This window comes from Dryas octopetala, chromosome 2 (assembly GCF_963921425.1).
Source record: "Dryas octopetala chromosome 2, drDryOcto1.1, whole genome shotgun sequence".
Lineage (NCBI taxonomy): Eukaryota > Viridiplantae > Streptophyta > Magnoliopsida > Rosales > Rosaceae > Dryas > Dryas octopetala.
The window spans coordinates 16527739-16671917 of record NC_141367.1 but is presented as its reverse complement, the minus strand read 5'-3'; the positions used below and the strand labels follow the sequence as shown (position 1 = coordinate 16671917).

At 36.8% G+C, this 144179-nt stretch overlaps 9 protein-coding genes, 2 long non-coding RNA genes and 3 pseudogenes across 12 annotated transcripts; 10 read left to right on the top strand and 4 right to left on the bottom strand.

Annotated features, from left to right (window-relative positions):
- The first annotated feature begins 10179 nt into the window (after positions 1–10179).
- LOC147293522 (clathrin light chain 1 pseudogene) lies at positions 10180–13120 on the top strand (annotated as a pseudogene).
- A 14220-nt stretch (positions 13121–27340) lies between these two features.
- On the bottom strand, positions 27341–28622 carry LOC147293521 (putative xyloglucan endotransglucosylase/hydrolase protein 23). Its single transcript, XM_086230647.1, has 3 exons — positions 28307–28622; positions 27995–28188; positions 27341–27894 (listed from the first exon to the last, which is right to left on the bottom strand). Exons 1-3 carry the CDS (start codon positions 28586–28588, stop codon positions 27486–27488), a joined length of 885 nt encoding a protein of 294 aa, XP_086086773.1. The 5' UTR covers positions 28589–28622; the 3' UTR covers positions 27341–27485.
- Positions 28623–31507: 2885 nt separating this feature from the next.
- On the top strand, positions 31508–32846 carry LOC147293520 (putative xyloglucan endotransglucosylase/hydrolase protein 23). Its single transcript, XM_086230646.1, has 3 exons — positions 31508–31851; positions 31970–32163; positions 32263–32846. Exons 1-3 carry the CDS (start codon positions 31567–31569, stop codon positions 32666–32668), a joined length of 885 nt encoding a protein of 294 aa, XP_086086772.1. The 5' UTR covers positions 31508–31566; the 3' UTR covers positions 32669–32846.
- An 8033-nt stretch (positions 32847–40879) lies between these two features.
- On the top strand, positions 40880–43243 carry LOC147293519 (putative xyloglucan endotransglucosylase/hydrolase protein 23; annotated as a pseudogene).
- Positions 43244–43817: 574 nt separating this feature from the next.
- Positions 43818–44348, bottom strand: LOC147293518 (uncharacterized). Its single transcript, XM_086234511.1, has one exon. The coding sequence runs from the start codon at positions 44346–44348 to the stop codon at positions 43818–43820; it is 531 nt and encodes a 176-aa protein (XP_086090637.1).
- Positions 44349–49501: 5153 nt separating this feature from the next.
- Positions 49502–58233, bottom strand: LOC147293517 (Calmodulin-binding protein). Its single transcript, XM_086230747.1, has 9 exons — positions 57902–58233; positions 57597–57740; positions 56565–56640; positions 55416–55474; positions 53608–54101; positions 53360–53520; positions 53038–53241; positions 52148–52388; positions 49502–50609 (listed from the first exon to the last, which is right to left on the bottom strand). Exons 2-9 carry the CDS (start codon positions 57704–57706, stop codon positions 50044–50046), a joined length of 1911 nt encoding a protein of 636 aa, XP_086086873.1. The 5' UTR covers positions 57707–57740; positions 57902–58233; the 3' UTR covers positions 49502–50043.
- Positions 58234–64823: 6590 nt separating this feature from the next.
- On the bottom strand, positions 64824–73247 carry BIO1 (adenosylmethionine-8-amino-7-oxononanoate transaminase). The gene is made up of 14 exons (XM_086232933.1): positions 72477–73247; positions 72202–72372; positions 71768–72029; positions 71509–71592; positions 70772–70892; positions 70297–70445; positions 68975–69069; positions 68201–68316; positions 67962–68102; positions 66969–67102; positions 66743–66874; positions 66327–66461; positions 65844–65956; positions 64824–65316 (listed from the first exon to the last, which is right to left on the bottom strand). The coding sequence occupies exons 1-14, from the start codon at positions 73172–73174 to the stop codon at positions 65133–65135; spliced, it is 2535 nt and encodes an 844-aa protein (XP_086089059.1). The 5' UTR covers positions 73175–73247; the 3' UTR covers positions 64824–65132.
- A 10592-nt stretch (positions 73248–83839) lies between these two features.
- Positions 83840–90760, top strand: LOC147293515 (FGGY family of carbohydrate kinase). Its single transcript, XM_086233780.1, has 15 exons — positions 83840–84075; positions 84478–84557; positions 84788–84905; positions 85051–85229; positions 85527–85609; positions 85726–85910; positions 87114–87175; positions 87370–87478; positions 87575–87694; positions 87864–87983; positions 88104–88224; positions 88317–88473; positions 89276–89348; positions 89807–89934; positions 90273–90760. The coding sequence occupies exons 1-15, from the start codon at positions 83856–83858 to the stop codon at positions 90393–90395; spliced, it is 1878 nt and encodes a 625-aa protein (XP_086089906.1). The 5' UTR covers positions 83840–83855; the 3' UTR covers positions 90396–90760.
- Positions 90761–92733: 1973 nt separating this feature from the next.
- Positions 92734–96926, top strand: LOC147293514 (uncharacterized). The gene is made up of 2 exons (XM_086233232.1): positions 92734–95770; positions 96563–96926. Exons 1-2 carry the CDS (start codon positions 92758–92760, stop codon positions 96901–96903), a joined length of 3354 nt encoding a protein of 1117 aa, XP_086089358.1. The 5' UTR covers positions 92734–92757; the 3' UTR covers positions 96904–96926.
- Positions 96927–103491: 6565 nt separating this feature from the next.
- LOC147293513 (uncharacterized) lies at positions 103492–105535 on the top strand. The gene is made up of 3 exons (XR_015120589.1): positions 103492–103999; positions 104883–104944; positions 105208–105535. It is a non-coding gene; the product is annotated as an uncharacterized LOC147293513 (long non-coding RNA).
- A 2942-nt stretch (positions 105536–108477) lies between these two features.
- Positions 108478–109718, top strand: LOC147293512 (uncharacterized). Its single transcript, XR_015120590.1, has 3 exons — positions 108478–108845; positions 108953–109163; positions 109671–109718. It is a non-coding gene; the product is annotated as an uncharacterized LOC147293512 (long non-coding RNA).
- Positions 109719–111283: 1565 nt separating this feature from the next.
- On the top strand, positions 111284–117863 carry LOC147293511 (uncharacterized). Its single transcript, XM_086231084.1, has 8 exons — positions 111284–111629; positions 111818–111951; positions 115426–115495; positions 116195–116224; positions 116450–116526; positions 116614–116708; positions 117074–117156; positions 117627–117863. The coding sequence occupies exons 2-8, from the start codon at positions 111932–111934 to the stop codon at positions 117861–117863; spliced, it is 612 nt and encodes a 203-aa protein (XP_086087210.1). The 5' UTR covers positions 111284–111629; positions 111818–111931.
- A 3690-nt stretch (positions 117864–121553) lies between these two features.
- Positions 121554–123724, top strand: LOC147293510 (putative LRR receptor-like serine/threonine-protein kinase At3g47570 pseudogene; annotated as a pseudogene). Its single transcript, XR_015120243.1, has 2 exons — positions 121554–122771; positions 123522–123724. The product of XR_015120243.1 is annotated as a putative LRR receptor-like serine/threonine-protein kinase At3g47570 pseudogene (transcript).
- Positions 123725–131118: 7394 nt separating this feature from the next.
- Positions 131119–135316, top strand: LOC147293509 (uncharacterized). Its single transcript, XM_086233661.1, has 2 exons — positions 131119–134101; positions 134816–135316. Exons 1-2 carry the CDS (start codon positions 131119–131121, stop codon positions 135154–135156), a joined length of 3324 nt encoding a protein of 1107 aa, XP_086089787.1. The 3' UTR covers positions 135157–135316.
- Positions 135317–144179: the final 8863 nt, after the last annotated feature.

Below are 144179 nucleotides of genomic sequence, written 5' to 3'. Positions count from 1 at the left end.
ATAACGGATCGCGGCATGTACTGTTACAAGGTCATGCCCTTCGGCCTCAAAAACGCCGGAGCCACCTACCAAAGGCTGGTCAACCACATGTTCAGATCTTCCATCGGCAAATCCGTAGAGGTTTACGTGGATGACATGTTGGTCAAAAGCATCAAGGCGGACGATCACGTCAGGGACCTCTCAGACATGTTCGGAGTCCTGAAGGAGTATCAGATGCGGCTGAACCCAGCCAAATGTGTCTTTGGGGTTCGGTCAGGAAAGTTCCTTGGCTACCTGGTCAGCCAACGGGGGATTGAGGCCAACCCGGAGAAGATCCAGGCCTTGATCAACATGAAGTCTCCAAAGACACGCAAGGAAATCCAGAGTCTGACTGGAAGAATCGCCGCCCTGAACCGGTTCATCTCAAAATCCACCGACCGGTGCCTCCCTTTCTTCAAAGCCTTAAGGGGAGCAGGGAAGGGCATAGAATGGACCCCCCAATGCGAGCAGGCTTTTCAAGATCTGAAAAGGCACATGGGGGAACCTCCCATCTTATCCAAACCAGAAGAAGGTGAAGAACTTTTTCTCTACCTCTCTGTCTCTGACTCGGCTCTCAGCTCAGTTCTAGTGAGAGAGGTCGGCGGTGTACAACACCCCGTCTTCTATACGAGCCGAGCTCTCGCCGATGCCGAGACCAGGTATCCAAAGTTCGAGAAGATGGCTCTCGCCCTGGTCAGCTCGGCTCGGAAACTGAGACCCTACTTCCAGGCTCATTCAATCGTTGTCTTGACGGATCAGCCGCTCAGACAAATCCTGGCAAAACCCGAGACTTCGGGTCGGCTCATCAAGTGGTCAATCGAGCTCGGCGAGTTTGACATCATCTACCGTCCCAGGACGGCCATCAAAGGTCAAGCCATGTCGGACTTCATCTGTGAGTCGACCACCTCGACGGAGGATCCACCGCGCACCGACGCTATGCCAGCGGCGTCTGATCCGAACTCAAACGGCGATCACAGCCAGGTTGACCTCCTCACCTGGACCCTCTATGTGGACGGATCTTCCAACACCATGGGAAGTGGAGCCGGGCTTGTTCTGATCTCCCCAGAACAAGTTGTGATGGAGTATGCCCTTCGCTTCAGATTTCAAGCATCCAACAATGAAGCAGAGTATGAGGCTCTCATCGCCGGACTCAGACTGGCAAAGGAGCTCGGCGCAACCAAACTGAACATCTTCAGTGACTCCCAACTCATCGTCAATCAGATATTGGGAGAGTATGAGACTCGAGAACCTAGCATGACTGCCTATCTCGAGAAGACTCGTCTGCTGCTTGGGAACTTCCATGAGTACAAAATATCCCAAATCCCGAGGGCAGAGAACTGCAGAGCCGACGCCTTGGCACGTTTGGCTTCGGCCACAGACACCGGATCCGCTAGACACGTTCCAGTTGAAATCCTGGACAGACCTAGCACCGCCGAAAACGAAGTCACCGTCATGCAGACCGAGGCCGAGCCGAACTGGATGACGCCGATCATCAATTACTTGGTCTCCGGGATCCTTCCCCCGGAGAGAGACAAGGCACGTCTCATCAAGACGAGGTCGGCTCGGTTCAGCATGATCAATGGTCAGCTCTACAAAAGGAGTTTCTCCCTGCCCTACTTGCGGTGCGTCACTCCCCAAGAAGGTCAGGATGTGCTGAGAGAAATCCACGAGGGGATATGCGGAAACCATTCTGGAGGAAGAGCCCTTGCCTACAAGACAATCAGACAGGGTTACTTCTGGCCAACGCTGAACAAAGACGCGGATCATCTCTCTCGCGCTTGTCTCAGATGCCAGCAATTTGCCGCGGTCCCCCATCAACCTCCCCAGGTTCTGACCTCCATATCCAGCCCCTGGCCGTTCGCGCAGTGGGGACTCGATCTGATCGGTCCTATGCCGAAGGCGAAAGGGCAAGTCACCATGGCCGTAGTAGCAGTCGACTACTTCACCAAATGGGCCGAGGCCGAGCCCCTAGCCACAACCACAGCCGAACGAATGGAGACCTTCGTCTGGAAGAACATCATTTGCCGATTCGGCATGCCGCACACCATCATTGCGGACAATGGCAAACAGTTCGACTGCAAGAAGTTCAGGAGTTTTTGTTCGCGTCTGAACATCAACTTGCGCTTCACCGCGCCTTACCATCCGCAGTCAAACGGACAGGTCGAGGCCATCAACAAGATCATCAAGAAGACCCTCAAGACTAAGCTTGATAATGCTAAGGGGAATTGGCCTGAACTCTTGCCAGAGGTGCTTTGGTCTTATCGAACTTCCTATCGCAACTCGACGAAGGAAACACCCTATGCATTGGCGTTCGGAACTGACGCCGTCGTCCCGGTCGAAATGGGGACTCCTTCATTCCGGACCGGCACATACAATCCCGAGACCAATGACACCGGACTTCGGCTCGGCCTGGACATGATCGAGGAGAGGCGAACCGACGCAAATCTCTGCCGAGCCGCTTACCAGCAGAGGGTAGCCAAATACTACGATCAGAGGGTCAGACCCAGAAGCTTCAGATTGGGCAGTCTCGTCATGAAGAAGAATCCCATTGCCATCAAGGAGAGTTCGTTCGATCCGAACTGGACCGGACCATACAGAATCACAGGCATAGTCAAGCCTGGCACTTACAACTTGGCCACTCTGGCTGGGAAGCCTCTCAAGCATAGCTGGAACGCTGAACACTTGAAGACTTATTACCAGTAAAATGTAGTTAGGATCGGGGACTGTCCGACTTAACACCCATTCCAATCAATGAAGAGATGAACATATTTTGACTCATTTCTTCTTATTTTTTCAAAGCAAACACTGGGGACTCTACTCCTATACACTTCCAGCAAAGAGGAAAGATCTAAGTGTTTCCTTCGAAAAAATAGTAAACCCATGTGCCGAGCCGAAGTGCCATTTCCGGCCCGACGCTCGGTGCATTACAGACTCATCAGGTCTATAAACTCATGTGTCGAGCTGGCGCGCCATTTCCGGCCCGATGCTCGGCATATTACAGACTCATCAGGTCTATAAACTCATGTGTCGAGCTGGCGCGCCATTTCCGGCCCGATGCTCGACATATTACAGACTCATCAGGTCTATAAACTCATGTGTCGAGCTAGCGCGCCATTTCCGGCCCGATGCTCGACATATTACAGACTTATCAGGTCTATAAAAATCCCTGTCCGAGCCGAAGTGACTTCCTACAGTCCTAACGTTCAACAGGATATTTCTAAAAGAAAAATATACACTCCAACCAAAACTTTCATCGCGCATGCCGAGCCGATCTGAAAGTAGGTTTGAATATTTTTCTCAAAAAACTGCATTCCTAAATATCTCAATGGGTATGCCGAACCCATCCGGGATCACTAGGGTTGTTAAATTTTTACTTATCTTGGTTATGCTTATCAAGCTGATCCGAAGACAAGTTCTAATTTATCATTACCGTTCATCCTCATTGCAATCGGCATGCCAAGCCGATCTCAAAATGCCTCTGTTTTTAATATGTTTTTCATTTTTATCATTTTTCTTACTCATGTGTTATTAGTTATGTCTTTTGCTTAATTTCCGAGCTGAACTGACAACAACTTGTATCATAAAAAGAAAATACTGATAAATTAACAAACATAAAATCCAAATACATATTGTTCAAAAATCAAACCCGAGCCACACCTCGGCTCGGGGAGAAAAACAAAAACAAGATAACATAAAAAAACAAAATAAAGCCATCATGCAGATCGCTCGGCAGGGCCCTCCAGGATCGGCTCGATGGACTCCTCGGGCGTCTCCTCACTGAGCTGCACCACATCAACCCCGCCGATCTGCATCTCAGCATTGGGATCGGATTCAGGGACTGGGGGGATCGGGGTCGGCTCGCAGTCAGGCAGCGGAGGATCCTCCGGAGTCGGCTCGGCTTCGGTGGGGACTTGGCGATCGGGAGGAGGAAGCTCATCCTGCTGACTCCCCTGGGTATCCTCCTCACCATCGGACTCGCCGAGGAACGAGACATCCCAGTCCGGCCTCTTCGACCGGATCTCCTCCAGCAGCTCCTTGTACCCCTCGAACTGGGCATTGGCCAGTGCCTGCACGCTCGGCAATCCGGCCTGACGCCGAGACTCGACAGCCCTCCGCTCGGCAGCCTCGACGTCCCGCTGAAGGTCGTCAGCGAACTGGCCCAGCTCGGCCACCTTCTGCTCGGATGCAAGGAGCTCCTTTCCGAGCCGAGCAACGTCCACCTCTTTCTCGGCCAACTTGGACCGCAGACCCGCCGACCGATCGCGCTCGGCCTTCACCATCCGCTCGGCCTCCGCCAGCTTCTCCTTAAGCTCCTGGACACGCTCCCGAAGCCTCCCCATTGTCGCCTCGGCCTCGGTGGCGGCGTGGGCAGCTTCGAACTGCCTCATGGCGAGCTGCAAAAGAAACACATTTATCATTAGTCCGAACCGAGCGGATAGACGAAATCCGAGGTAAAAAAGACTTACCATCATAGCCTGGCGGGATGTGATCAGAGCCTGGTGGCTGAAGCTCGGCTCGCCATGACCGGTCCACAACCCCTCCTGCGCCTTCGCGGTCATCACGCGCTTAAGGCCCGAGACGAACGGCTCGACGCAGGGGTCGACCTCCACCATCTTCTGGGGCACCGAGCCAGAGGCTTCGGCATCCCCACCACCGGGTTCGGCCCGGGTTCTCTTCTCAGGACGAGCACCGGTCACCGGGCCCTTCCTTTTCTCTCCCTGCCGAGCCGGTCTCTTCACGGAAGGCCCGGGTCGGGCTACGGCGGCGGCAGGCGCTGGCACCGGGATCGGCTCGGCGGGCACCCGGCCTTCAGCTTTCTTTTGGGCGCTCTTCTGCGCCTTCCTCCTGAGCCGAGCCTCCAGATCCGCCGAACTCATACCTCTCTCGGCTCTTGGATTCCACCTGGGTACAAACCAGGAGATTCCACTCGACCTGATCTGGGTCTGTCCGAGCAAGAACCTGGTGGATAGGTATTCGGTCGGCGAGTCTCTGATCACGGCAATCTGATCCCTCAGCTCGCCTCTCAGCTTGTACTTGCCCCAGCTGACTGCAAAGATGAAACCAAAAGGAGTTAGCCACAAAATATACATACAAACATTACAAAGCATATACAAATTGCCCTCGGATCGGTCCCAGTCTTCCATTGCCCACCTGGGATTCTAAAAGCTCTCGGAACCCGGGCCGGAGTGGGTCTGCTCGGATCGGCAAATTCCCAATCCCCGGAGACAAAGAAGTATCTCCTTTTCCAAGTCTTTTGGGAGGAGGGATTCCCTGTGAATAGTGGCCCCGAGTACGCCTGCAGGTTGTAGAAGCCGAGCTCGGTATTCTTCGACCTCAGTGCGTATGAGCAGAACAGGATATCTTTATCCGGCTCGCATTTGTGCACCTTGTGCCACAAAATGTGCATGGACAGGATGATCCTGTACACGTTGGGATTCAACTGATGTGGCGCCGCGCCGATCATGGCCAACCAGTCCTGCAGGAATGGATGCAGGGGAAGCCGAACCCCGTTCTCAAACATTTCCGGGTACATGGTCACCCATCCCTTAGGAGGTCGGCTCGGCTTCTCCCCTTCCATCGGCAGTCTCATCCGCACGGCCTCGGGAACAGAGTACCGAGCCCTCAGATCCTCGAGATGAAACTCGGTCATCTCGTTTTGGATCTGATCGGCCTTCCACGCCAACTCCTCGTAAAAGTCCGGGTCGATCGGACTCCCTGTCACTTGCCGAGCCGAGGTCGACGCGTCGTGACCCCTGTCCCTTTCACTTGAGCCCGAGGTTAACCTGCTCGGGACGGTCACGATCGGCTCGACGTCAAGGGGCTCCTCGTCGTCGCCCTCGGCCGCCTCTTGTTCCCGGTCGGAACTCGGCGCTTCGAGGTTTTCCCGATCCTCTCGGGCTCGGCGCTCCTCGCCTGGGTTGCGATGCAATGCCGAGATGACCTCGTCCAACTCTTCGGACAACCCATCCCAACTTGCCTGGCCCGCGGGAGGACTTCGGCTCTGATCGGCATCACTGTCTCCATCAAACGCCTCCCCAGAGCCGAGCCGATCACTCGAATCGGATTCAGACATTGCTAAAACACCTTTTTTCCGTTTTTCTCTCACTTTTTGGATTGAAAAGTGTCTTTTTCAAGAACACCAAGAACAAACCCAGAAAAACCCGAAAAACACAAAAAAACTCAAAAGTGGACAGAATCACTTACTGGTTTTGTCCGGCCAAATCCCTCCGCCCCAAACACCCTCGGAATCACCTCGCCTATCGCCGTACCCGGTCGATGTTGGGATCGGACTACCACTCGAACGGCGGTGAGAGAGAAGATTTCACGGTGAGAGAGAGAGTTTTGCAGGAGAGAGAGAGGGTTTCTGAAAAATATGGGAGGGAAGAGAGAGAAAGGGACCTTTTATATCCCATGCAAATCCGATCTCAACCCTTCATTTCTGGCGCTTCACATGCCAGATCTTGACACCTGTCAAGCATTCAAAAATACCCATAATGAGGTGACCCTTACGTTCCCCCATGCAGAAATCAAACGTCCCTTCACCTGCCCCTGAGATATTTTGGCCAATCACAAGTCGTCATGTGTTCGGATCTTCGAGAACATAGATTTGTAGGGTTCGGCTCGGATCAAACAAAATGCTATCTTTGGGAAAATCCTTACATCTCAACTTCCCATCCACCACTGTCTGTTCGGATCGGAAGTTGGGGGACTCCTGTTTGTGGGAAAATCCACATCGATCCGAATAGCCAATCACAGCTCGACACGTGGCTGGTCAACACCCACCTCGGAGTTGACTTTCTATGGTCAAACTTTGACCTCCACATCATCACTGGTCAGCATTTCCTCTGCCAGCTCAGATCGAATTTCCACGCCGGGCCCACCATGTTCGGTCCGAGCCGAACCGATGATCTTTCAATGGATCGAGTGTCCATCTCACCACGGTCATTCCGGTTCGGCTCGGCTCGGCACAGGGCACGGTCTCTTTTCGAGTTCTGGCGTCGACCAGTTAGGGCTCGGAAGGATCCCAGTCTACTGGATCGGCTCGGTCTTGAATCCCATGCCCGATCCGATCACACATGGACTTTATGTCTACGCATAAGAACATGTGCTTGTATCGGCTCGGCTCGGCTCTCCGCCGCCATTCCCGGGAAGATCACGCTGGGACGAACCGCCACACTTAAATGCACCTGACACAAATCTTCTGACAGAGGGGATATCAGGCTTGCATTCATGACTACTGGAGCAGTCTACCTGAACCTTCCAGCCTTGCATTTAATGGAGCATTCAATGCAGCATTGAATGCTGAAGAAGCAGGCAGCTGAGCATGCAACTAGGTCTGACCAGGTACGTGGGTCTCTGGCAACCATTCATTCACATGCAGGTATCTTACTCATTAAGGTTTCCTTTGCTTATATATCTCAAGTCATATGTGCAAAAACAAGGACTACGCATCTACACACAAAACACTTATACAAAATTTCCACTCTCCCAAGAGCATATCCAACTTGCTGAGAATAACCCAGAACATTTGCCTTGTTCTTCCCATTCTCCCAAGTTCTTCCTTTGTTCTTCCTCATCCACCATCAAACACCATCACTGACTTCATCATCGGAGCGTGTTTGGCTGGTACCACACCGGTCCATCTCCCTTGACCTTGTTTCTCTTGCAGGAAGATCTCAACCAGCATCCACTTCATCATCTAGCAAAGCACCTGATCAGCCAGATCAGCTTATCTAAGTTGTTGCATCTACCTTACGAGAATTTGCATCAACACATAGTTTGAAAACCAAAAAATATCCATGGAAATATCGACATGGGCTCTTTGTAAATGGATCATTTAAATAAACTTGTTTAAGAGATTCTTTTTAGGGCCCACTCCACGTTGTGTTTCAACAATACCGCCTATTTTTTGGGATTTCGTTCAAATATAATTCCTGCAAAAATTTAATAAGAACAATGCTTAGATCATGAAGTTTGTTTGAAGACCATATTGTCCTCCAGATACACGAGTAAGATATTTTATTACCCCAAGGGGGCTATGGAATATCCCCTTACTTCAGCAACATTTCTGGCCGCAGGAGGTAGAGACGATCATCAGTCTTTCTCTCGGTAGGCTTCAGCAACCAGATAGACTGTACGTTTTGGCATTATACAAAGGATGTGAGATATAGTGTACGAAGTGGTTACTGGCTTGATCGGCAGTCACCTAATGCAATGGACGGTAGGGTTTCCAGGCTGCAACTGTTACATCGATTTTGGAAAGGTATATGGCAGTTAAACATTCCGGGTAAAATCAAGCCATTCTTATGGAGGTGCTGTCTTGAAGTGCTACCATGTGGGGTGGGTTTGTTTAAGAGAAATTTGGTTCAATCTCCAGACTGCCCTCGATGCCATTCTGCCTATGAGATAGTTTTTCATGGAGTATGGAATTGTCCCGTAGCACAACGGGTGTGGGCTCTCTCAGCTTTCAGCGAAGTTGTGGGATTGATGGTGGATGGAAAGTTCATAAGTCTACTGGAATATGCGCAGGCAGTCCTCACAAAGGAGGAACTGACTCTCTTAGCTTATCTCTGTTGGGGTATGTGGAACTCTAGAAATGAATAGGTGTTTAATAATATTGAGGAATGGCCTAAGAATGTTTATGAACGGCTGGTCTCTTATGCTGCGGAGTATATATGAGCGTGCAAATACTGTCCTGGACCACCCACTTGTGACTGTACGTACCTTCTCAGGGTCATTGGGAGGCGCCGCCGATGGGTTGGGTGAAACTCAACATTGATGGAGCCACAGGGAGTGGTGCGGAACGACGAGGGCTGGGGGTGGTTATCCGAGACAGCGAGGGTGTTCTGCTCCTTGCAGCGGCCAAATTGGTTTTCGCTCATCTTGTTGCTCATACAACAGAACTCAAGGCTGCTTTGGTTGGGTTACAGTTGGCTGCAGATATGGGATTTCAAAGCGTGATTCTTGAGCTTGATGCTCAAGGTGTGGTGCAGGATGTGAATTATGTTTGGCTGCGGATGGTGCGCTTGTTAAAGATGTCAAAGTGCTTTTGAAAACTTCCCTCGCAGCTTGCTGCCAATTTCGACAACGAGATGGTAACATAGTGGCGCATGCCCTGGCAAAGCATGCACTCTCTTGTTTAAATTTCAATTGTTGGCTTGACTCTGAGTCTGGGCCTTCTTGTTTTCAAAAACTTTTGTTTGCAGATTTAATCCATGAACAAATGTCAAGCGTCTTTAATCAAAAAAAAAAGAAGACCATATTGTCTTAAAAAATTGTCACCCATTGGTTTAATATAATAAGGAGAACAATTGCTCTAAAACTAACTAGTTAATAAATTAATACAAAGTTAAGTACTTTTTTAAGCCCATTACATAACTAATCTCATAATTCTAATCATCCATTTGTTAAGTGCCACTTCAAATATCATCATTATTTGAAGGGGTTGGAAGTATAGCTTCTTTTTTTTTTTTTTTTTTTTTTTTTTTGACATGATTGAACCTTCTCAGGCGTTTCCTGCTTATGAACTGTAAAAAGCGTTTGTACATTGGGAAGAGACCATGTGTAAAAAACGTTTCCTGCTAGGAAGTCTCATGTGTAAAAATTACCTACGCTCGTTGTAATTTACTTCTGAGTAAATGTAGGAACTTTTTTTATCATGAACCAGAAATTAAACAGCTCCAATTAGTTTAGTTTAAACTTTGATCACCTCTCTGTTGGAACGCTAGCTCATTTATTGGGGGTTTGGTGTATCACTTTCTTGTAGTGTTGATTACTCGTTTGTGAATGATAATGTGGATTTGAGTTTATCGAATTATAACAAGTAAAATTATTTATCATTTGAAAATGTAAAGTAGTGTTTGGATGTTTAATTAAGCTAAGAAAATAAAATTCGGGTTTGGAGAGCTGTGGAGTGTTTGAGATAGTAAACAAAGAGAAAAACGCCACGGTGTCAGACAGCTCGATCTGTTCCCCATTCCATGAAGAAATAATAAATATGGTTTCCCAACACGTTGCAATTGAGAGAGAAAAAGACTCATCATCCACCCTCTGGATCCGAACACACCATTAATCTCTCTCATTCCTCCCTCAGAAAAACACAATCACGCACACACTCCAACAACCCATTCAACTCCATCCACTTCAATAATCTCAAACCCAATGTCGTCCTTTGACGACGATGGTTACATGGGCTACGACGATTTCTCCTCCTCCCCCGCAGCCGACCCTCCTCCGCCGCCGCCGCCTCCGCCTCTCCACTCAGATTTCCAGGACGACGTCGTCCTGCCTCCCAATGACAACCAGAACAACGACCAGCAGCCCTCCCCCGACGCCTACGGGTTTGGCATATCCTCCGCCCCCAACCCCGACTACGTGTCCCCTTTTGATTCGGAGCTGCCCGAGGACAATGGCTTAGGCGTAGGTGGTGTTGGTGGTGGTGATGATGATGATGATGACATTTTCGTGTCGGATGATGGGCCGGTGCTGCCGCCGCCGGAGGAGATGCGAGAGGAAGGCTTTGCTCGCCGCGAGTGGCGTCGGTGAGCTGATCCAAATCGATCTTGGTTGATTTTCTGGTGTTTGCATAATGTGTCTTATATATGTTTATGTAGATTTAATGGTTGGAATTAATTTACTTGCAAATTTACTCTAGCCATGACATTACATTTTATGGTTCAAGTGCATGCATGGGCATGAGGTTCACAAACTACTTGCATTAGATTTTTGTGTGTTTATATATGTGTTCATTACAGTTAGGGTCTTTTTTTTTTTTTTTGAAAGTATTGGATCTGAATTAATGTTGATGATCTTGTCCCTGTATTTGGGGAATTGGGTTCTCCATGTGGATCATATTTGTTGTCTATGTGGTTCAGATTCACAGTCTTCCGTTGGCTGTCTGGCATGGGAACATGAACATTGACCTATATATATCGATTACTTCTATTTATGTATTTCGCATTGATAAAAATCAGAAGTGTAAAACATTTGGTAGAAACTTAGAATTAACTAATTAAGCTGCACTTGTGAATGTCGTCCATTTAGCTGATGGCAACCATTGTTAAGGGAATTAATGGCTTGTCCCAGACCATTAAGCTAATCACGTAAGATGGGTTGCAATGAAGCCTGCAATGCTCTTTAATAGGAAACCCAGCATTGACTTGAAGCAACACATGCTTTTCATCTGTTATCTATTTTGCATATATTTTCCTATGAGCTCAAGTTGTTGAAGGCTTTGGCAGTATCCACTTTCTGATAATGTCTATGTACGTTATGATCAATTTATTTAATTTGAATATTAGATAGGAACTTGAAGTTGTTGAATTGCCAAATTGACTCCTTATTAGCTGGTTTATGTTGCTTCTCTCGGGCAATATGGGGTAGAAGCTCTAGTTTTAAGCATACTAAGACCAAAGATTTGTCTGCTTGTCAAGACATTAGATGTTGCTTTGGTCAATTTGATGGTAAATGCTTACTTTCATTGATGTTACTGCAAGACCTATTTTAAATTGACTTCAAACCGTGATTTAATTTTATCCTTTCACTGGAGTAGTCATATATATCTACCAAATCCCCTGTATTGGTTTTCCATATTTTACTACCGCGTATATAGTTTAATTGTGGCATTGTTTGCTGCTAGACTGAAACCTTATAAGCTGTTGTAAAACTTCTATCCACTATATATAATTTCCTTTTTGTTTTAGTTGTTTGCTGTGTTCTTGTAAATTTGCATGAGGCCTGGAGACATTAAAGCTTCATTTTTTAGTTTCTTCAGAACCAATTTTCCTATAATATATTGTTATTTTGAGGTAATTGAAACTTACAAATTATTTGTGGGAATGAAATAGGTTTTTAACGTAGATGTAGACCAAGTTTTCTTTCTTTTTTTTTTAGGCAATGCGATCTGTACAACTAATTTCTAGTGAATCTTCTCACCTTATGCGTTTTGTTTACCTTCTATATATATAGAGTTTCAATTTGAATATTGAAATTCCTTGTACAATTAGCTAAGACATAGTGAAATCCTAGATTTCTGCATTATTGTAAATGATTGAAAGAGTGAAGGGTTGTTAGTTTGCGTGATCTTAATTACAAATTAATATTGGAAAGAAAAGAGTGTTTAAAAATCATATTTTTTACTTATTTTCCATTGTTTGTATCTTTATTGAATTTCATTTAAGGCATTACAATTTTAGGTTTGACCTTAATTTTGACGGTTAATTTTGCAGTCAAAATGCCATCCATCTTGAGGAAAAGGAGAAAAGAGAGAGAGAGCAACGGAACCAGATTATCAACGAAGCTGAAGAGTTTAAACGAGCTTTCTATGAGAAAAGGAAGCTCAATTGTGAAACTAACAAGGCTAATAACAGAGAAAGGGAGAAGGTAGTACTTCTAAAAGGCATCATTCTCTACTTCCTCTCTAAACTAATTATCTCTCTCTTTCTCTAAGAAACACAACACACGCGCGCGCGCATACACTTTACACATGCACAAGTGGCACAACCATCTTCCATGCTTCATAGTAACATAAATGAATGCGACTTTGCAGCTGTACCTGGCCAACCAAGAGAAGTTCCACAAAGAAGCTGACAAACATTATTGGAAAGCAATAGCAGAGCTCATTCCTCGGGAGGTCCCTAATATTGAGAAGAAGAGAGGAAAGAAAGATCCTGACAAGAAGCCGTCAATTGTGGTAATCCAGGGTCCAAAACCTGGGAAACCAACTGATCTTGCAAGAATGAGGCAAATTTTCATCAAACTGAAACAGAACCCTCCGCCACACATGATGCCTCCCCCACCCACCAAAGATGGCAAAGATGGAAAGGATGGGAAGGATGCAAAGGAAGGAAAGGATGAAAAGAAGGACGTGAAGGATGCAAAGGAAGGAAAGGATGCCAAGAATGGAAAAACTAATTCACCAATTGCAACTGGTACTGCAGCTGCAAGCACACCTGTTTCACCTACCAAAGATGTTACTGCTAATGGTACTCCTGACTCATCAAAACCAGAGGCTCCTGCTGAACCCAAGGATGAGCAACCTGCCAAACCTGAGGAACCTCAGGGTGAGAAACCTGCTGAAACCGGGCCAACGCCTGCCGAGTGACAACTCGTCATATTTTTTTGTTTGTAATTCTTTCATTTTCATTTATTCAGTCTTCTGCTTACAATTCATTACGAAGAATAAGCACAAGTATATGTTGATGCTCCAAAGTCTGCAGCATGGAGTCTACAGACCGCATAGATTTCTTCCTAACTTCCTTTAGGGTTTTGTAGGCTAGATTTGTCAGCCAAACTACTTTATTCAGTTCATATATTGTTTGGACATTCATGATTTAGCTATTTGAAATTTCATATGTTCTTTATTTGTTTGTTGGTATGCGTATGCCTCACTATGCATTCTTCTCTTTTTGTTGTATGTCTCTAGGCATGAGGAGCTTATATTTACTATGGAAAATTTGGGGGAACCTAAAATAGCCTGAGGACAATTGGTCCAATCTTAGTTTCATTAATCTTTAATCAACATGAAGAAATTTGAAAACTTAGCCAAAATATGTACCATTTGAAAACTTTTAGTCCCTTTATTAGAGTTCTAGAAATTAAATCATGACTAGTGATGAGTTCTACTCAAGTAGTGTTCAAAACAATTACGGGAATTCGAGATCTTCTCAAGGGGAGGTTAAGCACTGTTAGATGGTTAAATTTTTAAAAATATAAAAAAGGTCAAGAGTCTTTGTTAGTATGTGAAGACTAGAATACGTTAATTAGAATTAAATGTATATTAGCTGCTGTAATTAATTATTTGTATGATAGTTGTAATCAACTATTAATATAGTTGACTTTCATATTTTTCTTATTAGAACTATTGTAATATGTTTATATTCTATTTGAAAGGTAAAATTATTCTGCCCAATTTTAACTGTCTTTAATGCAAACTAAAAGGGAAATTAGCGAAAAACTACAAAAATTGTAGTGAATTTCAATTTAAGATCCATGTAAAAGTCTTATTTACTTTTATGCCACATGGGTGGCTTAAAAACAATTATTTTTTTCAAGGTCGATGCTTTGTTAGTTTTTTTTTAAGAACTATTGAGTTGCACACTTGCACTTTACTTTGTAATTTTTATTGAGTTACATTTATTTGATAGAGTTACATTTAAATCATCTCATTTAATATTGTTTTAGGGTTTATTTAATTCTTTTATTTTCATTTTTGCTTTAAAAAACAATTGATCATCCTCTCTCCCATCGTTGTCCACTTCTTCTCCAGCCATGGCAGATCTGCCTTGGCTCCCATCACCCACTAGTACACCTCAGCCACCCCACCAGAACCAACCACCCTGTATGCCTAGTCCATCAACATCTCGTTCACCACCTCCGCCGACACCGCTCTTGCCGCGCCGCCAAGCACCAAAGACACTGCCACCGTGCACCGCCTCCGTCCTGGTCAGCGGAGGCAGTGAGATTTGCGGCGTGATCACCTGGTTCTTCAACGACATGAAGGCGTACAGCCGGTCGTAGTACTTGGGTGACTGGAGTCATGGCAGATCTGCACGGCTGGAGAAGAAGTTGAGAACGATGGGAGAGAGGATGAGTTCAAAAACTAAAAATAAAAGACCCAAAAAAGAAAATTGATGTTTGGATGTGCAGATAATAAAAGAATGGAGTGTTTGGCAACTGGTTTAAAAATAACGCATGTCCGTATTATATTGGAACACATCAGTTTTTAGGACAAGATGGTCTCAAACTCCAAGACCCGGTATTGTTCTTATTCAATATTTTGTAGAGATGATATTGGAATGGTGTTCAAAAAAATAGACAGTATTGTTGAAACCAATGTGGAGTAGGTCTATAAGAAATTCTTTACACAAACTTATATAAAAGATCCTTAACAGAGGGTCCATGTCCATATATTATTGATATTTCCATTAATGTTTTTGTATTTTCAAACTCTTATGATGTTAAATATATTTATCTGCTATAAATTCCCTTCCTTTGCATCAATAATTGCTTTTTCTAAATTGACTAAAATGTAGACTTGACAAAATTGTGCACCACCAATGAACATGACACGATTTCGCACGAAAAATAATATTCAGGTTGAGATTTATTGTGTCGTGTTAAATCATGTGGACCATTAACTACCCGTTAAGCTAACAAGTCGTTTTCGTGTCAACCAGTGCCGTTTCTGACATTTTAGAGGCCCGGGGCGAAAATTTGAAATGGGCCCTTTGTACAATATATATATAAAATTCTATAGACATATGTTTCATTTATTTTTACTTGAAAATTAAAAAGAAAATAATAAAATGATATCACACTTTATACAAATTTTGAATAAAAAACTTTGGACAGGAAATAATTAAAGTTATAGGGCCTTTGAACATACAAACTTTGAACAAAAAGAAATTAAAGTTGCAGTGCTTAGACTTGTCAAAAAGAGGTTCTTCAACAATCTGAGCAACTATATGATCAAATGCACCACCTAAAAAACACAATTACAATAAGATAAGGGCCAAAACAGTTAATGAAAATGCCTGAAGACATGGCTAAGAAAGAGATTAAGACTCAAGAGAAGATTGAAGAGGGGAGCTAAAGGCTAAAGCCTTAAGAATCGAATGGATTAACTTCAAGTCTTCAATTTAATTGAATCAATTAATTGAGGATTGAGAAAGAGGGCGACTGGGAAACTGGATTAGTCTGAGTGAGCTGAAAGCCTGAAAAAGAGAGACTGATAGGGAGAGTGAGATATTTGTTGAAGAAAAAAAACAAAAAACAAAAAACAAAAAACATTTCAACTTTCAACTTTCAACTTTTTTTTTTTTTTTCCCAAGGCATGTGCAATGATTATGCACCTTTGGGCCAATAAATTTAGACCTCATTTAAAAAAAACTATAATTTCTAACCACCAGCAATTATATATACACACTAACGTTTTTTTTTTTTTTTATAACAACACATTATAACAACACACTCAGGCTACTCAGCAGCAATTATATATATTTTTTTATTATTTTAAATATTATAATATATACTATATATATAATTAAAAAAAAGTTGGGCCCCCCTTGAAATTGGGCCTTAGGCGGTCGCCCCTGGTGCCCTTGCTCAGGGACGGCTCTGGTGTCAACCCGCGAAACTTGTTTGGAAGTGTTAACAATAAGGGGTTTTTTTTTTGTAGTTTAGTAGTTTTCTTATTTATTCATTTCCTTTTGGTTGAAAGTTTATAGTTTACTTTCTTTTCTTTTTTTTGTAACGAGTGTTGAAGTGTGAAATAGGTAAGGCGGTTTGAAACAAGTAGCCAACATCAAATATGTGAATATGAGTAATCTTTTTTTTTTTTGCTGGCAATAATATGAGTAATTGTCTTAACTGGTGAAACGGGTCTTGTTTTGTTCACCAACTATTTTTTGTGTCGTGTTTATCTGTTATTTTTCGTGTCGTATTCATGTTAGCATTTTTTTTTACCTATTAGCTTAACGAGTCGTGTTCAGGTTGAGCCATTTTCACAAAAAATGAACACGATACGACACAAACCCGTAAAACACAACTTGTTGCCCGATCTAGTAAAATGAGATAGATGAAAGAAGAAAAAAGATAAGTTATATATTTAAAAGATAGATTAGGAATAAAATTGGTACTAGATTCAATCTCATCCCAATATACCAAAAAGATGACCCAATGAGATATAGGGGTGGGTTCGGGTCGGTAACCGAACCAAAACCCCTAAACCGAAGACCGAACCGAACCCCTCCGGTAAGCCTCCATGGCAACCGAGACCGAGACCGGCAAGCCGGTAAACCGATGTTTGGTCAACCGAAGAATCCGGTCGGCTCGGCTCGATCATGGGCCTAGACCGAACACATGTTGGGCCATGTTTTGGGCCACATTTTTAGGCCTTGACTCCATTCACTAATTTAGTATAATGTATTAATATTATGGTTTAGGGTATTTTTAATTAGTTTATATATATATGTATATATATTAAAAAACATATAAATTAAAATTATAGGGGTTTATAAATTTATATATGTTTTATATAAATTATAGACATGTATTATATAAAATTATAAATTATTTATTAGAAATGTATAAGAAATGTATTAGAAATGTATAAAAATGAATTATGTAAATGATTTGTTAAGTATATTCGGTTCGGTTCGGTTTACCGACGGTTTAAGGATATGAGAACCGGGACTGAGTCCAAACCTCCCGGTTCGGTAGTCAAACCGAACTTCCGGTACGGTTTTTTTTTGTATCGGTTGGGCCGATTTTGGGCTCGGCCTCGATTTTTCGGTCAACCCGACCCAGCCCTAATGAGATATACAAAGAGGAACCCCTTGGTATTTAGTTGTTGAATGAATTTTGTATTGATTGATCTATAAAAAAAAATTAACCAAAAAAAAGGGATGCTCTATCACTTTGATGGATGGCTCCATCATATCTTGAAATCATACTGTCATGACGTCATATCTTGACCATGGAGAATGATTGCGGATGCAAGAGACCTCAAACAAAGACCCACCACTAGAGCAGCAATATCGGGACAACACAAGAATCAATCACAACACGTTCAAGAGGCAAACAAGAATACTAACAAAGAGAGAAAACTGGTTGAAAAGGTATTTTGGAGTGACTATAGGAGCTCTATTGAAGGCCAAGGATGTAAGAATTAAATGGACTGATGCCTTGTTCTACTCGGAGTCAATATTACACTTATACTTAAGATACAAGTAATAGGTTTATTAATAAGACATAAATCAGCAAGTCCATCTTAAATAGATTACTTATCTGAGTTGGACTAGGAAAACTAAGTTACTTAAAGGCCTTATACTATAAACAAGGCAATGATCCAGCAAAGTCTTTATAGAGTCCTATTAGGATTGGATTCTGGAGTCCTTGATGGGAGGAACTAGGAATCTATGAGTACTCTATATAAGCACAGGTCCCTAGTCACACAGCTTAACACTTAGAATCAATAAGCTCTGCCCCATTGTGTGAGAGGTTAATTCATTGCTGTGATGGCTAGAAGACTTGAGCATCCTGACTTGAGGTATTTAATTTGCTAGCAGTATGTCTTCATCAGGTTAGTAGTTAATTATATATTACAGTTATATGCTTAGCAGTAGAATCATATTGATCTTGAGTTATACTTGTATCTGTTGATTTGTGTATGCTACATAATTTATGTTTTCAGTTATTACATGTGGTATCAGAGCCTCTATACACAAACTAGAGATCAAGATAAAGTTGTTTCAGTTTTTCGATCACATGGTTTTACTGATAAGTTCATGTAACTAAATTTATACTAATGCTTGAAATCAATATAATATATGTATAAAGCACTGAATAAATAAAGCATGCTATAGTTTGTTCAATGTAACAATTTTCAACGAATATAATATTATACATATATATTGGTATGGCTTGCATTATTGGGAATTTGGGAAACACCAAAAGGTGCACAGAGATTAAAAGGAAGCACCATGCGGTGCGTTTTGGGTTAATCAAAGAAACACTCTATCAGACCATTTCCCCATTTGTTTTCTTCCCGCGTTTTTTGGGGGTTTTCCTCTTTTAGTGTTTCTTTTTGGGCACAATTTTGGTTGTTTTAATCAATGGGTTTTTATTTTAAGATCATTCCAGCACCTATTTCATGCTTTATTTCACCAATTTTTATTGTTTTTTCATGAAATTCGAAGGATTCATCAATGTTAGTTATTGGGTTTTTCCAATTTCAATTTTATGGCAGATTTTGCATGAATCCTTGCTGTGTATATATTCTGAAACTTCTATTAAGCATGATTACAGTGATTATTTGCTTCGATTTTCACTTGCTTGATGAAATTAATTTTTTTTTGGGTTCATGATTTTCTGGGCTTGTTGTCATCTTGAGTTATGATTGTTTATTCATCTATACTTGCTGGAATTACTTTAGTATGATGAAAAATTTGTTGGAAAATCAAAGTTCAGGAAATTTCTTATTGGCGGTGGATAGTTTTTCTGTTTCTACTAATTTTGTGGCTGCTAATAGAGTATCTATAATATGAAATTTTATATGGATATTATGATCTTAAGATTGCAGGAACATAATGCAAAAGGTTGTGATTAAGACAAGCAATATTTTTGCTTGACAGTACTGTTTATTTATTTATTTTTTCCTAACTTATTTTTGCAGAATTGTTTTATTTTGAGCACTCTGTTGGGCTAGATGGCATCTGGGTCATCTAGCATATGTTTTTCCTGCAATACATGTTTTATTAGAGTGTTTACATGTTTTGCTATGAACATAATAAAAGAAAAGGATCAATGCTTCTGGTAAGCTCACAGCAAGTGGGCAAGTATTTTATGATCTGCACCTAAAGATTGTTTGTTGAGCATCAAGAATTATATGTGCAGTTCACAAATACATACATGAATTTTTATTTGGTACGATCCTGTGGAGTAATTAAGTTTCATGTTTACAGTCACATAACTATATATATTGGTTGTTCCTTTACTAGTTAATAAATCTATACATAAGTGTTTTCTATTACCTTATACATAACCATATTGTTTATTATCTTATTGCTGAATTTTGTGCATATATACAGTCCATGTATGTTGTATTCATCAGTTAAGTAAGCATTGGTAATTCAGCATATGCAAGGATTAACTAGGTTATGTATTCTATCCGCTGCAGAATTGTAATAAGTTTAACAATTCAAATTGAGAACATGATCTAGTAGATATGATCATAGTTTTCAAGGTGTCAGATAACACAAATCCTTCTGCATCTTGGGAGTTATGATCAATAAAGCATGTTCTCAGATCATAAGAAGGTAATTCTGCATTCTTTAGGTGGTTGTTGGTTCTCTTAAGAGAGGGAAAGCCATTTGAGCACTTAAAGTGCAGAATTGACATGTCACAGCCTGACTATGAGGCCAGTTTCTTCTTTTGGATATAATTTCTACTAAACAAATTGCAGAAAGCATATTCAGAACAAAGGCACTCATAGCAGATTGGGGACATGATTCATTGCATTCATCTTTTCTACATGAACACAACAAATTCGATTCATGTAGAGAATATTCAGTTTTTGGTTTTTGGTTTTTGGTTTTTACTAAATAAGGGTTTTTCTCCCAAATCAGACCATTCGTTCTTTTCCATGTTACTTAAATTATGTATACATGTATATCTGCAAATTTTTTCATGAGGTTATGTGTTAATAAATTTTTCACTCTGCTGCATATATTATATATCTGATACGTAACCTTATTAGGTTGTTTACTTATTGATTAAATCCTATATTGTACAAAATGGTAATTCATAACATGCAAGAATCAATAAGGTTATGTACTTACATATATATAATCCACTACAGAAATGACGTTAAACCTATGATAAGTTTCTTGGGTTTTGTTTATAGTTCTCATTATGTCAGAAATAACAAATCCTTCTGCATAATGAGTGTTGTAATCCAGCTAACAGTACTTGACATCATATAGATTGAAAGTCTGAAATTTTAGGTGTTTGTTAGCTCTCTTTAAAGGGATAATTAAAGCCGTCTGAATACTTAAAATACAGAATTCACATATTGTTTCCTGCTTATAAAATCAGTTTTCCTATGTAGTTGGAAATTCTGCTGAACAAATTGCAGAAAGACCATCTAGAAGAAGGGATCTTATAATGGAATATGATACATAGTCTTAACTACATGAACAGAACAAATATGTTTCATGTGGTCAAGGATACCTGCAGATTGGGGTACATATGAATATATTTTCAATGCAGATATGAAAATATATTCTTTTAAGCATATTTAATCAAATTTAAGTGTTATTTGGTTCTAACTGCAGCATCCATGAGTTTTTTATAATCTAGCATTGAACCACTTAATGGTCACAATTTCAAGAAGTGGAAGCATGACATTGAAATTGTGTTAGGTCTCAATGATTTAGATTTGGCACTAAGAGAAGAGAAATCAGCTGCAATAACAGCAACTAGCACTGCAGATGAAAAGGATTTCCTTCTGTCCATATTGACGTGGGAGGTCTTTTTTATAAAGGAAGTGTATATAGTTTTATGATCTAGTGCTACAGCATGGTTTACTCTCAGCCTATAGGTGTGAGTTAATTGTGTTTATAAGGCATTTCTTGGGGATTAAGTTTAAAGATTAAATTAAATTTTCAGTTATGAATTCCTCTGCTAGCTATCAATTCCATTGAACCCCTGAATGGTAGCAATGTTAAGAAGTGGAAGTGAGATTTAGAGATTACTTTAGTTATCTTAGATCATGACTTAGCCGTGGTTAAGAACTTTCATGTTTTTACATTATGGATTCCAAGTTTTGTTTTGTGCGCGGCTAAACTATCAGGTATCTATGAATTATGGAGTCTTGGTTTGATATATATATATATATATATATGAATTTATACATATCAGTTTCTGTTTTGGACGAATATATATACCTATGTCTGTATGTCTCTCGATTTCCTTCAGTTAATTAACATCTATTAGTTTTGCTTCCATGGTGTAATAAGCTTTGGATACTCTCACATATATTATTCAAAGTTATATATGTAATTATATTTGAATAATTAATCAATTTTCATGATCAAGCATTGTCGGCAAGTACGTGCAGTTATATTGATCCGAAAGAAATATACATATATATAAATGTTTGTTATTATCAAAAAAATTATAGATCAATTAGTATATGCATAACTTCATGATCTTGACTTAATGTCGGCATATGTATCCGCTTTGATATGTACATGGCATGATTATCAATAAAATGCATTGCATCACGAAATCAGACCATTGCATGCACTCAAGTCCCTTTTATTGTTGATAAATATATCGAACATATCTATTCCTCTTTGATTGATCCTGCTGCCTTATATATGCTTAGAGTCATGCATATGTGCTATTTATATATATATAAAGATATAATGCAATTTTGTTGATAAAGGATCTGAATTTGGTTTGATATATGCATTTATTCAATTAGTGTATATATATTAAATTTGTTCATGCAGAACAGAAAAGTGGAGCTATGTGGAAAATTAAATTTTCTGTGTGCATTATTAAAAATTATTTGTTATGAAAAGTTAATCTGAAGTCTGCTCATCGATTTCATATATCCATGTGTGTTGATTTCCATCATGTTTATTTATGTGAGTACTATCTATGACGAATTTCATTTAGATCAAGTTAATGCTTTTCTTGAACAGTTTATATGAACGATCATGATGAAACTGCTATGTTTATGGTCATTTACTTATTACATATATGAAATTTATATGTAAATTTGAAGTAGGCATTAATGCTGGTATGTGGCTTTAGATATTCATTGAAGTTTATGTAGAGTTTGAATTTTGACTATAAATTAGATTATTGTTTTTAATTAATTTGAGCAATGGAGCACTATTATGGCAGGTAGGAAATTGCTTGATGTAATTTGCTTGGTATATGAATGTGTTTTAGCCTTAACTGATTCAGTGCATGACCATGATATATATATAATTAAAGCACTTGTGGTCGATTATATGCATTCATTATGATTCAGTTTGTAGATGGCGTAACTTATATTCATATGTGGAAGTATCACTTTATGCTTATGTATTTGATCAAGATCAGTTTCTTAGTTTTGCATATTTTAGGTGAATTCAAAATATTTTATTTACTATTTTGAGTATGCAATAAAGGACATTCAGTAGCATAATATGTTTCTTGCTCAAAAGTGTAACATAGTTGTGCATGTAGTCTCTTTGAACATAGAAATTGTGTTCATTAAATTTCTACTTTATAAGTGGCTTTTTTGAGACCCTTTTGATTAGTGGGAGTTAAAATATTTGTACACTGAAGGGTTAATGATCACTTATATATGGATGCTTCACTTTTAGATGCTTCAGTTTAGTGGGAGTTTTAGAAATAGTGGGAGCTTCAGTTCTATCAGTACTACTGATTTTCTGCATTTCAATTGTTAAGGCAAACAATAAGTGCCATAAATTCAATTTCGGTTATTTGAATTTTTTCAGTTATATTAAAATTGAACTAGACTTATCATGATTTCAGTTTGTCAGCTCAATTCTAATATATATGGTTTTTCAGTTTAAATTTTAAAGTATATATATACATACATTGTGGTATTCACATGTGTACCTATATAGATTGTGACATTGTCATTAAGATAATGCAGACAATAATTAAGGCATAATGTCTGTGCATGTGTATAGAGATCTTGCTAATAAGATTTTGTGATCTTACATTTGGAGAAGGCAAAATCATTAAGAAGGACCGAGTTTACAAGTTTAATACTGTGTAAAACACAGCTACTTTGTAAACCAATTTTCATTTTCATGCCTTGTAAATGACTTATGTGGGATATGGTATTGGCATCAATGACTATGAGTGGATTAAGCAGTTTAATGACTTAATTGCATCTCATAATCTGGTGTTCAATATAATATCTTGACAAAGTTGAGCTAAGTCTTGTTAAATAATAAAACCAGCGCAAATTCAGATTACTTGCAGTATTGTGTAAATGTGATGATTAAGAACAATGCTTGTCCAAGTGGGAGAATGTAAGAATTAAATGGACTGATGCCTTGTTCTACTCGGAGTCAATATTACACTTATACTTAAGATACAAGTAATAGGTTTATTAATAAGACATAAATCAGCAAGTCCATCTTAAATAGATTACTTATCTGAGTTGGACTAGGAAAACTAAGTTACTTAAAGGCCTTATACTATAAACAAGGCAATGATCCAGCAAAGTCTTTATAGAGTCCTATTAGGATTGGATTCTGGAGTCCTTGATGGGAGGAACTAGGAATCTATGAGTACTCTATATAAGCACAGGTCCCTAGTCACACAGCTTAACACTTAGAATCAATAAGCTCTGCCCCATTGTGTGAGAGGTTAATTCATTGCTGTGATGGCTAGAAGACTTGAGCATCCTGACTTGAGGTATTTAATTTGCTAGCAGTATGTCTTCATCAGGTTAGTAGTTAATTATATATTACAGTTATATGCTTAGCAGTAGAATCATATTGATCTTGAGTTATACTTGTATCTGTTGATTTGTGTATGCTACATAATTTATGTTTTCAGTTATTACATAAGGATATATTATTAATTTCTTATCCTTCTATTTGGAAATGAAAATGAAAATTCCTCAAACCCCAAGTTCTAGTCTTCAAGATGCATTGTTTATATAGGCTTTTGAAACCGAGAAAGGTTGTGTTAACCCGTAGACCTGGTAAAACCATCTACGACATGATAACACGACACAAACACGTACAAAATTATTGGTGTTTCAGTCAAGCTTTATCGACTCAGGTCTATAATGGGTTGACATGATAATGACACAAAGATTAACGAGTCCAAAAAACACGATAACGATACATTATCTTAATGAACTTTGTAATCTTTATGTTCTACAAAAAAAATCTAGGCTATTATTTATTTGTTAGATGTGTTTACTTTTAAAATCTTTTAGAAAATTTTTATATAATGCATGTGTTAACTATAAGTTTTAATGGTATTTTAAGATTTTTTTATCTCTTTTAAGCTTGATATTCTTTTGTAATTTTGGATATTAATTAGTTGATTGGTTGAAAAAGAAATGGAAAAGCGTGTAAAACACGAAACTAAGCGAAATTTAACGAGTTGAGTTTGAGTTTATATTTGGACACGATAAGTTAATTAACAGGTCGGGTTTAAGTTTAGCATAATTTCACACGACAAGAAAGCAAGACGACACGAACACGCTAAAACACGATTTGTTTCCAAGTCTATTAGGCCCACTCATTTTGTGCACATGATGGCAACGTAAGTGTTAGTAGTGCATTATGATAGATTTTAAAACGAAGGTGTCTTCAGTGATGATTTTTTTGCTTTTCTCCTACTTTTCTTGGAGTATATTCAAGAAAATCAATAAGGGGAATTCTATACGCACTCCCTCCCAGTTTGCTCACCTTACTCCCCACATTTTTTTGTAAAATTTAAAACCCAATTTTACCATAATAAAACTAAAAATAAAAAATCTAAAAAAGATTTTTTTAAAAAAAACCATTGACCCAACCCCTCATTTCCTTACCCTCGACCACTCCTCACAACTAGCACGTTCTCTCTTATTTCTTTCGTCTCTTTCCTTTTTCTCTCTCTCTCTCTCTATCGTTTCCTTCCCTTCACGCCGATCCATCTAGATCTAAGGCCAATATGATCACAATGAGACAGTAAGGGTGATGAGGCTTATTCATGAAATGGTGGAGAGTGTTGAGAGTAATGTGGAGCAATGTCCCACATCGAAAAACTAGAGTTTAGTATATGTGCTTATAAGTCATGGGCCTCTCCACCCATTGCCAATTGGTTTTGGGTTGGATGCTCTAATTCTATCATGGTATCAGAGCTTGGTTATCCGCGTGTAAGGTCTAACGGCCACACGTGCTCCCACGTTACTCAATACAATTTGTTCACGTGTAAAGCTCAAAAATCTCGCCACATGTGCGGGGACGTGTTGAGAGTAATGTGGATCAATGTCCCACATCGGTAAACTAGAGTAGGTCCTGATTCTATTGAAAAAAGATAAAGTAGGTCCTGTTTTGTAGCCATTGATAACAAAGTCATTGTGAAGTTAAATTTGAATCTTTGGAAATTGAAACAGATCCTTTATCATAATGAAACTTGAATGTTCAAACTGCTGCATCATTGAATTTATTATATATATTATTTCTTAATCCATCATGTATTCATGTGAAATATGAATTTATAGTTAAACCTTTTGTTTACACTAGATACATACGGTTTACAGTTAGAGCAGAGTGTAACCTTTTATTTCTGTCGGATTCGATCTGTTTTGAATCAAGCAAATTCAGTGAAGCAATGGGGCAGCTAATGGATTAGCTGATTGGTTCAGCTCAAAATGCCTTCTCATCTGCATCACCCTTTTCTGCAATTTCAAAGTATTTTTGAATAGGGAAAAGCTATAAGTGTTGTCTTAATTTCCGATACTCTCTTTGGTGGAATTTGTATTGTAAACTTGCTCCAATCAAGAACATCAGCAAAGGGTAAAGCATGGTAATCAGAAATTAGCACTGGGACACACCCTGCATACATGGCCTCAACCACTATAGGACTAGCAACTTCAGACCCACTTCGACACAAGCTGAACTTGGTCGGTCCCAGCATTTTGTGGTAATTTTGCCTCTTTGGAAGGTACTTATGCACTTGGATTTCATCATCTTTGTCAAAGTAAATAGTAATCAGCAAGCAAGCTTACCCAATCTTGACATGAGAGCATAAAATGGTCATTATGGTCAGCTCCATTGCCCCTATTCCTGTAGGGGTATTTTTCTGCTACTATACTGGTATGAAGTAGATGTTGTTACATGTGAGTATCAATGTTACATTATGAATCTTTAATTTACATTAGGATCATATTACAAGATCCCAACAGGCTTCTACCAGGCTAAATATCATAATATTGGAAATTGTTTCTTGGAAAGATGTTTTTCTTCCCCTGTTTTCACAAATATTTCACACGGGAGTGTAGAATCTTTTTCGTAAAGTCATCAAACTTTACCATCTGTCTTTGACAAAGAATAAATGAATAAAAGATTGAGGTTGAGGATGAATCCAAGTTACTGATAGATATTATATTCTGCATACTGTAATACATGGTTTCATCCACACTGTATAAGGGAAGCACTTGGTATGTTCCTAACTTTGTTTCTTAATGTAGTTGTTTAAACCCATTGACATGCTTTAATTTGTTGGGTTTGTTCTATTAGTTGACAACCAAATTACTCTTAAATTCCACACAAGTTTATTTTGTAAAGGTTCTGTACCTTAATGTCTGATGTACTCTTTCCAGCATAATCATGTGATGAAATTGAGCCTTGTAGCTATTGAGACAATTTTTTAACGTACTATTGTCAGAACTTTTTGGTAAATGATCTATGGACCTTCAAATTCTGTGTGAACAATTCTTAGTGTTTTATTCTTAAGTAACCAGCTAGAGGACTGAATGGGAAACTGAATTCTTGATATGATATATGCAGTAACAAATGTCGAGCAATCATTAGTATAACAGATTGATCACCTTCAAGGTATAGCAGAATCATCTTCTAGGGCTGACCAGCTAAGCATAACTGAAGGGAGGCCATGGAGTCTATTTAGTAGTGCTCCTTTTCCTTGTAACCTCATTTGGTGCCTGGTTTCACTTGTTCGAGGGCTTGTTTATTATGTATTTTTCTTTGATAAATATTGTTAATTAATTTTATTTTATTTGTACATGGGCTTGCCTCAGGAGTAGTAAACCAGCAAAAGAACATGATGATATAAATGATGATTTTTTGTATTGCAGACAGAATGATTCTTATTGCAAATAATAAAATAATTGGATCCTACAAATTAAATGATGAATATTTGAATAATTACAGCAAATAATGAAAGAATTGATTATGACTTGTTTGGTTTCTCTAGGAAGTATTGCATTCCACAGGGAGGCCCTGGGGAAATCTTTTGATGTCTGTGCAGTAATTGTATATCATGTAGTTGTTCTGCACCCACTTCAGCCTTTCTTGACTTGTAGTGTCCAGCTCTTGGGAAAGCCAAGCACCATTAGTAGATGCAGTTGGTGCAGCACTATTACTTGAACTGCAAGATGAGGCTCCAGAAGACCAAATGCAAGCTTCAGCACTAAAATTTCTATAAGATGCAGTGAAAGGAGCTTGAGTCCAGTCTGTCTTCACAAGTCCACCCCTTGTGGCCCAGTCATCAGCATTCCAGAGGCTAGAGTATATCCTCATTGGCTGGCTCTTTGGGAATGGAACACCATTTGACTCTTGGTTCTTGAACTCTCTAATGGGAGTGCCATCTACAGAGAATCTGAAAATGAAGAGAAACAAACACACCATAAGTTTATGCACAATTGAAAATTAAATGACTAATATTTGTTTGAGGATGAACACAGAAGTGTAGAACATACATGATGCGCTCGGAATTCCAGAGAATGGAATAGGTGTGAAAATCTGCAGTTGGGTCAAACCAGAGGTAGAATTGTTGCTCTCTATTTCCTTTGCCTTGGCTGAAGACATTGGTGTGAAGAATGTAAGGGTCACCACTCAGATTCCCCAAGAACTCAAAGTCTATCTCATCCCATGTTGACCCTTTTGAGGATAACTGCAAATCATTACAAAATGAATGTTATATAAATCAGTCAGACCAAAATTCCCATTTATCAGATTCAGGAAAAAATAGAAGCAAAAGTGATCAAATATTCCAGAGATGAACAACATACATAGTAGGCAGTGACAGTGCCAGCAGAGTTTCCGGGGACAAGTTTGAGCTGCATATCAATCTTGCCAAACAGATACTCATGCTTGGATTGGAAGCCAGAGCCAGAGGCTTGGTCAAGTGAGAGAGTAAGAAGCTCGCCATTTTCAAGTATCTTAGCCCGACCGTCTCCCCAGGTAATCTCAAAGTCTTGGTTTAAGTCAGCAGCAGAAACAGCCATGACAAAGCCAAGTAGAAGTGGTATGAGCAGCACTAATGAAACCCTTGAAGTAGTAGACGGAGCCATGGATGGTGAATGGAGTAGCTAGCTTGATGTTTGATGTAAATGGAATATGGATTGGTTTGCTTGAGAAGTTGGGTTGGTTGGTATTTATAGCGGGTATATGTGCGCGTTTTAACCCATGAGGAAAGTGATTGGAAGGTTGGAAGGAAGGTTCAGTCAACTCCTCTGTGGACAGTTGTTGGCTTGAAAGAAAATATTATATTGTTAGCTGTCGAGACTCGCTCGAGATCGCACTAGCAAACACAACTAAACCGACATCATTGATTAGTACAAAACGCGGTTTTGCATTATCTTGGGGAACAATTGTTGCAAGTTTAAATATCAGGCATAAATTTAATTTAAACACATAATTATATATGTTATTTTAACAGGGTCCATAAATTCTAAAATATTTCAAATATACACTCGATCTACTATCTAAATTGAAAAATGGACTTCCGTCCATTAATTCGTTGAAAGATCAATTAAATGTCAGCTTGACTTTTACTGACCGGGTACTTTGCGACGTGGTGCCATCTTAACAAACCTTTCCCTCCAAATAAGTGACACATGTCCACCTAACCCCTGACACAAGCCCACAAACCTATCATCTCTTTCCCGCTCGTTGAACACAGGTAAGGGATTTAAATTCAAATTTGAGGGAAAATGTGATGTTTTTGGGAAACTAAATGGTTAGGGGAGCGTTCGACGAGCGGGAAAAAGGTGATGGGTGTGTGGGCCGGTGTCAGGTGGACAGGTGTCGCTCATTTGGCGGGAAGGGTATGTTTAGTTGGCGTCACGTTGCCAATTAATCCATGTTAGCAAAAGCCAAGCTGACATTTAACTAATCTCTCAACAGATGGATGAACAGAAGTATATTTTTCAATTTAGATAATAGATCGAATGTATATTTAAAATATTTTAGAGTTTGTGGACCTCGTTAAAATGACATATATAATTATATGTCTAAATTAAAATTTTGCTTAAATATTAATTTGCATGTTTTAGCTACTTCTTCAAGATTTTCTTTCTACATTATAAGAGTCGCATACATAAACGTCGGATAACAGCACATATACAGAAAAACAATTGTCCTTTATTTTGTTTACAAGTGGAATTGAACTTGGGATTTACTCTGTACCTTGGCCATTTACTATCCTTACTCCTTAGCAATTTTTTATTTTTTAGTTCTCTAATTTTGTTTCGATGAAGTACTTTTCAAATACCAAAGTAAGAAACTTTAATTTCAAGTGTGAGGATTTCCAAATTGATTTATGTTGTTATTATATTTAGATGATAAGATTTAATAATGAGATTTCTAGTCACTTTGTTTTTTTATTTGTGATAATATGTTTTTTTAGACTTGGGTCTTGTGTATGAAGTATTGGGTTTGGTGTGAATGTGTGATGCGCCCCAAGTCCAGAGTTATGGGTCCAAGTCTGTTGGCTGGCGGTGAGACCGGAATTTTTCCAAATTTTTAAATATCTGATATTCTAAATTTTTTTCTAGAATTATCTTGGTGGAGAAATTAAATTTTTCCTCCTTAAAGAATAAAGATAATTTTTTAGTTTGCCCAAAAATCCTTTGACTTGAGAGTTGTTACATCACCGTTTTTGGAGCATGATAGCTAGTGTCTTGAGTCGTTGTGCACTTGTCAACTCAGCAGCTGCAGATATAACCTGTATCTGAAACCTAAAAATTTCACATGCATGCATCTCAAAAAAGCTGCAAATGCAGGTTATATCTAGATCTGTCAAGCACTCAGTAAGAATATCGAGCATTTGGCATCCTTTTTTACGCCTATGTGTATCTGTCAGCGAATATAATGCCTTTAACTTAATTTTTTTTATGTGTATTTCCAATTAGAAAACTTGTATTTTTTTTTTCCTTAATTACGAGTAATTATGTAGAAATTGGGAAAAAAAAAATAGCAAATCAAAGTAGTTCCCTATTTGCCATTGCAAGTGTTCTTTTCCCATTAAAAAAAGGAATTAATGTCATTTTGCTCCCCAGACTATTACACATGTATCAGTTTGCTCCCCAGACTTCTAATTTGGAAAATTAAGGACCCTGACTTTTTCAATTTTGCCAATTAAGGTTATTCCGTCAATTTATACATTTTTCATCTAAAATGTCGAGATGATCAAGTAAAATTTAGCAAGAAATAAAAGAGGAAAAATGATGCATGAGGAAAAAATGATAAGATCTAATTGGAAGGGACCATTTTGCCCTCAAAGATTTGGATAAAAAATGTGTAAATTGACAAAAGAACCTCAATTGACAAAATTGAAAAAGTCAGAGTCCTTAATTTTTCAAATTGGAAGTCTGGGGAGCAAACTGATACAAGTGTAATAGTCGGGGGAGCAAAATGGTATTAATCCCTTAAAAAAAGGTACTCAAAGTTTATGTAATATGCTGAAAGTAATGTGCCTCTATATTTTTTCTATCATAATACCATCTTATCATTATGACAAAAAAAAAAAAAAAAAAACCCATCTTATATCAGAACAACTAAGATTGGCTAAGCTTCTGAATGCCCTGAATAAGGATCGCATTAAATTCGAATAAAAAGAAATTGCAAGAGAAACGCGTGATACTCCACTTTCATTTCAAAGGGCACGGTCTGTCTTTGTATCAGTCTTTCCACTCCTGCAGCCAGTGGGTGCTCAACACGCTGTAATAAAAACTGCCTCTCAAATTCTCAATCATGATGCAAAACAGCCTGCCATCTATAGTAATTAATAATTAAATAATGAGAGCAGTATCTTCGTGTTTTAAATACTTCTTTTTTCTCAAGCAAACAACTGTCAACAGCTGAGCTGACTGGACCTTCCTAAGTCTTTCCTCTGCTTTGCATTCACATATATATAACCTCATTCCTCGCTTTGTATAAATAGTAAATACCAACCCAACTTCTCAAGCATAACCATTCAATTCCAATTCCATAGTTCACAATTCACAGTCATCACACAAACAATTTAGCTACTTACTTACACCCATATATGGCTTCTTCCACTTTAGGTGTTTCATTCATGATGCTCATCATACCACTTCTACTAATTAGCTCTCTCATGGTTGCCTCTGCTGCTGACTTAAACCAAGACTTTGAGATTACTTGGGGCGACGGTCGGGCAAAGATTCTTGAAAATGGCGAGCTTCTTACTCTCTCACTTGACCAAGCCTCTGGCTCTGGCTTCCAATCTAAGCATGAGTATCTGTTTGGCAAGATTGATATGCAGCTCAAACTTGTCCCCGGAAACTCTGCTGGCACTGTCACTGCCTACTATGTAAGTTGTTCATCTCTGGAATTGCTAACTTTTGCTTCAATTTTTTCCTGTATCTTATAATTGGGAATTTTGGTCTCACTGATTTTTATTTATCATTGATTTTGTATGAATTTTACAGTTATCCTCAAAAGGGTCAACATGGGATGAGATAGACTTTGAGTTCTTGGGGAATCTGAGTGGTGACCCTTACATTCTTCACACCAATGTGTTCAGCCAAGGCAAAGGAAACAGAGAGCAACAATTCTACCTCTGGTTTGACCCAACTGCAGATTTTCACACCTATTCCATTCTCTGGAATTCCCAGCGCATCATGTATGTTATACACTTCTATGTTCATCCTCAAACAAATATTAGTCATTTAATTTTCAATTGTGCATAAACTTATGGTGTGTTTGTTCTCTTCATTTTCAGATTCTCTGTAGATGGCACTCCCATTAGAGAGTTCAAGAACCAAGAGTCAAATGGTGTTCCATTCCCAAAGAGCCAGCCAATGAGGATATACTCTAGCCTCTGGAATGCTGATGACTGGGCCACAAGGGGTGGACTTGTGAAGACAGACTGGACTCAAGCTCCTTTCACTGCATCTTATAGAAATTTTAGTGCTGAAGCTTGCATTTGGTCTTCTGGAGCCTCATCTTGCAGTTCAAGTAATAGTGCTGCACCAACTGCATCCACTGATGGTGCTTGGCTTTCCCAAGAGCTGGACACTTCAAGTCAAGAAAGGCTGAAATGGGTGCAGAACAACTACATGATCTACAACTACTGCACAGACATCAAGAGATTTCCCCAGGGCCTCCCTGTGGAATGTGGAAATTAATTCCTAGAGAAATTTTAGAACTTTTTAGAAGTCATAAATCAATTCCTTCATTTTTTCTGTAATTATTTCATATATTAGTCATTTAATTTATTCATTCTTTCATTACTTTCTGTAATATTTATATTATTCATGTAATGCGAATCATTCTATCTGCAATACAAAAAAACATATTCTATCATGTGGTTTTGATGGTTTGCATGTTGTGCTGCTCGAGGCAAGCTCATATCTAAATTAATAAAATCAAATACATTAATTAACAATATTTACCAAAGGAAATCAAATACTTGAATCTGATTGAAGCATGTTTGTTACTGCACTGTCAGGGATATATTGATATTTCCTCATCAGTCCTCTAGCTAGTTACTTAATTAAGAGTACAACACTGAGAATTATTCACACAGAATTTGAAGGACAATAGATCATTCTAAAAAGTTGGGCCATTCTAAATGAAGGACCCAATATGATTGGCTCAATAGCCACAAGTCTCATTAACTAGCAGTAACAAGCACAAATTTTATTTTATTTTTGGCCATGAACAAGCACAAATTTTATTAAAGTACATAAATGAACCACAACCCCTTAGAAAGAAACATATGATATTATCACAAGCATACACCTCAGAAAGAAATTATCACAAGCATACACCAATCTATCGGTACTGGAGGCACATCAAGAAGTAGTAAGAATGACAACTGTGGATTGCAAGACATCCCAAAAGGATTGCAAGAGAAGGACCATGATTTTCACATCATATATGGCTCCATCATCTTCACATCATGGGCTTTCTGTCACGTCTTCACTTTCATGCTTCCAGTATACCGATCTCTTTCACAGCTTGACCATTGAAAACGACTTCACACGCAAGTGACCTCAAGCAAGGCCCACCACCATAGCAGCAATATTGGCACCATACAAGATTAAAAAACTGGTTGAAGAGGTATTTTGGAATACCTCATGCAAATTTGGATATTTGGAGTTATTGAAGGAGCTCCTTTGCAGGCTTGGGGTTATCGATTCCCCAAACCCCAAGTTCTAGTCTTCCGGATGCACTGTTTTTATAGGCTTTCTGAAACCCACAAGGGCACTATTAGCCTCACTCAGTCTGTGTACATGATGGCCGCATACTTGTAAACAGTGCATTCCGATCGACAAGTTTTAAAATCAGGGTCTTGGATTCTTGGGTGATGATTTTTTTGGCTTTTCTCTTACTTGGAGTGTAATCAAGAAAATAAGGGGAATTCTATTCGCACCCCCCAATTTTCTCATTGTACCCTCCACATTATTTTGTAAAACGCAAAACCCAAGTTTACCCTTCAAATAAAACTAGAAATAAAAATTAAAAAAAAAATCCTAGCAACCCAACCCAACCCCTTGTTTCCTCTACCCCTGACCACTTCCCATTGTTGGTGCCTCATCTTCTCTTTCCCTTTTCTGTCTATGTTGCTTCCTTCCCTTCCCTGATCCATCAAGATATGAGGCTGGTAAGACCACAAACTTTAGATTGGCTAGTGAGGTTACCAACTTCAGATCTAAGGGCTGGCGAACTCGCGGTCCTCAAATTTGAATTTATCGAAGGGAAGGAAGAAGGAAAAGATAGAGAGAAAAGAGAAAAATAATGAAAATAATATCCGAGGCTGGTAAGGGCCCAACTTCAAATCTAGGGGTCAGCAACCTTGCCGGCTTCAGATCTAGACATTTCATAGGCAAGGAAGGAAGAAGGAACAAATAGAGATAAAAAAGACAGAAATGGGGGAAAGAAGGGAAAGAATATATATATGAGGGGCCGGCGAGATCTCCAACTTCATATCAAGGGGCCAGCAATCTTACCGACCTTGGATCTGGACGGATCTGAGGGAAGGACAAAGGATGAGATATAGAGTATAGAGAGAGAGAGAGAGAGAGAGAAAAAAAAAAAAAAAAAAAGATCTGAGACCGCCTAAGTTGCCAACTTCATATCTAGGGTTCGGCAATCTCACCGACCTTGGATCTGGACGGATCCGAGGGAAGGACAAAAGATGAGATAGAGAGTATAAAGAGAGAAAAAAACAAGATCTGAGACCGCCTAAGTTGCCAACTTCATATCTAGGGGTCGGCAATCTCACCGACCTTAGATCTGGACGGATTCGAGGGAAGGACAAAGGATGATATAGAGAGTATACAGAGAGAGAGAGAGAGAAAAAAAAAAAAAAAGATTGAGGAAAAAAAAAAAGATATGAGACCGTCTAAGTTGCCAAATTCATATCTAGGGGTCGGCAATCTCACCAACCTCAGATCTGAGGGAAGGAAGAAGGAAGAGGTAGAGAGAGAGAGAGAGAGAGAGAGAGAGAGAGAGAAAAAAAAAAAAAAAAAAAAAAAAAAAGGGTATGAGACCGCCTAAGTTGCCAACTTCAGATCTAGGGACCAGCGGCCTCCTAGCCTCAAATTTGGACAAATCGGAGGAAAGGAAAAAGGAGGAGATACAGAGAGACAAAAGAGAGGGAGAGAGAGAGAGAGAAAAGAAAGAAAATAAGATCGAAGGTCGGCGAGATCTCCAACTTTAGATCTAGGGAACAACAACTTCACCGGCCTTCGATCTGGATAAATCGGAAGGAAAGAAAAAGGAAGAGATTAAGAGAGAAGAGAAAGAAGAAAAAAGAAAGAATAGAAGATATGAGGCCGATGAGATTGCCAACTTCAGATCTAGGGGTGGGCGAGGTCGCCAACTTTAGATCTAGGGTGGCGACCTCACCGGCCTCAGATATGGACGGATAAAAAATGAAGATATAGACAGAGAGAGAGAGGGGGGGAGAAAGAGGAAAGAAAAAGTAATTAATAAGAAATAAAAAGACAAAGAGGATATGAGAAAGGGTTGATGGGCCGTCGAAGTCAAGGTGGGAGGTCACCAGAGACAGTAGATAAGGTATAGCGCTATAGGGGAAAGGGAGAGAAAAAGAAAGAAAACAAAAGAGATATGAACGGGTAAAATAGGATATTTTTGGGAAAAAAAATTAAATGGGGGTATGATTTGAATATAATTTCCTAATCGGCGAATAAACGTAGTTATTAGGATTAACTATAAAGTTTGTGAATTTTACCCCATCCTACCTATCATCCATAATGCAACAAAAGTTGAAAGCTATCACCCAATTAATGCACATTAGTTTTGCTCTAACGAAATCGACTTATGTACGTTAGTTAATTGGCCTCAAATTTCGATAATTTTCTCAAAACTTTCTCAATATTTCAGATAATGATTATAAAAGTCCACTTTTGGACTCTTGATGACATGAAAAAAAAAAAAAAAAAAGGCTGGGCGCTGGGCTCGATCCGTGCCCAACACACTTTTCTAGCTGATTTTCATTAAAGTGGGCTGCATTAGGATTTGCATTTTGATAATGGGTCTCAAAAAAAGCTTATTTTTTATAATGAATTTTAAAAAACCCAATATTTCTCAAACATGATTTTCGAAATTAGATATAACATTTTTTAGATATTTTCTTCAAACATTTAGTGAAGATTTTTCGCAAAATTTCTATTGGTATTGAGAGGGAGTTTCCATTAAGAGATTCCTTAACTAATTAATTTTATTTAAAAGATTCCTCTTAGTCCTCTCCATATTATTGTATATAAACAATCCAAGTCATGTGTCTTTATTCAAAGATCACTACTTTAAAAACTATACAAATTGGAAACCATTAAGATTATTTTGATCAAATAAATAGACGAACTTCGACAAACACTTACAATGATGACAAATTACTCAAAGATTAAATGGTTTCTGATTTATCTAATTTTTTTTGCATGATCTTTGGATGGAGACTAAAAAATTATGTCCTTAAAAGAGTGAACACCTATGAGCACAATAAAAGAATATTAGGCATTAATTTTAGACTTAATTACGTGGGCACCCCCACTTTACCCCATAGAACCAAGGATAAATATATATCAGAAAATCCTTAAAGATCGTTGATAAAATTTACGGATATATCGATTTTGGTAAATATTTGTGTAAATTAAATTGAGTTAGTTTTTTTCTTTTGTTGGTTTATTTTTTATTAATTAGGATTCGTGGATGAGTTATGATCTAATTAGGGTCGGATTTGGTTTGATTTCATCTTATTCCTCTTTTTCTTCCCTAATTTTGAAAAGTTTTATACAATTCTACCGACATATACCGATATTATGTCTATATATATCCATATCGGAGAAATATCATTTACAACCCGTTTAAATATTGGTGAATGAAATTATGGATATCTCGGCAGATATATTGACAATATCGTAGATATTTTAATCCATGGCATAAAACTACGCTCTGTGTCCCAACTAACCCCATGACAATTTCTTGGTTTTTTTTATATTTTTTTTATTACTTTAGTTTTTTATTTTATTTCATGAAGGGTAAAGTAAAAACTTTTCAAGAAAACAAAGGACAAATTTGGAAAAATAACCCAAATTTGAGTCAATTAAAGACTTTTAACCTTTTTTTTTATTTTTTGAAATTTGACCCTTGAGTAGTGGTTGAACTCTCCTCGGGAAGTGCTTGTACACCCCTTAAGAACTACTCGAGGAGGGTTCGAGCACTTCTTAATGGGACCTCGAACACTACTCGGCGATCAAGTTTTTAAAATAAAATAAAAAATGTTAAAAGTCTTTAATGGAAACCAACTAAGGTGTAATGGGTGAACACGACACGACTCATTTCACATGTTAAGACTATTACTCATATTCACATATATAATGTTGGTTGACTCGTTTCAACCCACCATACTTATTTCACACATCAACACTAGTCTACTTGTTGCAAAATAAATAAACTATAAATTTTCAACCTACACATAAATGAATCAATCAGAAAACTATTAAATTATAAAAATACCTTTATTATTAAATGAGTCCAAACGAGTTTTGCAGGTTAACAAAAAATGACCCGTTAGCTTAACAACTAGCTAACAGGTCCGCATGATTCAATACGACATGATAAGTCTCAACCCAAACATTGAATGTTTCATGTGTTTCATATCGTGTTGACAAGTCGTGTACAATTTGGGAAAAGATTAGCATTCCAAAGCATTTTCCTATTCGCCATTTTTTCTGGCAAAAAAAGAAGTTGAGTAGGAATCTCAAAGTTGGCATATGCCACAACAACTTTAAGTTTTTTTAAAATTATAAACCAAAAATGAGGTTGGGTGCACCCTATATGACATATGCCATGTCATTTGGAATTCAAATTATGTACGTAAATTGGGTTTCCTAACAATTTGAACAAAATTTATGTAAAATACTTAAACAATTATGTGGGTTTTAAAAAAAAATAGCAAATTACAACTTACCCCTGAGATTTAAGGTGTTTCTTAACTTGCACCCTATCGTTTCAATTTTTTCAATTTAGTACGTACCAAAAGTTTTGATATACTTACAATTGACTACTATTATCTGTTTGGCCGTCTAATGAGACGTTAATTGATGACGTGGCAATTGTGAGTCCAACATTTTTGCTTACTTGTAAGGCCGAACGACCTCCCAGGATGCCCCATATATATCAAGTACTTCAATTGTTTGATATGGATTATGGTTTTTGAATGACCTCACAAAATCCATATCAAACTTGATTTATCGAAAATGGCCATGAAGATAGGTCATTTGGCCTTTACAGGTCAACAAAAATGTGGGACTTTTAATTGCCACATCATCAATTAATGTTTAATTAGATGGTCAGACAGATGACAATAGTCAATTGAAAGTAAATCAAAACATTAGGTACTAAATTGAAAATTTTGAAATGATAAAATGCAAGTTGTGAAACACTTCAAAGCTTAACGGTGAAAGTTGTAATTTGCAAATTTTTCCTTGAAATGGAGGCCTGAGAAAAATGCTGACGAAGACAGTCCCAAATAGCACGAGCAGAGGATTTGCCCACAGCAAGAGAGAGCACGGGCTCAGAGAGAGTGGAAGTGAGATAACTAACCACCAACTGATCTTGTTGAAACCAAAGATCATAGGCCGGATTGGGAGCAAGGGAGGCAGCAGCGCCAGTGGCGGCATCGGCAGGAGTAGCCACGGTAAAGGGTGGAGAGGATAAGAACCATCAACAAATTTAAAAAGACCATGCCCAATAAGAAAGGGTCGCATCTGACTCTCCCAAATGAGATAGTTAGTCTCAGAGAGCTTCAAAAAATGAGCCACATTAGGACCCGAGGAAGTAGAGGAGGAGAAGGGAGCAGATGCAGACGCCATGGAAACAAAGAGAGAAGGAAGGGGGCAAGGGTTTCGAAAAGAGGAGGGGGGCTAGGGTTTCGAAAAGAAGAGAGAAAAGCCCACAAAGTTCGTTAGAACCTCTGATACCATGTAGAAAGGTTAAACTTGATAATTGCATTATGAGGTTAGTACATATATATACAGCCTAATACGTGTTAACCTAGAGCAATTAGGATTGCTTGATATACAAGACTAACATTAACCACAAGGACAAGAAACTTAAAGTCCTAAACTAACTAAGAAGGTTTCCTAACAATGATAACCATCTATATCGTGATCGATCCCCCAAAAACGAGGGAAAAAAAGAAACCATCTACGTACATCAGAACAACCAAGATTGGCTAAGCTTCTCAATATATGCCCTTGATAAGGATTACAATTAAATTTCAAAAAGGAATTGCAAGAGAAACGTGAGATATTCCACTTTAATTTCAAAGGGCTCTTTCTGTCTTTATATCGGTGTTTGGTGGTGCGGATACATATATGGCCAAAACTACACACTCGTGGTGGTAGGTGGGAAGGGAAGCTGTGCTGGACCTCCTGCAGCCTGTGGGTGCTCAACACGGTGTAATAAAAACTGCCCCCAAAATTTTAAATTCTCAATCGTAATGCAAAACAGTGTGCTATATTAATTTATTAATTATTTTGGTGGATATATTAATTTATTAATTTAAATACTTCTTTTATTTTATTTTTTCCAGCAAACAACTGTTTATAGCTGAGCTGACTGGACCTTCCCTACTTTTTTCTCTGCTTTGCATTCACATCCTCATTCATCGATTTGTATAAATACCAACCCAAGTTTCTTATTGTAAAATTGTGAGAAAGGAGAGACAAAGTTGTAGAGAAAACTTCTCTTGTTTTCTATATATCATCTGTATAGTGGTTACATGATTTATATTGAAGAATAAAACTACACAGGTCAACTATATATATACTGGATCCTAAAGTTAAGCCTTGACAGCAGTCAAGAATTGCTTGACTGATACATAAAGATACGATCCTACAATCATGATGTTAGATCCTACAATTATATATGGACTGAAATATCTCAATAGATTCTATTCTTTAATACTTAATGACCAAAAAAAAAAAAGCCCAAGTTTCTCAAACATAACCATCCAATTAATTCCAATTCCATAGTTTATAGTTGTTCGTATGACTAATCATCTGGACAAAACGACAAGTCACATAAAACTTAGCATCATGTCGTTTGGGCCTAAGCAAAGGTTTTCCTAGGCCCAAAGGCTAAGCCCCTCCTAGACTCCTGGGCTCCTAGGCACCGACTTCCTAGGCCCAAAGACTAAGCTCTTCATGGGCTCATGGGCTCATGGGCTCATGGGCTCCTAGCCCCTGACCTCTTAGGCTCCGGCCCCCTAGGCTCCGGCCTCCTAGGCCCTGACCTCCTAAGTTCCGGCCTCCCTAGGCTCCGGCCTCCTAGGTCCTGACCTCCTAGGTTCCGGCCTCCCAAGCTCCAGCCTCCTAGGCCCCGACCCGTGTCAACTCATTCGGATCCTCGAAACAAGAGACACGCGGCGCTCCTATTGTGCGAGTCGTTATAAGGGACACGTGTCATCACCGGATTGGTTGGCACTCTTCCAAAAGTACTATAAAAGAGGTACTTTCTTGTCAGAAAAGGGAATTCAATTAATATTATACTATTCACTCACTCTGCTCAAAGATTCTCCTGACACTGACTTGAGCGTCGGAGGAGGTTCGGCCGATACCATACCGGTGCCCTTCCCGCTCACTTTTGTGTATTTGTGCAGGGTGCTTCGGATATTACGTTTTCACCACTATTCATTAGTCGGACCCAGCTATCCGTTCCTACCCCACTTCGACGTGTCATCCTCTCAGTGAGAGGTCAACGGGTCCACGTGGTTTGACTCGACGTTAACTGCTCTACCATTTTTGAGCATCAACAATAGTTCACATTCATCGCACAAAAGATTTAGCTACTTACAAGTTATATCCATGGCTTCTTCCACTCTAATGCTGCTGATCATACCACTTCTACTTAATTTAGTAATCTGTGATGGTGTTGCCTCTGCTGGCAACTTAAACCAAGACTTTGAGATTACATGGGGAGATGGTCGGGCTAAGATACTCAACAGTGAACTTCTTACTCTCTCGCTTGACCAAGCATGAGTATCTATTTGGCAAGATTGACATGCAGCTCAAGCTTGTCCCCGGAAACTCTGATGGCATGCACGTACTATCACTGCCTACTATCTATGTTCATCTCTTGAATTGGTCACTATAATTTGCTTGTATCTAATATTTGGGAATGTTGGTCAGACTAATTTATATAAGAGAAAATTTTAGCTACGTACAAGACCAGAACTTTGACTATTGTCCAATTCAGAACATGAATTTTACTTTGTGTTTTATTGTTGAAATATTAATGTGTTGAAATATTAATGTTTCATTGTTTTTTTGTTTCACACGATGGATCATCGATCCCCTGCTTCATGATCGATTGTCCTTTTGGTATCTATCTTCTGCCAATGTTGGCTCAAGTCAAGTTTTTCAGAAATTTTGTCTTTCTGTTTTGTTGTCTTAATACTTAAGTTTTTGTACTTGGTTCTTAGTCAGCCACGTTAGTAAACTTGTGTGTGGTTGATTTTGGCTTTGTATTAGTTAAAGCCTTAGGGTTGTAATGAATCAACAGATGCTAATGAAAGCTAAGAGAGTGGCGCAGACCCTCCTTACAATCAGGGACGGATGCACAGCCAAGCTTGGGGGGTCGGGCGACCCCCCGAACGGCGGAGCACGCAGGCTTAGACCTCTGGACGGCGACACCAACGACCCCCCGAAGTGAAGAAGGCGACCCCCCGACCCCGCTGGCCCGACGTGAAGAAGGCGACCTCCAAGTGATGAAACGCCATGAAAGTGTTAGTGCCCAACCCAGCAAAACCACTGCTCCAGACAACTACGACGCCGTTTTGGCCGTGTGTGGCCGTGTTGGGCACTTGGGCTCTGTGTGTGGCCGTGTGGAGGCTGGAGCAATTTGGAGCAGAGGAGGGCTGGAGGTCGCCTTCTTCACGTCGTGACAGATCCGCCAGGTCACCTTCTTCACAGATCCGCCAGGTCACTCGTGCTCATCCCAAGTGCCCAAACCCAGCCAGCCGTGACCCCGTCGCCCCTGCTGCAGTGCCCGGTCCCTAAAAATTTTGCCGCCACTTCGCGGCGCCAGGCTCTACCTGGGTTTGACTCCCCAGGTTGGGGATCCTGCATCCGTCCCTGCTTACAATCTCTCCATTTTTCTGAAAATTATAGCTTGACCTCTGTTTTCATTTTTCCTCAGTTCTGTTTTTGCTCTTTATCTTATACTCCAAAGTGTAGTTCTTCTACAAATTAAATAACTCAAAACCAACAATTCTGCTACTTTAACTTCTTTTTCGTGTCAAACTGGTACTTTCCGTCTAAAAGTTGTGATTGAGGGTTGGGATACATAATTTTGGATGGAAAGTTTGAAAGAACGTTCGACGGAAAGTACCAGTGACATGAAATGAAACTTCACTTTAATTTGCTTCATATTTTTCTTGTATCTGATAATTGGAATATTGGTCTGACTGGTTTATATAACATTAATTTAGTATTAATTTGCATTATCCTCAAAAAGGTCAACATGGGATGAGATTGACTTGAAGTTCTTGGCCGGGGAACCTGAGTGGTGACCCTTACATTGTTCACACCAATGTCTTCAGCCAAGGCAAAGGAAACAGACAGCAACAATTCTACCTCTGGTTTGTCCCAACTGCAGATTTTCACACCTATTCCATTCTTTGGAATTCCCAGCGCATCATGTAAGTTCTACACTTCTATATCCATCCTCAAAAATATATATCAGTAATTTAATTTTCACCTTTGCATAGAGAGTTCAAGAATCAAGAATCAAATGGTGTTGCATTCCCAAAGAGCCAGCCAATGAGGATATATTTTAGCCTCTGGAATGCTGATGACTGGGCCACAAGGCTTGGGGTGGAAATTTTAGTGCTGAAGGTTGCATTTGGTCTTCTGGAGCCTCATGTTGCAGTTCAAGTAGTAGTGCTAATTAATACACCAACTGCATCCAGTAATGATGCTTGGCTTTCCCAAGAGCTGGGTACGTACTACAAGTCAAGAAAGGCTTAAATGGGTGCAGAACAACTACATGATCTACAACTACTGCACAGACATCAAAAGATTTCCCCAGGGCCTCCCAGTGGAATCCAGCACTTAATTCATAGAGAAAATATTAGAACTTTTGGAAGTCTTAATTCAATTTTTTCATTATTTGTTGTGATTAATTCATCTATTAGTCATTTAATTTATTCATTCTAACAAATCATTCTGTCTGCAATACAAAAACACCATATATATTTTCTATCAGGTTCCTTAGATGGTTTGTTGTGCTACTCTCGAGGCAAGCTCATATCCATATAAAATCAAATACGTACCTTCATTAACAATATTTATCAAAGAAAATCAAACACATTAATCCGATTGATCCATGTTTGTTATTGCACTGTCAGGGATTGAGATTTCCCATTCAGTCCTCTAGCGGGTTAATTACTTAATTAAGAGAATAACACTGATAATTATTCCCACTTAATTTGAAGGACAATAGATATATCATTCTAAAAGTTGTGCCATCAATCCAAATGAAGGACCCTATATGATTGTCTCAATAGCCACAAGTCTCAATATAAATTCTAAATAAAGAATTAATATTCTTTTCATGATTCATCGTACATTAACAAGTAGTAACAAGCACAAATTTAATAAAAAGTACATAAATAAACGACAACGCGTCTGAAAGAAATATATGATATTATTGCAAGCATACACCAATCTATCGTTACCGGAGGCACATCAAGAAGTTGCGAGAATGACAACTGTGGATATATATCTTTACAATGTTTAAGATTCAAGGAAGGGTAGTTTTGTGAGGTGAGGTGAGGGAAGAGATTGGTGTGTCCTTGGGTAGGGTTGGGATGGTCGGCAATGTGACCTTAGGTAGGTCAAGGAGATGGGGCAGAGGTAGTAAATTTAGGACATTGGGTACTGCAGCTGGCAATTCAGGCTTAGGCAATGGTGGCAACTCAGGCTTTGGGAAAGTTGGGAAATTAGGAAATTCAGGCTTTGGAAGCTCAGGCAAGGTTGGGATATGAGGCATTTCAGTCAACTTCAGTCCTTCAGGCTTTGGCAAAGTTGGGACATGGGGTACTTGTGGCAACTCGGGCTTAGGCAATGTTTGCAGGTCAGGCTTTGGGAATGTTGGCAGGTCAGGCTTTGGGAATATTGGCAGCTTTGGCTTTGGGAATATTGGCAGTTCCGGCTTTGGCAAGGGAGTCTCTAGAAGATGGCGAGCCCCTGCAACCATTGTTTTGCAGGTCATAAAGGAGAAAGTAAAAAGGAAAAGTGGCAAGACAAAGGCCGGGAGGCGATGATAGGCCATGTTTGGAGCTAATATTTTTAAAGGATAGGTAGTTCTTGCAAAGGTAATGACTTGTGATTTTGTTTGGGCATCAAAACAAGCCTTTATAGATAGAAGAATGATAAGAGACGTGGAAAGGTTGGGTCAAAGCTGTTGGTGTTGTTAGGCTTGGATACTCACTTTAAACAAAAAAAGATCATCATCTCACCAGATCACCCTAATTCTTTGGGACTCTCAATTAATAGCTAGCTATAGGTTACTAACTATATATATAATTAGTATTTATTTGTTGCAGACAAATCAAGCCAACCCCAACAACGTTTGACTTGTACGTGTTCCGAACTAGGGAGGGAGCTAGATAGATGAAGAGGTTAACCACCAAGTACAATATTATGAACATGGCTGTCCTGCTTGGCTTCTTGTTTTCAAGCATCCAAGTTAGTGTAGCGGCTCGTCATCTTCAATAAACAACGACTGTGCCTGCTGCAGCAGTACCAGCTAGTTGTTCCATCATCTCCGGCTTTGGAAAAGTTTGGAAAGTGAGAAGTGGTGGCAGCTCAGGCACCTCAGCCTTCTGGAGACTCGGCGAGCCCCACCAACACGCAGGTCATGGGTATAATTAATATAGTATGGGTGTTGAAAGTAAATTTCATATATTAAGCTTTTAGAGTTAGTTCAAGTGGTGAGGGTGGGTGAAATAATGAGTTACGATTAGAATAGATCTAGAGTTCCATTCGGATGTATGTAACCAAAAAACTTCATATATTACATTTCCTCCCTATTCAAACTTATTAACTGAGAAACATAGTATTTATGATCTCCATTAATTTTTTTCTTCGTTACCTACAAGTATTATATATTAATTAATGCTGCATGCAAAATTAAAGTGGAGAGAGGACGAAAGGCTTGGTTGGTGGCTTGGTGCTGTACTTTTCCTCTTTTTTGGGTCGAAAGGAGAAAAGATCTTTCACTTTTCTCTTTCCATTTAAGACTTGGCTTGCTTAAATAGTTATTTCCATATTTCAATATGTTTCATGATACACAGTAACAAAAACAAACCAATTAGCAAAAGGTGAACGTGGCTAGCTAGCCCAGATAATCTGCCAACGCAATTCCCAAAACTTATTGTCCAATTTTTCAACATAGAAGATAATCACAAGAAGCAAAATACACATGCAAAAACACTTTCCAAGATCATTAACTAGTCTTCAATTATAGCATATATATCTATGTGTTAGCTAGAGATGTAGACCTGAAACACTAGCTAAAAATATTGCATTATTACTTGATTACACTTTTTACTTCATGATGGCTATTTAAACTTTAAATAGCATTGATTTCAAGTTATTAAAAAAAGCAACCTCTTCCATTGATTATTTTCAAGTGAATATCATGCTTTTATCTCTCCTCATCAAAACATGAGAGAAGATCAAAGAGAAAAATTAATTATTGACTACTGAGTAGACTTTTGAAGTTCTATGCACACCTTCATGAATTAATATTGCTAATGACAGAGTACGTGTTGTGCTCACAGTCTAGTTCCTCACCAGTACTCTTCCTCTTTTAATCCGATGCTCGTTTTTAGTAATTTTTTGACATGGGGACCATGACATGAAACGGAAGTAACTGAAATAGGATTTTATTAACAGCCAACAATGGCTCCTATAAGCACATAAGTTTTTCATTCTGCAGAAGCTAATTATGATTTGCAAGAAAACAAGGTGATTAACTCCTGATTACCATCATATATATTGGGATCATGCATATCTTTTTGGTGTTTTGATCTTGTGTTTATGTCTAAAACATCGCCTTCGTTTTAGACTTTATTTTGATTATATTTTCAATATAAATTGTAAATACTAATTTAAAATCAAACATGCTTAACCCATTAATTCCAAATCTACGAGATATCACCCATTTGATGAAGGGAATTGAAAACAAGATGATTGGCATAACACACAACATCTAAGCCAAACCCAAGCCATCAATCAATTCAGTTTTGAAAAGGGTGGAAAATTTAATGGACTGGAGTTTTTTTCCAGATAGCTGTAAGCCCTGGAATCCAAGATCGATCTGTCACCTACATATTCTCATTTACTCGTCAAACCACCATGCATGTTCTCACAGAGAGAGAGAGAGACGAAAATCAGTATATGAACAGCAAGATCGATCTGTCATTTACTCATCTACTGTTGAACAGCAAGATAATGTTTGAGTAACATCTTATTATGAAAACTCGATTAACAGTAGCATCCTAAGAAACCTCGATTAACAGTAAAATCTCAAGAAACCTCAATTCTGTTGACCAAACTAGATTAAATACAAAATGAACCAGAAATCCCGAAAAAATTCAAGAGATCGAAAGACCATCATTTTCACATCCTACATGGGTAGATCATCAATCATCACTTTCATGGATGGCTCCATCATATCTTGACATCATGGGCTTTGATCTGTCACTTTACTTCCATGCTTCACATCTTAACCATGGAGAATGACTGCAGATGCAAGAATTAAACCTCAAACAAAGGCCCACCACCAGAGCAGCAATATCGGGACCAAACAAGAACCGCATCACATCACATTAATCAATCCTGGCGGTCTAATCCGCCAGGAATGAGTGAGGCGCGGGGGTATTTTTTTTGACTTGCTCCTGGCGGATTGGTCCGCCAGTATTGATCAATACTGGCGGAATAAACCGCTAGAATTGATTATTCCTGGCGGATAATATCGTCCGCCAGGAATGCTTAAGCATTTGTGGCGGACACCTCTAATCCGCCAGCATTGTCCGCCAAGAATACACCTTTTTGTAGTAGTGGTTGCATGAAAAGGCTTATGAATACCAACAAAGAGAAAAAAACTGGGTGAAGAGGTATTTTGGAATACCTCATGCAAGTTTGGATATTTGGAGTGATTACCGGGAGCTCCTTTGAGGGCTTGGGGTAATCAATTCCTTTTCCTTCTATTTGGAAATGGAAATGAAAATTCCCCAAACCCCAAGTTCTAGTCTTTCGGATGCACTGTTTATATAGACTAGCTTTCTGAAACCCACAAGGGCATATTGTTGGCCCCACTCGTTCTGTGTACATGATGGCATGTACTTGTTAGTAGCGAATGTCTGACTGGATTCTAATACCAGGGTCTTGGGTGATGAATTTTTTGGCTTTTCTCCTACTTTTCTTGGAGTATATTCAAAAAATCAGTACGGGGAATTCTACACCCCCCCCCCCCCCCCAAATTTGCTCACCGTACCCTCCACATTTTTTTTTAAATTTAAAACCCAATTTTACCCTTTAAATAAAACAAAAAAAATCTAAAAATATTATTTAAAAAAAATGCTTTATTACACTTTATCCACCTGAATTTTCTGTTCAGTCTCATTTCACCACCTAAAAAAAATTGTATCAATTTACCACCTAAATTAAAAATTTGTTACGATATGTACTACCTCAGGCTCATTTCATCTAAACTTTTGTTGAAAATAAGAGCGTTTTGATATTTTCAAGTCAGTTTTCTATTGTGCCAAAGCGAGTAAAGCATAAAAAAATATATATAAAAAAAAAAAACCAATTTTTTCTATGGTGCTCACCTAAAAAGTCAGTTCAATGCTGCATTCAATGCAAGGATGGAAGATCAAGTGGGATGCCCTAATAGTCATAATTGTGAACTGGGATGTCCCATCTGTTAGAGAGCCGTGCCAGAGATATTCAAGTAAGGCGGTTCGTCCTAACTCCAATCTTCTAGAATGACGGTAGGATTCGAGCCGAGCCGATCGTAAACATCGTATACGCAGGTATAAAACATATCTACGTTCGGATCGGACATGGATGAACTGGTTCAGATGGGTCCGACGTATGATGTGACATCCGTCGCTCGACGGTAGCCCGTTGTCTGAGAAGATGATCACCAAGAGCCGAGCCGAACCAAACTGAGATAACCAAGAAAAGATGAACACTTAATTCTTAAGAGATCTTCAGATCGAGTTGGATTGGATTTGGGAGATCCGCCGGGATGAACTGATCCGAGCTGGTAATGAAAATGTTGTCGAACTGATGTGGTGACGTGGAGATCCGAGCTTGACCGTTGAAAAGTCAAAGCCTGAAGTAGGATCTGACTAGCCACATGTCGATCCATGATTGGTTGTTAAATCCATGTGGATTTATCCACAAACAGGAAGAAAAAAGATAAGTTACGCATTTACAAGATAGATAAGGATTAAAGTAGGGTGATAGGTTCAATCTCATCCTAACGTACGTACCATAAAGATGACGCAGTGAGAGAAATAAAAGATAATCTTGGCTCTTGCTAAAAATAGCCACATAGAGGAACCCTAAAATATAAGCACTAAAAGGAAGTAATATATCCAGCAGGCTGAAATGGCAACACTCACACACACGGAAAATATTAGCTGTTCTTTTTCTTTCTTTTTATGGCATGTGTAATGTATATTGGCTTTACCATATGTGCACGTCTCTAAGCTGCACAAACTGAGTGAGTCTTATCTTTTCCTGTTTCCGTTTCCGCCCCTTATTTTCAGGCTGCTGGTGTCTGGTGACATACTCATCCTTCTATTTTTGGAGAAATTCTCAAAAGCATTTTTCAAAACAAATCTTTGTAAGCTTGTGCATACAATTATGAAGGTTGAAAGCTTTCTACTCTTTAAGGCATATTGAAATCTGTTTTTCTCTTTTGGGTACATAATTCCTCAGTAGTTCAGTTCCTCTTTTGGTAGTACAAATGTAAATCTTTTTGGGTATGTACGGGCTGAGCTGAATTGAGTAGATTCATAGTGGCTGCAAATAATATAGAATAGAAGGCATCATGGTAAAGAGGAAGTGTTATTAAACCCTCTTTTTAGTCCTACCAACCAGATATTCTCAAACCGAAGGCATTGGCCCAATTAATAATCCACAGTTTCATGGTTTTAACGTGAGATTCATGTGGAACCCACATAAAGACTAAAAAGACCCCAAGAAATCATGGGATTAAATCACTCAACTCTTCATTCAAAATCCCATGTTCCCAAAACTCAGTTTATGCATGTTCCCATGTATCATTTATAAAAGGAAAAAAATTAGAATAATAATTCAAAACTCAACATATTCTTACCAGAGCTCATTGTATTATGTTGGTTTGGACTATTGAAAACTGGAAAACTCAAGAATTCAAGGCCAGGTGGAAACAACTAATATATTCTTAAGTAAAATATATTCGTCAAAATCCAGTCAATTCAAATTACAAAAGCAACTAGCACAATAATATATAATACTAGCCAGCATCCTTGTGCATTAATTAACAAAATCAACAAAAATTAAGAGTCGTGCCTAAGAATATTTGAAGTGGTCCCCTAATATGTCAACAACAAAAGAGGTAAGAACTCTACCCCTTGGATGAGTGTCGAGAGAGAAAAATCTTCACAAGTAAGAAAAATAAACAAAAACAACTTACTGTACAGGCAGCTGTACAAAAATAGATTCCTTGCCATCTATCAGATCTCCACAAGATGTCAGTCATTTATCAAGACTTATGAAACCAACGTTTTTAACCAATTGACTACCTCAAGTTGTGGCTGGCACTGATTAAGAGTCAAAAGTTAACCTGCAGGATAATATTGCACTGCAGAGAAAGACTTGACAACACCCAAAATCCATGGAAGAGCAATCACCACATCAAAAGACTTCATAGCAAGGACCTTGTAGCATCTTTGGAGTGGCTTCTATTCATCATCTAACTCCACAATCTGTGCCCGTCTCTCAGCTGCTTTCTTCCTAACAAAGAAACCCCACCTCATTGCTGCCTTAATTTTCAGCCACCCCACAACAGCTTTGCCAGGACGGGTGCGATCTTCGTCAAAGTTAGGCATTGGTGATGGAATGTATGATGGGAATTCATACCCATCATCCATGGAGGCATGGCCTCCCATACTGAAGATTCTGAGCAAGTGCTGCATATCTTCATTTTCAAGCATCTCATGACTTCTAATGCGAATATCTTCCTCTGAGAAGAAGTCAACACCCTTTTCTCGGTTGTTTACCCAGTCATCTAAAGGATTAAGAGTAGAAGGCTGGCCAGAAGAATTGAGAGTCTGAAATCCTGATGTAGATGATTGTGGAGGACCAAGGGCCAGCCCAACAGCATTGACATCATTTCTCATGCTTGCCTGATGAGAATTGCTGATCAATTGGTCATCTAGTGAAAATGAGGTGCCATCAAACTGGGTACGAGCATTTGAATTTACAATTTGTGGCTGGGACGAGTATCTTGGCACACTTTCATTATACGCTGGAAGAGGACAAAAATAAATCAAAAGAGAATCATAATTTGCACCCTGTCTAGTTTTCAAACATCAGTGGCTGAAGAACATCTTCATTGGATGGCACAGTATGTCAATACATGCATTCACACGTGTGTGTGTGTGTGTGTGTGAAAGAGAGAGGGAGAGGGAGGGAGGGAGGGAGAGAGAGAGAGAGAGAGAGAGAGAGAGAGAGAGAGAGAGAGAGAGAGAGAGAGAGAGAGAGAGAGAGAGAGAGAGAAAAAAGTGGGTATCGAGCTTAGCAGCCCAATGCCACATATTTACAGTTGGAATAGAAAAAGAAAGATAAATAACTTAGAAAGAGGAAAAGAAAGATGCTCAACTTTAAAAAAAATATTAACAATAATAAGCACAAGGCTTTTTCATAAAAATTCCACCAGTGTATAGAGCAGATGGTGTAACCATAAAAGTTCATTTATAATCCAATGGCATTCTTGATTACAAACTTACGCTTGCCATTGTAAAGATACATTATAATTGGCCCCGCCGACCAATTTAGTTCCTTTCAATTGTATGTCCTAATTTTATGCAATTACATACTTAGGCTTCAATATTGTAGATTGATTAGTATTAATTTTGCGTAATTGCTAATACTTAGGCATTACATTATGCTTTAATTGTGTAAATTGATTATAGACTTTATAGTTGTCTTATCTGTCATTTCATTGTTCCTATAAATACAACCTCCTTGAGAGAAGAATAATATACAGAAAATTCTTTCAATTTCATACTTCTAAAGAGGCATACAAATTTTACGTAGTTATACAGACCATCACTTTTAAAACTTTGCAGCCTTGGATGATTGGGGTATTTCAAGGAAAAATATTCACTAAAAAAAATTTGTAGACCCTAGGTCATTTATGGGAAATAATTAAGTTCTCCAATCAATTAGAGCAGCCACTGTTTCATCTTCTTTATTCCAAGAGAGAAGGATCAATCAGCAATCTGCACTTACCCAACTTCAATCATAACAAATGGCCTCTGAAAAATACTCCAAGAGTACTGAACATTTGCTCCAAGAATTGTGGAGTTTATAGTCTTCATCTTCTTAATTCCTTAATATGGCCACAAGGAAAACCTCAAGGTAGCATTTTGCTTTACCTTTCTATGAAAGTGTAGTGACCAAGGTGAACTACTAAGGATGCTGATTAGCTGTAAGTGTCGATGCATTTTTAAGTTCATTTTTGGAGGCTTTTACATTCCCTACCTTCAAGATTCCAAGTTGTGTTCTTTAAACCTAGCACTAATTATAGATCCTGCACTTTATATATTTCCCCCACACAAGGACCCTTTCACTCTTCCAGCTTATCTTTATTGATTAGTCATTCCTGTTCAGACTAAACATAATCACTTTCATAGATAAAGTTTACGAGGCCAACCTTAAGTAGTGGGGATTAGACTTTTCTTAGCTGATATAACTGGTACTTCAAAAAAAAAAAAAAAAAATGTAATTCATGCATTTGAGCTTTAGAAAAGAAAAGAGGAATACTTATGCAGGCAGAAATACCTCCAATTTGTAGGGCCGGATCCAATGGAGGAGGAGGCTGCTCAGAGGGAACGGAATTTTCCAAGCGAGTTAATTGCAGTTGATCTGAAGCACTAGAGTAACTGACTGGGCCCATCTGAAATTCATTTCGGGTTGCAGTTGACCTCTTATTTTGCTTGAAGTTCATAAGTGACTTGCCATCATACTCAATAACTTGATTCCAATTGTCATATGCTTTCTTCACCAGCGTATCTACATAGACCTGCAAGAACATAAGCATTGTAAAAATTTCATGTATTGACCTTCCCATTGACAAGCATTCACCAGAGAAGATTAAAATTGAATGTAGTCTCTGGAACTCTAGGACCTTCAACTGCCCCCGATTGAAGAAATGAAACCTAACTATGGTGCTAGGGGGATGAATTCTTCATGAAAGAAGAAAAGAAAGGGAACAAACTGTTTTAACCAACAAACAAGATCAGAGTGATAATCTACTTAACAAAAGAAGATTACATAAGGAACAGAAATATATAACGCTTAAAAGAGCACACCCTTGTAGGACAACAAAAACTATTTTCTATTGACAAATGCAATCCAAAGCAACAACAACAGAGATTACAACTCTTCCAGAAGGAACAAAGATATATAACATTTAAAAGAGCACACCCTAACATTAATTGTTAGTGCTCCTTGGTGTCTGTTTCAACTCTTCCATTAAACTAACTTTTCTATAAGAACTCTTCCAGAACTCACACCTGTCAAATGTAAGTCCTTGATGGACAGTGAAAACTATTTGCTATTGAAAAATGTAAACCAAAATAACAACTGAAAAAAAAAAAAATTCAAAAAAATGTAACCCTGAGACCATAATTCAATAAAAAACAAAAACAAAAAAAAAGGTTTATATCCACCTTCTGGCTGTCAGAAAGAGCATCAGCAGAGTAATACTGCTCCCCTGCAATGAGGCCACTCAGCTCATAGATGTTGTTGAAAACAACACCAACATTTCTTGTATCTTCAGGATAATAAACATAAAGCTTCCCACTCAGGCCACAAGTCTTTGCATGTTCTAACAGAGCATCCCACATCTTATTTGACATACCACTTCCAAGGATCTATAAACAGCAGAGAAAGAAAACATAAAACATCTGGAAGGTACAAAATTTCGATATTGTGACTTGTGAGTGTACGCGTGTGTGTGTGCTTACAACTCAAACCAAGTCCTACACTTACATTCCGCAATTTTTGAGGGTCTCGGACCACAAGCTGAAGAAACTGTTCAACTGTGTATATTCCTGCATGAGTTAACCTCTTATGGAATGCCCCATCCTTGCCGATCTTCTCCAATCTCCATACTTCATCATTTAATGCTGGTGGGTAGTGTTTCTTGTACACTTTCAAGATCAAAGAAAAAAACAAATCAACAACAGTGTACTAGCACAGATACGAAAAGAATATATATGACAAGAGCATGAACCTACATTCCCCTCTGTGATCTTTAACAGTAAAAGCTTCTGTTTTAGCTTCACGTATGCGCATGCCCTCACAATGGCCCGAAGCAACTTTCAATCCAAGCCTGAACTTCCTGCTTCGTATCCAGCTTGAGTTATCTGTAAAAGTCAGTTCCCCTATTGTTCCTACCCCTTCTTTGAGTGTCACTTGCAGGTCCCCAGTCAACAGAGGTCTCTTCCCTTCACGCTCTTTCACCACATGGCCATCAAATTCTTCTTGAGTCCAGCCTTCCTCTTCTTCATTGTTGAAATCACCTTCAAGCACAACAACATCTAGTTTTACAGTGGATTCAGGTCCAGATGTCACAACCCGGCGAGTGTTTGTATCAACCAAAACAACATGAATTGCAGCACCCTGCTCGCCTTCAACTTTCCCTCCTGTGAAAATGGGAAGGGACAAATTGGACTTAAACTCTAGCTGCAAGTTTCCTCCATTTGGACCTTCAATTCGTTTTGGCGAAGACCTGAAATCTCAAATTTCAGAAAAATATTTCCACAGCAGGGGTGAATATATAGTTCATGGTGGTGAAATTTTTTTTTTTAAAGAAGACTTAAATCTAGCTGCAAGTTTCCTCCATTTGGACCTTAAATTCATTTTGGTGAAGACCTGAAAATCTCAAATGTCAGAAAAATATTTCACTACCATAGGGGTGAACATATAGCTCATGCTGATTTTTTTTTCTTTTGTTAAGATAGTTCATGGGGGTGATCATTATGCTGTCATCGAACATTGATATGAAAGATCTTAAATTAAAAATCATCATTATTATCCTTTTTGCAACATTTTCCTTTCAGATTTTTTTTTTTTTTTTTTTTTAGCAGATTCAGATATTATATAGATGAACTAGAAATCTAGCAAAATTTATATAACCAAAGAAACCCAAAAAGATGGCAAAATGATATTTTGAAAACTTGAAAAACCCAAGAGCCTTCAGCATCTACAATGATTTAATATATGAGCGTACCAGCATAAAATAATAATATGACCATAAATTAAAGTATAAGGCAAGTGATTATCATTGAAACCCCAGGCATGCTTCTTACAAATAAGTACTAAATTAAGTAAACAACTGCCATAGTAAAAACAGATGAATCCTATAAGAATTATAAATAATCAATCCTGTGAAGTTATTTTATGTATAATAAACTAAAATTATGCATATGTCAGTCAAGAATTAAAAGGAGATAGTTGGTTCAACTAAAATAGCTGAAAGTTAATAAATAATCTATTCAAAATTTCAAACAGGAAAACAACCCAAGTAAGCCATGGAATCAAACATTGGGAAAGACTCCAATATTCATGAATTGCAACTTTTCTGATGTTAATAACCCAATTTATAAGTAGATTTTAGTGCAAACCAACAAAAAAGACAAGAAAAAAAAACAGTGAATGAGAACATAACTTTTGGAGAAGTATATGGGCTTTGGTTTCAACGGTTTCTGAACGAATGTTCAGAAGCTCACGTTTTAGCTATTACAAGAGTGTTGTTTAGAACTGAATTTTTTTCTTCTTTGATGTGTTGTTGTGTTTCGTTCAATATGGTACTGTTAGCATGGGTGGACTACTGTCGCCCTTATACCATCTTGTGCTCTTCATCTTTTTTCAGTGACAATTTTGTTTCTTCTTGTGTGTGTGTGTGTGTGTGTGTGTGAGAGAGAGAGAGAGAGAGAGAGAGAGAGAGAGAACATGACTAAGCACACACACACAACATATGCAGTAAAGCAATAAATAATTTCATACATGATAGAAACAAATATATCATAAAGAAATTTTTTACCTTCCATTAAGTCTCGTAGGGCCTAACTTAGCCAGAGCACGTTCCACTTCCTCACTGACCTGTTAAGCCATTAACCAGTAAGGGGAAAAAGAATAAGCAGAAGAGCTACAGATCAAGGATTCAAGGACAGAGACAGATGAATCATAAACTATAAGATATTATGTTTTTTTACTACAACTAAAATATACTATGTTACATGGTTGGCAAATTCTTCATTTTTAAGAAAGCTTATATGCTTGATAGAATGCCCAAGAATCGTCTTAATCACCAACCCCTATTATTTTTCCAGTTATTTTTCTTTACATTGTCACCAACCCCTGGATTGAGCATGATAATCCTCTCTTACTCATCAACCCCAATTTTGGGACGTGATAGATTCAGTGTCAGACGAGTTACCCACAGAAAGAGAATTAGGGGATGAAGTTCAGTGCAAAAAAATCAGCAATATCCACATAAACATTCAAAGGAACTGCGATGTCTGAAGAATTAGATGTTTAGCAGATTCAGTTAAAATATTCTAGATATCAACCACATAACAATACCAAGGCTATTGTCTTCTTCAACAAACAATTAGATGTTTATCCAATTCAGTTTAAGAAAAAATCTAGACATCAAAATGCACAGGCCTAAAAAGGTACTGGCTATTTCAACAAACAATAATCAACTCTTCATTGAGTATGTTAATAACTTTTTCAATCTCACCAGTGAAAATATGAGTATAGTTTATAATATCTTTTAATTAGTTCAACTATATTAGCCCAAATCTATATTGAATAACCAGTAATGAAACCATTAACTCTATGAAAAGTTTTGAAAAAACTTATCACATAAAAAAGGTACTAGACACAAGTAGGGGGACTGGGGGAGTTTCCCTCAGTAGAAAAGCAAGAATACATAAAATATTTCTCAGGTACGCATAAGTCAATACAAAACTTCCTCACAATCAGTCCGCTTTATGCAATAGAATTGACATGCATCCAAGAAATGAAAATTCTAATATAGCTAATATGATAATTGACTCCTACAAGAATCTAGATAAGTACTTGATCCCACGAGATAGCAGATGAAACCCCACATCAAGGAAGGGAAGGGGAGGGAGGGAGAGAGAGAGAGAGAGAGAGAGAGAGAGAGAGAGAGAGAGCAACTTACAACTCTGCGAAGAATAGGTTCCAATGACGAGCATAGCCTCTGCAGACTGTCCACCTTGAGAGCTTCTACAATTACACTGCAAATATATATTCAATGGAATATAAAGCACATGACAAAAACATATTGAAACTTTAAATGCGACAATCCATTTAAGTGGCCCATTGATTCACATAGAAATTCAAAGCTTTTAATCTCTGGGAATTGGTAATGAAGTACTCGATTAGTATATCCATTAAGAAATCTAGATAAACCATACAGAAACCACAAATAAGATTTCCAAATTTATTATTTGGGTTTGGGAATTTTTGGGAACCCCTAAATTTTAGTTTTTGTACAACACCACCTAAACATTTCATGAGTTATGATATATAAATTGCTAATAGTATTATGTGTCTTTTGTTCCATACTCCCTAGGGCCTTTGAAACATCCTAAAGAAACAATACAAGCAACACAGTACAATGCAACTAATCATGTGTAAATATATAATCTTGAAGTTGAAACAAAAAATTACCATATCATAAATTATAAAAGAACCACAACAATAACAACGAGAGTCATTTGGTGAAACTGGAAGAAAAGAGATAGTGCTCAATACACAATATCAGATGAGAACAATTCGAATGTGGTGGTGCTGGTGGTGCTGGTGGTGCTGGTGGTGGTGCTTATGCTCATGACATAGGCTAAAAAGCTAAGACCATATGTTACTCTTATATTCTTCAAAGCAAGTCATAAACAGGTCTGGTGCTCTGAAGTAGCAATTGGGAAATAACTTACCATTTACACAAAAAACAACTTACAATCAACAAGTAAATTACTCAAACAGAAGCACATTGCTCTACTCCTCGAGGCACACTTGGGCCGTGCATTAGTACAACTTTATTGTCTACATAGAACCATATCAACTCAAACTAGAAGGGTTGCTTCTACAATTCTCAAATTACACAACTAATTATTCAAATTAACCAACAAAAATAATTCAAACAAAACAATTCGCAGAATAAAGTGAAATAAAACAACAAGAAATCAATTACCTAGCGAGAGCCGGTCGCTTTCGCTCCGGCTGCTCCTCCTCTCCCCCTTCCATTTGCCTTTTCCCTCTCATAGAGTTGGTCCTCTCCATGAGTCTAGTCTGCCTCTGCATTTATACCCACTTTTCAGAACCCTAGATTCCAGATCTGCAGCAAACCAAAACAGCAAAAACCCATGAATTCACTACCAAAACTTATAACCCAAAAAAAAAAAAAGGGCTAACCACTAAAAACATATAATTATCTACAAAAACTCACAAAATCCAACTCAAACACCACAAAAAATGGTCAAATTCAAACCCTAATACCTCGATTTCTGCTGAAATTTCAAGTAACAAGCGAACTTAAACAGTGCCGAGAGTTTGTAAATTTCCTGTCGGTTTTCTCAAAATCTTCTCAGAAAAACGCGCGAGAAAGCTGAGAGAATTTAGATTTCTGTTTGGAGAGAGACAACGAGAAAATCGAAAACCTGTAATAATGGAAGTCCCTGTTAAGTCTACTCTGGCGACTGCTGAAGCTCGAGTGTCGATTATCCAGTGTTGCGCGGACCACGATGACTCGCTTTGGGAAGTCATGTTGTTTGTATGTTTGGAATGAAGTGAAACGTGGCTTTGTCCCATTGGTTGTTAGAAAGTGTTTATTGCATTGCGGTGTGAGCAGCTGTGGTCTACGTTGTATTTGGGTCTATCTAATAAGCAGTAATGCTACACTTACCACATTTTTATACCACAATTTCATACCATCTTACATGGCATTTATACATTGGATACTACAAATTAAAAAATAAAACCTAAAAAAGAAAAAGGAAATACCCTTCCAATAAAGTAATGACACATCAAGTGGGATACAAATGTGGGAAAAAAAATGTGGGACAACTAGCATTATTGATCTAATAAGTCATCTGGGCTTATGATTATCCGAAGGCAAACGTAGTGTGAAATCGTGACCGTACAATTAACGAATTCTGCGTTGGCATTAGCTCTCAGGTTGCACACTTGCACTTGCCACGGTACACACAATATATAAAATTAATTAAACTACAGGCCGAAAAAACAAATCACTAATTAATGACGTCGCTTGATGGAGTTTGGCTTGCGTCATTTCTTTTTCTTTTTCCTTTTCAATGTAGTTTTTCTTTTCATTTGCTCTCATTAGTTTAATATTTGTAGTTTTGGTTTTTTTCGTTCTACTTAAAAAAAAAAATTTGTAGTTTCAATAACCTCATTTTAAGATGACGAAGGCTGTCTTTTTTTAAAATTTTGATAGTGGGATTTGAACTTAGGTTTCACTCTAAAATGGAGAATAGTGTGTTTTGATGAAGAAGTTTTAAAATACTAAAGAATTTCAAAATAATGGAATTCAAAAATGTGAGTGGTGTTGGGCTCATTTATTTAAAATTTATGCATTCCTTTTAAATATTAATCTATAAAATAAGTGGTGTTAATGGTGATAGTAGCAGCGTTGGCAGCGATCATAGAGGTGTGAGCGATGAAGGCAACAATAGTAATGATGATGGTGACAGTTGTAATGGTGGTGACGATGCTCGGGGTGGTAGCAACAACGTGGTCGTGGAAGTGATAATAATGACAGTGACAACAATAATAGTGGATGAATGGTAATGGTAGTAATAATGATTGCGATGTAGTGGTGAGATTTTTGAAATAACACCTATTTTAGTGGGATTTTTGGTTGAGATTTATGACTTCTAAAGATTTTTTCTACACTCAATTTACAATTTTTTTATCATATAAACTCAAACAAAGAAATTAGTATAAAACTCAAAATTTATTTTCTCCATCCAAACACACTTTAATGATATTAGATAGACTATAATAAAGAAATATGATTCTATGACAAGGATGAAAGAGAATGTGAATTATGATTAAAACTTAATACCTTCATGTAAAAGAATGTTTAACTGTTAAATTTGTGTGGGCATCTATGACTCCTAATCTTTTTTTTTTTTTTTTTGCCACGACTCTTAATCATTTGAATAGCTAAGGCTAGTATGTACTATGTAGCATCAATTAATTACAATTTACATGAATAATAATCTGTCCGGTTGAGAAAAAAAAAAAAAAAAAAAAAAGAATATAATCTGTCCCCTCCACTTTCGTCGTTTACTTCAAGGGGAATAGATGACAGACCTAAAGGAGATGCTCGAGATGGATAAGGAGCAAGGACAACCACTTTATTCATTTAAAAAAAGAAAAAAGGACAACCCTTTTATGTTATATTTGATTTATTATTTTAAACTATAGCCTGGAAAGAAACTTTTAAAAAGTCCATTATACACTTTGTTTTTTTTTTTTTTGAATGCTTATATTCTCATTTCTATGTTAGAATTTCTTACCTATCTTATTTTTTTAACCCCTTATTAAATTTTAAAAAATATAATATGGGATGTAAAAAAATATAATAGACGGCGTAAATCAAGTGACTCAAGATAAACACAACAATCGAGAAATTTCATCAAACTATCATTATTCACACTATTTTTTAAAATTGAATAGAGGGTGTAAAAATAGTGGAATATAAGCATTCTTCTTTTATTGCAATAACCTGTACTTTTAAGTGGGCTGAGCCAATTGATCAACGTTTTGTTGTTTTTTTTTTAGAGCAAAATGCACCGTTGGTCCATTTACTTTCACGTCTTTCCCAAGTTGGTCCACAATCTTTTTTGTATACCAAGTTAGTCCACTTTCTTTTCGACGTTTACCTACTTGGTTCATTCCGTCAATTTTGTTATAAATTCTGTTAAAAAGAAGGACAAAATGGTTTTTTCATATTAAATAAAATTTTAATTCTATTTCTAATTTAAAAAATATTAAAACTAAAAAAGAAAAAATAAATTAAAAATTTAAAAAAATCACCAAAACAAACCCCAAACCCACCTGCAGCCCCTCACACAGCCCCCTCACTCCCTATTGGCCAACCCCACCACCACTGCCCGGCAACCCACCGACCACCCTCCCCACCTTTGCAACAGTCGACGACCCCATCTTCCCTCTCCCCTCTCTTTCTCTCTCCCTCTATTTCCCCATCTCTCTTCGCTTCGCTTCTCTTCCCTTCCACCACCATCTACACCGGCCACAAAGGCACCACCTGCGGCGTCAACGTGTCGGTGCCTCTACACCGGACGACAACCCTTCTTCCCCTTTCCTTCTCTCCCTTTCTTATATCTCTATCTCTTTCTCTCTCTCTCTCTCTTCCCTTTTCTTTTAAATCTACAAACCAAAACCAAATAAAAATATCCAATTCAAAAACCCACTAATCCAACAAACCATGAAGTTATTGTGAAGTTTGATTTGTAGATCCAATTCAAACAACTTGATAATTCAAAGACCAACAATTATCAAACAAAGAAGACAAAGATGGATTTGCAGATCTAGAGAGAGAAAGGAATCGAGAGAGAGGGGAAAACAGAGGGGTAGAGAGAAAGAGAGGGAGAGAGGAAAAAAGGGGTCAATGGCCGGGTGTGGTGGTGGAGCCGGTGCAGGTGGGTGATCAGGAGGGGAGGCTGGTGGGGTGAGTTTCTGATGGTGGATAGAGGGTTGAAGATGGTGGGGTGGCCTGGGCACGGGTTTGGAAGGGGAGGAGAGAGGATTGTGGGTTTGATTTTTTGGTTTTTTTATTTCTTTTTACCCCTTTTTTTCTTTCTAGTATTTTTAAAAAAAAAAACTATAATAAAAGTGGTTGGGGGTGTGTTGCAGAAGAATAAAGAAAAAATAAGAAGAAAGAAGGAAGAAGAAGAAGAAAAGAAGGAAAATGAATGAAAAGTCTATTATGCCCTCCAATTTGACGGAAAACTGTTAAAAATTGATGAAATAGACTAAATAGGTAAACATTGAAAAGAAAGTGGGCCAATTTGGTACCAAAAAAAAAAAAAAGATCGTAGACTAACTTGGGAAAAACATGAAAGTAAGTGAACCAACAGTACATTTAACTCTTTTTTTTAATATAAAACTGTTTGACAGTTACAATCCGACATTAGAATATTTTGGTCAGTTTTAATTCTAAAATCGCGTAAAAGTGATATTTATAAATACTTTTTGTATTTATATTACATATAGATGTGAGAAATGAATATTCCAACATAAACTACAAAAATACAATCATTTGGAATCACATGTACCCTAAATCCAACATTAGGATACTTTGGTCAATTTTAATTCTAAAATCGCATAAAAGTGATATTTATAAATACTTTTTGTATTTATATTACATATAGATGTGAAAAATGAATATTCCAACATAAACAACAAAAATACAATCATTTGGAATCACATGTACCCTAATTTATAAGTTAATGTTAGTCAGTTAAAAGATTTAATAATAAATTACTCCCAAGTCAAGTTTTTGAAAGATTGTTAACCAAAAACTTAGCGAAATAAAAAATTAAGTTGAAGTCTAATCTATCTGTGTACGCACGTGCGGAGGGGAAAAACACGCTACCGAGAGCTCGGCGGATACAAATGCATCCTCCATCTACATCTGCACATGTTTAGGTTGCAAATGCAGGATTAGGTTGCAGATGCATTTGTCGAGTGCTCGGCAAGAATCGCTTAGAGCTCAATAGGAATTGCTGAGTGCTCGGTAGACAGTTTAGACTTCTACTTAATTTTTGGGCCGATTGGACTATGGGTTAAATTTATTTCTCATTTTAGGTTTATACTTAAAGTACCCTATTTAATTGAGTGACAGTTACAATAATGTTATTTTGTGACACTTACAATTTATCAAACTTTATTGAAAAGCGTAGAAGGGCACAAATTAATTGACAAAAAGGTATGTCAACCAATCTATCAAGCAAAACTTTCAAAACAATTATTTCGTTTCATCTTTACTCAAAGCTAAACTCTAAATCCTAAGTTCAAAAATAGTAATCTATACCGAACAATACACGGACAATACTTAGATCACCCTTGGGGGTGACCTCCATATACACTCCACCCCTCAAAAATGCTTGTTTGGTAGTGCAGGCTCAGGATCAGAAACGTTCACATATTAAAGATCATTCTGCAAAAAATCAACTCAATCGAAAATCGTTTGATTATATAACTATTATCGAATAAATAAAATAAATGAACAGTTCTGATCTTGAGCTTGCACTATCGAATGCAAGTACCCCTGGGAGTGACCCAAGCATTGTCCACAATACACCATGTTGTCTAGTATGGAATCAAAACAGTAAAAAATGAAAAAAAAAAAAAAGATATAAAAAAGAAGCAAGCCAATCAATCGGCCTTGTAAAACATGCTGGATGACTTTATAATGTAATATGGTTTAACATTTTAAAATAATAAGTGGACTCTTTCAAAATTAAAAATATTAAGTAGATTATTTAATCAAGGGCAAATTTGAAAGCGGATTTAATCATCATTACCCGTAAAAAGATAAAAGGATAATTTGAAAATTTTCTTGATAGGAATTGGAATATTTAGAGATACGAAAGAGAAAAATAACCAGTTGCAGCATCTGCCATGTATATTCTATATGGGATAACCCGATAATTGACAGAATATATTGGGACAAATAGATTGTCAAACGAAAAATATCGATATCTAAAAGGCTTATTCACATCATTGCCCCCTGTAAGATACACTTTTTTTCACTTTGCCCCCTGAAACTTAAATCCTCTCAGTTTGCCACCTGAACTTTACAAAGTTGTTGCAAAAGACCCTATGCAGTCAACTCTGTCAATTTTTCCGTTAAAATAGCTGACATGACACCTATATGGCATGAGTGAGACTTTTTTTTAGTTATGTAAGATCTATGTAGACAAACAAAATTATAAAAAATTGACATGGATCTTTTTATTTTTTAGTTTAAAAATTATTTTTTTTGTCCACATGGATTTTACATAACTAAAAAAGGGTCTCACTCATGCCATATAGGTGCCACGTCAGCTATTTTAACGGAAAAATTGACAGAGTTAACGGCATAGGGTCTTTTGCAATAACTTTGTGAAGTTCAGGTGGCAAACTGAGAGGATTTAAGTTTCAGGGGGCAAAGTGAAAAAAAGTGTATCTTACAGGGGGCAATAGTGTAAATAAACCTATCTAAAATGTAGTGGATATTTTTTAATTAATTGACTCGGTATGTAATACAATATATTTTCACTTTAATATTATAATATGCATAATTAACAGCAAAAGGCACAACCCTTTCTGTAAATTACATATGCACGCTCCAATCATTGGAGAATATACTAGTATGTGGGACTAAGAGCTGAAAGTGGAGCCGTGGAAGCACGGAAAGAGGGGTTGGGAAACTGGACAATGAAAACATTTTCTTTTGTCCCGTCGGTGATACATCACAAAAAGTGAAAGAGACCCAGCCCCTACTTTCACGCAATTCATATTTACAGGGTTTATATCTAAAAATTCATTTCGATTGAATCTTCTCGTGGTATATTTATTAATCTGTAATCGAAATTTAATTCTTTCAAAATAAAGAGTTGAATTCCGATTATAGATTACTTATGTATTTACTAATTATATGAGAATAAAAACACAAGTGAGATCCATATAATATCAGGAATTCAATTCCTTATTTGAGAGGAATTTGATTCTTAAGTAAGGAGTAGTATTCTAATTCTTTATTTTGGAGAAATTTAATTTTTAATTTTTTTTTCATTATATCCTCACATTATTAACTAACATATAAAATAATTTATTTAGAACAAGAAATGCTCACATGATATCATTTCATCTCTTATTCCAAATAGTTTAGCACACATCTTACATTTTTCATCAAATTGGAAAAAAATTATGTAGAATTACACTTTATTCTTGGAATCCGATTATGTTTCAAAATTGAGAAAAACTTAATTATAAAAGGGATATGAGTTGACTTGGTATCTCAATTCTCAAAAAATAAATTATGTCTTGAAATTAAAGAAATTATTATGTGATAAAATATAAAATCATATGTATCATCATGTGATTGGATTTTAATACTAAATCAGCCATAAAAACTTATAGTGCTGAGATTGTGAAGCATATAACCGATGGATTAGTCAATTGACAAGGTAAAACTATGAAAAAATTTAAGATCGTATAAATTAACACACATTGATCGCTTATGGTTTAGAATTTAATTCTAAAACATCAATTTTTTAAAAAATTATACTGTGTGACTAATAATATGAGTGAATGTTATTAAATTAGTTACACTACGTGTTGGTTTACCGGTTACACTCACTAATTTTTCCAATTTTACACCCCACATTAATTAACACCATCTTGAATGAGTTAGAAAGCAGCAAAAAAAAAAAAAAAAACAACTGTAAAGGCCCATGCCGATCAATCAACATCTTTAGCAGATCCGTGTTTATTCTTGTATTTAAGAAATACAATAAAACGAATGGATGAAATTCGTCGACTGTCCTTTGTTTTTTCGTAAATACCTAATTAGGGAAAAAAAAAAATGAACTGTCACCTTCCCTCCATCATCCTCTTATTCTTAAGGAGGTTAGGGAAGTCATTATTTTTTCCTAAATATCTAAAAGCCATTGAATTCATAGTTGCAGATATTTTAATTCTTTTGAGATTGGCTAATTCTGTCAAGTCTTCTGTAAACCTTAGTGAGCGCTTGGCTGCAGACCTGAGGAGATGTGCAGGGTCCGCACATGAGATATATGACATGTCCTAGAGGCCTCATGTAAACACCGTCTTCACGGAGCTGCTTCACAAGAGAGCTTGCATACAATGACCCATACCTATTCATAAACCATATAACAAAACATTTCAAATGAGGGTTAACAGCATTTCAAACGTTTTGTCAAAAAAGTTACTGTCTATGATAACACAGCATAATCAAAGCGGTAAGAAACTAAGAATACAAATTTGTTTCTAATCTATGAAAGTATGCAAGCACCTCCTTATCTTGTCAACAAGTGATACATTATAATACACCCGTATAAAAACTTGTATTTTAATTTTGAGAACAATATTAAAAGACATAATAAGATGTCATGATCCAAATGGTTGGCCTGACAATTGAGTTGGTGACCTCTGGCCAATGATGTTACTAGTCAATTTGTGGACCAATTGTCAAATACTCAAAACAATCGCTGGCATCATCGCGCTGCTCATATCGTATTGTATAGGACGATGTGGAGTCACTAAGATGTGCATCATATTTCAACTTGTAATTTTTCAAGGGTCAAACATGTACAATAATATCTAAAAGTATGCACAGCCACCACATAAGATACAAAAGTAACGCAAAGTAATGAGACCATACCCAGCATTGTGGTCTTCTACTAGGAGCTCTAGAGCACAAAGTGTTCCCATCACAACCACTCTTCGAATTGCAGGATGTGACGAGATCTGGTACACTAGTTTGTCATCCCATAACTGCAACCATTTGAGCATGATACCATTAAGGCAAAAAAGAAAAACCACAATGACATTGTAAGGACAGCACTCAGCAGGCTCTAGTAAAATTTAATATCAAAAGGTTTCAGCAGTGAACTATTTTAGACTCCAATACCATGTTAAAATATGGATCAATTAATGATCACAATGATTTAAAGCTAGGCATGAAAACACATTAAATTGCCCCTTTTTCAATTCTTAAAAGTTATTAAATTATGCCTGGTAATTACACCCTCACAGATATTTAAATTATATAAGACAAAAATGATCACTTATAATATAAAGGTAGTGGATTTGTATGTTGTGTCATACAAATGAGACACAAAAAAGCAAATGATAATTCACATACCTCCCTAAGCAAGCTTCGTTTGGAAGTGATATTAGGATTTCTCTGAGAATCCTTAAACCATCTTATGGATTTAGCAGCTGCTGTGCACCCGATAGCATGTGCAGAATATGAGTGTCCGTGCAGAAGGGCCTTTAGCTATAAAATTAACACCAATGAAGTAAGTACTTCTTAATGTATAGATGAATAATACCAAGAAATGCATGTCAAAAAATATTAAATTTGACACATAAAAGCCAACTCCCTTTAAGAACATTGCAATACCAGCCCATATCAATCTGTTTATCCATAATTTGAGTTTAGAGTGCATAATGCTAAGAGAGATATAACAGAAACAAATGTCGCAGAAAAATGTACAATCGAATCAAGTGCCAAAATAATGTGTTATTCTTGCAAGTCAACCCACCACAATAAATTACCTTTGAGTTTCCAATAAATGAGTCAAATACAGCATTTGTAGCCAATGTAGCAGCCAAGGGTACAGTCCCACCAGTCATCAGCTTCCCAAAGCAGGCTATGTCAGGAAAACAACATAGAAGTTCTGCGGCAGACTGTAACAGCATGGTAAATTCCCAATCAATTAAGATAAAAACGTATTTGAAAAATATTAAAGGAGAGAATGAAATGCAACCAAGGGAAACCAACCTCTGTTCCTAGACGCCAGAAACCAGTGAAAACCTCATCAAAGATAATGGGAATTTTTTTAGCCCGGCACACATTAACAAGAACCCGCTGGAAAAGTGGATCAACCATATGCATTCCTCCAGCAGCTTGTATAACTACATAAAAATTCCAAATGAAGAATGACGAAATTGTTAAATACACACGGAAGGGAAAGACATAAGGAAAACTGAGGTCACATAACCTCTAATTATCCAAAGAAAAATTGCGTCATAAATGTCAGCCTAATTAGACCAACAAATGCCAAACACATACACAGTCTATAGACTAGCAGAAAGTCCATTAAAAGGACTTCAAATGTAAGACATCCTAAAGATGAAAATAAGTGTTGGCCTAGAAGGGCCAGAAGCTCACAATCCAGCATATTAAAACAAGCAGGTGCACAAGTTTTTTAGTGGGAGGAAAAGGGGTTCAGTGCTGGGGAGATGTGTAGTGATGGCTGTTTTTTTGGGTAATTTGGATGGAGAGGAATAGAAGAATATTTGAGGGAGCAAAGGGGAGGAATTGGACCACCTGATGGAGAGGGTTCGTTTTTGGGCATCGTGATGGGATTCAGCTTCTTCAGCGTTTTGGGAAATCTTTTTTCTGCATTACTTTTAGATTGGAATGTGGCTGCCTATATTAATTCTACTGTTTGGTGTAACCACTGAATCTGATATGTACCTGATATGTATATTTGCTGTAAGTTTCAGAATTTTAAGCTTAGTGGGGATCTTATCCACTGTATTGTACAATTCTCCTCATATTAAATTTTTTTTTTTTTTCCTATTAGAAAAAAAAAAAAAAAAGAAGATGGAGGTCAAGCATGGGAACTCATCATTAGCTATTTTTCATGTTAGGTGTCGAGTAAATCATTAAAAATGTTACCTGATTGATAAAAGAATAAAAAACAAAAACAGTATTTTACCCGATACAACCAGATATAGGAAAAAAAATTACAGATATGAATAATCTTGCCTGGTTCAATAATCAATGCTCCAATGAACCCTTTTGATTCAGGAAAATTTGATAATTGTTGTGATATATACGAGGAATAAATTCCAGCAAGATCTGACTTGTCCCTGCTCTTGTCTAAGACATTATCACGAGAACAAAAGCCTGTAAAAGTGCCAATATAAGAAAATGGTACCTAAGTAAAAGGTAAATATAAAATAGGTTAACTGGGATAAAAAAATAAAATAAAAAAGGTCACTTACTCATATTTTTAAGATTTAAACTCTCAGAATGCAACCCTTCAGGTAAAGAAAGGTTCCACATAGTGTTGCACAAAAAGACTGTAGGAGGATCAAGAAAAAAACCTCTTCCATTATACCTGCAGTTAAAATTTATAAATCTTAACTAGGTTCAATGACAAAAGCTACAAAATAGCTTCTCCTCTATTGCAACTAGCTACTTCGATTCATAGATAAGTTTCCGGAATCAAGATATAAATGATAAATGCAACCCTTCAGGTAGTGAACTACATGCAGTTCTAATTGCATCAATGTCTGATTCTTTATATATTATAGAGTTACACACATTATATTTACAAGTCTTGCAAGAGAAATAATGAGAGAGTTGAGATCACCAAATAAGTGATTTTCAGTGTGTGGTGTGCATGCGCGCACATATATTTGGTAGGTAAAAAGTATTTAAACATTAATGTTTTCCGTACAAAGTAATTGAAAAGATGAAAACAAACATAAACATAAAAGATCGTATAAGAGGAAGCTTTGTCAAGTGAAAAGTTATCGAAACTTGATAGCCAAGAAAAAAAAAGTCTATAGTCAGCGACTGCACCCCACTTTAAAGCAAATAGTCTATCAACTCCTATCTATGCCATCATCAGCCAGCATATATTCAATCTGAAGAATTATGATAACATAGGAGCTATGATATTATTGGTCTCTGAATAACTCCAAAAGTTGAGACAAAAATATACAGATTTGGAATTTTTATAACCTATGCTATTCGTGACAGAATATTCATACCATGGTTGTTGGAGGAAGCCTGTATAAGATGATGGTGCTTGTGCTTCCATAGCACCCAAAGTATCACCATGATAAGATCCTCTAAGAGCTAGGACCTGCAATATTCAAACCCTACGTCACCAGAATTGAAGAAAAATTTTGCCATAGCTTCTAAATTACATTATTAATGGATTATTACAATAGACAAGCCAATCCAAAGGTAACCTACACAGTCCAACAATACAAAATTGACCACCGCCCCAAAAAAAAAAAAAAACAACGATAATGAAATTCATTATAGAAAAAACAGTAGCTAGAAAGGTTAGTTAAGCTAAAGTAAATAATCCTTTGCCTGTTTGCCTTACATTGACTATTTAGTACTAGACAAACATGTACAAGTGAAACACGAGAAGCAATAGCGCTGAATTTATATCATTCTAATGATTGAATCCATAGGGTGCCAAATTAAAAGCAGATATTCATGTGATGATGCTGAAGATACTAAATTAGTAAATTAGCATAAACTTGCCAAAATAGTGTGTGCTCTCAGTATCGTTTGTCATCTCAAATATTCTGAATATTGTAAAACAATGATTGCAACTTCAAAATACGGTGTCAAAGTTATATATCCAAAGTTGGAAGACTTTATTACTCTTCCACAACAAACTTTAATTGATCGATTGAACACTAGGCAAAATGGATATATTAGAAGTCTTACTCCTAAGTCACTTAACTGAATAGATATTTGCCAACAAAATTTCATTTGCTCATGACAATTTAGTTGTGCATCAGTTGATCCAAGTCATTGCACATGTACCACAATCTATGCTAAACCAAACAAGCACCTAAAAGACTGATTAGTTGATGCTGGACGTATAGGCTGGTGCCCACATCAAGCATCAGTCAGAAAATTTCTGGATGTGTGTACTTTGTAAGTTCACTCATTTAAAAAAAAAAAAAAAGAATTATGGAGATAAATTATATTGTCCAATAAGAATATAACTGATACTCATTCAGTATTAAACTTCACTATCCATGAAAACTGCATGTATGTAAAGCTGGAATTAGAGTTTGTAATTTTACAACTTGCTGAATGGGTTATTAGTTTATGAAGGACCAAGAAAAGGTATAACAATGGGCAGAGAAGCTTAGGAATAATTTAAGCAACAGAAATTTTTGTGTTATTGGTTTCAGGGAGCAGAGCTTTTATCAGGTCAGAAATTAGGTTCTAGAAATTTACTTGTTCAAAAGACTATGGTTATTAGAAAAGATGCAGTTTTAGCTTGTTAAATCAAACCAATATGATACTAAATTAATGGTGATGAAGAACTAATCAGACCCACCACAAGCTCAGGATATCTCTCAGTTGAGTTGTCCTTGAGATGATCCAAAAGGATTCCATGATCATACGAGAATTTACGGAATGCCATCTTCAATGCAATCTCAATTGCTGTAGATCCATTATCCGAAAAATATATTCGAGAAGCCCAACCTGCACATAGAGAAATCCTATCCATATAAATTGACACCAACCAAATATAAGCAGATGGGAAAATACCCAAGGGAAAATGTTAGAATATGGATGAAAAATTTAAAATATTTTGTAATAAATCACTACCCTTTGGATTCTATCTGTACCATAGATATACCTTTGGGCTTTTGGCATCAAAGAGGGAGTCACATACTCAAATAACAGATTCATTAGCAACAAGATAAAGCATTGCAAAACTATAACTAATGAAGTGTGTTTTCAAACCAAAGATAGTAACATCCAAGAAAAAAAAAAACTAAAAGGTAAAAGAATATACAGAAACCAACCTTTTCCAACACCTTCAAGCAAAAGTTCTGCACATTCTAAGGCTGGCTCATAAACATTCTCAGGAAACATCACATGCCCAAATCTTGCAGCAGCATAACCTATATCCCTCGCAAGCTCAGTCTGAAACCACCTAGTCAAAAATCACATTAAAAAACTTTAGACATTCCTTTTTTTTTGCCATTTTGAAACTAAAAAAATCATTTATTGATGACACCAATGGGGCAAAACCTTTGCAGACAAGCAATATACTTTCCAAAACTAAAAACACAGAGACTAAAGAATCCAAGAAAGATCGAAAGGTGAAAACTAGGGGAATAATCTTTATCTTGGCCGTCCATAAGATAGCCAAAAACTAATATTAGAAACAAACTTTGTTCTCAATGAGAGGGTACCGCACCCCTTCCAATGATCCAACTCCATGCTTTCTTATGAATTGAGAAGTCTATAAGCATGCTCATACATTTTGAATTGACTAACCATAAACAGAATGCATGAATAAACTATGTTGCAAATGGACAACATTATGATACAAAACATACATGAGACCATAAAAATATATTCCAGGAATGATATGATCAAGGTTCTTGTATAATATAAAGATATAAAGAAGCATTATGGATGTGAAATATGTAAGATCTGGCCATCAATCAACTAGATTGAAATCAAATATAATTACCAACATTTGTTGACAAAGAAAAATTACCAATATTTAATAAAAGATAATCATAAAGATGACCTGTAAAGTAGCATCAGGTCCTTGAGTCCACCAACTTGCACATGCGTCAAATTGTTGAGTTATGACATCATCATCATTCTGACCCTAAAATCAAACAAAGAAAAGTTATTAGCTAGGCATGTTACAGAAACAATAACAGACTAATTATCACCTCGAACGAGGGTGGGAAGTTGGTTTATTCACATAGAAGCAAAAATAAAGTTCAAAGTGGGAGGTGGCACCATAATATTAGTGAAGCAACATATTCTGTGATACAAACCTTGAAGACTGAAAAGTTTTCACCACAGCGTGAATCAATCACTGTAACATGTCCTTCTGGTACAAATGTGTGCTGGGTAAATGGCCACCAAAAAACATCCACTGCCCTCTTCGGCATGTCATGCAATCTCTTGATTCGTTTGGAGTAAGCTGATAGCATTACTTCCATCAGTGAATCAAATACATTTTGAGCATCATCAAACCATTCCATAAGGTCATCTGACAAGTCTTGTGGAATAGGTGGCAGCGTAAGCACTGGAACACTAAAAAAACATATATAGATGTTAAACATGACAGACAACAGAAGAAAAATTAAAATATCAGGCCAAAGGGAGTGAAATCAAAATACATGACCATTGTTTACATATTGCTGTCTGCATATACATTTTCTTAGAGTTTATAGTAATCATTATTAATAAGAGTAATCACAATTACCTGTTTCGAAGATATGATGCTAAAGGAACCTCATTTACAAGGCCATGATCCTCAATAACAACAGCAACGACATCATAACCTCGAAGTTTCAAACTTTCATAAGCTGAAATGGTTCCGGAAATACCACCCAACCGTCCATCTCCAACAAGAATTGCAGGCAAACGAAAAGGCCTGTTCACATATAGTAATTTCTCACATCTAGGATTGGGTTGACTAATAATAGCAATGACAAGGCTACTCAACACATATATAACCAAACTATGAAATAGAAGTACCTGTACAAGTCACATTGAAGTGACCCAGAAGGCCCCGGACTGGCAACCCCACCCGCCGTCTCAACCACACAAAAAGAAGAGCCCTCTTTCTCCTTCCCAACCCCAATTTCCAAACACCTCTGCACCATTTCGAGCAAGGCCGAGTCCTCCACCACCCCATTCTCCCTCTCGGCAGCCAAGTGGGGCGAGACAGCGTCTCCCCAGGCATACATTGTCTTACAAACCAGCTCCGAATGCGCGGCATTGCCAGCATCTAACCCAACAACGCTCCTCTTCTCACACCAATCCAAATCAAGCATGCCATTGCCGTAATTTTCGGGAACTTCGGCGGCGGAAGAGGAGGCCTTGAGGACGTGGTTGGAGGTGAGGAGGGAGAGGTAGGGGAAGCGGCGGATGCGGCGGAGGGCGAGGGAGGTGAGTTTGGAGAAGACGAAGCGGGAGTCGGAGTCAGCGGGGAAGCCGGTCTGGACGGGCTTCAGGTAGAGGAAGGAGCGGTGGTGGTGGCGGGAGAGGAGAGAGGCGGCGGCGAGGCCGGTGGAGACTAGGGTTTTGCCGAGGGAGGTGTTGGAGGACCATATGAGGTAGATTGGGTGAGAGAGAGGGACCGTCAGAGGTGGAGTGGTGGTGGTGAAGGGTTTGATGAGGTGGCGGTTGTGGTGGCGGGCGTGGCGGAGGATGAGAGAGGAGAGTGTGAGCATGGTGGTTGGTGGTTGGTGGAGTGGGCAGTGGACTGAGGGAGCGTTGGAGAGGGGTTTTGGGTTTATGGAGGGAAAGAATGTTCTGTGGGAATGGAAGTCAAATGTGTTTCGCTCCAACGCACGCAGATAACGCAAACCAGACAAAAACCCGAATATTAATTCTTTTTTTTTGACCAATTAACCCGAATATTAATTCTACCAAGGAATAATTTGTGTGACCGTTACATTAGCATGAAAGTAATTTTAATCAATATACCATTTTAATAGCCCATAAACTATTTTGATCCCCAACCCAAAATATAATTTTTATGACCTTTTTCTTTTTTTCAGACCAAAATATTCTTATACAAATACACTGTAGCGATCAGATAGTCCTCATGACGACCATGTGACGAGTTACTGTTGCAGCCGTTTCCTCCATCTTCTTCCTGCAAGCTGCAACAGCCATAGAGAGTGACCTCCATCACCGGCCAACGCCCGTCATCTCCTCTCTATATCTCTCTCCCCTTCTCTCTAAAACCAAATCTAAAAAAATAAAATACGAAAACCCAGATTTGAGTTTTTCTTTAAATGGGTTGAGAGGGAAAGGGAGAGAGAGAGAGAGACAAAGAAAGAGAGACAAAGATGAGATGTCGGTGGAGAATGTGGAGGATGGTGATGGGCATTAGCCAGCGACCCATCATCTTCTCTCCCAACCCAAATCTGAAAACAAAAAAAAATTTGAAAACTCAGATCTGGTTGAATTTTTGGTCGCCACATAGTTGAATTTATGGTTGCCATATGGTGGAATATGCTATAGCCAGATCTGGTTGAATTTTTGGTCGCCACATGGTCGAATTTATGGTCGCCATATGGTGGAATGTGCTATAGCCAGATCTGGTTAAATTTTTGGTTGCCACATGGTCGAATTTATGGTCGCCATATGGTGGAATATGCTATAGCTTGATCTGGTTGAATGTGTGGTTGCCACATGGTTTAATGTGTGGTTGCCACATGGTTTAATTTGTGGTCGCCACACGATGGAATGTGCTATAGCGATGTGACGACCACAAATTCGACTATGTGGCAACAAAAAATTCAACCAGATATGAGTTTTTTAGAGAAAAACTCATTTAGAGGGTATTGCTGGGCGACGTGGGTTTTTTTATTAGATTTTGTTGGGTTTTTTGTTGCATCTGCTGGGTTTGTTGTTGCATTTGTTGAGTTTGTTGGATCTACTAGGTTTGCTGCATCTGCTGGATTTACTACAGCGACGAGGAATGAAGGCAACGATGGCTGGGACGGCAAGTGGCGCGGCGACGATGGGACAGTGGTTGGTTGGGGAGGGAGGAAGGAAGGAAGGAAGGGAATGAGGGGAGGGGTAGTGGTTGTTGGGGAAGAGAAAGAAAGAAAAAACTACAGTAAAAAAAAGGTTTTATATGAAGAGTATTTTTGACATTTCAAATACAAAAGGGTCATAAAAGTTATATTTTGGGCTAAGGGGTCAAAATAATTTATGGGGTATTAAAAGGGTATATTGATTAAAATTACTCTTAGCATGATGACATAGTGCGGCCATCCACTTATAATATGTTGGGGGAGGGGGATTGAACTTGATAAATTTCATATAATAGCCATTTTTAATACTAAACTATCTTTTCTAACCCTTCTTTCCCAACTTTATATTTATACCTCTTTGGCCTATTTTCGGACAAAAATGCCCCTCTCTCTTTCTCACTCTTTTCTTTCCCTTTTTCCTTTTTCTTTTTCGTTTTTCTTTTTTTGTTGTCTGCAACTCTCCCATCGAACACCCAATATCTTTTATTTTTCCTTCTATTCTTCTTCTGTTTGAACACCCAATACCTTTGAAATTTGAAAACACCCAGTACCATTTGTCTTTTATTTCATGGGGTGAACAACAAACCCACCTGTTAGGTCGAACACCCAATACCATTTGTCTTATATTTCTCAATACCAAATACCTTCTTTTGTTGTCTTCTTTCTCCTTTTCTTTCTTCTTGTCCATTTTTTTCTTCTTCTTCTGTTGTCTACAACACCCAACAACAAATTCATTGAACACCCATTGAAGAATTGACAGAGAATCGAGAACAAAAATGATTTTAAGAAAAAAACAAAACAAAAGAGTATTTCGATCTGAGCTTGCTATTCTAGATATGAAATTTCGATTTGGGTTTAATGTTTCAGTTCTGAAATTGCGACCTGGGTTTGTTGTTTCATATCTAAAATTTGATTGTCGACGACAAATGGTCGACAAAAAATAGTCGACACATGGTGCTATAGCCACCATCTAAAACTAAAAAATTGATTTTAACAAAAATGTAAAAAAAAAAAAGGTAAAAAATAATGAATATGATGAACTGACTACAACACCATCTAAAGTGGTTGTAACACCATATGTCGAACATGTGTCGACCATCATTTGTGGACAATTTGTCGTTGACGATCAAATTTCAAATTGATCTAAAACAACAAATCCAAGTTGAAATTTCAAAACATCAAACCCATATTAAAATTTCATATCTAGAACAGCAAACCCATATCAAAATTTTATAGAACATATAGGTAATGATTAATAACCTGAATAGAGTCAAAGAGAATGGAAAGGTTTTGAACTTGGGATGATCCGGAAATAAGATTGACTACCCTATGAATGTTTGGGGGTGTTGAGAATGTCCACAGATGGACAATGTATTGAAAATAATTTCAGGGTAGGAAAGCTCTGTACGAACATTTCTCAGTAATGGCATTATTTTACCCATCTAAAAACTTGTAATTTTGTTCACCCTACTTCCATTGTTGCAGTTGTAAAATGAACTTGAGACCTCCAGATTCTCCAGTCTTATTCCTGGGATGTCGAGGCTGTATATATCCATTCGGCAAACTTTCACATCTTCGAGGCTGTAAAATGGTACTGGGAACTGTTCAATAATTTCATTCGTAAAACACCCAATATCCAAATTCTTGGCACTGTTCAAGAATTCCACACCACTTAAAGACAAGGTGTGAAGGGAACGGAGGCCATTTTGCTATAAAATCTCCTAATCTGTGAGTCCTCAATGAATCACACTCCAATACTTAGATTTATATCATTCATGAGGATGAAATTTTCTTTTATATTCTCAATGAATAATGTGTATATTCCCAAAATATGTATTGTGTATTAAAAACTACAAACTTTGAATAGGTGATTTTTTATGAGCGGTATAGTCGCACCCTATTAATATTATATCTTATTTATTTATTTATTTTCGGTAAGAATTTTAATTTATTTATTAAATTTCATGCTAAAAAGGAGAAATTGATTCTTATACCAAAGGCGTTGTTTTGTAGAGACTTGAGATAAGGCTCCACTTACACTTTGACTTATATATCAACCATATCTTTAGTTGTTTTTTATGTCCAAAACAGGTTGGAAACAACAAAAACTTCAAAAATTCAAAAATTTTAAAAGTAAATGATTATAAAGTCCAATTTTGGACTCTTACTACTTTTAAGACTCGGTCCCTTTTTGGATTTTGAAGGAAGCCCAGTTTATACCAAACCAGTCCTCTCTTCCGTCTCCATCATTCTCCGTCTGTCACTCCGTCTCTCTGCCTCTCCCTTTCTCATTTCTCTCATTTCTCTCTCCTCACCCCCATTCTCTCTCTTCTGTATAGGACCTCCATAGGTGGCGACTCGAAGAAGAAGATCGACGGCTTGAGAACCATTGCGAGAAGATGAGCCACTGTGAGAACAATTTGATAACCACCAGTGCCGACTGTCATCTCCGGTGATCTGCGATTTTCGGCGACACCAAGGTGTCGAACCACCACTAGTCGATTCCTCTCGTCGATCTGAACTCTATGGTGCCCTTCCCTCACCTCCACTACCTCTGTAGGAGGCGACTCAAAGAAGAAGATCGATGGCTTGCTGCCATCAACTTGTTTTCCGGCGGCGGTGCGACTGTCGGTGACCACCAGAATATTGCTTGCGTCGAGAGGAGTCTGATGGTGTGGTTGGATCGTTCATCCAACCACTAGTTGCAGCGAATCGAAGCTTGGAAGTCAGCGCCTTCCCTCCCAGTTTTCCGGCGAGTTCGATGGCGGCTCCGGCCAATTTTGGTATATAGTCTCTCCCCTTGACATCTTCTACTTCTTAATGTAACTGATTGAGTTTGATTGTTGGTAACTGGAAAATTTCTAATTTGAAATCCTAGGCAGCCTTAAATAATTCTCCAAATCCTATTCCTATCATGACAACTATCCTCTTTTTCTGGAAATATCAACCATTACAAACAAATTTCAGCAAAAACACTTAAGCTTCACAGACAGATAGTACAAATATTGACTATGAAACATTTTCACAAGCAGTTTCGAGGTGACTGTCATCACACTTACTAGATTAGACTATCTGAAATCATAATTAATCATAGCAATATTGCATTGTTAGCTTTCAGTCAGTATGAAAGTAAAGCCTTGATATGAATTTAGTTGATGCTTCTGTTCAATTTTGATGTCTTGGTAAACCTTGTAGATGGCTTTGTTGATGAGCTTTTCAGATTTTTTATTTCCTTATTGATGACCACTATCAGTTTTTCCCATTTTTTATTTCCTTGTTGATGAACACTATCACTCCCATTTCCTTATTGTCTAACATCTGCAATCTCGTAACTGTGAAACTTGATGATACAAATTACATCACCTGGCTTTTTCAACTGGAAGCCATGCTTGCAGGGCATGATTTGCTCAGTTTTATTGATGGAACCATACCTTGTCCTAATCCTTGTCGTATCACAGAGGAAGAAGGGGTTACTGCTGAATATACCTTGGAATTCAAGGAGTGGAAGAAACACGATAAAACACTCATATCTTTAATCACTGCCACTCTCTTATGATGCTCTGTTTTTTTTTTTGGGATTTGGTTTTGATGTGTTTCTTGCATTTTTGAACTAATTTTTACGTGATTGCCACTGCCTGCCTGATAGTGACAATTGTTAAATAGTATTTTTTTGACAGTGACTATTTTTTTGGCAGTGACTATTGTTAAAAAGAAAAAAAAAAATAGAAGACACACGGCAGCTTCAACAAAAAAGAAAAAAAAGAAGAAGACACATGACAGCTTCATAAAAAAAAAAAAGGAAGTACATGGCTGCTTCAGCAAAAAGAAAAAAAGAAGACATATTTTTGTTTAAATTTTTTTGTTTTTTATGTGTTTATGTTAGAAAAATACATAAGATTTGTATATGTATGTTGTTTCTGAGTTTTTTTTGACACAATGAGAATAGTCATTGTTCGATAGTGGCAATAAATAATAATTGTTACTGTGACAGTAGCAATTAGGTGATTGTTATTGTGTGACAATAGCAAATTAGCAATCACCTGATTTGTTACTGTGTGGCAGTAGCAATCAGGTGATTGGTACTCTCTGAATTTTGTGATTTGATATGGTTTGAATTTTGGTGATTGTTATTGTATGACAGTAACAATATATATTAGTTATCTTCAATAGGTGATTGTTATTGTCAGACAGTAGCAATAAGTGATTGTTACTGTCAGACTGTAGCAATAGGTGATTGTTACTATTAAATAATAACAATACCCAATTGTCACTGCCAGACAGTAGCAATAAGTGATTGGTACTATCAAATAATGATAATACTTAATTGTCACTGTCTGACAATATCAATAGGTGATTGTTACTATTCGATAGTAACAATTATATTTACTATTAAAACGTAAAAGATTATAGATACCTCATCTTGATTTTTTTTTAATTTTATATTAATTATTATTTAACATGTTTATGAAATGAAAATACCTAAATTATGATTTATTTATATTTTGGTAGTTTATGTACCAATTGGCACTGAAATGAAAAAAAATAATAAATAAAGGAAAAAATGGCATTTAAAAAAGCACTGTAGCGTGCTACAGTAATGGTGTTACTGTAGCGCTGCTACGGTATCATTGGGTTTTTAAAAGTGGGCCGCTACAGTATTTCACTGTAGCGTGTGGGCCGGATGAATAATAAATTTTAAAAAATGGACTTAAAAAAAAACCCAAATTTTAATTTCTTTAATCTTTAATTATGTTTATAACTGAATTATATGATTAAGAATCTAACAAATTATAGAAGTGAGGATTTCACCCAATCCAATATTGGCTACCCATTTATAAGTGTTGGAAAGTTTCCAAATGATGATGAGAGCAGTTTTGCTCACCCCCTTTAACTAAGATGTATATATGCTCACCTCCCATCTAAGATACTATCATGTGTTTAAAAAACTAACCATGAGTTAATCCATAAATATTTTATTATTTTATTTTATTTTTTCCTTTTTTCCCCCAAAACCCGGTTCCACTCCCCCTTTTTTTTTTTTTTTTTTCTCCTCCTTTCTCTCCATCCCCCGTGCTTCTCTTTCTCTGCACCTCCATCCCCAGCCCAGCTTGCCGGCGGCTACCACATGCAGAATATGCTAGTATTGTTATTTCAAGGGTTCACATGGTTGCTTCTGGGTTTAACCATAAGCCTGAAGAAGCCACACTCTCCACATATTATGATAACAAAATTTTGTTCAATTCTTGCCTTCTTGATTGCATCTTCAATTAGCAGTTCATCAATTTGGGAAGCTATTTTGGATGAGGCAGTATCAGTTAAGATTGTCTTGAACATTCTTTATTTCCTCGGATCAGTTCTATTGCTCTTCAGTGCATTTCAGGGAAGCAATTATGCAAAAAGTGATCCAGAAATGCATGATGATGCTTTCTACACACCTTTGCAAGGTGCAGAATCTAATATCAGTTCAAATGACAATGTTACTCCTTTCGAAAAAGCTGGGATATTTAGTCATGGGCTTCTAGATGTCTGGATGTGTGCCGTCGCGCGAGGGAGAGAAAGAGGAGAGGGAGAGGGTGGTTGATTGGTTGCAGGTGGTAGCCGCCGGTGAGTTGGGCTGGGGATGGAGGTGCAGAGAGAGAGAAGCACGGGGGATGGAGAGAAAGGAGGAGAAAAAAAAAAAAAAGAGAAAGGGGGAGTGGAACCGGGTTTTGGGGGAAAAGAAGGAAAAAATAAAATAAAATAATAAAATATTTATGGGTTAACTCATGGTTAGTTTTTTAAATACATGGCAGTATTTTAGATGGGAGGTAAGCATACACCTTAGTTAAAGAGGGTGAGCAAAACTGCTCTCAATGATGATCACGTAAATAGCATGAAGCATTTGCCAGATGCTTTGGCCTCTGTTCATTGGTTGGAATCTTTCCTGAGGAAAGCAACCAAATGAAGGTTTTAACTTTTAACCTTATGGGTGTTTTCAATTTCCAGATAAAACTCCACTGTGACTCAGTCACACTTCATCTAATTTTCTCCTAAAACCCGTACTTACACTAATAACATAAGCATAAGCATTCAAAATCTTCCTCAGAAGAAATAGGGTTATTAAAAGATAAATATGAATGAAATAAAACATGCACAAAATAGTACTTGTCACCAAAAATTTAACAATCGGTTAAGTAACCATGTGGCTTTTCACATCCCCTCCCCTTTCGATCGTTAGTGTGTTATTTGAGGATTTATTGGGACTTGTTAAGTGCAGGTCCATCCTAATGTAGTATATGTTTGTTTTTGGGCTTTAAGACCACCATCTCACAAAAAAAAAACTAACCATGTGCCTTTTCCGTCAAGTTCTAAATTGTTGTTGATGAGTGACATATAACAATTATGTCCAAATGATAGTTATGTAAATGACTTTTGTTATATGTTAATTGGATACTTTCATCAAGTCATGGCAACACATAAACCTTCCTTGAGGTGAAAATCGAGGGATGCAATTCCAGATAATAAAATTCATTATAAAATAAATGAGTACAAGTAAGACTTACAACCATAAGCTAATTCAAGCTTTGTATGCTCCACTCACGTACCCTCCAAATCCACATACTTCACAAGCGTTCCACGCTAATCGAATCCCCGATTAGAATAACCCTTATACTACTTGAACAAACCACCATTCAAGCTTAATTGAGTCCACAAGCCACGATACTCGAATTCATGATCGAGCAATCTACAAGGGTTGAGTCCACAATCCAAAACTTGAATCCACAAGTTTCAACGTACCATCCCAAAGTGTTTGGTTTGTGGGTTTCCTAATACTTGGATTTCTAGGGCATATGGTTAATGCAAGTTCAAGATGATATAATCAACTACCAATCTAGACAAGATTGAATGAATAAGATGAACAAGAAATGACATTCAAAGGATATTCTCTTAAAGATGGATTTCTAAGTAATACTCGTGATGGAGATTTTCCAAAACACGAACTAAATAATTGACCAAATGAAGAGCTCTTGGGTTTCTTATAAAATCCATGCCGAGTGTTCGCCTGAAGCTACCGAGCGCACAATATTGGAAGTCAATGTATTTAATGACTTCGCTTGCTGCTGTGTGTTTTGCAATTTCGTGTGTCGCATGTTTTGCGTGAAAAATATTTGATTTTAAATAAATTAATTTTATAACATTTTTCATTTTAATTTAAATCAAAATTAATTATTTTGTCATGCAAATTAAGACATGTAGGGTTTCTAAACGTACAGGTGTGTGCACGCAGTGTAAGCGACCGACATTAAATTAGAAACAATTTTATGCATGAAATGTCGAAATGTCTAGCCACCTAAGAGTTTAGGTAACAAAATCACTTACCATCTTAAAATAACCAAGACCGTATTTGAATATTGTTTCTAATGAAGCTTTTGTCATGATAAGGATCACAAAGACAACAGAACTTATATTAATATACTTTGGCGTGTTTGTGTCAACAGAATAATGCCAATACAAAATAATGGTCTTTACATTATGACTTTCTTATTGGTTTGGATACCTTACGAGAAGGTTGGGAACACACCAAACTGAATCAAAGGTATCTTATTCTTTTTTTTTTTGGTTCTATTCTTCCATTTTTTTAACTTGAGCCATAGGTAGCTTATATGTATATTTAAATGTTTAAAGTGTTCATGGTAATTGAGTGTTTATATGCTAATGTACGTTCATAATTGCTAATTATTATTTTGATCGATGCAAGGTGTTATGAAATTTTGACAATAAAAAGGGAAAATTATATCAAAAGAACTCTAACCATACCTTTATTTTCAGTTGAGGATCTTGTTTTCACTTTGATTCAATCAATGACTATTATTAACAATTTGTTTTAATCAAGCATTTTCGTCAATTCTGTTACAATTTTCGTAAAAAATTGGTCATGTGCAAAGCATGTGACCAATTTTAGGGCTAAAATCGTCATTTTGGCTAAAAATTAATTACAAAAAATAAAACTAAAATAATTATAAAAAAAAAAAAACTAAAATAATTATAAAAAAAATTATGTGAAAAAAAGGATAGGGGATGGTTTTCCTAGACCCAAGAGGTGTCGACGGCTTCGCCAACCTTCAGATTGGAGGTTGGTGCCAGCGACATTCACGAGAGAGAGAGAGAGAGAGAGAGAGAGAGAGAGAGAGAGGCAGTGTTGAGGGAAGCAAATGGGGGAGTCGTCGGCGGTGGGTTGGGGGGGTGAGGGTGGGTGGTGGGGAGGGTTTAGAGGGAGAGAGAGAAAAAAAAAAAAGAAAAAAAAAAAAAGAAAGAGAGATAAGGCAGCGTAGAGGGAAGCAAGGGGGGAGTCGTCGGTGGTGGCTGGGGTAAGGGTTTAGATCCTTCCTTCCAATTGTTTTTTTTAATTTTATTTTGTTTAATTATTTTTAGTTTTATAACTTTTTTTCAAATGGTAATAAAATTGTGTCCCTAAAATTTGGTCACGTGACCAATGTTTGACGAAAATTTTGACAGACTTAACGGAATATTCTCAATTGAAACACTTGGTTAATAATAGTCATTTATTAAATTAAAGTGAAAACGAGATCTTCAACTGAAAATAAGGGTATAATATCAAAATTAAGAATAATAAATGTCTAAAATCATGAATTTTTAATTTATTTTCATTTTTTTTTTATCTCAAATGACAACATAAACCTTGTGTGTTATAGTGTAAAAAAATGGGGTCAATGCAATATCAAAATAAGGTGGGCCTCTAATCTAAAATTCTATGATCAAAATGGGCTATATCTAAGAACCAAAAAATTTTAAACATTAGTTTTTAATAATTAAAATTTCATAAAAGTTAGAGACTAAACATTAAATCCTAAGAATGGCAAAAAACAAAAACACTAAATCCTAAGATCTAGATCATAATTCAATTGGTAAAAACATTAACTTTGTCTATTTTGAAGACGAAAATCTCAAGTCTAATTAAGTATTGTATTTTCATAATAATTGTAATCAAGTCCAAAATATTAATCCCATCGATTTTAAACACGGAAATTCAAAGTGGCACGCACATTAGCCTTGTTTATTCAAAGTGAAAATGTTTAAAATGCTCATGCACGATCCAAACACGTGCGTGCTAGGCTGGATTTTCGTTTTCACAATTAAGAAGGACAACAGTTTGCCACGTAACTAAAATTACTAAAATTGAAATTTTATGATGAAAGTAAAAAATGACAGAAACCACAAGAGGAGCAAAATTATGATTTGGCTAATCTTATTAATTATCAGGAAAAGGAGATCACTACGAGGAATAGTCAGCTAATCATCCTATTTGTCAAACCAAACCCAGAAAGAAACAAAGAAAGCGAAAGAGAGAAAAAGGCAAAAAGCTATGTCTGGTATAAGAAGGGGTTGGTCCGATTCAACGCCACTAATTCGCCAACAACAATCACTCAAACAACAGCCATATCCCTCCTCCTCAAACACTTTTCCGTACTCTCCAGCCTCTCTCGAGATGACGACGACGACCTCCGCCGTCCCAACCGCCACCGCCGCCGCCGCCCGCTCCGTCTTCCTCGGCATCGACGTCGGCACCGGCAGTGCCCGCGCAGGTCCCGCCTCACCTCTCCCTCTTTCTATATAATTTCGAAAAAACCGATAAAACACAAAATTCGTCGATGTATATATATATGATTTTCACGGTGATATAGGACATTCTCCAATTGAAAATTTGCACATGTATATATGTATATGTATCTTTGCATTTTCGTCTATATATTGAAAGTTAATAAGCTCAAGCAGTCAAAAATTTGAGAATTATAGTCGTGGCGATTTAGCGGCGATTTTTGCTGCGGCACTAGGTGAGAGTTGGTTAGTTGTCTTAGTGTATGTATATGCATAATGCATGTGAGTCTGTCAGTTTTTTGTGTGTGTATATAGTTTTGGTGTGAAGAATCAGTGTGTTGCAGTGGTTGAGTTGTGCAATTTTGTGTTCTAATTGGTGCTGCATGCAGGTCTATTTGACGAGAAAGGGAAGCTTCTAGGTTCTTCTAGCAGTTCGATACAGATTTGGAAGGACGGTGATTGTGTGGAGGTAATGCCGAAGATGTGAATTTTTTCAGTACTTGTAGTTGCTAATGAACTTGGTGTTAAATTTAACCTGGCATGTTGGCAGACTAACTTATAGACTTGTAGTGGCGACTTTACACCTGCTAGTCCGCTACAATATGTAGAAGAGATTATAAGTGCTGGATAAAGTGAACGGTTTTTAAAGTATGTGGCATTTGAATGATCACTTGTACCTTTTTTTCTTCTCCGAATTAGCAATCTTCAACAGATATTTGGCATGCAATAAGTGCTGCTGTGAAAGCAGCGTGCTCCCTTGCGAAAGTTTCCAAGGAAGAAGTGAAGGGTCTGGGGTTTGCGGCTACTTGTTCACTTGGTATGTAACTTTACGTTTATGTCTTACCAAACTATTCTAAGGAAGAACATTTGTTTTGTAAGCTGCTTTGTTTATTATATACACAATGGAAAGGATGGAAACTATTCATATTCAGTAATCAGTACAAGATGGTTTCTCTTTGCAGTTGCAGTGGATGCTGATGGCTCTCCTGTTACGGTTTCTTGGAGTGGTGATTCAAGAAGAAACATAATAGTATGGATGGACCACAGAGCTGTAGAACAAGCCGAAAGGATCAATGCGCGTAACTCAACCGTATTGCAGTACTGTGGTGGAGCTCTTTCCCCTGAGATGCAGCCTCCAAAGGTACTTACACAGCTAGTCTGGTCATAGCATGGTTTTCTTTGTTGTGCAGCTATACAACTCCTCAATGAGTTATTTCTTTGTTTCAATCATGTACATGTATGTATAAAGTTTTGTATAGGAGGGCTATAAATGTACCTTTATAGATCTATTAGTGATGTAGTGAACATGCTAGTTTATTTTATATATAAAGTATGAAATATTGTGTTAATTTTTTCTTTTCCTATGGGTTCTTTTTTACTCTATACATTTTTTTTTTTTTTTTTATCAAAGATAAAAATTTAAAAATATCTTTTGCAGCTTCTGTGGGTGAAAGAAAATCTTCCCGATTCTTGGTCAATGGTCTTCAGGTGGATGGACTTGAGTGATTGGTTATCATACAGGTACTTGAATCTGCCAGCCAGTCATTTGATATGTGAACCTTTTCTAAACTCCAGGTTGTACAAGTCAAGTTCGACTTCAATTTATTGAATAATCTGATATTTTTGCATATCTTCAGGGCCACAGGAGATGATACACGGAGTCTCTGTACCACAGTGTGCAAATGGACATATCTTGGTCATGCACATATGCAGCAAAACAATGAGAAAGATTCTCGAGATATGGAAGCTTGTGGATGGGATGATGATTTCTGGGAGGAGATTGGATTGAATGATCTTGTAGATGGGCATCATGCTAAGATAGGTAAATGTTGTAGAGCTAAGTTCTCTTTATGTATCTTCTCGATGATGGGAAATGTAGAATCCTGACAATTTTCTCATGATTGACATTTTGACAATTTTCTCTGAATTTAACAAGATCTTAAATTCTTGTGGCTTTTGTCATTTATTTTTGGTGAGCATATTACTGTTTGGTAGATTTCTTTAGATGAGAGAGAGTCCATCATTTATGTTCTATTAGATGCCTTTAAATTCACATGTCCTTCCTGCGTTGTTTGAATAAGGTGAGGAATTTTAATGTTTTCGATTTGTTGAACTCCTCGAACTTTGGTATGATCAAGTGTACATTTCCTTATTCCTTTCAGATACCCTTTAACTGCTAAAAGCTTGTGATGCATTTTTCCCTAAATGATTTCTGAATTACGGTATATGTTCCAATGTTGACTGGCTGATAAGTTTGTAGTAAGTCTTAACTTGTGTTTTTGTAGTTAACCTGGTTCTGTAGTACCGTAAATTGCAAAGGGAGGTCTTATTGGTATTGTATATGTGGTGACAATTGCTTCTAAGTCATCATATTTTTAAAAGATCTTTATCCCAATATGGCTATGTTTATACTGGACCAGTGAAATTATGCATTTGCATGTGCATACCCCTATTTTTGAATTGTTTAAAATTATTCTCTAGCGCCAATACTCTGTCAAGTTATAGAAGCTTTGCATTTGAGTATGAGAGTTTAGATCATTGTTTTGTCAATGTTACATGAACCTTTAGTAGTGCAACTGAATATGATTGCTTATTGTTTAAGAGAGAAGCTCTTTCTTTAATTTGATGCTTTGTATGAGCCTTCTCACGTATTTTGCAACAACATATTATACAAAATACTCAAACACACATAATTTGATTTTGTAGCAATGAAAAATAAAGTGACATTTTGTAAGCTGATCCAAATATCTGGTCTTGAATTCTTCTCCCATTCGGTATTGAGGTTTCTGATAACTTATTAGTTATTCAATATTGATTTTCTGTACATAAACTTCAACTAAACTCAACTCTACTCAACTAAGCCTTAATCTGAAAGTAGTTCAGGTTAGCATAAACATACAAGTCCATTTGAGTGTATTGATGATTTATTATTCATATCTTGGTTATTGTGCCAACTCTTTAAAAATGCTTTGTGTTCCAATTTGGGGGACTTTTAGATCCAGTTAGTAACTTGAGATTGAAACAGGACGAAGTGTAGCATTCCCTGGCCATCCTCTGGGTTCTGGTCTCACAGCAGCTGCTGCGAAGGCAAGATATTTTGTACTGAAGATTTCACATTGATTTCAAGTGGCGCTCCCTTGAGGTCCATTGCGCATTTGTTTAGTTGAAAGAATATGAGCTCATCTTTTTTTCGGTGGGCTTTGGAGCGTGATTCAACATGATATTTTTGACTCCTATGTTATGGTTAGTCTTTTATTTTTCAAAGTAATTTGAATTTCCAGGAACTAGGTCTTGTAGCAGGAATTCCTGTTGGGACTTCGCTCATTGATGCTCATGCCGGTGGTGTGGGGGTAATGGAAAGTGTGCCTGTTTCAGATTCTGAGCCTAAAGGTTGTGAAGGCTTATCCGTTTTCTTTTTTAGTTATTCTAATTAAGTTGCATAGCTTAAAGGTGACGTATTCTTTAAAAAAACTGGCATATGTTCAGAGTCTGGTAAGGAAGCTCTAATGCATCGCATGGTGTTAGTTTGTGGAACTTCTACTTGCCATATGGTTGTATCACAGAACAAGCTTTTCATTCCAGGGGTCTGGGGTCCGTACTGGTCAGGTAATGGATTTAGTGCATCTTATTCTGTGTCATTTAAATATTAATTGTATCATGTAATGGCCACCTTTTTAAAAACCTTTTATCCTTAAAAGAGAATTTTTCAGTAGTTGCACCATTGTTAATGCTTCATACATAATTTAATTACTCTTTTTATTTTTAACATGTTCAGCTATGATACCTGAACAGTGGCTCACAGAAGGTGGTCAGAGTGCTACTGGTGCATTATTGGATTACATAATTGAAAATCATGTTGCTTCTCCTCACCTTGCAAATCGTGCTGCTTCTCAACGTGAGATTCATTGCTCAACTTATGCTAATTTCTGTACAAAGATAAATGGGTTGAATGCCTTCCATGTACACTTCTAACTTAAGTTGATCTCTCTCTCTCTCTCTCTCTCTCTCTCTCTAGGGATTTCTGTGTTTGAACTTCTGAACAAGATGTTGGAAACTATGAAGCTTGATCAGGAACGTCCATTCCTTGCTTCTTTGACTGAAGATATGCATGTTCTTCCTGATTTTCATGGGAACAGGTATATCTTTATATGTTAAAGCTGGACAACACTTGCCATAGTTCCTCAATTTCTTTTCCAAAAATTAAGCCTCTAAGTTTGTGATGGCTCAGGTCGCCAATTGCAGACCCAAAAGCCAAAGGAGTGATCTGTGGCTTAACACTTGATACAAGTGAGAAGCAGTTGGCTCTTCTGTACCTTGCTACAGTACAAAGTATTGCATATGGTACACGTCACATTGTAGAGCACTGCAATGCCCATGGTCACAAAGTAAGAATACACGCTTCTCAATTCTCTTATTCTATACATCAATTTCTTAATAGATAAGTTCAAAAAGTGGCTTACCTTATAATATCTTTAATTTATTTACAATGTTTTCCTCTCATTCAGAAGTTTCACTTTTAACTCCCAATTTTTGAACCCATAATTTTTGTTACCTCAAAACTAATGTTACTCTTCTTTATATAACCATCCCATTTTCCCTTAAATTTCTTATGTATCTGATTTATAAAATCATATAATTTTTAATTTGAACTTTCTATATATGACATGTAATATTAATAGGTTATATTATATAAGTGAAAATTTATTAAACTACATTTCTAAAAGAGTACCTGAAATGGCCAAAATGCTTAGAGAGCTTCCTTGAAGAAAAGGATCACATACTTCTGAGTAACCTGTATGCTTGGTGATATAAAAGTAGGCATCAATTATGCTAATAAAAACTCTAGAAGTGGTGGTTTTAATTTTGTGTTTCTCCTGAAGAAATAGTATCTATTAAGAAGTTAATTTTGAGGAATTGTCTTTCTTCTACTCTTTTTCTTCTTTTCCCTTCATGTTACCTGCATGGGGGCTAGGAAAGAAAATATAACATGGTTTTGAAGGGTATTCAAAAGATAAAACAGAACTGTGCAAAAGTTACAAGAGGAAAGGAAATGATAGAACCTCTCAAAGTGTCATGGGAGTAGAGGCTACCAATTTAGGAGAGTAGAATGCCATTTAGCTAGTTTTAGCCAAATCTGCCATCACCTAACCCCTGCAACCTTTTGTGTAACTGTTTCTTCCTTTGCAGATTGACACAATACTAGCATGTGGAGGCCTTGCTAAGAACCCGCTATTCATTCAAGAACATGCAGACATAATCGGTCTCTCTCTCTCTCTCTCTCCAAGAACATCTAATACCCCATGCTCCTTTGTGTTTGTATGAACATGTGTTTTCATCTGTTTACTCTTTTTTTAATTTGTCTGTTTTGACGCTTTCCTTTTACAGAAAGCCTTTTTCTTGAAAATCAACTTCTATTTTGGTCGTTTTAAGATTTGTCTGACCCCTTCACTTTTATATTAATCTTATTGCAGAACCTATATTTGTTTCACTATGACTGGTTGTTTTGGTTTCTGAAATTAGTAATGTTTCTGTTCAATAACTGACTGGCTCTGTATGCTGAAGCTTTTTCCGAAAAATGTGAATACATGGTTGGTGCACCCACTGTGAAAGTGGATTGTCCAAAATAAACTTGAGGATAATAATTACCCTTTTTAGACAGAAGTTGAAGTCTTTGTTTTAGCATGCTCATAAACCTTGGATTGTTTATGATTCATACAGGTTGCCCTATAATTCTTCCACGAGAAAGTGAACCTGTGCTCTTGGGTGCTGCTATTCTTGGTGCTGTTGCTGCAAGGAAATATTGTAGTCTGCAGGAGGCCATGAAGGCCCTGAATGCAGCAGGCCAGGTAGTAATAATGAAGGACAAACTTATTTATTAATTAAGCAAACTGTTTACTCTGAGGGACAATATATAGGTCTGAATTGAAATCTCCCAACACTGGTCTTGGAAGTTCCAAACACCTTGTTGATTACCGTATCACGCTAGTCATTTATATAATTTTTGTGGGATGCTAAAAATGACAATTAAATATGATGGCTTTTAGCCTTTTAGGTGAACATTGTCATAGATGAATTTGTCTGTGGTGAACTGCCACCTCCCTGGATAAATGACCCTTTTGGAAATGGACTCTGGTGTCCCTTATTTTGTTTTCATTTTCAATATACTTTTTTCTGAATTGGGCAGGTCATCCATCCATCCAAAGACCCTAAGGTGAAGAAGTTCCATGATGCCAAGTACCGAATTTTTCGTGAGCTTTATGAGCAGCAGCAATCTCATCGTTCCTTGATGGCTCAAGCCTTGGCGTAGGTTATTGTGTTGCTTTGTTGATAACTGGTGGCAGTAGGATGGTCTTATGGCTTGATTGGTTTATTGCATGGTGCTTTCGATATTGGAAGAGAAAAGTGCTTGGCCTTTGTGAAGTTACATGCTTGAACAGAATACATATTCTTATGTAAATCCTTGACCCCAACTCATTAAGGAAGCTTTTCAAAACCCAAAAGGAATATACAGGTAAAGAAAATGATAACTAGTACAGAAATGTGTATAGGATCCGGCCAAGTGGCTTGTCAATGTCATTCATATTTGAAATGCTTTGACAGCCATGTACTTTCATAAAATGCTTTTGATATCAATAAAATTTGGGTAGCAAGAGTATCTCTACCTTTAAATGATGCACATAATCAAAGATTCAATCCTAAATTCTGAATGTTTAACAGTTTGCCCCATATGAATTCCTAGTCTATGTCATGCTACGGATTGACCTCCAAAACAATCGGCTGAAAGAAATATTCTCCTCTGCTAGCAAGTATTTTATTTTCTTCGATGAATTGGACGAATCATGTACTTCTAGAATCCATAACTCAGAATCTTAATTCGAGCAGATTTTTGGAACGTGTATGAAGGTAAAGAGAATTAGTGGTATCCCATGGGAAATTGGCAGTTCATGTGATACAAATTGAAATTTACTTTAGGGTTTTATTTTATAAGAAAATTTGGTGCCTTTCAAAATCGAGAACTCTTTCAGGTGACACCACTTGTACATGCGCAGGGGGGTCAAAGCCTGCCAAGCCGAACTGCAGAGGTCAAGACGGAGATGTAAATGGCTGTACGCTATATTTGAAGGGATGCCTAATGATGGACTCATCTCCAAGGTCAACTCCTCAAATCAAGCAGTACAAGGAAACGGAGTGTGTTGCTCTATATAAAGGGGTAGCTGATGATAAACTCATTTCGAAGAGCAAAACTTAAGCCTCTACCTTACATCCAAGCTCACCATTTCCCCTCATGTTGGTAACCTCTCCTTCCTAGCCTCACTTGATCTCCGAAATAACAGCTTCTTTGGGTTCCTGCCACATGAAATAAGTCGTTTACATCGCTTGAGGATACTTATACTGCAAGTTAACCAGTTGGAAGGAAACACCCCTCCAACTTTGCATCATTGTCAAAAGCTTGAAACCATATCCCTTGCATATATCAGGCTAAGCAGTCCTATACCTAAAGAAGATATGATTACTCCACACGTGACCAAATAAGAAAATTTAAACACTTAAATATCTTCATGTTCACCTTAACTGGGATTTTATTCAATTCAATAAATCCTTGTACAAAGCTTCACCAAACCAAGAAGGTCCAGAATGAGTATCTAACGAAGCATTAACACCATGATTAACACAAATTGAAGGCCAACATGGCAACCACCAATTCAGTTTCACGGGGTATAAAGGTATAGGAAGAAGTAGTTGTTGGGATTTTAAGCATTGTTTCCCTTTTCGGTACTATAGAAGAAAGTTTGAAATAAATGAAAATGTAAAAATAATTAATAAGAAAATGAAAATAAATATGTGGAGTTTGGTTCAATTAACCGCGGTTAATTGATGGTATACCATTACATCATGAAAAATTATCATCAACAAAATTCCAGAATTTATGTGGTGGAAACTGATTTAATTAATATCCACAAAAAAATAAGAAATTGATTTAATTAAGAGGGACTTACATCATAGGTTAAGGTCAAGGTCACGCAAGGACCCATATATATATATATATTAATGTTACTAAGCTGCACGTTTCTGTTGCATTTCCATTCAGCTTCTACAATATGGAAAAGATTGAACTTAAAGTATAATTGGAGCCAGAAAAAGTTGGAAATATATATGTGGGAATCAAAATATGGGGCCTATCAGATTGGACGTTGTATGTTGTATGTTGGACCTTTGTAAGACAAGGTTTATCAATCAAGCACTGTGAATTTGGACTTGAGCCAGAGTACTTGTTGACTGGGTTGATCTTTAAACAAATTAACTAAGATTTAGTCCAAGTTAACCAATCAATTTGAAAGACGTGTTCTCCACTACCTTAATAAAGTCGATTAGTACTTTTGCATGAAGCTATTTCCAAGTAAGTTTCCACAGGTTCTCTTCGATATGGACAAAGGAAACACCACGTACAGCTTCTCTTTCTTGATTACTCTGATTATTAGTCATACGTGGCCGGTCCCACTCATTGATTCAATCTTAATGCTGATCGGAGTGGAAGAAACACGGGTCAACTGCTGATTGATCAAGTCAAGCACCAGGAAATATGTGTGTGTATTTAAAGGATGGCTGATTGCTGATGATGCATGCACATTTCCACAACCAAAACTTGAGCCTTCAATTACCTTGCATGCATGCCCACCATGTTCATTCAAAACCCACAAATCCTCTTTCTTTTTGGAGTACTTGCATTGCTGCAGTACTCATGCTTCCCTCAGCTGGCCAAATCTTCAACTTCCAACTTCACTGATCAATCTGCTCTCCTTGCAATCAAATCTAAACTCACAGTTGACCCCACCAATACTATCTTGGGTGGTAATTGGACCACCAAAACAAGCTTCTGCAATTGGGTTGGGGTCTCTTGTAGTAGACACAGGCAAAGAGTCACAGCCTTGAACATTTCCTATATGGGTCTCCAAGGCACCATTTCCCCTCATATTGGCAACCTCTCCTTTCTCGTCTCACTTGATCTACAAAATAACAGCTTCTTTGGGGTCTTGCCCAATGAAATCAGTCGTTTACGTCGCTTGGAGATTCTTATGCTGCGATATAACCAGTTGGAAGGGAACATCCCTCCAACTTTACATCACTGCCAAAAGCTTGAAGTCATATCCCTTTATGGAAACAGGCTCGGCGGTCTTATACCTAAAGAGTTGGGTTCCTTACCCAGGCTTGAGAAATTACATCTTGGTGCAAACAATCTTGTGGGTGAAATTCCATCATCTTTGGGCAACATTTCAACATTAGAGGAATTGGAATTGAGCACAAATGGCCTCACAGCAGGGCCATTCCCTTCTGCTCTCTTCAATCTTTCATCTCTAGTTCGTTTATCTCTGGCTAAAAATAACATTTCAGGAACTCTGCCAGTGGATCTTTGCCGTCATTGGCCTAATATTCAATACATTTCACTTGGAAGAAACAAACTCAGTGGCCAGATCCCTTCAACAATTAATCAATGCAGAGAGATTGGGGTCCTCTCTCTACCATACAATATGCTTTCCGGAAGTATTCCAGAAGAAATTGGGAGTTTACAAAATCTTGAAAAGCTTTATCTTGGTGCTAATAGATTGACTGGCACTATACCTCCCACAATAGGTAACTTGTCAAACTTGAAAGTTTTTGATATAATATCCAATTACATTACGGGAAGTATTCCGAGGGATTTGGGGCGTCTTTCTAATCTACTTGCATTGAAGATTGGTAAGAATAACCTTACTGGTGAAATACCTCATGAAATTTTCAACATCTCCTCCTTCCAAATTTTCTACGCATCAGAAAACTCCCTTACTGGAACTTTCCCATCATACACTAAAGTTTACCTTCCTAACATTGAATTGCTTTATATTTCTTTAAATCAAATTACTGGATATATCCCATCCTACTTTTCAAATTTTACTAAGCTTAGAGAGCTTGATGTTTCTCTAAACTTACTCTATGGACCAATACCCATGAATCTTGGGAGCATAAACCACCTCCAAGAACTTTTTCTGGGAGGGAATAAGTTAACAGGAGATCCTGGAGTTCCTGAACTTAGATTCCTTTCTTCTTTATTTAATAGCAGTTCGCTGGAACTTTTAACTTTGAGTGAAAATCCGCTAAATGGCATCATACCTGAAACCTTTGGGAGCTACTCTTCTTCCCTCCAATTATTTTACGCACGAGGGTGCCAAATCAAGGGTCATATACCCAAGACAATTGGTTCCATGAAACAATTGACCACCTTTTACCTGTCTTACAACAATATAAGTGGAAAAATTCCATCATCAATTGGAAGATTGGAGATGTTGCAGAGATTGTATCTTGACAACAACAATATTACAGGTTTCATTCCAGAAGAGCTTTGTCTTCTCAGGAACCTGGGAGAAATATCACTAGAATATAATAAAATTGCTGGACTGATCCCAAATTGCATAGGAAACCTTAGTTTTCTTCAAAAAGTTTTCCTAAATTCCAATAGACTCAATTCATTAATACCGGTGAATGTATGGAGCCTTGAGAGTCTCTTGTTCTTAAACTTGTCATCCAATTCTTTCAGTGGATACTTGCCTCCAACCATGAAAAGGTCGAATGCAATTCAAATGATAGATATATCTTGGAACCAAATCACAGGGAACATTTCAAGCAACATAGAAGCTTTTCAAAGCCTAAACTCCCTAAATTTGTCAAACAACTTGATTTTAGGGTCTATTCCTAAGAATTTGGGTGATATGAAAGGGTTGGAGTTTTTGGACCTCTCACACAATAATCTTTCTGGCACAATACCAAAGTCTCTTGAAGAACTCAAATATCTCAAGTATTTGAATTTCTCTTTTAATCAGCTCTCTGGAGAGATTCCTTCAAAAGGACCTTTTGTCAACTTCACTTCCATATCATTTTTGGAGAACAGAGCACTTTGTGGGAGACCAGTTTTTGGAGTCCCACCTTGCGAAACTCGTGGCACTCAAAAATCCAAGAAAACATATCTTTTTCTCAAATATGTTCTTCCAGCCATTTCATCAATAATCATCCTCATAGCTCTCATTTATATGGTGACACGATACCGGAAAAGAAATGTAGCCACTGCAAGTTCAATTGAAGAGTTAACAAAAAAAGAGCATGAAATGATATCATATCTAGAACTCCGTCGTGCTACAAATGACTTCAGTGAAAGCAACTCATTGGGAGTGGGAAGTTTTGGCTCTGTGTACAAGGGGATTCTCTCTAATGGGACAACTGTTGCTGTCAAAGTTCTAAATTTGCAGATGGAGGGTGCCATTAAAAGTTTTGAAGCAGAATGCAACGTATGGCGGACAATCCGGCATAGAAATCTTGTCAAGGTCATAACTACGTGCTCAAGCCCTGAGGTAAGAGCTTTGGTGCTACAATATATGTCCAATGGAAGCCTTGAGAGGTGGTTGTACTCGCACAACTACTGTCTGAATCTTCTACAAAGAGTAAATGTGCTGGTGGATATTGCAACTGCATTGGAATATCTGCATCATGGTCAGTCAGAAGTTGTGGTTCACTGTGATTTGAAACCTAGCAATGTTCTTCTTGATGAAGACATGGTTGCACATGTGGGAGATTTTGGTCTTGCAAAAATTTTAGCAAAAAACAAGGATGCAACACATACCAAAACCCTTGGTACGCTTGGCTATCTTGCACCAGGTAAATCCATTACGTTTATTGCTGTTAATTTAAATCAGCATAGTAATTTTGCTTGTCTTAGTAGGACACTTTATAGATGCAGTACTATATTTACATTGAAAACCAAGTAAATTATTTACCAAAAAGATCTAAAATCATGAAATTATTCCTATAAGAATGTCAGAAAAATTATGATGGCTTGGTTTCGTTAGATGGTCACTAGTTACTTGTTTTGTGTCTTGTTAGTGCTCTGTCTTTTTGTTTCTTGTTCTGTGTGCTTTTTGTGCACAAACATTTTAGATACTGTGGTATGTTGTAAATGAGGATAGCAGAGCATAGTGGAGACTCGGGGGAAAATATTTGGACTAGAAAATCAGGAAATATTTGTGTATGATTGAAAACGAAGTGCTTATACTTTAGTGTAGATATTTCTGTCTTTAAAGTAATCTGTTCAGTTTTACTTCTCTGTTTGTCTGGTACCCAGTGGAACGAATGCCTACAGGTAAACTGTTCAGTTTTACTCTCTGACAATCTATTTCCTTAAAATCACAAGTGACATTTGATGTAGGTATTAAAGGAAATAAACAAAAAGTGACTTTTATCAATCTTTACAAATTACTAGTTAAATCTTCTAAATCTACTGAAAGTAAGTGCAATTAATCATTCTTGTTAAAAAGCATCGTGACATTTGAATTTGCATGTGGGTATATGTCTGAAAGGTTTGCATTTGAATTTGCATCGTGACATTTGAATTTGCATGTGGGTATATGGTTTAATAATGCTATAGTTTCCCAACTACTGTGATTTTGGCAGAGTATGGTTCGGAAGGAAAAGTGTCTGCCAAGGGTGATGTTTATAGTTTTGGAATTATGTTGTTAGAAATTGTCACAAGAAAGAAACCCACAGAAGAAATGTTTTCTGGAGAACTGACTTTGAGGCAATGGATAAATGCGTCACTTCCAGAAACAATAATGAATGTCGTGGACAATGGTTTATTGAGTGTAGAAGGTGGAAGAGATGTATCTGTCCTGCAGAGGATCCTTTCGTCCATCATGGAGTTAGGCTTGATGTGTTCTATGGACTCGCCAGAAGAACGAATCGACATTAAAGATGTGGTGGCCAAGCTTAACAAAATCAAAATGGCGCTTCTTTAAGACACAATGTACCATGGTGTTTGAGATTATTGTTCGGGAATTTTATGTGAATGCACACCAATAATTGTTAAAACTCGTTCTGCATTAGTCTCTTGTAAAGGTAACTTTGTACTTTGGTTTGCGTTTCTTATTAAACCAATTATGTATGCTTTTCTAATGTTATGGTTAATCAATGCGTGGAAGTAGAAGTACAAATTTTTCTCTAAGTGGTTTATTTATTCATAACTCGCCATATGTGAATGCCAAAAGCCCAAAACTTCCATACAGAACAAAAATCAAGACACATTCTTTGACCATGAAAACAGTGAACTGGACTTTCTTGAGTAGGTGATGATCTCTATAAAAAGTTATTCCAAGTCATGCAAGCAATTTACAGAGCACCTAGATAAACAATGTAGAAATTAACTTACTTTAGAATGATCTTGGAATGAGATTTGGTACTACAATGGAATATCAATGAAATGGAAGTGTATGAATGATCTAGGGATCTGTGCTATATTGTATTGTACTTGAGTAACACTACAACAAATATGTGTTAAAGCCACTTTGAATTGAAACTGGATTGAAATTAGTGACAATTGACATTTTTGGAGTCACCGATTAATATTTTGGTTTGTTTTAAAAATTATGGTGAAAAAGACGGTTGCTTTAGGTCCCACTAATTTGTACAATAGTTGACTAATTAATAAGTGGCATGATAAACATTGAAATAAAAAAAAATTAGTAGGATAATTATTCATTTCCCAATCCAAATCCAACCAAAAGAGACAAAGGGTGAGATTAATAAAATTTGATAAATTATTATTTCCCACTTAAGACTCAAACTATAGAAGTAATAGTTACAAATCTCCACTATTTGTGAAATTCCTTACCCATTTCCAATAAATATAACACTATTAGACCATTGCCACTAAACATAACCTTAGCTCATTTCCACTAGCTAGGGGTGTGTTTTGGAAATGAGGGAACAGAAATAGGGTATTTCAATTCTAATCCAAAAAATTTTGGAATGAAATTTTTATTCCAAAAAATCGGAATTTCAACATCTCATTCCAATTTGGAATTTTCAAATTTCTTTGATTTTTTTGGAATATTATATTTTCGGAACTTTCAGATAATGATGAAATTAATTGCCCCTGATTAAAAAAAAAATTACAAGTACAAAATGGTGAGTGTTTTTGTTAGAATTTATATTATTATGATACACATATATTTATAATATACATATGTTTATAATTAGTCATCTGTTTTTAATATATATGTATGTGCATGTTTGAAACAAATAAAAAATTATTGAAACATATAGTAGAAAACTAAAAAAATGATAAAATATTTAATATAAATACAAAATAAATTTGGCATAATTTATGAAATATTGGATCAGAATGCCTTAGAAATTTTTGGCATAATTTATATAAACATTCCAATTCCAATCCAATTAGTTTTTTCTGAATTTTTGGATTTTGGCATTTTTCAGATTTCGGATTTGAATCAAGCTCCCAAAATTGGAAATTTTCGAATTGGAATCGGTCGGATTCGGATTTTCCAATCCAAATCACACCCCTACCACTAGCCCATTCCCATTAAAAAAAAGCTCTAAATACTTATTATAGAAAATTTTGAAATTATTTCCTATTATATATTTCATTAAAATTATTTTTCTATGAAATTATAAAATTGATTGTTTTAAAAAGAAATGCTTTTATAAATTGGTTTAAGGTTTTATTTTGACAAAATTAAATGTTTAGATTTTAAACGATCTTTTGATCTAGTTGGATAGGGCTCGAAAGTAGACACGAAGAAGACGTGAAACGGAGCTACGACCATCAAGTTTCAGGTATTTCAAGTTAAATGGAAATTTTGTAAATTCGTCAGCTAGGGTTTTACTATAAAACCTAACTTCAGCATTTTTTTTCTCATTTTCCTCCTCAGTAGCCGCACACCCCCTTCTCTATCTCTTCTCTCTCCTCTGCCGTGAGCTCTTTCCGACCATCTTTTCATCGTCCAGTAGCCAACGCCGGCGACATGGACCCCAACTAACTTGTCTCTTCCTTATCTCTGTATTCCTGCCTTTTGATTGCCTAACAACCTAATGAAAACATAGATTTAAACCGAACCTGAACCGACCTTCTTCTCCGATGGGTCACTAATTCCGGCGACCTCTTGCCATCGAGTGGGTCCTGAAATCTTCCCCTGGGTGAGATGAGTTCAATAGTGTAAACACCCAGCCGATTCAGCCGCCGTACGTGGTGGTTCGAAACCCTAACAGCCCTAACCCTTCTCCGTTGTTTCTGGCGATCTAGGCGGCGAATTCCCACGATCTTCATCGAGATTTACTCCTTTCCTCTGTTTTCATTATAATCTTTTTTCCTTATAATTTTTCTTTGTTCTCATTAAACTTCTATGTTTTCATTATAATTTTTTTTTTTTTTTCATTTGCAGGTCTTTACTCTCTAGATCGATTTCTGATGTGGTATGGTTGTTTTTGTAATATTTTTTAGTTATTTGCAAATTGTACAAATCTATTTTAGGGTTTAGTGCAAGTCAATTTTTCGATTATAGTATGGTTGTGGAATTAATTTCTGTGCAATATTGGTTAAGAAACTCTCTTTTGTATAGTATAGTATAGTATAGATTTCGCATAGTAAAGTTGGTTGAGAAACTCTCTTTTGTATTGTGGGTATGTTGGTGATGGTTGATGTAATGTAGATGGCAGGTTTCATCGCCTAAAGTGTGTGAAATTTTTTGCGCTAGCCTCTCCCGCCAATTTTTTGAGTGAAATTTTTACCCTTGGGCGACGAAATAAGGAAATTATTTCGTCGCCCAAGATCCCTTTAGGTGACAAAATTTAAGACATGAATTTATTTTGCAAATTATAATTTAAATAAGTGTTTTTTTTTTTTTACAAATAAGTGTTTTTTGTATTTAAAATATATATAATAAATCATTATAAGATTATAATATACTTAATAATATGCAATAGGATTCTAAATTTTAACTTAATTACTAAATTATATTATAATGTTAAATATATAGGAATATTAAATATATTAAAAATTTCACAGTTTCTTAATTTCTACATCTCCGATTGAGCTAATTTTTTGCATAGATGATCCTTGAGTGGGAAACGAAAAAATGAACGGTTCAGATCGTTAAAACACGATCGATATATGACCATCTACATATAAATGAACGGTTTCGACACTTGAAGAGTATAATTCTATTAACTATTTTGTTCAAACCTTGTCGTTTCAATAATTGGGAAGACCACAACGTGATTTCAATTATCGGAGCCGTTCATTTTCTATGTTCATACTCAAATAGCATCCTTGCAAAAAATCGGCTCAATCGAAGCTCATATACACATCCGATTATCATTATAAAAATCACGATCGTTCATTAATTCGATCACTGTGACCTAACTTCTACATCTTCGATTGAGCTAAATTTTTGTAGGGATGATATTTGAGTATGGAACTAAAAAATGAACGGTTAGAATTGTTGAAAACACTATCGCATCGTATTCTTATACAGAAATATAAATGCGCATAAAAAATGAACTGGACTTTGGACGACGAATATATAGATTCGTCGTCCAAAGTGACTTTAGTCGAGGTATCTATAAATTCGTTGCCCAACGTCACTTAAGGCGAGAAATAATTTCATCGCCTAAAGTAACTTTGGGTGACGAATCTGCAGATTCGTCGCCCAAAGTATGATCCTAATACCATTTTTTACAAATTTATAATTTATATTTAGTATTTAAAAAAAATATATAATAAATCATTATAATAAGATTGTATTCTTAATAATATATAATAGGATTCTAAATTTTAACTTAATTACTAAATTATATTTATAATTTTAAATATATAGAAATATAAAATGTATTAAAAATTTCATAGTTTCCTAACTTCTACATCTCCGATTGAGCTAATTTTTTGCATGGATGATCCTTGAGTGGGAAACTAAAAAATGAACGGTTCGGATCGTTGGAACACGATCGATATATGACCATCTACATATAAATGAACGGTTTCGACACTTGAATATAATTCTATTAACTATTTTGTTCAAACCTTGTCGTTTCAGTAATTGTGAAGACCACAATGTGATTTCAATGATCAGAGCCGTTCATTTTCTTTGTTTATACTCAAAGATCATCCTTGCAAAAAATCGGCTCAATCGAAGTTCATTTACCCATTCGATTATAATTATAAAAACCACGATCGTTCATACACCCTAAACGCTAAACCTAACTTTTATATCTTTGATTGAGATAATTTTTTGTATGGATGATCTTTGAGTGGAGAACTAAGAAATGATCGATTCAAATCGTTAAAAACACGATAGAAATGTGAGCTTCTATATATAAATATACTTGAAGAGTATAATTCAATTAACTCTTTCGTTAAAACCTTGTTGTTATAATAATTGTGAAGACTATAACGTAATTTCAACGATTTGAGCCGTTCATTTTTTAATTCCCCACTCAAAGATCATCCTAGGAAAAATTGGTCAAATCGAAATTCATCTACCAGTTCAATTAGCATTAGAAAAACCACGATCATTCATAAGTTTGACCATCGTTACCTAACTTATACATCTCTGAGTGAAGTAATTTTTTGCAAGGATGATCTTTGAGTGAGAAACTAAAAAATGAACGGTTCGGATAATTGGAAACATGATCTAAATGTGAGCTTCTACATATAAATACACTTGAAAAATATAATTATATTAAACTTTGTCGATTCAACAATTGTGAAGATTACAATGTGATTTCAATGATCGGAGCCGTTCATTTTATTCATTTATACTCAAAGATCATCCCTACAAAAAATTGACCAAATCGGAATTAATCTACTCGTTCGATTAGTATTAAAAAATCCACAATCGTTCATAAGTTCAAGCACCGTTACCTAACTTCTACATCTCCAATTGAGCTAATTTTTTATAGGAATGATCTTTGAGTGAAGAATTAAAAAATAAATGATTCGGATCGTTGGAAACACGATCACATCCTATGTTATTACATACATCAAATTGTACATAAAAAAAGCGTTGGGACTTTGGGCGAAGAACTGCAAGTACAAGAAAGAGAATTTGTGGGTTTTGCATAAACATTGTGGGCATATCATGCAAGGTAATTGAAGGCTCAAGTTTTGCTTGTGGAAATGTGCATGCATCATCAATCAGCATTCAACCATCCTTAAATACATACACTAGATCATTTCCTGGTGCTTGACTTGATCAATTAATCAGCAGTTGACCCTTCAACTCCCATCAGTCATGATTAGTGGTATAATTAATGGCATGACTTGAACCGTCTTTTGTGTATAGATCAACCATATTTTTAGAGTGCCTATATATATATATATGTATATCAGGCTCCTTCTGTTGAGGTATACCTCAACTTATTTATGTTGAGGTATATCCTGTTAGGGTCAACTGCTGATTGATCAAGTCAAGCACCAGGAAATGTGTGTGTGTATTTAAAGGATGGCTGAATGCTGATGATGCATGCACATTTCCACAACCAAAACTTGAGCCTTCAATTACCTTGCATGCATGCCCACCATGTTCATTCAAAACCCACAAATCCTCTTTCTTTTTGGAGTACTTGCATTGCTGCAGTACTCATGCTTCCCTCAGCTGGCCATATCTTCAACTTCCAACTTCACTGATCAATCTGCTCTCCTTGCCATCAAATCTAAACTCACAGTTGACCCCACCAATACTATCTTGGGTGGTAATTGGACCACCAAAACAAGCTTCTGCAATTGGATTGGGGTCTCTTGTAGTAAACACAGGCAAAGAGTCATAGCCTTGGACCTTTCCTATATGGGTCTCCAAGGCACCATTTCCCCTCATATTGGCAACCTCTCCTTTCTCATCTCACTTGATCTACGAAATAACAGCTTCTTTGGGGTCTTGCCCAATGAAATCAGTCGTTTGCGTCGCTTGGAGATTCTTATTTTACAAAGTAACCGGTTGGATGGAAACATCCCTCCAACTTTAGATCGTTGCAAGAAGCTCAAAACCATATCCTTCGCAGCAAACAGGCTAAGTGGTCAAATACCTAAAGAGTTGGCTTCCTTACCCAGGCTTCAGAAATTATATCTTGGAGCAAACAATCTTGTGGGTGAAATTCCATCATCTTTGGGTAACATTCCAACATTAGAAGAGTTGACTTTGAGCACAAATGGCTTCACAGGGTCATTCCCTTCTGCTCTCCTCAACCTTTCTTCTCTAGTTCTTTTTTCTCTAGCTAAAAATAACATTTCAGGAAGTCTGCCAGTGGATCTTTGCCATCATTGGCCTAATATTCAAAAACCTTCGCTTTCGTTCAACGAACTCAGTGGCCAGATCCCTTCGACAATTGATCAATGCAGAGAGATTGGGGTCCTCTCTCTATCATACAATATGCTTTCCGGAAGTATTCCGGAAGAAATTACATTTTGGCACTATACCTCCCACAATAGGTAACTTGTCAAACTTGAAAGCCTTTGGTATTGGTAACAATTACATTTCGGGAAGTATTCCAAGGGATTTGGGGCGTCTTTCTAATCTATTTGAATTGAACGGGAATTCTAACATGACTGCAGGCATTAGATGCCTTTAAGCTCTTGACCGTTAGATCAGTAAATGTTGATCTAACGGTTAAGAAAAAAACTTATGGGCCAGCAGGTAGCATGTTAATGAGATGAGAGAGAAAGTGAGCTAATATACAGGGTTAGCACTTATCAGGTAGCCTTTCACGAAAAAACCCAGACTTCCACAGGGGCAGAGCTGAGCTCAGTGCACAACCCAGCAGGGGCAGAGCTGAGCTCAGTGCACAACCCAATCCGAGATCCATCCACACTTCCAGAGGGACAGAGCTCACTTCACAAAGAATCAATTTAATGGGTACATCGAGACTTCCACAGGGGCAGAGCTGAGCTCAGTGCACAACCCAATCCGAGATCCATCCACACTTCCAGAGGGACAGAGCTCACTTCACAAAGAATCAATTTAATGGGACAGAGCTCAACCACGAATTGCACATCCATCACACGAATTGCTCACTCCTTCCTCTGTTGTGCTCTGTTAATTTAAGGTATTTTGCACTATGGGTTTGGTATGGTCTTGACGTTTTCCCATTTAATTTGAAGATTTGGCTTAAAATTGTTATTGGGGTATGGGTTCATGTGGATAGTTTTGATAATTGTTCGATTTCAAGGTATGGATATATTTAGGGATTTCAGGACATTTGCATGCAAAACGCTATAAATGCTTATGACTGCTCATGTCTTTTTGGAATGTGTGTGTGTGTATGTGTGTGCTATTTATCTACTAATAAGTCTCTGCTGCATTGATTAAAAGAAAGAATATACATGTATCTTTCCTGTGCCAATCTGTAATCTGCATGACTTTATCTAGACATCATAATGTTGACCTTAAGTTTTAACCGGATTATTAGAAAGATACTTATATCATCAATACATGTACCTTACAAACCATACTAAAAACCAGTCTTTTAGTGGAAGAATAGTGATTGCATTACTAGATAAGCTTGTCATGTGGTGTTTCTCTGTAGTCTTTATAATAGTCTGCAATATGTGTCTATTCTATGATGAATTGTGATGGAGATATGGTATCAGCTGCACTGGTCAAATTCATGACTAAAAATTGGAGTAGAGAGGTAGAGAAGAGAAAACGAAGGCCCTTCATCTGAGTTGTTGCTAAGAAATGGGAAGGTCACTAGTAATTCAGACTTTTTGCATGGACTTGGCAGCCGCTTTTGACTTTAACAACTAGAGACTAAATCTATTCCATGGTTAAAAATTTTGGGCATGGGTGTTCAGACAATATATGAGCATGAAATTCTTCCAGGGCACAATATATTCAAGTCTCCCACTTTAGCAAGTATATGCATGCTTACCACTTTTCTTTAGCAAGTATTTAGCATGCTTACCACTTTTCTTTTCTCTGTTTTTCAGAATTATTGACCAGCATGACAAACTGAGGAAAAGAAGCACAGAAGCTTATACCACCGAGATAAGTACTACTCTTTTATCCTTTTGTCTGGTATAACCTAAGTATCATATAGCAGATAACACTGAGAAGTTAAATCACACATTAATATTCCGATTTCTTTAGTAAATGTCACACAGTACTTTCTTACTTGTTTTGTTGCCATTTTCAGCAGTTATAATTGAATAATCATGTATCTTGTGCTATCTTATGTATTTCTTTGCTATCTCATGAAGTTTTTGAATTGGGATCTAAAAGGCACTATTATTGAAAACAAACTAATGCATGCAGATTGGGTTGGTAGTTCTGTTCGCTCAATGTATATCTTCATGTTAAAATTGTGTGAAGAAGCAACCTTGCCTCCAGACCTATTGCAGAGGCAGAGTATCTTGCCATTGTGTGGTCTGCAACATCTCAGCAATCAACACATGAAGATTGACTAGTATTTCATACCAAGTGTGTTCAAGCTAGTTGCTGATATTTTCCAAACCACTTCCAATGGTCCCATTATGTTCTCCAAGGATCAAAATTGGTCTCTGAAACTCTCCGTGCTTTTGGAACATGTATTTGAACAAATATTGATTAGTTAAATGAATGGATGAAATTTTTTATGAATGGATGGATTTTTGTTGAATGGATGGATTTTTATGAGAGAATGGAATATAAATAACATTTATAACATCCAAATCCCATTAAAAATTGACATGTATAATCTTGTTTATTTATATCAGTTTCAGGAGGTTTTATACATCGAAAAAACTTGATTACGATTTCCAATCTTGTTTTGGATATCAGTTGGGCTGAAAAAACAAATGGCATTTGCTTTGTTCTTTTGACAATTCATTCATTGCGTTTGATCTGTTTAAATGATTTTAAACGATTCGACAGGGACTGCTCAGGATCCCAATTATAACAGCATTATTCAATGATTAAAAAACAGAAAAAGGTTTTGGTTAATACATAAAGGGGCAGCAAAATACAAGCATGTGTATTGGCAAAATATGTATTGGCACTTTTGGGTACTTGATATTCAACAAATTTTACCCAACTCAAGAATGCCTAAAAATTTTGATACAATATTGATTAAAAATGTAAAACACATGTAAATGTGTAATGTATATAGTTTTAGACTTTTAGTATAAGGTTTTTAATTAAACTTGTTAATACTTAATACCTTAAAAAATTTGATCTAAAAAAAACCCCCTACAAAATTTAAAATTCAAAAAACTAAAACAGAAAATCACTAAAACAAAAAAATTAAAACACAAAATATTGAAATTGAAACCAAAAAAATTCCATCCTCGCCCAAAATATAAAATTAACCCACCCAAGTTGAAAAAAAAATGAACCTCTGGCGCGTCTCCAGACTTGTCAAATAGTGTAATTTTGAATTGCATGTCAAAACCTGATTGTTAAACAGGAGCTTGTATTTAGCACTCTGAGAATGCAATTGCCCTTTCGTGTATACACAGTTGCAGTGCGAAACGTTTTTTTGGCCCAGTGATGAAGTTACCATTTTCTTGAGATTTGGTTCAAGAAAATGGTAACTTACAATTCATTGAGAAAAAGTTACCATTTCTTGAGAAAAAAAATCAAGAAAATGGTAACTTTGGTCAAGGTTGGGATTGGTTACCACATTCTTGAACCAAGTTACCATTTTCTTGATCGAACGATCAAGAAAGTGGTAACGTGTTTTGCTTCACTGATTCCGTTACCATTTTCTTGATATTTGGTTCAAGAAAATGGTAACTTCGATCAAGAATGTTGTAACTTACCATTTTTTAAGAAAATGTTACCATTTCTTGAGGAAAAAAATCAAGAGAATTGTAACTTTGGTCAAGATTGGCCTTAGTTACCACATTCTTGAACTAAGTTACCATTTTCTTGATCGAACGATCAAGAAAGTGGTAACGTGTTTTGCTTGGCTGATTTGGTTACCATTTTCTTGATGTTTGGTTGAAGAAAATGGTAACTTGGATCAAGAAAATGGTAACTTACCATTTCTTGAGAAAAAAAATCAAGAAAATGGTAGCTTTGGTCAAGCTTGGGCTTGGTTACCACTTTCTTGATTGAAGTTACCATTTTCTTGATCGAACGATCAAGAAAGTGGTAACGTTTTCTGCCCCACTGATTTAGTTACCATTTTCTTGAGGATTGGTTTAAGAAAATGGTAACTTGGATCAAGAAAATGGTAACTTACTATTTCTTGAGAAAAAGTTACCATTTCTTGAGGAAATAAATCAAGAAAATGGTAACTTTCGTCAAGCTTGGGCTTGGTTACCACTTTCTTGATCAAAGTTACCATTTTCTTGATCGAACAATCAAGAAAGTGGTAACGTTTTTTGCTTGGCTAATTTGGTTACCATTTTCTTGAGAATTGGTTCAAGAAAATGGTAACTTGGATCAAGAAAATGGTAACTTACCATTTCTTGATCTAAAGTTACCATTTCTTGAGGAAAAAAATCAAGAAAATGGTAAGTTTGGTCAAGCTTAGGCTGAGTTACCACTTTCTTGAACCAAGTTACCATTTTCTTGATCGATTGATCAAGAAAGTAGTAACGTGTTTTGCTTGGCTGATTTGGTTACCATTTTCTTGATGTTTGGTTCAAGAAAATGGTAACTTTGATCAAGAATGTGGTAACTTACCATTTCTTGATCTAAAGTTACCATTTCTTGAAGAAAAAATCAAGAAAATGGTAAGTTTGGTCAAGCTTAGGCTGAGTTATCACTTTCTTGAACCAAGTTACCATTTTCTTGATCGATTGATCAAGAAAGTAGTAACGTGTTTTGCTTGGCTGATTTGGTTACCATTTTCTTGATGTTTGGTTCAAGAAAATGGTAACTTTGATCAAGAATGTGGTAACTTACCATTTCTTGAGAAAATGTTACCATTTCTTGAGGAAAAAAATCAAGAAAATTGTAACTTTGGTCAAGATTGGCCTTAGTTACCACATTCTTGAACCAAGTTACTATTTTCTTGATCGAACGATCAAGAATTTGGTAACATGTTTTGCTTGGCTGATTTGGTTACCATTTTCTTGATGGTTGGTTCAAGAAAATGGTAACTTTGATCAAGAATGTGGTAACTTACCATTTCTTGAGAAAAAAAATCAAGAAAATGGTAAGTTTGGTCAAGATATAATTTTGTGATTGCATGTTCAAACCTGATTGGCAAACAGAAGCTAGTTTTTAATACTCAGAGAATGCAATTGCCTTTTCATCTATATACAGTTGCATGCGTAGGTGGTTACCAAATTGTTGATGTGAATTTACCATTTTCTTGAATTTAAGATCAAGAAAGTGGTAACTTGGGTTTTAGGCAGTTTTGTGAAGTTACCACTTTTTTGATGCATCCCTCAAGAAAGTGGTAACTCATAGTCAAAATTTGGTAAGTAACCAAATCTTGACAGAGTTACCACTTTCTTGAGGGATGCATCAAAAAAGTGGTAAAACCCAAATCACACAGAACTTCCGCTCATTTCACTCTCCATTCAAAATAAATAACGTAGCCTCACCCAGACCCTCTCTCGCCGCCCTCGCCCTCTCAGTCTCTCACTTTCTCACTGAATCCTCGCCCTCTCAGTCTCTCACTCTCTCCCTGAATCCTCGCCCTCTCGCCACCCTCGATCTCGCCATCCTCTCACCGAAAACTCAGAAACCCATCCCAGAAAGATCAGACTCTCTCTCGCCGTCCTGGCACTGTCGTTCAATCCTCGCTGTCGCCACCCTTTCGCCATCCTCCCACCAAAAACGCAGAAAACTCAGAAACCCATCCTAGCACGTCCATCGCCCATCATACCAGAAAACTCAGACCCTCTCTCACTGAGTTTCGAAACCTAGAAACCCAGAAAACTCACTCAGACTCTCTCTCTCACCGAGTTTCGATCTCTTAGAAACTATAAAACTCCGACTCTGTCTCTCTCACCCAGGTTAGGGCTTCGATTTGTTTACATTTGATTTTGTAGATTTATTCATATGTCAAACTCTCTATCTCTTTCATGAATTTAATATTTGGATTTTGAACTAATTTATGCAGGCTCAGAAACAGGCACTTGCAGCAATTTAATCTGAAGCCAAGACACGTTGAATGACAAATATTTCTGCGCAGGGATGACCTGTGTTTATGCAGGTTGAATTATGTGATTTGTCAACTTCAATCCCAAATCCCTTTTATCCCTGTGCACCACTGACATCTGGGAAGCAGAGTATGAAAACAAATTGGCACTGCTAAATCAAAAGGAGAATCGGTATATTCATTTTTCTAAGGTTCTCCTCTGTGTGTTTGTTTTTGTTAGGAATAAGTTTGACTATGACTATGCACAGGGGACAATTACATGCATTAGTTTTATTAAAGAGTGGACAGTTTAGGAATATATGAAGGATTATCACAGTGCACACCTTTATTTCTTTACTATTGATTCTGAATATCATCTTTTCTTTGACCTCTGATATATGAAGGATTACTACCTTTCCAATTAATTGATTGCGTACTATTTTTTCGTGTGGCAATAAGAGTTTTTTCATTTGTAGTGAATAGTTATAGCTTTCCCTTTTTTCTTTTTAATTTGTGCAAGGAAAAAGAAAAGTGGGGTTTGTTTTTATGCTCTTTTTCTTTTCAAAATCTTGGAAAGGGGGGGGGGGGGGTGGGAGGAGGAGTACGTAAGTGGGGCTGATTTGTCAGGCTATTTTATTTTCCATGAAGGTTTAAAATTAGATATACTTTACGATGATGAGGTTCCGTTGAAATTATTCAGAAACTTGATCAGGTGGAGAGCAATATTTCTAAATAACTGGAAGGTATGAGATCATGCGTAGGATGGGTTTGTTGAGCACCCTTGTAGGCTGGGTCTACAATTCATATGATGACATCCATAAACTGGAAATGCATGCACTGTTTAGCTTTTCCACTTTTTTTTGGGTGTCAATATTCATTAACTAAACTTTGCACTAGTTGAAAGACAGTATTGCTTTAGGGAGAACAAATTGAAAGTTTTACTTTAACTTAACTTTAAAGCCCATGGTACATTTTGAAGCCATGGTAGACAGTCAAGTGAGATGTATATGTTCTTATTGAAATATCCTGTTACTATATTGTGTCTACCTAATCTTTTTACGTAAAAAGTAATCTTGTTTTCACTAAATGTTTTTACTTTTATGCATCTCTTAATCAAAATTTGTAAACTATATTACTTTTTTGCTCTATGGAAATACACGCAGTACTTTTGATCCTCACATCTTAATTACATTGTAAATTTAAATGTAGTTGATATTGTGCAAAACTACGCTATTATAATACTCTTGGTCTTCTTTCCTTGAAGGCCATTAATCTATCAGGGGTTTCCTTGCTGGTACATCTCCATTAATTTTTTTTACTTATTATGCATTCTCATTTATCACCATGGTTGACCATTCTCTTTTCATCATTAGAATAAATTAACTGCATCTTTGCCTTTCCTAAAAACCAATGTAGCTTGTAAGTTAATATTGATGAGGCCACATCCAACAAGTTGATATAACTATGGTTCTTTCTTGTCCTTGTCTTGTTTGGAATGAGTCGAATGACATGGGTCTTGTTATGGGCAACAACTTGATCTCTTTCAACTTCTGCAGGGAAGAAAAGAGGAGAGGTCTAAGGAAAAACAAAGCTGCCAGCAATAACAATGGTAGTGGAGAGTGAGCAATGGACAACCTTCCAAGTATGGGTGGTAAGTTACTGTGGGGGAATTAATGAGATGCTTCACTGGGAAGTAGATTGGCTTTTGAAAACTCTGCAGGGACTCATTGTAGCATGATACTTTCTTTGTAGCTAGGAATGAATCAGTTTCATATAGCTGGACCTCTGTGCTTTGTAGAAGTCCATAAAGTTTTGTTTAGTTCCTTTTGTTATTGGTTTTTGGCCAACAATTTGTTTGTTTGTTGAGAGCAGGAAAATGAATTAATATATTATTGTTTCAGAAACTCAAATAGTCAAATTTCTTGTATAGATCCCCAGTCCGAAACTCTCACTGAATCTCTTTCTCCCTTAATTTCCTGCTCGATCTCTTTCGCTGTTTCCTTCTCATCGATTCTCTCCTTGTAAGAGGCAATCCACACCTAATGTCATTTTAGTGGTCATCTCTTTTGCACAACAGAGAAAAGTAGAAAGAACATGCTCAAATCAGTAGTTGTCGATGGTACTCTTCTAGTTTCTTGGTTTGTTTTCGTTCTACTGTTGTGTGCTTGAGAATACCCATAGGTTTCAATGGAACAAAGAAACATAATCATGTTCTGCTGTGCAAATATGCACTATGGATTCTTGTTTCCTTTCACATGCATCCCAGTAACTAACTTGCACACAAGTAAAAACTATTTTGCAATGGCCTTTTGAACTTGTTTCTAAGACACTTAACATTTAAACTTAGATGTGTTATGGGATTAATTGACTTTGAGTTTTAAGGAGACTATAGTAAGTTTCAATTTTCTTAAACATCCAACTTCAATAGAAGTTGAGTTGGTAATCACATATTTTGTTTATTCTAGTTTCCAGGATATGAAAGAAGACATTTAAACCAACTCGAAAGTTTTCACAAATTCAAGTTTGAAGAAGGCAGTAAAGATGCACCCCTGGCCTTCAAATTGCTCTGAGAAGTGATGTGAAGGACCAGTGCTTTCCTTTGGCTGTTAATTGTGCCTCTGTTATATGCTGCAGGGTCTCTCCAAAACAGAAGGATTTGGTAGGTCTATTATATATAATCTTCATTTTAGAAGTTAGGCAAACAGAAGGCTTCTTCTTCTTTTATATTATGTACTGAATTTTATCATCTTACCAACTTCTGTAATTAAGAAAAACAAGCCGATATATTCCATCTTTTCATTTCAAAATACGTACGAGTGTCCTGAAATCAATCTTATATTTTTGCAGATTACTCGTTTGGTTTAAAAAAAAAAAAACATACAGGAAGGACAACCTTGGCAATTGGAGATGGGGCAAATGATGTTGGCATGATTCAAGAGGCTGATATTGGAGTAGGAATCAATGGCATGGAAGGAATGCAGGTAAGCTTCAGAAATGATCTTTGACTTTAGGACTTATTTGTGGTGACATGGGTGATATGTATCTGTATAATATACCCTTGTTATTCAATTTGAAATTTGTCGTCTTTGCAGGCTGTTGAGATTTCAAGGACAGATTACAAGCCTTCGGAATGGACATCTTGTATCTAGAGATTTGCATTGTTGGGTTTTTTATTAAAATCTAAGTTGTGAGAGAGATGTACATGTTTTGAGGGATAAACTTTGATATCCGAATACTAGTCACTTGTCATTTTGAAATGAAATGTATTAACATCTACTGTTGCTACTTATATTGAAAACAAAGCAGGATGTATTTAATGTTGTAATTTTGAAAAAATGAGTTTAAAATAGTAATTAAAATCGAATTTGTGACCAAATTCTATCACTAAATGTATCTACAATATTTTAGTGAAGGAATGGTAGGTTTTAGTAATGAAGATTTTGGTCACTATTTCATGTAACCACCAGATCCACCTCATCATATTTTAGGGATGAATATATTTATGTTCCTCACTAAACCATCATCTATGGTGATGAAACATAGGCCTTTAATGACCAAAATTTTGGTATTTTTGGGATGGAATAGTTCATCAATAAATCAATTTTTTTAGTGAGGAAAGACTTTGGTCACTAAAAAGAATAGGTTTTAGTGATGAATATTTTTTGTTCCTCACTAATAGGCTTTAGTCACTTGGTTTGGGTTTCGGTCAATTTAGAAACTTAAACTTAAACTTAAACCCTATATTCTATATCCTAAATCCTACCGTGTTTTTTTCAAATTGTAAATCCTATAACTTACCCAATACACTATACCTTAAGACTATAATTCATAGTTGGTAACTTGGTATATAACTATAGAAGCAATTTTGTTAAGAATTTGGGATTGCATGTCAAAACCTGATTGTCAAACAGGAGCTTATGTTTAGTAGTCTGAGAATGCAATTGCTCTTTCGTCTATACACAGTTGCAGTGTGAAACAATTTTTGGCCCACTGATGATGTTACCATTTTCTTGATGTTTGGTTCAAGAAAATGGTAACTTGGATCAAGAAAATGATAACTTACCATTTTTTGAAAAACAAGTTACCATATATTTCTTGAGAAAAAAAATCAAAAAAATGGTAACTTTGGTCAAGGTTGGGCTTGGTTACCACTTTTTTGATCAAAGTTACCATTTTCTTAATTGAACAATCAAGAAAGTGGTAACGTTTTTTGCTTGGCTGATTTGGTTATCATTTTCTTGAGGATTGGATCAAGAAAATGGTAACTTGGATCAACAAAATGGTAACTTACCATTTCTTGAGCCAATGTTAACATTTCTTGAGGGAAAAAAATCAAGAAAATGGTAAGTTTGGTGAAGCTTGGGCTGGGTTACCACATTCTTGAACCAAATTACCATTTTCTTGATCGATCGATCAAGAAAGTGGTAACGTGTTTTGCTTGGCTGATTTGGTTACTATTTTCTTGATGTTTGGTTCAACAAAATGGTAACTTCGATCAAGAATGTGGTAACTTACCATTTCTTGAGAAAATGTTACCATTTCTTGAGGAAAAAAATCAAGAAAGTGGTAAATTTGGTTAAGATTGGCCTTGGTTACCACATACTTGAACCAAGTTACCATTTTCTTGATCGAACGATCAAGAAAGTGGTAACGTGTTTTGCTTGACTGATTTGGTTACCATTTTCTTCATGATTGGTTCAAGAAAATGGTAACTTTGATCAAGAATGTGGTAACTTACCATTTCTTGAGAAAAAAGATCAAGAAAATGGTAAGTTTGGTCAAGATTGGGCATGGTTACCACACTCTTGAATCAAGTTATCATTTTCTTGGTCGAACGATCAAGAAAGTGGTAACGTTTTTTACCCCACTGATTTGGTTACCATTTTCTTGATGTTTGGTTGAAGAAAATGGTAATTTCAATTAAGAAAATGGTAATTTCAATTAAGAAAATGGTAACTTACCATTTCTTGAGAAAAAAATCAAGAAAATAGTAAGTTTGGTCAAGATATAATTTTGTGATTGCATGTTCAAACCTGATTGGCAAACAGGAGCTTGTATTTAATACTCCGAGAATGCAATTGCGTTTTCATCTATATACAGTTGCATGCGTAGGTGGTTACCACATTCTTGATGTGAAGTTACCATATTCTTGAATATAAGATCAAGAAACTAGTAACTTGGGTTTTAGACAGTTTTCTGAAGTTACCACTTTTTTGATGCATCCCTCAAGAAAGTGGTAACTCTTAGTCAAGATTTGGTAAGTTACCAAATCTTGACTGAGTTACCACTTTCTTGAGGGATGCATCAAAAAAATGGTAAAACCCAAATCACATAGAATTTCCGCTCATCTCACTCTCTATTCAAAATAAATAACCTAGCCTCACCCAGACCCTCTCTCGCCGCCCTCGCCCTCTCAGTCTCTCACTCTCTCGGTAAGCTATCCCTCCTCTCTTTCGCTTTGTAGCATTCTCTCTACCTCATCCTCTTGGGTTTCTTCTTTATGAAATAGGGTTTCAAATTAGGGGTTTTTTGGGGTTTATGTTTTTCTTCAAATTAGGGGTTTTCTTAGGTTTGTTTGTTTCTTCAAATTAACTACACCTTCGTCCGACACTGGAGTCTCCCATTTTCTGCTTATCAAGGTTTTTTTTCATTTTGGGGTTTTTATTTTCCTTCTGCATTTGGGATAGTTACAAGTTTGGTTTTTGGGCATGTTCGGCTCTGCATTTGGGTTTTGCATCTCACAGAGAGTGCAAAAAAAGACTAAGACAAGGAAATAGCCTTGTCCTTACCTACTGGCAGTGGCCCTGTTTACCTCACCATCATCGACGTACCCACTCGCATCCTCAAATATTGAGATATGGGTTGGTTGCTGCTATATCCAACTCCTCCAGCAAATTTATGGACATATGAGTGAGAAACCGTAGCCCTAAAACAGTTCTTTTATGTACTACTGAATTTGTAGATCTCACTGGCGCTATCAGGTGCTCGGCCTTTCTCTCTCAATTCAATCTCTGTTTTTGTTTTTGTATTTTTTTCTTTTTTAAATCTATTTATGTTGTCAATCAAAGTATATTTGGTTGAATTTTGTTGTAGGTTTTTGGTAGTTCTCTGTATCTATGTGAATCTGGTGTTGGTTTTATAAATTTCTTTACGATTTGGTATTATAGATCAACACTTAATTCCGCTGGATGTTCTGAGGCAAGAATAAAATCAAAAAAATCTGGCCTGAAGTTCCAGTTTTTGATATGCTTCCTTAATCCTTAGTTCTAAAATTATTTCTTCCCTTTTTCCTAATATAATTAGATATCCAAGTGTATATATTGAGGTGAGATTTTGAAACAGGATACTCGAACTTTGTTTACATGGGCTCTTGATGGTGAAATTCTTGTTCTTAACATTACCCAACAACAGATTTTTGCCTCCAACCCCCAATTAAATAGCATCAATGATTGCAGTTCTCATTTAAGAGGAATGATGCAAAACCCTGAATTTCTTTGTCAGTTGGCTTCTCCTGAGAATATGCAGGTATGGTAATGAGTTACTAGCTTGCTTTTGGAATTTTGAAGTGTTTGTTTACCTAGGCTACCCAATTCACATGAGAAGTCTACTGGATTGGGTTTCTACTTTGTAGTTGTTTTGGTTTGTTGTATTTCTTTCTACTTTTCTTGTTTGTATGAACCTCTTGTATCACTTTGGCGGTTTTCCTTTTAATGGTTGAAGTATTTTCTATTTTTCTTTTTTAGGAACATGTTTTGGGTTGGGATCATTGTAAATTGTGGAGTTGGAAATTAATAAAGCTATGTAAGGTCTTGATGCATGTTTTAAGTGAACTGCAATGAGTAAGGGAATATGTTGGTTTTGACTTGCAATAGGGCAGCTGTAATTGGACACTTGATGAAATTTATATGAATAATACTTGAGAAATGTTTAGCCTTTTCTTTTCCTTAGATGATGCTGGTGCAGATCAATTTGTAGCTTTCAACTAAATTTATCACTTGTTATGGTTTTCTTTTGTAGGTTTGTATGTCAAGGGTAGTTAGTACGTACTCTGCATTGGGGTTTATTAGTTTTTTTGTAGTTGCGTGTGAATTATTGGAAAGATTTTCAAACATGTCATGCAGATTGGCCTGTAATGAGTTACAAGGAATTGTGTTAATGCATATTGGACTATAATGAGTTCCACAAAGCTAGGAAGACTGATATTTTGATTAACATACTCTGCAGTTGAAGGAGCATTTGAGGATGAGAATACTGGTATGTTTACTTTCTTATCTATTTTGTTTAATTTGTTTTCTATGTAAATGTCATCATAAGAAGGAAAAATTGATAACTTTTATTGCTGCTTTTGTACTTTGACAACTGAGCCAGCTGTTTGTTTGAGTACTGGTAAGCCCCTCTTGTTAGTATGGTGTTTTATTATCTGTTTGTTATTTTTTCATTCTGGGCTTGAATGTTGTGTTTACTATTTATTCATGGTAGATGTTGAGACGAATGCGTGCTTGGATAACAATGGTGGTTGCTGGCAAAATAAAGCAGCCAACCTCACAGCCTGCAAGGTATAGATCATAACTTACTAGCTCATCACATGCTTTTTGACAAATCAGAAAATCGTGTATTTTAACTCCTCTTCTTTGGGACTTCAGCTCGCACACTCAGGATACATTTCGTGGGAGGGTTTTTGAGTGCCCCCTAGTTGATGGTGTGCAGCTCAAAGGAGATGGTTACACTAGCTGTGAAGGTAAAACGAAAAAACTATATATTTTTTGTTTATGTCAAAAAAGACATGAAAATTAAATTGAGAAGGCAAAAGTGTGGTTAAAAAAAATTGTGGATTTTTTTAATGCTCCTGGTTTTGCATTCAAGTTGGTCAAAAGGTTTGATCAAGATTTAATGATCCTAGTTGTTTATATCTAGATATTGCAGACTTAGTTCTAAAAATAAATATGTATGGGTTACAGATCAATGGAAATCTGCACTGAAATTTCAGTTCTTATATTCTTCTTCATGTTAATCAAATTATAGCTAGAATACTTCTACTTTGCAAAAGTTTTCCTTTTGTTGCACATTGTATTTCAATATATTAATATTACCATTGGCTTCCAGCGAGTGGGCCTGGGAGGTGCAAGGTAAACAATGGAGGTGGTTGGCATGAAGCTCAAGATGGACATGCATATTCTGCTTGTACGGTAAGTGATCTTTATGTGTTCCCTTTTTTTTGTTTTTTTTTTTTTTAAAACAAAACATTCTGCTCTTGGAAAATATATTTATTTTAAATTCCTATTATTTCTCTAAACATGATGATGGAGAGGTCAAATACAAGTGTCTTGCTGGGTTTAAAGGTGATGGTGTCAAAAGTTGTGAAGGTAAGAGAAATTAACGTCTTGGTATTTTTTGTTGTTGTTTTTCAATTTCACTGTAATAGGAAATAAATCTAGTAATGCATTGATGTCTAAATAGCTCAAGTTCATAAATTAAAGTCATGTTTTTGTACTGTGACAACAATGGTTCGATGCAATATATTGCCAATTTTGAAGGTAATCAACGCCCAGCCTGGGGATGCAAAGGGACTAATGTAAGTGAACGTTTTTGTTAAGTTTGGCCGACCATTTGTGCAACCAAAACATTGAAATGTCATAATGCATGTGTTTTGTATTAGGGTAAGGCTGACTGCCATGGCTGGATATGGGTAGATGAGTACAAGAACTGTGCATTCACCAATGTTTCGGCATCACAACCACCCAAAGATACCGGAGTGTCAAATGTCACGGATTCATCACAAGGGTCAGCTGCCCCTGATTTATCTCAACAGTCCAGACCCCTGGATTTGGTGGATGAAGAACCTGGGAACGACTATCATTCAGAGTCATCGCCAGACTGCACCCTTGCCAATTAGCGTCCATGGTGGCCATCTGACTCATCGTGGTCACCTGATCCTGATGAAATTTACTCCCCGTATTAACAAATGTAATTATAATGTGCAAAACTGGTTGTGACGTCACTAAACTTGGCAGGCTACAATCAGGAAGATTGCTGTTACTCTTGATTAATTTTGCAGTTTTCATGTTGTGAGAATTGCTTCTTGGGTATCTGCTTGGTTATTGTTGTACTAAGACTCAATCTAAGTACTATGGATGAAGTGTATGCTTGGCCATTTTATTTTATGCATTTTGTTCGTTCTGTTGTTTATGGATGTGAGTAATGTGACTGTGTATATATGAATACGTGGCTGCATTGTTTGGTAAATAAATGACGTATCGGTGTGCATCCTGAAAATTATGACAATTAAGTTATTGAGACGTTAATAAGTTCATGTTCGTTAGTAAATATTCAGGCACTCCAATTTAAACTAGCAGAGGATAATTGGGTATGTTAGACTAGACAAATACATTCATTTAAGAAGAGATGCTGAAAAACATAATGTCATGGGCAGGGGCTTGCCTCTGTAATAATATGCCTTATAGGAACCCTAGTTGTGCACGAGGATGCAGTAGACCTATCATTCAATCCCATGCAGAGTTCCATGTGTCCAAGAAGGAGGCAGATTCTTCAACAGATGCTGCCTCTGGCGCGTTTCCAGATCGACTAGTCAAACTGTGTAATTTTGGATTGCATGTCAAAACCTGATTGTCAAACAGGAGCTCGTATTTAGCACTCTGAAAATGCAATTGCCCTTTCGTGTATACACAGTTGCAGTGCGAAACCTTTTTTTGGCCCAGTGATATTCAACAACATGTAAATGCTTGATTCTAACATTGCTTGTTTATTAAGTCAAAACTATTACAAGGGGATCAATTAAATTTATAGTCTTTATGAAACTAGACAAACTCACATCTCCAGGAAAAAGTTAAGTACATGTAGGGAATCAAATTGTAAGAGAAATGAGCTAAAAGGCTTCCGCCAAAATATATTAGTAGAAACCACAGTTACTGTCTAAATGTATAAATATGAGTGGTTTGGGTTTTGGTTAAATTAGAAACTTAAACTTAAACCCTATATTATATATCCTAAATCCTATTGTGTTTTTTTAAAATTTTAAAACCTATAACTTACCCAATACCCTATACCTTAAGACTATATTTCATAGTTGGTAATTTGGTATATAACTATAGAAGCAATTTTGTTCACAATTTTGGATTGCATGTCAAAACCTGATTGTCAAAAAGGAGCTTGTATTTAGTAGTCTGCGAATGCAATTGCCCTTTCGTCTATACACAGTTGCAGTGCGAAATGATTTTTGGCCCAGTGATGAAGTTACCATTCTCTTGATGTTTGGTTCAAGAAAATGGTAACTTGGATCAACAAAATTGTAACTTACCAATTTTTGACAAAAAGTAACCATTTCTTGAGAAAAAAATCAAGAAAATGGTAACTTTGGTCAAGGTTGGGCTTGGTTACCACTTTCTTGATCGAAGTTACCATTTTCTTGATCGAACGATCAAGAAAGTGGTAACATTTTTGCCCCACTGATTTGCTTACCAGTTTCTTGAGGATTGGTTCAAGAAAATGGTAACTTGGGTCAAGAAAATGGTAACTTACTATTTCTTGAGAAAAAGTTACCATTTCTTAAGAAAAATAATCAAGAAAATGATAACTTTGGTCAAGATTTGGCTTTGTTACCATATTCTTGACTGAGGTTACCATTTTCTTGATCGAACGATCAAGAAAGTGGTAACATTTTTTGCCCCACTGATTTGGTTACCATTTTCTTGATGTTTGGTTCAAGAAAATGGTAACTTGGATTAAGAAAATGGTAACTTACCATTTCTTGAGAAAAAGTTACCATTTCTTGAGAAAAAGTTACCATTTCTTGAGAAAAAAAATCAAGAAAATGGTAACTTTGGTCAAGGTTGGGCTTGGTTACCACTTTCTTGATCAAAGTTACCATTTTCTTGATCGAACAATCAAGAAAGTGGTAACGATTTTTTCTTGGCTGATTTGGTTACCATTTTCTTGAGGATTGGTTCAAGAAAATGGTAACTTGGACCAAGAAAATGGTAACTTACCATTTCTTGAGAAAAAATTACCATTTCTTGAGGAAAAAAATCAAGAAAATGGTAACTTTGGTCAAGGTTGGGATTGGTTACCACATTCTTGAACCAAGTTACCATTTTCTTGATCGAACGATCAAGAAAGTGGTAACGTTTTTTGCTTGGCTGATTTGGTTACCATTTTCTTGAGGATTGGTTCAAGAAAATGGTAACTTGAATCAAGAAAATGGTAACTTACCATTTCTTGAGAAAAAGTTACTATTTTTTGAGGAAAAAAATCAAGAAAGTGGTAACTTTGGTCAAGATTGGGCTTCGTTACCACATTATTGAACCAAGTTACCATTTTCTTGATCGAATGATCAAGAAAGTGGTAACGTTTTTTGCCCCATTGATTTGGTTACTATTTCTTGAGGATTGGTTCAAGAAAATGGTAACTTTGATCAACAAAATGGTAACTTACCATTTCTTGAGAACAAGTAACCATTTCTTGAGGAAAAAAATCAAAAAAATGGTAATTTTGGTCATGATTGGGCTTGGTTACCACATTCTTGAACCAAGTTACCATTTTCTTGATCGTTCATTTTCTTGATCGAACGATCAAAAAAGTGGTAACTTGGTTTGCAGCAAGGTTTTGGTTACCATTTTCTTGATGTTTGGTTCAAGAAAATGGTAACTTGGATCAAGAATATGGTAAGTTGCCACATCTTGATCAAGAGTTACCATTATCTTGAGGGATGCATCAAAAAAATGGTAAAACTTGTTTACCAGTTCAGCAGGTTATCTTTTTTTTTTTTTTTTTTTTTTTTTTTTTTTTGGTGCAGGCATCCTGCAGTCATTATAGAAGCTCCCTGAATTGAATATTCATAAGAATAACCATACTGGTGAAATACCTCATGAAATTTTCAACATCTCCTCCTTCCAAATTTTCGACGCATCAGAAAACTCCCTTACTGGAAATTTCCCATCATACACTAAAGTTTACCTTCCTAACATTGAATTGCTTTTTTTTTTTTTTTCAAATCAAATTACTGGAAATATCCCATCCTACTTTTCAAATTTTACTAAGCTTAGACAGCTTGATGTTTCTCTAAACTTACTCTATGGACCAATACCCACGAATCTTGGGAGCTTAAACCACTTCCAAAGCCTTTTTCTGGAAAGGAATAAGTTAACAGGAGATCCTGGAGTTCCTCAACTTAGATTCCTTTCTTCTTTATTTAATTCCAGTTCGCTGGAACTTTTAAGTGTGAGTGAGAATCCTCTAAATGGCATCATACCTGAAACCTTTGGGAATTACTCTTCTTCCCTCCAATTATTTTACGCACCAAGGTGCCAAATCAAGGGTCATATACCCAAGACAATTGGTTCCTTGAAAAAATTGAATACCCTTCACCTGTCTTACAACGATATAAGTGGAAAAATTCCATCATCAATTGGAGGATTGGAGATGTTGCAGAGATTGTATCTTGGCAACAACAATATTACAGGTTTCATTCCAGAAAAGCTTTGTCTTATGAGGAACCTGGGAGAACTATCACTAGAAAACAATAAAATTGCTGGATTCATCCCAAACTGCGTAGGAAACCTTAGTGTTCTTCAAAAAGTTTTCCTAAATTCCAATAGACTCAATTCATCAATACCGATGAATGTATGGAGCCTTGAGAGTCTCCTGTTCTTAAACTTGTCATCCAATTCTTTCAGTGGATACTTGCCTCCAACCATGAAAAAGTCGAATGCAATTCAAATGATAGATATATCTTGGAACCAAATCACAGGGAACATTTCAAGCAACATAGAAGCTTTTCAAAGCCTAAACTCCCTAAATTTGTCAAACAACTTGTTTTTAGGGTCTATTCCTAAAAATTTGGGTGATATGAAAGGGTTGGAGTTTTTGGACCTTTCACACAATAATCTTTCTGGCACAATACCAAAGTCTCTTGAAGAACTCAAATTTCTCAAGTATTTGAATTTCTCTTTTAATCAGCTCTCTGGAGAGATTCCTTCTAAGGGACCTTTTGTTAACTTCACCGCCCTATCATTTTTGGAGAATAGAGCACTTTGTGGGAGACCAGATTTTGGAGTCCTGCCTTGCGTGACTCGTAGCACTCGAAAATGAAAGACAGCATCTCATTTTCTCAAATATGTTCTTCCAGCCATTTCATCAATAATCATCCTCATAGCTCTCATTTATATGGTGACACGATACCGGAAAAGAAATGTAGCCACTGCAAGTTCAATTGAAGAGTTAACAAAAAAAGAGCATGAAATGATATCATATCTAGAACTCCGTCGTGCTACAAATGACTTCAGTGAAAGCAACTCATTGGGAGTGGGAAGTTTTGGCTCTGTGTACAGGGGGATACTCACTAATGGGACAACTGTTGCTGTCAAAGTTCTAAATTTGCAGATGGAGGGTGCCATTAAAAGTTTTGATGCAGAATGCAACGTATGGCGGACAATCCGGCATAGAAATCTTGTCAAGGTCATAACTACATGCTCGAGCCCTGAGGTAAGAGCTTTGGTGCTACAATATATGTCCAATGGAAGCCTTGAGAGGTGGTTGTACTCGCACAACTACTGTCTGAATCTTCTACAAAGAGTAAATGTGCTGGTGGATATTGCAACTGCATTGGAATATCTGCATCATGGTCAGTCAGAAGTTGTGGTTCACTGTGATTTGAAACCTAGCAATGTTCTTCTTGATGAAGACATGGTTGCACATGTGGGAGATTTTGGTCTTGCAAAAATTTTAGCAAAAAACAAGGATGCAACACATACCAAAACCCTTGGTACGCTTGGCTATCTTGCACCAGGTAAATCCATTACGTTTATTGCTGTTAATTTAAATTAGCATAGTAATTTTGCTTGTCTTAGTAGGACACTTTATAGATGCAGTACTATATTTACATTGAAAACCAGGTAAATTATTTACCAAAAAGATCTAAAATCATGAAATTATTCCTATAAGAATGTCAGAAAAATTATGATGGCTTGGTTTCGTTAGATGGTCACTAGTTACTTGTTTTGTGTCTTGTTAGTGCTCTGTCTTTTTGTTTCTTGTTCTGTGTGCTTTTTGTGCACAAACATTTTAGATACTGTGGTATGTTGTAAATGAGGATAGCAGAGCATAGTGGAGACTCGGGGGAAAATATTTGGACTAGAAAATCAGGAAATATTTGTGTATGATTGAAAACGAAGTGCTTATACTTTAGTGTAGATATTTCTGTCTTTAAAGTAATCTGTTCAGTTTTACTTCTCTGTTTTTCTGGTACCCAGTGGAACGAATGCCTACAGGTAAACTGTTCAGTTTTACTCTCTGACAATCTATTTCCTTAAAATCACAAGTTTGATGTAGGTATAAAGGAAACAAGCAAAAAGTGACTTTTATCAATCTTTACAAATTACTAGTTAAATCTTCTAAATCTACTGAAAGTAAGTGCAATTAATCATTCTTGTTAAAAAGCATCGTGACATTTGAATTTGCATGTGGGTATATGTCTGAAAGGTTTGCAGTATATGGTTTAATAATGCTATAGTTTCCCAACTACTGTGATTTTTGGCAGAGTATGGTTCGGAAGGAAAAGTGTCCGCCAAAGGTGACGTTTATAGTTTTGGAATTATGTTGTTAGAAATTGTCACAAGAAAGAGACCCACAGAAGAAATGTTTTCTGGAGAACTGACTTTGAGGCAATGGATAAATGCGTCACTTCCCGACACGGTAATGACTTTGTACTTTGGCTTGCGTTTCTTATTAAACCAATTATAAATGCTTTTCTATGTTTAATTATCAATGCGTGGAAGTAGAAGTACAAATTTTTCTCTTAGTGGTTTATTTATCCATAACTCGCCATATGTGAATGCCAAAAGCCCAAAACTTCCATACAGAACAAAAATCAAGACACATTCTTTGACCATGAAAACAGTGAACTGGACTTTCTTGAGTAGGTGATGATCTCTATAAAAAGTTATTCCAAGTCATGCAAGCAATTTACAGAGCTCCTAGATAAACAATGTAGAAATTAACTTACTTTAGAATGATCTTGGAATGAGATTTGGTACTACAATGGAATATCAATGAAATGGAAGTGTATGAATGATCTAGGGATCTGTGCTATATTGTATTGTACTTGAGTAACACTACAACAAATATGTCTTAAAGCCATTTTGAATTGAAATTGGATTGAAATTAGTGACAATTGACATTTTTGGAGTCATCGATTAATATTTTGGTTTGTTTTAAAAATTATGATGAAAAAGACAGTTGCTTTAGGTCCCACTAATTTGTACAATAGTTGACTAATAAGTGGCATGATAAACATTGAAATAAATAAATAAAAATTAGTGGGATAATTATTCATTTCCCAATCCAAATCCAACCAAAAGAGACAAAGGGTGAGATTAATAAAATTTAATAAATTATTATTTCCCACTTAAGACTCAAACTATAGAAGTAATAGTTACAAATCTCCACTATTTGTTAAAAGTGGATTACATGTCCCTTACCCATTTCCAATACATATACCACTATTAGACCATTGCCACCAAACATAACCGTAGCCCATTCCCACCAGCTAGGGGTGTGTTTTGGAAATGAGGGAACATAAATAGGGTATTCCAATTCTAATCCAAAAAATTTCGGAATGAAATTTTTATTTTAAAAAATCAGAATTTCAACATCTCATTCCAATTTGGAATTTTCAAATTTCTTTGATTTTTTAGATTTTTTTGGAATATTATATTTTCAGAACTTTCAGATAATGATGAAATTAATTGCCCCTGATTAAAAAAAAAAAATTACAAGTACAAAAATGTGAGTGTTTTTGTTAGAATTTATATTATTATGATACACATATATTTATAATATACATATGTTTATAATTAGTCATCTGTTTTTAATATATATATATATATATGTGCATGTTTGAAACAAATAAAAAATTATTGAAACATATAGTAGAAAACTAACAAAATGATAAAATATTTAATATAAATACAAAATAAATTTGGCATAATTTATGAAATATTGGATCAGAATGCCTTAGGAATTTTTGGCATAATTTATAGAAACATTCCAATTCCAATTCCAATCCAATTTTTTTTTTTTTCTGAATTTTTGGATTTTGGCATTTTTCAGATTTCAGATTTGAATCAAGCTCCCAAAATTGGAAATTTTCGAATTGGAATCGGTCGGATATATTCAGATTTTCCAATCCAAATCACACCCCTACCACTAGCCCATTCCCATTAAAAAAAAGCTCTAAATACTTATTATAGAAAATTTTGAAATTATTTCCTATTATATATTTCATTAAAATTATTTTTCTATGAATTTATAAAATTGATTGTTTTAAAAAGAAATGCTTTTATAAATTGGTTTAAGGTTTTATTTTGACAAAATTAAATGTTTAGATTTTAAACGATCTTTTGATCTATTTGGATAGGGCTCGGGAGTAGAGACACAAAGAAGACGTGAAACGGAGCTACGACCATCAAGTTTCGGGTATTTTAAGTTAAATGGCAATTTTGTAAATTCGTCAGCTAGGATTTTACTATAAAACCTAACTTCAGCATTTTTTTTCTCATTTTCCTCCTCAGTAGCCGCACACCCCCTTCTCTCTCTCTTTCTCTTCTCTTTCTTTTGCCGTGAGCTCTCTCTGACCATCTTTTCATCGTCCAGCAGCCAACGCCGGCGACATGGACTCCAATCAACTTGACTCTTCCTTTTCTCTCTATTCCTGCCTTTTGATTGCCCAACAACCCAATGAAAACATAGATTTAAACCGAACCTGAACCGACCTTCTTCTCCGATGGGTCACTAATTCCGGCGACCTCTTACTGTTGAGAGGGTCCTGAAATCTTCCCCTGGGTGAGATGAGTTCAATGGTGTAAACACCCAGCCCGTTCAGCCGCCGTACGTGGTGGTTCGAAACCCTAACAGCCCTGACCCTCCTCCGTTATTTATGGCGATCTAGGCGGCGAATTTCGACGATCTTCATCGGGGTTTACTCCTCTCCTCTGTTTTCATTATAATCTTTTTTCCTTATAATTTTTCTTTGTTCTCATTAAACTTCTATGTTTTCATTAGAATTTTTGTTTTTTTTCATTTGCTGGTCTATACTCTCTAGATCGATTTCTGATGTGGTATGGTTGTTTTGTAATATTTTTTAGTTATTTGCAAATTGTACAAATCTATTTTAGGGTTTAGTGCAAGTCAATTTTTCGATTATAGTATGGTTGTGGAATTAATTTATGTGCAATATTGGTTCAGAAACTCTCTTTTGTATAGTATAGTATAGATTTCGCATTGTGAAGTTGGTTGAGAAACTCTCTTTTGTATTGTGGGTATGTTGGTGATGGTTGATGTAATGTAGATGGCAGGTTTCGTCGCCTAAAGTGTGAAATTTTTTGCGCTAGCCTCTCTTGCCAATTTTTTGAGTGAAATTTTTACCCTTGGGCGACGAAATGAGGAAATTATTTCGTCGCCCAAGATCCCTTTAGGCGACAAAATTTAAGACTTGAATTTATTTTGCAAATTATAATTTAAATAAGTGTTTTTTTTTTTCGCAAATATATTTTGTATTTAAAATATATATAATAAATCATTATAAGATTATAATATACTTAATAATATACAATAGGATTCTAAATTTTAACTTAATTACTAAATTATATTTATAATTTTAAATATATAGAAATATTAAATATATTAAAAATTTAACAATTTCTTAATTTTTACATCTCTGATTGAGCTAATTTTTTGCATGCATGATCCTTGAGTGAGAAACTAAAAAATGAACGGTTCGGATCGTTGAAACACGATCGATATATGACCATCTATATATAAATGAACGGTTTCAACACTTGAAGAGTACAATTCTATTAACTATTTTGTTCAAACCTTGTCGTTTCAATAATTGGGAAGACCACAACGTGATTTCAACGATCGGAGCCGTTCATTTTCTATGTTCATACTCAAATATCATCCTTGCAAAAAATTGGCTCAATCGAAGCTCATATACACGTCCAATTTTCATTATAAAAACCACGATTGTTCATTAATTCGACCATCGTGACCTAACTTCTACATCTTCGATTGAGCTAAATTTTTACAGGGATGATATTTGAGTATAGAACTAAAAAATGAACGATTAGGATTGTTGAAAACACAATCGCATCGTATTTTTATACTAAAATATAAATGCACATAAAAAATGAACTGGACTTTGGGCAAGGAATTTATAGATTCGTCGCCCAAAGTGACTTTAGTCGAGGAATCTATAAATTCGTTGCCCAACGTCACTTAAGGCGAGGAATAATTTCATCACCTAAAGTAACTTTGGGTGACGAATCTGTAGATTCGTCGCCCAAAGTATGGCCCTAAGACCATTTTTTACAAATTTATAATTTATATTTAGTATTTAAAAAATATATATATACATATGAGTTAATTACACTTACACCCCCTGAGGTTTATCGTCTTTTCACATATACCCCCTGGGGTTTCAAAAATTACACATACACCCCATGAAGTTTCAAAACTATTGCATATAACCCACTATAAGAGAAAAAAATAAATAAACAAAAAAAAAAATATTTGTATTGAGGTTGGACTTTACACCTTGAGTAATCTTATTAAGCCATTTCACCCATTAGCATGTCTTTTTGCATAATTTATCATCATTTTATGTCTCACTATAGGGGGTTATATGCAACAGTTTTGAAACCTCATGGGGTGTATGTGTAATTGTTGAAACCCCAGGGGGTGTATGAAAAAACGATAAACCTCAGGGGGTGTAAGTGTAATTAACTCATATATATATAATAAATCATTATAATAAGATTGTATTCTTAATAAAATATAATAGGATTCTAAATTTTAACTTAATTACTAAATTATATTTATAATTTTAAATATATAGAAATATAAAATGTATTAAAAATTTCATAGATTCCTAACTTCTAAATCTCCGATTGAGCTAATTTTTTGCATGGATGATCCTTGAGTGGGAAACTAAAAAATTAACAGTTCGGATCGTTGGAACACGATCGATATATGACCATCTACATATAAATGAACGGTTTCGACACTTGAAGAGTATAATTCTATTAACTATTTTGTTCAAACCTTGTCGTTTCAGTAATTGTGAAGACCACAATGTGATTTCAATGATCGGAGCTGTTCATCTTCTATGTTTATACTAAAAAATCATCCCTGTAAAACATCGGCTCAATCGAAGTTCATCTACCCGTTTGATTATCATTATAAAAACCACGATCGTTCATACACCCTAAACGCTAAACCTAACTTCTATATCTTTGATTGAGATAATTTTTAAATATGGATGATCTTTGAATGGAGGACTAAGAAATGATCGGTTGAAATCATTAAAAACATGATAGAAATGTGAGATTCTATATATAAATACACTTGAAGAGTATAATTCAATTAACTTTTTCGTTAAAACCTTGTTGTTTTAATAATTGTGAAGACCATAACGTAATTCAACGATTTGAGCCGTTCATTTTTTAATTCCCCACTCAAAGATCATCCTTGGGAAAAATTGGTCAAATCGAAATTCATCTACCCGTTTGATTAGCATTAGAAAAACCACGATCGTTCATAGTTCATGAGTGAGGTAATTTTTTGCAAGGATGATCTTTGAGTGAGAAACTAAAAAATGAACGGTTCGGATAATTGGAAACATGATTTAAATGTGAGCTTCTACATATAAATACACTTGAAAAATATAATTATATTAAACTTTGTCGATTCAACAATTGTGAAGATTACAATGTGATTTCAATGATCGGAGCCGTTCATTTTATTCATTTATACTCAAAGATTATCCCTGCAAAAAATCGACGAAATCGGAATTCATCTACTCGTTCGATTAGTATTAGAAAATCCACAATCGTTCATAAGTTCGAGCACCGTTACCTAACTTCTACATCTCCAATTGAGCTAATTTTTTATAAGAATGATCTTTCAGTAAGGAATTAAAAAATAAACATTTCGGATCGTTGAAAACACGATCGCATCGTATGTTATTACATATATAAATTGTACACAAAAAAGGCATTGAGACTTTGGGCGAAGAACTGCAAGTACAAGAAAGAGAATTTGTGGGTTTTGCATGAACATTGTGGGCATATCATGCAAGGTAATTGAAGGCTCAAGTTTTGCTTGTGGAAATGTGCATGCATCATCAATCAGCATCAAGGAATAAAATTTCGGGTTTCGAGGAAATTTCGAAGTTTTTTAAATTTCGACAAAAATTTGACGGAAATGACGGAAATTGATATCGATCAAAATACGGAAATTTTGAATGAAACTTTACCATATGTTTATTTATCATATTATCTACTAAATTGATAAAAAATATTGAAGAAACCAAATTATATAGTAGGTTTCATGTGATATAAGATGAATATAATGCACGCTGGAGACAAATACTGTTAAATAAAATTAGTATAATGAATAAATTAAATTAGCATATTATCTATACTCTATAATATGTACACTAAACCCTATATATTTTATAATATATATTCTATATTGTTTAGGATATGGTATATGATATTCGGGTTTAAGCCTTTTATGGTACTTTAAATTATTTTTTATATAGAAATATATTAGAGTTTACTAGTTTAGGATTTAAAAACAATTAAACGAAACTTCAAAACGGCCAAACGAAACCCCAAACTATTTTTTTCTTTACAATGAACCCAAAGGCCCCAAACCCTAATCAACCCTAAACCTTTTAATTTTTTTTCCTTTTTTTTCTTTTTTTCTTTTCTTTTTTCTTTTTTTCTTTTTCTTTCCTTCCTTTTTTTTTTCTTCTTTTTCTTTCCTTCCTTTTTTTTTTTTTTTTTTTTTTTCTTTCCTTCCTTTCCTTTTCCTTTCTTTTCCCCCGAGGCTCCAGCAACTCCCCTGTTTTTTCTTCTTCATCCTCTCTCTCTCTCTCTGCATCTCCCCCCGCCGTCTCCCCGTCGCCCCTCTGCCGTCGCCCCGTCGCCCCCCTGCCCTCGCCTCTCTCTCCCTCGATCTCCCCCTGCCGTCGCCTCTCTCTCCCTCGATCTCCCCCTGTTGCCGCCCTACCGCCACCCCTTCTTTCTCCCTCAATCTTCCCCCTGCCACCTCTCCATTTTTCTCCAAAAATCCAGCCTTCCAAAACCTAAAACCAGATCTCAAATTCTCACCGCTGAAAATTTCGCCCAAATTTTGATGATTTCGACGAAATCATCCCGAAAATTTAACAAATATGAATTTCGATTTCGACACCCCAAAAAATCAAAATTTTCGATGAAATTTCACCGAAAACTTTGAAATTTAACACCCTGATCAGCATTCAACCATCCTTAAATACATACGCTAGATCATTTCCTGGTGCCTGACTTGATCAATTAATCAGCAGTTGACCCTTCAACTCCCATCAGTCATGATTAGTGGCGTAATTAATGGCATGACTTGGAGTCTTGGACCGTCTTTTGTGTATAGATCAACCATATTTTTATTGCCTATATATATTTATAACATAAAACGTCCAATCTGATAGGCTCCATATTTTTATTGCCCACATATATATATATATATATAATTTCCAACTTTTTCTTCTTCCATATTGTGGAAGCTGAATGGAAATGCAACACAAAAGGCTTAGTTACATTATAATATGTGGATCCTTGCGTGACCTTGACCTAAGCTATGAGCCTATGATGGAAGTCGACCCTCTTAATTAATCAATTTCTTAATTTTTTTTTTTAGGATATTGATTAAATCAATTTCCACTAGATAAATTCTTGAATTTTGTTAATGATAAAATATTATTGATCATCTAGCGATATACCATCCCATCAATGACTGGTAGACGGGTGAAATTATTGATTATCATTGATGGTATACTGCTAGATGATCAATAATATTTTATCATCAACAAAAGTCAAGAATTTATCAATAATAATACAAAAGACGGTCCAAGTAATGCCATTAATTACGCCACTAATCATGACTGATGGGAGTTGAAGGGTCAACTGCTGATTAATTGATCAAGTCAAGAACCAGGAAATGATCTAGTGTATGTAGTTAAAGGATGGCTGAATGCTGATGATGCATGCACATTTCCACAAGAAAAACTTGAGCCTTCAATTATCTTGCATGATATGCCCACAATGTTCATGCAAAACCCACAAATTCTCTTTCTCGTACTTGCATTGCTGCAGTACTCATGCTTCCCTCAGCTGGCCATATCTTCACCTTCCAACTTCACTGATCAATCTGCCCTCCTTGCCATCAAATCTAAACTCACAGTTGACCCCACCAATACTATCTTGGGTGGTAATTGGACCACCAAAACAAGCTTCTGCAATTGGATTGGGGTCTCTTGTAGTAAACACAGGCAAAGAGTCACAGCCTTGGACCTTTCCTATATGAGTCTCCAAGGCACCATTTCCCCTCATATTGGCAACCTCTCCTTTCTCATCTCACTTGATCTACGAAATAACAGCTTCTTTGGGGTCTTGCCCAATGAAATCAGTCGTTTGCGTCGCTTGGAGATTCTTATATTACAAAGTAACCGGTTGGAAGGAAACATCCCTCCAACTTTAGATCGTTGCAAGAAGCTCAACACCATATCCCTCGCACTAAACAGGCTAAGTGGTCAAATACCTAAAGAGTTGGCTTCCTTACCCAGGCTTCAGAAATTATATCTTGGAGCAAACAATCTTGTGGGTGAAATTCCAACATTAGAAGAGTTGACTTTGAGCACAAATGGCCTCACAGGGTCATTCCCTTCTGCTCTCCTCAGCCTTTCTTCTCTAGTTCTTTTATCTCTAGGTGAAAATAACATTTCAGGAACTCTGCCAGTGGATCTTTGCCATCATTGGCCTAATATTCAATACCTTTCACTTTCGTCCAACGAACTCAGTGGCCAGATCCCTTCGACAATTGATCAATGCAGAGAGATTGGGGTCCTCTCTCTATCATACAATATGCTTTCCGGAAGTATTCCAGAAGAAATTGGGAGTTTACAAAATCTTGAAAAGCTTTATCTTGGCAGCAATAGGTTGACTGGCACTATACCTCCCACAATAGGTAACTTGTCAAACTTGAAAGCCTTTGATATTGGTAACAATAACATTTCGGGAAGTATTCCGAGGGATTTGGGGCGTTTTTCTAATCTTCTTCATTTGTCTATTGGTGGAAATAGCCTAACTGGTGAAATACCTCATGAAATTTTCAACATCTCCTCCTTACAAACTTTCGAAGCATCATTTAATTCCCTTACTGGAACTTTCCCATCATACACTAAAGTTTACCTTCCTAACATTGAAGTGCTTTATTTTTCTAGAAATCAAATTACTGGATATATCCCATCCTACTTTTCAAATTTTACTAAACTTAGAGAGCTTGATGTTTATGGCAACTTACTCTATGGACCCATACCCACGAATCTTGGGAGCATAAACCACCTCCAAGTCCTTTTTCTGGAAGGGAATAAGTTAACAGGAGATCCTGGTGTTCCTGAACTTAGATTCCTTTCTTCTTTATTTAATTGCAGTTCGCTGGAACTTCTAACTTTCTCTAGAAATCCTCTAAATGGCATCATACCTGAATCCTTTGGGAACTACTCTTCCTCCCTCCAGTTATTTGACGCACAAGGGTGCCAAATCAAGGGTCATATACCCAAGACAATTGGTTCCTTGAAAAAATTGACCTCCATTTTCCTCGCTCACAACAATATAAGAGGAAAAATTCCATCATCAATTGGAGGATTGGAGATGTTGCAGAGATTGTATCTTGGCAACAACAATATTACAGGTTTCATTCCAGAAGAGCTTTGTCTTATGAGGAACCTGGGAGAACTATCACTAGAAAACAATAAAATTGCTGGATTCATCCCAAACTGCGTAGGAAACCTTAGTGTTCTTCAAAAAGTTTTCCTAAATTCCAATAGACTCAATTCATCAATACCGGTGAATGTATGGAGCCTTGAGAGTCTCTTGTTCTTAAACTTGTCATCCAATTCTTTCAGTGGATACTTGCCTCCAACCATGAAAAGGTCGAATGCAATTCACATGATAGATATATCTTGGAACCAAATCACAGGGAACATTTCAAGCAACATAGAAGTTTTTCAAAGCCTAAACTCCCTAAATTTGTCAAACAACTTGTTTTTAGGGTCTATTCCTAAAAATTTGGGTGATATGAAAGGGTTGGAGTTTTTGGACCTTTCACACAATAATCTTTCTGGCACAATACCAAAGTCTCTTGAAGAACTCAAATTTCTCAAGTATTTGAATTTCTCTTTTAATCAGCTCTCTGGAGAGATTCCTTCAAAAGGACCTTTTGTCAACTTCACTTCCCTATCATTTTTGGAGAACAGAGCACTTTGTGGGAGACCAGTTTTTGGAGTCCCAACTTGCGAAACTCGTGGCACTCGAAAATCCAAGAAAACATATCTTTTTCTCAAATATGTTCTTCCAGCCATTGCATCAATAATCATCCTCATAGCTCTCATTTATATGGTGACACGATACCGGAAAAAAAAAGTAGCCATTGCAAGTTCAATTGAAGAGTTAACCAAAAAAGAGCATGAAATGATATCATATCTAGAACTCCGTCGTGCTACCAATGACTTCAGTGAAAGCAACTCATTGGGAGTGGGAAGTTTTGGCTCGGTGTACAAGGGGATACTTTCTAATGGGACAACTGTTGCTGTCAAAGTTCTAAATTTGCAGATGGAGGGTGCCATTAAAAGTTTTGAAGCAGAATGCAACGTATGGCGGACAATCCGGCATAGAAATCTTGTCAAGGTCATAACTACATGCTCGAGCCCTGAGGTAAGAGCTTTGGTGCTACAATATATGTCCAATGGAAGCCTTGAGAGGTGGTTGTACTCGCACAACTACTGTCTGAATCTTCTACAAAGAGTAAATGTGCTGGTGGATATTGCAACTGCATTGGAATATCTGCATCATGGTCAGTCAGAAGTTGTGGTTCACTGTGATTTGAAACCTAGCAATGTTCTTCTTGATGAAGACATGGTTGCACATGTGGGAGATTTTGGTCTTGCAAAAATTTTAGCAAAAAACAAGGATGCAACACAAACCAAAACCCTTGGTACGCTTGGCTATCTTGCACCAGGTAAATCCATTATGTTTATTGCTGTTAATTTAAATCAGCATAGTAATTTTCCTTGTCTTAGTAGGACACTTTATAGATGCAGTATTATATTAACATTGAAAACCAGGTAAATTATTTACCAAAAAGATCTAAAATCATGTAAATTATTCCTATAAGAATGTCAGAAAAATTATGATGGCTTGGTTTCGTTAGATAGTCACTAGTTAATTGTTTTGTGTCATGTTAGTGCTCTGTCTTTTTGTTTCTTGTTTTGTGTACTTTTTGTGCACAAACATTTTAGATACTGTGGTATGTTGCAAATGAGGATAGCAGAGCAAAATCAGGAAATATCTGTGTATGATTGAAAACGAAGTGCTTATACTTTAGTGTAGATATTTCTGTCTTTAAAGTAATCTGTTAAGTTTTACTTCTCTGTTTTTCTGGTACCCAGTGGAACGAATGCCTACAGGTAAACTGTTCAGTTTTACTCTCTGACAATCTATTTCCTTAAAATCACAAGTTGATGTAGGTATAAAGGAAACAAGCAAAAAGTGACTTTTATCAATCTTTACAAATTACTAGTTAAATCTTCTAAATCTTGAAAGTAAGTGCAATTAATCATTCTTGTTAAAAAGCATCGTGACATTTGAATTTGCATGTGGGTATATGTCTGAAAAGTTTGCAGTATATGGTTTAATAATGCTATAGTTTCCCAACTACTGTGAATTTTGACAGAGTATGGTTCGGAAGGAACAGTGTCTGCCAAGGGTGACGTTTATAGTTTTGGAATTATGTTGTTAGAAATTGTCACAAGAAAGAAACCCACAGAAGAAATGTTTTCTGGAGAACTGACGTTGAGGCAATGGATAAATGCGTCACTTCTAGACACGGTAATGAATGTCGTGGACAATGGTTTGTTGAGTGTGGAAGATGGAAGAGATGTATCTGACCTGCAGAGGATCCTTTCGTCCATCATGGAGTTAGGCTTGATGTGTTCTATGGACTCGCCAGAAGAACGAATCGACATTAAAGATGTGGTGGCCAAGCTTAACAAAATCAAAATGGCGCTTCTTTAAGACACAATGTACCATGGTGTTTGAGATTACTGTTCTGGAATTTTATGTGAATGAACACCAATAATTGCTAAAACTTGTTCTGCATTAGTCTCTTGTAAAGGTAACTTTGTACTTTGGTTTGCGTTTCTTATTAAACCAAATATGTATGCTTTTCTAATGTTATGGTTAATCAATGCGTGGAAGTAGAAGTACAAATTTTTCTCTTATAGTAGTTGATTTATCCATAACTCGCCATATGTGAATGCCAAAAGCCCAAAACTTCCATACAGAACAAAAATCACGACACATTCTTTGACCATGGAAACAGTGAACGGGACTTTCTTGAGTAGGTGATGATCTCTATAAAAAGTTATTCCAAGTCATGCAAGCAATTTACAAAGTAAGTCCAAGTGAAGTCTACAAATCTGTTCTTTGTGACCTCGTTCAATGCAAGTAAAAGGCGTACAGAGCTCCTAGATAAACAATGTAGAAATTAACTTACTTTAGAATGATCTTGGAATGAGATTTGGTACTACAATGGAATATCAATGAAATGGAAGTGTATGAATGATCTACGGATCTGTGCTATATTGTATTGTACTTGAGTAAGTGTATTCCACAATCCAAAATAGAACATATGGTTATTGAATCTAAAAACAGGTACTTGAATCTGGCAGCCAGTCATTTGATATGTTAATGTTTTCTAACTCCAGGTTGTACAAGTCAAGTTCGACATCAATTTATCGAATAAGGAATATGTTGCAATGATGCATTTTTCCCTAAATGATTTCTGAATTAAGGTATATGTTCCAATGTTGACTGGCTGATAAGTTTGTCGTAAGTATTAACTTGTGTTTTTGTAGTTAACCTGGTTCTAATACCGTAAATTGCAAAGGGAGGTCTTATTGGTATTGTATATCAGTATATGTGGTGACAATTGCTTCTAAGTCATCATATTTTTCCAAGATCTTTATCCCAATATGGCTATGTTTATTCTGGAACAGTGAAATTATGCATTTGCATTTTTGAGTTGTTTTAAATTATTTCTCTAGCACCAATACTCTGTCAAGTTATGGAAGATTTGCATTTGAGTATGAGAGTTTAGATCATTGTTTTGTCAATGTTACATGAACCTTTAGTAGTGCAAGTGAATATGATTGCTTATTGTATAAGAGAGAAGCTCTTGCTATAATTTGATGCTTTGTATGAGCCTTCTCACGTATTTTGCAACAACATATTATACAAAATGCTCAAACACACATAATTTGATTTTGTAGCAATGAAAAATAAAGTGACATATATTTTGTTAGCGGAGCCAAATATCTGGTCTTGAATTCTTCTCCCCTTCAGTATTGAGGCCGGTTTCTGGATAACTTGTTAGTTATTCAATATGTATTGATTTTCTGTACATAAACTTCAACTAAACTCATCTCTACTCATGAACTAAGCCTTAATTTGAAAGTAGTTCAGGTCAGCATAAACTTACAAGTCCATTTGAGTGTGTTGATTTATTATTCATATCTTGATTATTGTGTCAACTCTTTAAAATGCTTTGTGTTCCAATTTGGGGGACTTTTGGATCGAGTTACTAACTTTGAGATGAAAACAGGATGAAGTGTAGCATTCCCCTGCCATCCTTTCTGGTCTCATAGCAGCTGCTGCGAAGGCAAGATATTTTGTATTGCATGTAGATTTCACAATGGGGCCTCTCAGAGTACTGGACTTTGTTGTTAGATCAGTTTAATTTCAATATTTTTTCTTAGTCTTATAGTCAAGAGATTAAATAATTTATCGTGTGGAAATTGATTGAAGGGAGACTTCCATCACATTAATTTGCTTCAGGTCAAGGTCACGCAATTGGAATCCATCCATACCAAACCTTTAATAATTAAGCTTTTGGTGCATTTCCATTCAGCATCCACCATGGAAAATATTGAACTCATGAGAACAAAGTTGAAAATATATATCTGCACATAATGAAAATATGGGGACTCTCATAATGGAAATTATAGGTTAGATTGTCAGACACAGCAGTCAAGCACTGTGAATTTGGACTTAATTAGTCCAAAGCAAGCATCAATCTTCAAAGACTAATTATGCCGTGTACGTACTCAGTTGAGACTAGAGAGTGATATTCGACATAATGGTAGTACAGTCTTTTCTTACAATTTATAAGGTCTTAAGCCTTCTCTACAATTTGTCAATTGGTTTTGGATTCAACACTCAAACTTCTATATTCTAAACCACGTCTCCCCCCCACCTTGGACAAACCTTTCATCTCCCAGCTGAAGCACTAACGCGTATCAGTGTTTTTCTTGTTAGGGATATAAATTTGGATACATGAATCAATCAAACTAAGTCACATTATTTGCGATACAAATTTGGAATCTCTAACGCTACTGTTAAGAAAAATTTATCCACGCCCACCAATATTTTAGAATATATCAACACTACCCTCCAAATAAATTTTAAAAAATTAGAAAAAAAGAAAAAAAAAAAAAAAAAGAAAACTATTGCGACAGAGTACCCCTCCATCCTTCCCCTCATCCCCAAGTACCCAACATTCCACATATCTACATAATAAAATAGAACGATTTTTGAATCCTAAAATTTATATCCGGGTCCGAATGGCTGAAATCGTTTCGGCTTAAATCCAATGGTCAGTTTTGTATTTCCCAAATTTACTTTCCCACCTATGAATATTGGTTTGCCGCCTGTCTCTTTTTAATTAATTTTCCCTTAATTCTCTCTCCATAATTAATTTTTCCTTAATTTCACATATTCAATTTTTTTCTTTGGTCTTTCATTTGGGTTGAACAACTAAGTTTGTTTGTATTTGTGATTTGAGAATAGAAATAGAAGAAACCTATTAAACAGATTACGCTTGCCAAAATATCGGTGTTTGCACAATAGAGAGCCCCTTCACACTCGCTTGGAGAGGCTAGTTCATTTCTAAAATAGAAAAAGGCATAATTGCTTACTTGAATTTTTGTCATGGTACGTTAGGCAGAAAATGAATCAAATGCTGCTTATAGACCTACTGGAACCACCAACCTTCAATGTATCCCATGAACGAAAATGAATTAACCCAACATAAAATTAAACTCCAAGTCCAAGGAGAGCAAGAAGAACATAAATTGAAAAAATTGAAAGAACATTCAAACACCTTACCTGATGATATAGTGAGAGAGAGAGAGAGAGAGAGAGATAAGGAGAGGCCCACTACAAGAAAAAACACTTTAGGCGACGAACCTGTTTCGTCACCCAAAGTACAATTTCGTCGCCCAAACTTTTGGGCGACGAAATAGCTTTGTCGAGAATTTTGTCACCCAAACCATGACGCCCAAAGTCTTGGGCGACGAATCTATTATTTCTGTCGCCCAAAGATACATGGGGAGACGAACCAAACTCGTCTCCTGAGTTAACTTTGGGCGACGAATCATATGGTCATCGCCCAAAGTCGCTTTGAGCGACGGAATTGGTCGTCGCTTAAAGTGACTTTGGGCGACGGGAATAATATGTTCGTCGCCCAAAGTCCCTTTAAGTGACGACCAATTTCGTCGCCCAAAGTCGCTTTGGGCGACAAATTTATGCCTTTGTCAGCTTATGTGACTTTGGGTGACGAAAATATTCGTCTCCCAAATATTTTCTTAATTTTATTTTTTTTAATTTTTAATTTTTACTTTTTTTATTTTTATCCAAAACCTATATAATAGAACACAAATTAACACAATTATACGTTTTTTTATTTAATAAATTTTTATTAACACAAATTAGCAAAATTATAATTTCATACAAATTAAGTAGTAATAACCCTAATGGTCAATCTATTCTAAACCAGTAGCATCATCGTCATTCATATCTGACAGAGGTTGATGAGAAGATGGTGGCGGGACAAACCCAGGTATCGCCTTGGTCAATGCAGCATACAACGCCTCTTTCTCCGCTCTCTCAACTCGTAAGTCCTCCTGCAACTTCTTCACTTGAGCGGACAACCCTGCGACGACTGCAAATGGCTGAGAAGAAGATGAAGATGAAGACGAGGATCGAACATCACGAATCCGCCCATATCCCATGCCGCGTATTTCCTTACCGGGCCTAACTTTCAATGAGTCTATCATAATACGAAGTCCGACATCGGGATCGGGTACTGGACTCGACTCCAATAGAGTACCCAGAGGGTGCTACTTGGCCAAGCTCTCCAAATATATTCTCGAGTTGGCCACCATCTCATCCTTCAAAATATTATATATACAAGTAACCAATTAGAAAAATAAATATAAAAAATTGTGAAAAAAATTAAAATATAAAAAACTAACATGTTTTGCCTTGGCCGCATCACAACCGGGATGAACATAGATATCCCCGAAAGTGTCTATCTTCGGGAATTGCAACCCACGCTGAAAAAGAAAATAATTTGTCAAAGACCCAAACAGTATTAAAGAATATATATATATATTAAATTAATTAATGACGTACCCGACGTCGCGACTCCACCCGATATGAGATGGGCGTCGAACCACTATGATGGTTAAACGGCTTCCCTTTCCGGTTTCTGGCGTTGGCGACCGACTTCTTCTGTTAAATATTAAGCAAATTATAAATGTGTTAGTGTATATATACAATAATAGAATAAAAAAACAATAATTGATTTTTTAAAGTCTTAAAATGATAAAACGTATCAAAAACGACGGGCTCATGAAATGATCGCACAAAAAACACCACTGGTCAGACCGCTCTACCAACTCCATAGGGGGGTTCGCCAATGCCTCAACTGCCGACGAAAATCCCTTGAAATGCACGTGTAGTTCGTGCTTCCACTGCCTGTAGGACTTGATGAGTAAATCTGTCATGTAGGTGAGGGTGAGGGGATCATCCATCTGAATGTCAAAGTTAACCTGAAAAAAATATTAAATTGTTATGAATGATCAAATTTATCGTTTTGAATTAATTATTGAGCTATATACTCACTGAGATGGAGTGGATCACTTTGTGTTGAATCTCTGCCGGCAATTTTTTCCAAGTGGTTGCAACCATGGCGCACTCGGCATGGATAATAGCCCCCACATCGTGCGAGAACAAACTGTCAACGTTAGGATCTAACGGTCGTCGGCCGTTTTGCATACACATGACTGGAATCTGCGCCCCAGTACTGCGCACGATCCGAGAGCACTTCAACCCACTACATGGTCCCCTTGTCGCAGTGGATGACGTCGCAGTAGATGAAGCGGAAGCGGTGACCTGACTTGAGCGGTGAGATCGTCGGGCCCTCCGTGGCATAGAGGGGCTCCCAGTACTCGAGGATGGCTGAACTACATCATCGGGAGCTGACTCCATTGCCTTCCACCTTATAACTAAATTATATTTCTCAAACTAATTAATCTACACTTTGTAATTAAACTAAATTTTATATTTAAAAACTAACAAACTAACTAATCTACATACAAACTACCTAAGAAATTTTATAATTAAAAAACATATAAAACTAACTAATTTTATATGAAAACTAATTTGTTATCTAGCATAAGAAAATATCAGCAAACTAATTTCCTTAATAACAATGATGAGAATTAAACTAATTTATTCAACACTAATAAACAAATTTAAGAACAAAAAATTAAAAACACCAGCAAATACCAGCAAACACCAGCCAAAGAACATTAAAGGAGCGATTGAGTCTTAAGTCTGACCTGAAAAAATTTCCCTAGGTATTACTATTCCCCTGGCCACCTGCACTTGATCCTTCTAAAAAAAAGCTAAAGCTAATGAGCAGAAAACACAGAAAACAGATTTCACATACCTCACCAAAAATTCAATTATCTAAATCATATAAAAATTTAACTAAAAGATAGATTAAACACATACCTCACCAAAAATGCAATTATCCTTCACAACAAATGCAACACTATCCTTCCTTCACCAAAAAAATAAATCATTGTCAAATACTAGCCCAACATCAATCTAAATTCAGATTTCACAACCAAACCACTAAATTAAAAAAATCCACAACATTAACTAATTACCACAAAAATTAGAAATTCCACAACCAATTTATGCAAAATCCACAACAAGTGCAAATTGTCCAATCCTACAAATGCAAAATCCACAATATTAGAAAAAAAAAAAAACAGAAAAAAAAACTTAATTAAAATAACAGAAATTGAAAAAAAAAAAAAATTACCGTGGGGGGGGGGGGTTTCGGTGAGGTGGGAGGATGGGTTTCGGTGGGGGTGGTTTTCGGGGGAGGGTGGGTTTCGGGGGGGTGGGTTTTCGGTGGGAGGGTGGGTTTTCGGTGGAGGGGTTGGGTTTCGGGGGGGTGGGTTTTCGGTGCAGGGGGTGGGTTTCGGTGAGGGGGAGGGTTTCGGGGGGGTGGGTTTTCGGTGGAGGGGGTGGGTTTCGGGGGGGTGGGTTTTCGATGAGGGGGGTGGGTTTCGGTGGGGGGGGGGTGGGTTTTCGGGATAAGGAAGGAGGGATGTGGGAGGAGGATGGGGTGGGTTTTCGGGATGACGGAGGAAGGAGGAGGGAGGAGGAGGGATGACGAGCGCGCAGCCGAGAGGAGGGAGGAGCGAGAGTTGAGAGAGTTGGGAGAGATGAGTGAAAACTGAAACCCAGTAACTGGGTATACAAATTGAAAGACTTTGGGCGACGAACATGATTCCGTCGCCTAAAGCACCTTTAGGCGACGAATACATGATTTCGTCGCCTAAAGTTACTTTCGGCGACGGAATCATGTTCGTCGCCCAAAGGTATATTTCGTCGCCTAAACACAATTTTCTATATGAACCATGGTCGTTCATACGTTCGAGCTCCGATACCAGACTTCTACATCTCCAATTGACCTAATTTTTTGGAGGAATGATCTTTGAGTGAGAAACTAATAAATGAACGGTTCGGATCATTAAAAACACGATCGACATATGAGGTTGTACATATAAATGAACGGTTTTTACACTTAAAGAATAAAATTCTATTAACTCTTTCGTTGAAACCTTGTAGCTTCAATAATTGTGAATACCACAACGTGATTATCAGGATCAGAGCCATTCATCATATACGTTCATACTCAAAGATCAACCCTGCAAAAAATCGGCTCAATCGGAGTTCATCTACCTGTTCGATTATTATTATAAGAATCACGATCGTTCATACACCCTAAACGCCAAACCTAACTTCTACATCTCCAATTGAGATAATTTTTTGCATGGATGATCTTTGAGTGGGGCACTAAGAAATGATCAGTTCGGATCGTTAAAAACACAATAGAAAAGTGATCTTCTACATACAAATACACTTGAAGAGTATAATTCTATAGCTTTTTCGTTGAAACTTTGTCGATTCAACAATTGTGAAGACTACAATGTAATTTCAACGATCGGAGCCGTTCATTTTATTTGTTTATATTCAAAGATCATCCCTGCAAAAAATCGGTCAAATCGGAATTCATCTACTCCATCGATTAGTATTAGCAAATTCTTGATCGTTCATACATTCGAGCACCGTTACATAACTTTTACATCTCCAATAATCCTAATTTTTTGGAATGCTGATCTTTCAATGAGGAATTAAAAATTGAATGGTTCGGATCGTTGGAAACACGATCGCATTGTATGAATAACATACATATAATTGTACCAAAAAAAAAAAAAGGAATGAGACTTTGGGCGAGGAACAGACAAATTCTTCACCCAAAATGGCTTTGGGCGACGAAACATACTGTCACCCAACGTACCCTTGGGCGACGAACACACACATTCCTCGCCCAAAGACATGTTGGGCGACGAAACATATTCCTCGCCCAAAGTACTTTGGGCGACGAAACATGTTCCTCGCCCAAAGTACTTTGGGCGAGGATAATTTATATTTCATCGTCGCCCAAAGTCCCTTTGGGCGACGAAATTTGTTGTCTCCCAAAGTACGTTTGGGCGAGGAATATGCATGTTCCTCGCCCAATTTATTTGTCAACTAATATTTTGGCCCGTGAGTTTAGGCGACGAAATGATGTCGTCGCCCAAAGTGTATTTAGGTGAGGAACTTAGCATTCGTCGCCCAAAGATGTATGACATTAGGCGACAAATTTTCTTGTTTGTCGCCCAAAGTTATTTTGGGCGACGAATATAGGTTCGTCGCCCAAATATGTTTTTCTTGTAGTGAGGGAAGTTGGCCAAAGAGGATGCTTGGTCTTTCGCCTGCGGGTAGAGGGTAGCTAGAGGGAGGAGTCTACAACTCAAGTTTTCTTCTATTTAGTTAGTGTTTTTGTTTAACAATAGTTTTTATTTATTCTACTATACTTTGGTGTCAATCGTAACTTAGTACACATATTTAGAAGTGTATTGATGTAGGACCCTTATTACTGGTTTGTATCAACGTGGGACGAACTATCAACTCCGTTATTATCTCCATCAAAATGAGAGATAAATTGGTCTTGTCATATTAAATAAAATTTTAATTCTATTTCTTAATTAAAAAACAGTAAAATTAAACTAAAAAACAGTAAAACTAAAAACTAAACTATTTATAATATATTTTTCACCAAAAAATAAAAAATAAAGAAAGTTCATCCCATACCTCGCTCCTGTTGGAATATGCACTTATGCAAATCGTTTTAATAAACGTATTGTGTATATTTCTAATATCAATGGGCAAAGCAAGCATCGATCAATCTTCACTTGATTGTGTGCGTTGCAACAGAGTATGCTTTGGAATTTGGACTCAATTAGTTCAAAGCAAGCATCAATCTTCAAAGAATAATTATGCCGTGTTCTCAGTTGAGACTTGAGAGTGATATTCGACATAATGGAAGTACAGTCTTTTGTTACAATTTATAAGGTCTTAAGCCTTTTCTACAATTTGTCAATTGGTTTTGGATTTGGTTTAGACAAAATTAAGTTTACAATCCCTTGGTATGAATGAAAGTGGATCACTGTTTCTTGGTTGAATGTCGACTACATAATCTTTATTTTTGGCACTTGTCTCCTGCTTGGGGGGGGGGGGGGGGGGGGGTGTTGGATAGTTTGACTTTGACCAATTATAATCTAATTGATCTA

Bases quoted from the DNA above. Each gene is read 5' to 3' on its own strand.
- LOC147293521 (XM_086230647.1), bottom strand. From the start codon at position 28,588: ATGGCTCCGTCTACTACTTCAAGGGTTTCATTAGTGCTGCTCATACCA. The intron at 28,189-28,306 runs GTATGTTGTTCA...AATGATTTGCAG, and splicing joins GCACTGTCACTGCCTACTAT to TTATCCTCAAAAGGGTCAAC. The intron at 27,895-27,994 runs GTATGTTCTACA...CTTCATTTTCAG, and splicing joins TGGAATTCCGAGCGCATCAT to ATTCTCTGTAGATGGCACTC.
- LOC147293520 (XM_086230646.1), top strand. From the start codon at position 31,567: ATGGCTTCTTCCACTTTAGGTGTTTCATTCATGATGCTCATCATACCA. The intron at 31,852-31,969 runs GTAAGTTGTTCA...TGAATTTTACAG, and splicing joins GCACTGTCACTGCCTACTAT to TTATCCTCAAAAGGGTCAAC. The intron at 32,164-32,262 runs GTATGTTATACA...CTTCATTTTCAG, and splicing joins TGGAATTCCCAGCGCATCAT to ATTCTCTGTAGATGGCACTC.
- LOC147293518 (XM_086234511.1), bottom strand. From the start codon at position 44,348: ATGGCCTATCATCGCCTCCCGGCCTTTGTCTTGCCACTTTTCCTTTTT.
- LOC147293517 (XM_086230747.1), bottom strand. From the start codon at position 57,706: ATGCAGAGGCAGACTAGACTCATGGAGAGGACCAACTCTATGAGAGGG. The intron at 55,475-56,564 runs GTAAGTTGCTCT...ATGGCTTAACAG, and splicing joins AACCTATTCTTCGCAGAGTT to GTCAGTGAGGAAGTGGAACG. The intron at 52,389-53,037 runs GTGGATATAAAC...ATGTTCTTGCAG, and splicing joins CTCTTTCTGACAGCCAGAAG to GTCTATGTAGATACGCTGGT.
- BIO1 (XM_086232933.1), bottom strand. From the start codon at position 73,174: ATGCTCACACTCTCCTCTCTCATCCTCCGCCACGCCCGCCACCACAAC. The intron at 69,070-70,296 runs GTGGGTCTGATT...TGAATATTGCAG, and splicing joins AGAGATATCCTGAGCTTGTG to GTCCTAGCTCTTAGAGGATC. The intron at 65,317-65,843 runs GTATGGTCTCAT...GTTTATGAATAG, and splicing joins GTAGAAGACCACAATGCTGG to GTATGGGTCATTGTATGCAA.
- LOC147293515 (XM_086233780.1), top strand. From the start codon at position 83,856: ATGTCTGGTATAAGAAGGGGTTGGTCCGATTCAACGCCACTAATTCGC. The intron at 85,230-85,526 runs GTACTTACACAG...TATCTTTTGCAG, and splicing joins CTGAGATGCAGCCTCCAAAG to CTTCTGTGGGTGAAAGAAAA. The intron at 85,610-85,725 runs GTACTTGAATCT...GCATATCTTCAG, and splicing joins AGTGATTGGTTATCATACAG to GGCCACAGGAGATGATACAC.
- LOC147293514 (XM_086233232.1), top strand. From the start codon at position 92,758: ATGCCCACCATGTTCATTCAAAACCCACAAATCCTCTTTCTTTTTGGA. The intron at 95,771-96,562 runs GTAAATCCATTA...TGATTTTGGCAG, and splicing joins GCTTGGCTATCTTGCACCAG to AGTATGGTTCGGAAGGAAAA.
- LOC147293511 (XM_086231084.1), top strand. From the start codon at position 111,932: ATGGCATGGAAGGAATGCAG. The intron at 111,952-115,425 runs GTAAGCTTCAGA...CAATGATTGCAG, and splicing joins ATGGCATGGAAGGAATGCAG to TTCTCATTTAAGAGGAATGA. The intron at 116,527-116,613 runs GTATAGATCATA...TTGGGACTTCAG, and splicing joins CCAACCTCACAGCCTGCAAG to CTCGCACACTCAGGATACAT.
- LOC147293509 (XM_086233661.1), top strand. From the start codon at position 131,119: ATGCCCACAATGTTCATGCAAAACCCACAAATTCTCTTTCTCGTACTT. The intron at 134,102-134,815 runs GTAAATCCATTA...GAATTTTGACAG, and splicing joins GCTTGGCTATCTTGCACCAG to AGTATGGTTCGGAAGGAACA.